This window comes from Salmo salar, chromosome 20 (assembly GCF_965601325.2).
Source record: "Salmo salar chromosome 20, fSalSal1, whole genome shotgun sequence".
Lineage (NCBI taxonomy): Eukaryota > Metazoa > Chordata > Actinopteri > Salmoniformes > Salmonidae > Salmo > Salmo salar.
In genome coordinates, this window is record NC_138310.1 from 64,242,773 (window position 1) to 64,386,951 (window position 144,179).

General features: G+C 43.2%; 3 protein-coding genes and 1 pseudogene across 6 annotated transcripts; 1 reads left to right on the forward strand and 3 right to left on the reverse strand.

Annotated features, from left to right (window-relative positions):
- Positions 1-3,106: 3,106 nt before the first annotated feature.
- LOC106581085 (Na(+)/citrate cotransporter-like) lies at positions 3,107-16,302 on the reverse strand. The gene is made up of 12 exons (XM_014162799.3): positions 16,067-16,302; positions 14,603-14,731; positions 14,235-14,371; positions 13,200-13,417; positions 12,818-12,992; positions 12,572-12,694; positions 12,240-12,452; positions 10,593-10,699; positions 10,326-10,447; positions 8,478-8,639; positions 6,583-6,720; positions 3,107-6,330 (listed from the first exon to the last, which is right to left on the reverse strand). The coding sequence occupies exons 1-12, from the start codon at positions 16,166-16,168 to the stop codon at positions 6,205-6,207; spliced, it is 1,752 nt and encodes a 583-aa protein (XP_014018274.1). The 5' UTR covers positions 16,169-16,302; the 3' UTR covers positions 3,107-6,204.
- A 6,933-nt stretch (positions 16,303-23,235) lies between these two features.
- On the reverse strand, positions 23,236-28,110 carry LOC106581172 (alpha-2-antiplasmin). Of its 2 annotated transcripts, none has more exons than XM_014163049.3 (9): positions 27,979-28,110; positions 27,033-27,106; positions 26,867-26,941; positions 26,468-26,774; positions 25,921-26,064; positions 24,953-25,141; positions 24,691-24,833; positions 24,179-24,383; positions 23,236-23,936 (listed from the first exon to the last, which is right to left on the reverse strand). In XM_014163049.3, exons 2-9 carry the CDS (start codon positions 27,093-27,095, stop codon positions 23,572-23,574), a joined length of 1,491 nt encoding a protein of 496 aa, XP_014018524.2. In that variant the 5' UTR covers positions 27,096-27,106; positions 27,979-28,110; the 3' UTR covers positions 23,236-23,571. The 2 variants fall into 2 exon arrangements, with proteins under 2 accessions (XP_014018524.2, XP_045559749.1); XM_045703793.2 differs by having other exon boundaries at positions 26,867-26,944.
- A 5,653-nt stretch (positions 28,111-33,763) lies between these two features.
- Positions 33,764-60,561, reverse strand: LOC106581074 (WD repeat-containing protein 81-like; annotated as a pseudogene). The gene is made up of 9 exons (XR_014381791.1): positions 60,517-60,561; positions 60,301-60,381; positions 59,932-60,218; positions 56,220-59,709; positions 52,721-52,747; positions 52,375-52,489; positions 37,180-37,543; positions 36,838-36,973; positions 33,764-36,433 (listed from the first exon to the last, which is right to left on the reverse strand). The product of XR_014381791.1 is annotated as a WD repeat-containing protein 81-like (transcript).
- An 11,362-nt stretch (positions 60,562-71,923) lies between these two features.
- On the forward strand, positions 71,924-116,572 carry rfa1 (Replication protein A 70 kDa DNA-binding subunit). 2 transcript variants are annotated; one of them, XM_014162782.3, is made up of 17 exons: positions 71,924-72,110; positions 73,330-73,380; positions 73,647-73,725; positions 75,373-75,481; positions 77,417-77,505; positions 77,667-77,738; positions 79,456-79,585; positions 79,907-80,009; positions 80,102-80,170; positions 80,489-80,681; positions 81,719-81,855; positions 83,294-83,442; positions 92,687-92,816; positions 105,480-105,656; positions 106,905-107,012; positions 107,437-107,523; positions 115,034-115,421. In XM_014162782.3, exons 1-17 carry the CDS (start codon positions 72,090-72,092, stop codon positions 115,139-115,141), a joined length of 1,812 nt encoding a protein of 603 aa, XP_014018257.1. In that variant the 5' UTR covers positions 71,924-72,089; the 3' UTR covers positions 115,142-115,421.
- The last annotated feature ends 27,607 nt before the right edge of the window (positions 116,573-144,179 follow it).

Sequence of the window (144,179 nt, forward strand, 5' to 3'; positions counted from 1 at the left end):
AGACAATGGGACCACGCAGCCGTCATACCGCTCGGGAAAGAGACGCTTTCTGTCTCCTAGAGATGAATGTACTTTGGTGCAAAAAGTGCAAATCAATACCAGAAGAACAGCAAAAATGACCTTGTGAAGATGCTGGAGGAAACAGGTACAAAAGTATGAGTATCCACAGTAAAACAAGTCCTATATCGACATAACCTGAGAGGCCGCTCAGCAAGGAAGTAGCCACTGCTCCAAAACCGCCATAAAAAAGCCAGACTAGGGTTTGCAACTGCACATGGGGACAAAGATTGTACTTATTGGAGAAATGTCCTCTGGTCTGATGAAACAAAAATAGAACTGTTTGGCCATAATCACCATCGTTATGTTTGGAGGAAAAAGGGGGAGGCTTGCAAGCCGAAGAACACCATCCCAACCGTGAAGCATGGGGGTGGCAGCATCCTGTTGTGGGGGTGCTTTGCTGCAGGAGGGACTGGTGCACTTCACAAAATAGATGGCATCTTGAGGGAGGAAAATTATGTGGATATATTGAAGGAACATCTCAAGACATCAGTCAGGAAGTTAAAGCTTGGTCGCAAATGGGTCTTCCAAATAGACAATGACCCCAAGCATACTTCCAAAGTTGTGGCAAAACGGCTTAACCTCTCTTTGCCAGTGGGACGTTTGCGTCCCACCTAGTCAACAGCCAGTGGAATCGCGTCGCGCAAAATACAAATACCTCATAAATGCTATAACTTCAACTTCTCAAACATATGACTATTTTACACCATTTTTTAGATACACCTCTCCTGAATTGAACCACGTTGTCCGATTTCAAAAAGGCTTTACAGCAAAAGCAAAACATTAGATTATGTTAGGAGAGTACCCAGCCCAAAATAATCACACTGCCATTTTCAAAGCAACTAGCATGCATCACAAATACCCAAAACACAGCTAAATGCAGCACTAACCTTTGACAATCTTCATCAGATGACACTCCTAGGACATCATGTTACACAATACATGCATTTTTTTGTTCGATAAAGTTCATATTTATATATAAAAACAGCATTTTACATCAGCGCATGACGTTCAGAAAATATTTTCCCTCAAATGCTTCCGGTGAATCAGCGCTACAATTTACTAAATTACTATTCGAAAACATTGGTAAATTTATAATATTGTCATTCAAAGAATTATAGATTAATAACATCTCGTGAATGCAACCGCATTGCCAGATTTAAAAATAACTTTACTGGGAAATCACACTTTGCAATAAACGAGGTGCTATGCTCAGAAAAATAGGCTAGGCGATACAGGTTAGCGCCATCTTGGAACCATCTAAAATCAAATATACTATTGTAAATATTCCCTTACCTTTGATTATCTTCATCAGAAGGCACTTCCAGGAATCCCAGGTCCACAACAAATGTAGTTTTGTTCGAAAAAGTTAATAATTTATGTCCCAATAGCTCCTTCTTGTTAGCGCGTTCCGAAGGCTACTCATAATGTACGAGGTGCGCGGGACTTGTCGTCACGAATGTGCAAAAAATATATATTTACGTTCGTTCAAACATGTCAAACGTTGTATAACATAAATCTTTAGGGCCTTTTTCAATCAGAGCTTCAATAATATTCAAGGTGGACGATTGCATTGTCTTACTAAATGTTTCGGAATGAGAGGGTACCCATGGGCGCCCGCGTCATAGTAGTAATGGCCCTCCCTCTATGACCAACTTTCCAGGCATCTCGTTCGGTCAGTTTCTACCGGAGAAGACTCAAACCACTTTGTAAAGACTGTTGACATCTAGTGGAAGGCTTAGGAAGTGCTAATTGAATCCTAACTCACGATGTGTTTCATAGGCAAAGTGTTGAAGATGATTCCACAAATCAGATTTCCACTTCCTGCATGGAATCTTCTCAGGTTTTGGCCTGCCATATGAGTTCTGTTATACTCACAGACACCATTCAAACAGTTTTAGAAACTTTAGAGTGTTTTCTATCCAAATCTCAATATCAATAATTATATGCATATTCTAGTTAATGGGCAGGAGTAGTAACCAGATTAAATCGGGTACGTTTTTTATCCGGCCGTGCAAATACTGCCCCCTAGCCCCAACAGGTTTTAAGGACAACAAAGTCAAGGTATTGGAGTGGACATCACGAAGCCCTGACCTCAATCCTATAGAAAATGTGTGGGTAGAACTGAAAAAGCGTGTGTGAGCAAGGAAGCATACAAACCTGACTCAGTTACACCAGCTTTGTTAGGAGGAATGGGCCAAAATTCACCCAACTTATTGTGGGAAGCATGTGGAAGGTTACCCGAAAGTTTGACCCAAGTTAAACAATTTAAAGGCAATGCTACCAAATACTAATTGAGTGTATGTAAACTTCTGACCCACTGGGAGTGTGATGAAAAAAAAAAACAGCTGAAATAAATCATTCTCTCTACTATTATTTTGACATTTCACATTCTTAAAATAAAGTGGTGATCCTAACTGACCTAAAACAGGGAATTATTACTAGGATTAAATGTCAGGAATTGTGAAAAACTAAGTTTAAATGTATTTGGCTAAGGTGTATGTAAACTTCCGACTTCAACTGTAATGAATGTAAGGTTACAAGGGGTTTCTTTACATTCCAGGACCTGCTGGGAAGAACATAACTCAAGCCAACAAAAGAATACAAAAACAACCTCTGGCATTAATGCTGGCACAGTTCCCCTACATCTATATATTTCAAACTGCACTGTAAGTCACACTCTTTAGAGATAAGCAATGTCTTTAATCTATTTGTATGAGAATAGGTAATTCCTTTATATATAAGAAAGGTACACAGTGTTCTTGGCTGCATTTAACAACACTTTTGTCCAATGTTCCAGGAAGGACAGCATTTCATGTGCCATTCTCCTTGAAAGAATTTATCCTGTGTTAGTGATTCATTTTCCAAGACAACCAACAATTTCACATTTCATTATGTAACTAATAGCACACGGCTGAATTACGTTATTAGGAGCAACCGAGGTTAAGTAACATTATGCTTCTCAGGCAACACTTACTAAATGTACTGTTCTTTTAAGTGAAAGACATATACACATAACAATTATGAATAAAAATACATATTTGGTCCGTTAAGATGAATACATATTTTATTTTCCTCTTAGTTGTATTTATTTCGCACGATCAGTTTGCAACAGTGTATCAAACCAGTGAAATCTGTATACGATTGCATGAATCTATAAGGCACTGTACACGGAGATGTATTTTGTCATTTGTATTACAATGGGCTGAACTACACTCCAATGTATTCTGTAACAAGATACTTTCAAGAGCTGTAATTTTTGTTTTCCTTTTTTATAGCGGTTCACCATTTTGTGGCTCCCTTTCACCTTGCATTGGTATCAGAAGTCTGATAGAAATATGGTGTGATAAAAGCGTCTGCTAAATGAACTACATGAACAGACTTTTCGTAGCAGGTTTAGGAGAATTTACATAGCAGGTTATGAGAATTAGGTTAAGCTGTATCCCATCTAGACATGACCCTGAAACAAGGCCAATAACAATACCCAGTGTGCTTTGCAGTTCATTTTGGTATGTGCATTTTCACATATACAGTCAGTGCATTCAACTAAGATAAACAACAACTCATCACAGTCATAGCAAGTAAAACGTTTCTGTAACCATTGCTGAGAATGTTGTTGCTGTTCGGGCCGGCTACTTGCAAATGTATTTCTGTATTTTAAAATATAAAATACATGTATTTTAATTAAATACATTTATGATATTTTGTAATTGTATCTTGTAATTTTTGCCCATCTCTGACTGTACAGTACATGCAAGCAGCCCAGACATTTCCTTTCCATTTTGGACATTTCAGAGTGTGCAATACACTATAAACTATATTACATCTTATGAATATACAACTTTTGATCAAGATAATACTATAATAATTAAATAAAATGTATTGAAATACACATTATATTACTGTTATAACGAAGGAGAAACATCATCAGCACACAGTAAATAACCATTGTACAGTGTATTCACATATCTGAGTTTTCAATATGTTTGCATTTTCCAGCCCCAACGGTTAAAGTTTAGAAAAGTATGTACAAAGGCATCTCAAGTTGTACAGTCATACAGTATTCAAAGTTCAAGTACAATGCACCACGTTTCACTATTGATTACTAGCAAAATCAAAACAAGTTAATCTAAGACTAAGACTATACATTAGCAAAAAGAGAAGATGACATACATTGTTTGGTCATGGAAACATACACTATATATACAAAGGTATGTGGACACCCCTTCAAATTAGTGGATTTGGCTATTTCAGTGACACCTGTTGGTGACAGGTGTATAAACTCGAGCACACAGCCATGCGATCTCCATAGACAAACATTAGCAGTAGAATTTGCCGTACTGAAGAGCTCAGAGGCTTTCAACGTGACACCGTCATAGGATGCCACCTTTCCAACAAGTCAGTTCGTAAAATTTCTGCCCCGCACTGTAAGTGCTGTTATTGTGAAGTTTTTTTTTAACCTTTATTTAACTAGGCAAGTCAGTTAAGAACAAATTCTTATTTTCAATGACGCCTAGGAACAGTGGGTTAACTGCCTTGTTCAGGGGCAGAACGACTGATTTTTACCTTGTCAGCTTGGGGATTCGATCTTGCAATCTTTCGGTTATAAGTCCAATGCTCTAAACACTAGGCTACCTGCCACCCCTACATGCTTCAGAGTGCTGACAAATTCAGAGTGAGTACAAATTGTCTGTCCTCGGTTGCAACACTCACTACCGAGTTCCAAACTGCCTCTAGAAGCAATGTCAGCACAATAACTGTGTCGGGAGACTTAACGAAATGGGTTTCCATGGCCGAGCAGCCGCACACAAACGTAAGATCACCTTGTGCTATGCCAAGCGTTGGCTGGAGTGGTGTAAAGCTCACCACCATTGGACTCTGGAGCAGTGAAAACGCGTTTCTGGAGTGATGAATCATGCTTCACCATCTGGCAGACTGACGAACAAATCTGGATTTGGCCGATGCCAGGAGAACTCTACCTGCCCAAATGCATAGTGCCAACTGTAAAGTTTGGTGGAGGAGGAATAATGGTCTGGGGCTGTTTTTCATGGATTGGGCTAGGCCCCTTAGTTCCAGTGAACGGATATCTTGACGCACCAGCATACAATGACATTCTAGTTGATTCTGTGCTTCCAACTTTGTGGCAAAAGTTTGGGGAAGGACCTTTCGTGTTTCAGCATGACAATGCCACAGAAATGTTTTGTCGAGATCGGTGTTGAAGAACTTGACTGGCCTGCACAGAGCCCTGATCTCAACCCCATCTAACACTTTTTGGATGAATTGGAACGCCTACTGCGAGCCAGGCGATGTGTTCAGGTGTTCACATACTTTTGGTCATGTAGTGTAGTTCACAAGCTATTTTGTGAAAAGGAAAAGTTCATCAAAAACAGTCAACCACAAATGGATTTTAAGCAACTCTGAGTCTTGATATATAAACAGACCAACAAATATGAGACAGAAACTACGTCTGAGAGTGAGAAGTTGAGAACATGTTCACTGACATTTACTCCAGAGGTGCTGACCTGTTGCAGCCTCTACAACCACTGTGATTATTATTATTTGACCCTGTTGGTCATCTATGAACATTTGAACATCTTGGTCATGTATTGTTATAATCTCCACCTGGCACAGCCAGAAGAGGACTGGCTACCCTTCAGAGCCTGGTTCCTCTCTAGGTTTCTTACTAGGTTCCTGCCTTTCTTGGGAGTTTTTCCTAGCCACCGTGCTTCTACATCTGCATTGCTTGCTTTTTGGGTTTTAGGCTGGGTTTCTGTATAGCACTTTGTGACATTGGCTGATGTAAAAAGGGCTTTATGAATACATTTGATTGATTTGATAGAGATAATGCTTGGGAATTTTGAATAGGACTGGACATTCTCTATAACACATTACAGCATTAAAAGTACAGAAGTGATACTTTCCACCCTTCATCATTCTTCTCTCCAGTTAAACCCATCCATCCATCCATCATTCTTTCCACAGGGTGATTCAAGTGTCCTTCGTAATGGAAGCTACGTGGCTTTTCTCCCAACACCCAACACACTAACACGACCAGTCACGTTGATGCCTTTCTCGGTAGAGGTTTCTAGCACATAAGGGGCCCTTCCATGTGTTCCCCATGGCCTGGCCCGAGGACCCTCGGGGCCCTCACAACCCAGTAGTGTTGGCCCAGGTAGGGAAGGTGTCTAGGTGGAACATGGCCCTGCCCCAGCTATTGATGGCCAGAGTGATGCACAGGATGCCGATGATGTTCATCACTATACCTGTCCTAGCCTGGGAGCGAGAGAGGGGAGGCACAACGGGGTGTGATTTCAGGGTCTGTTAGCAATCATTCATCATTCATAGTGAAATCAAATAAACTATAGGACTGGACAACTGTCCACAACTTATTAGTAAATGGCAATATAAGAAGTTTCCTAAATTGATTAGGATTTGTTTGCTATTATTTATTTTTGTTAATTAATAAAAAAAGATTGACAATGCAGTAGATGATATATCTTTGTAAAATGGTGTACTGTAACTCACCATGTCAGAAACCTTGAGGTAGCCAAATGAGAAGACGATAGCATTGGGCGGTGTGGCCACAGGTAGCATGAAGGCAAAGGAGGCACTGAGAGTACAAGGCACCATGACGTACAGAGGATTCATTCCAATGGACTGGGACTGAAATAAACACATAGACACAGACACACATCTTCAGTTGTCTGAGCCTGGGCTAAGATGGAGACTCTTAGTGTGAGTCCCAAATGGCACTCGTTTCCCTACATAGTGCACTACTTTTGATCAGAGGCCATGCGCCCTAGTCAAAAGTAGTGCACTATATAGGGAATAGGGTTCCATTTGGGGTGCATACCTAATGACAACACTCTAGTCTTCTGTGCTGCTTTTCTGCACCGTAATCACTGGCTCATAAGTATCTGATTTTAGTGTTTGTAATTCTAGGGTTCAAAATCGTCCATTAGGCGTGTGCAATAAAGATGCAATTAAGATGCATGCTATGTTGTTTGGGATCTGAGTAATGGCAGGCAAAATGGAAACGCACCACAGATTTCTCCAGAACGGTGTAGAATCACAATGTAATAGCAGAACATATATAAGAATGTAAGCCTCTGAAGAGTTGTTTAGTCTCCCCAAAAAGATTCACACGACAGTAATTATTTTGAAAATGTTTCATGTCATAATTCTCATCCCTATGTCATGCTCTTCCTCAACGGATATAATGGATTTTATACAATATAGTTGGATTCATTTTTGTATTAGTCTGTTACAGACACATAAAACAAGCAGCTAGACCCAAAAGCACACGTCCTAGTAACCTCTCTTTCCCAGACTTCGCTGTAAGTAGTAGTTGGTTCACTAACCCCATTTTTCTTCCTACAGTATCCTTCTCCCTTTTTCACTCACCCTTTTCCACACTTATGTCATCTTCATGCTCTCCTGTTGGCTTTGACCTCAATAAATCCCTCTCTCTATACCCCAGCTTGGAACATTCCGGCATGGCCCAGCTTGGGTCCTCTCTTAGTGCTTGGTCACTGGGCACAGTGATACCATTCATCAGTGTGGATGGGGGTGGGCACCAGTACAAGCCACAGAGCTTAATTGGTGTGTTTGGCAGTGTGGCTATAGAAGGAAGGGCCCAGGGAAGGGGACCAAATGTATTAAACCCAAACAACTACAGGCCAGGGCAGCCAAACAAGGACATGAAGGCCAGCTTCCACTGGGAGTAGTTTCAATGCTGCACTCCTATAGGGGAGACTGGTAAGTACTGTACTTCACATCAAGGAGCTACAGTATTGCAGCCCATTGCAAGTAGTCTACTACTACTGCTTCTGCATGTACTCTACATGTCTGAGTGTCAGAGCAGTTTACCAGACTGGACAACTATTGTATTCCTGCTTGCAGTTGTGTAATACGGTAGTATTGTGTAGTAGTGTAGCACTGTGTAGCAGTGTAGTATTGCTTAGTATTGTAGTATTGTGTAGCAATGTAGCAGTGCAGTATTGTAGTATATTGTTGTATTGTGTGGTAGTGTAGTATTGTGTAGTAGTGTAGTATTGTGTAGTGGTGTAGTATTGTAGTATTGTGTAGTAGTGTAGCACTGTGTAGCAGTGTAGTATTGTAGTATTGTGTAGTAATGTAGCAGTGCAGTATTGTAGTATTGTGTAGTATTGTAGTATTGTGTAGTAGTGTAGTATTGCGTAGTGGTGTAGTATTGTAGTATTGTGTAGTAGTGTGTAGTAGTGTAGTATTGTGTAGTGGTATAGTATTGTGTAGTATTGTATATTAATATTGTGCAGTAGTGTAGTATTGTGCAGTAGTGTAGTATTGTGTAGCATTGTGCAGTAGTGTAGTATTGTGTAGTATTGTGTAGTAGGGCTTAGTATTGTGTTATTAATACAGAGTTGTGTGTTGAGTCTTACCATTGAGGCGAGGACAGGTAGGAAGAGAGTGGCAGTGGCCACGTTACTGGTGCACTCGGTGAAGATGGCAATCAGCAGACACAGGATGATGGCGATGGCCCAGGGTGGGATGTTGTGGAGGGGAGTCATCTGGTCCCCCATCCACATAGACAGACCTGACTCCTGCAGGGGCACATACATAACCATACAATGAGTCAAACAACCATGGTACTCTTCTTATGGTGTCGGATACATTACCAGACCCACATACATCTACATATGTACAGGTAACTGCCAAAACAAAGGACATCTGAGTAAATGAGGGATATGAAGTACATTGAAGGCAGGTGCTTCCACATTGAAGGCAGGTGCTTGAGTTAACAAGCAATTTCCTTCCAGTTCTCTGCTGCCAGTGACTGGAACAAATTGCAAAAATCGCTGAAGCTGGAGACTTACATTTCCCTCACTAACTTTAAACATCAGCTATCTGAGCAGCTAACCGATCGCTGCAGCTGTACATAGTCCATCTGTAAATAGCCCACCTAATCTACCTACCTCATCCCCATATTGTTTTTATTTACTTTGCTGCTCTTTTGCACACCAGTACCACTACTTACACACCATCATCTGCTCATCATCATCTGCTCATCTACCACTCCAGTGTTAATCTGCTGAATTGTAATTACTTTGCTACTATGGCCTATTTATTGCCATACCTCCTCATGCCATTTGCACACACTGTATATAGACTTTCTTTTTTTCTATTGTGTTATTGACTGTTGTCACGATCGTCGTACAGAGCAGACCAAGGCGCAGCGTGAGTTGAGTTCCACATAATTTTAATTCACAGTGAAACAAAACATCCAACGACCGTGAAGTACAGCGTGCACATAGGCACTACCTGAAACAATATCCCACAAAGCAGGTGGGAGAAAGGGCTTCCTAAATATGATCCCCAATTAGAGGCAACAATTACCAGCTGCCTCTAATTGGGAACCATACAAACCACCAACATAGAAATACAAGGACTAGAACACCCCCCTAGTCACGCTCTGACCTAAACACCATAGAGAACCAAGGGCTCTCTATGGTCAGGGCGTGACAACTGTATGCTTGTTTATTCCATGTGTTGTTGTTTCTGTCGCACTGCTTTGCTTTATCTTGGCCAGGTCGCAGTTGTAAATGAGAACTTGTTCTCAACTAGCTTACCTGGTTAAATAAAGGTGAAATAAAAAATAAAAAAATAAAATTAACATTGCATTAATATGCTCATGGTGGCCCAACGCCCTATTAAGACACTTTATGTTGGTGTTTCCTTTATTTTGGCAGTTACCTGTACATACTGTGTACAGTATGCAAAGACAGAAAGGTGGATTTTAGTGTACTCGTTTTCACTGAAGTGACTAAGTAAGCAGCTGATATGTCACCTGTGTGATCCCACATGATATGCCATATGTGTCATTGTATTTGGGAAGTGTACAGGGTGGAGCTGTGTTGACTAATCAGAAATGGCCCTTTGTCACAAAGATCCTGATGAAATGTAGGATGATTCAGTTCTCAGTGGGGATCTGACTTTTTTGGTTAAAATGTTTCTGTGGAAAGCAAACAAGGATTACACCATACAGATATAGAATCTTAATTTGAGCCAGTTTGCTACAGCATAGAAATAATCCTGCAGCAACTGGAAATTAATTATTATGTGTATTATAATTAATGGACATTATAGAAGGTTGCTACATTTTTCGTACAAACTTCAGAAACCTTTTTAAACCTCAAATACACAAGTTTTAAATGTCCTGCATGTCAGGAAAGTTCCCCTGCAACAGGGAGATCCTACATCTGTATGTACATACTGGCCCTGTCTCTCACCTCACTGCCCTTGGCCAGGGCGAACCCTCCCCCCAAGAGGAGAACGATGCTCCAGGGTAACTTCTTCTGGGCCACCTTCCAGGTCAGCAGAGCTGGTGTGGGGCCAGCCGGGTGCTGATGCTCTGTAGAGGGGTTAACAAATCACTGTTACAGACATGCCACTGTAATGGTCTTCAAGTCTTCATATCCTTAGATACTAAAGTAGCATACTGAATATCAGGTACCGTGCTTGTTAAATTTTATGTGTGGTTTAAAAACATGGTTTACCAATGTCAAAGCTTTGGGACCTCCTGCAGCAGAAGCGCGGGGGCTTAGAAGGCAGGACGAAGAGAAGGACAGCGATGAACACTGCCACTGTGGCATCAGTTACATATCTGGAGGGAAGAACGGATAAAGAAAGGGTGACTATCTGTCAGCATTCAGACACACAATTCATGTTTTCTTGCTTCTTTTTTCTTGTGAAGTATTCAAGTATGTGGGAAGTGAGAAACATGACGATGCTCGTCGAACATCTCATCCCAAAATCATGGGCATTAACATGGAGTTGGTCCCCCGTTTGCTGCAATAACAGCCTCCACTCTTCTCGGAAGGCTTTCCACTAGATGTTGGAACATTGCTGCGGGGACTTCATTCAGCCACAAGAGCATCAGTGAAGTCGGGCACTATAGTTTGGCGATTAGGGCTGGCTCGGAGTCAGCGTTCCAATTCATCCCAAAAGTGTTCGACGGAGTTGAGGTCAGGGCTCTGTGCAGGCCAGTCATGTTCTTCCACACCGATCATGACAAACCATTTCTGTACGGACCTCGCTTTGTGCATGGGGGCATTGTCATGCTGTAACAAGAAAGGGCTTTCCACCAAGTTGGAAGCACAGAATTGTCTAGAATGTCACTGTATGCTATAACGTTAAAATTTCCTTACACTGGAACTAAGGGGCCTAGCCCGAACCATGAAAAACAGCCCCAGACCATTATTCCTCTTCCACCAAACTTTACAGTTGGCACTATGCATTGGAGCAGTTAGCGTTCTCCTGGCATCGGCCAAACCCAGATTTGTCCGTCAGACTGTCAGATGGTGAAGCGTGATTCATCACTCCAGAAACGCGTTTCCACTGCTCCAGAGTCCAATGGCGGCGAGGTTTACACCACTCCAGCCGACGCTTGCATTTGCGCATGGTGATCTTAGGCTTGTGTGCAGCTGCTTGGCCATGGAAACCCATTTCATGAAGCTCCCAATGAACAGTTATTGTGCTGACGTTTCTTCCAGAGGCAGTTTGGAACTCGGTAGTGAGTGTTGCAACCGAGGACAGACAATCTTTACGCGCTATGTGCTTCAGCACTCACCGGTCCCGTTCTGTGGGATTGTGTGGCCTATCACTTCGAGACTGAGCCATTGTTGCTCCTAGACGTTTCCACTTCACAATAACAGCACTTACAGTTGGCCGGAGCAGCTCTAGCAATGCAGAAATTTGACGGACTTACTTGTTGGAAAGGTGGTATCCTATGACAGTGGCACGTTGAAAGTCATTGAGCTCTTCAGTAAGACCATTCTACTGCCAATGTTTGTCTATGGAGATTGAATGGCTGTGGGCTTGATTTTATACACCTGTCAGCAACGGGTGTGGCTGAAACAGCCAAATCCACTAATTTGAAGCGATGTCCACATCCTTTTGCATATATAGTGTATAACTTGTCAATATAATGTTTTTGTAATGGTCTCAAGTCTTCTATGTATTGATTAGGGCTGTGTCTCAAATGGCACCCTTTGTGGCACACTACTTTAGACCAGAGCAATATGGGCCCTGGTCAAAAGCAGTGCACTATAAAGGGAATATGATGCCATTTAGAAAGCATACTAGGCATGTGTAATATGCTGTGCATGTACAGTGTAGTATTTATGAACAGTAGACAGCCGTACTCTGCGTCAGCGTTGAAGATGTATGTGGCCCAGCCGGCCACGAAGCCAGGATCTCTGGTGAACCACAGAACCACCAGACAACTGAACAGACCCAGCACACTCAGCTCTCCAAAAGACATGGAGCCCAGCTGACGATGCTGCTCCTTGATCACATTGTACACAGCTATCTCTTTCTCTGTCTTCACTGCCCCACAGCCCCACGTCTTCTTAAAACTGGGAATGGAGGGAGAGAAAGGGGTTGAGGCTTAAAGGGTGACTTCAGTAGTAAATTGAATTGAGTAGGATGATCTCTGACTGAAAGATAAAACATGTCCTTTAAATCTGAAACTCACTTGAATCCCATGAAGACAAACTGCAGCCAGAGCCAAGCCAGGGTCAGCATCAGGATCATGTTGGGGAAAGCAAAGCCGAACCAGGACGCAAAATTGATGACATCTCCATTGTTAGGAAACAGTCTGAGGGAAACATAAAATATTATTAACATTAGCACATAAAGAAAAATATGATTTGAAAGATACATGATTTGAAAGATGTACTGAAATACGCTGAGGACACAATCCATAGCTGAAGGTACCCACTGGTTCATCTGTCCCTTGAGCACCAGATTGGGGCCAGTCCCTGTGAGGGTGGCAGTGCCCCCGATGCTGGCCGCATAGCAGACACACAGCGTCATGCCCTTACACATCTTCTTCTTGTCTGCAGCTTCCTTACGCCGGATAGCCTCCACAAATGGATCTAAACAGGTCACCACAACTGGACAAACAGTCCAAATAGGAACATTAACATAGCCCAAGAAGTCACAAAGCAAAGAAAACTAATTTGTATTGCACACTGCTCATACCTACGCTCCTTGATAATCTTACTTGATAAGCCCTGAGTTCATTCAATGGATAATAACCCCTTTCAATAAACTCACAAATGAACTGTTCATTAATTTGTCCTTCTCTGCTCAGTGCTCACCATGTCCCTCTGCCTGTTTCTCCGTCTGTTTGCTGTCAGTGGGTTCCTGAGATTGGGGGTTCTCCTCAGCGCTGAGGATCACAGGCATCTCAGTCTCTGTGTAGTTGTTGAGCTGCTCCAGAACAGCCTGGACGATGGGCACCATCATGGCTGTGGTGGCTGTGTTACTGATCCACATGGACAGGAAAGCTGTCACCCCCATGAAGCCCAGCATCAGACTGGAGAGACAGGAAACCATAGAATGACATAGAGAATCATAGGAATTACAGGATCTCTATGGAGGAAACACAGGCCTCAGCAAAGAAATGTGGAATAAGAATTTTCTGTAACACTTAACTTAAAGCATAGCATACAGGTTTAATGCTTTATAACTTGTTATAAGCAGGTATGCGCTTTTAGAAGGTCTTATAACAAGGCTTATAAAATGTTATATTCATCTACACTCTTAGAAGAAAGGGTTCCAAAAGGGTTCTTCGGCAGTCCCCATAGGAGATCCCTTTTTGGTTCCAGGTAGAACCCTTTTTGTTTCCAGTTAGAACTCTTTTGGGTTCCTTGTAGAACCTTCTGTGGAAATGGTTCTACATGGAACTCAAAAGAGTTCTACCTGGAACCAAAAAGGGTTCTTTAAAGGGTTCTCCTATGGGGACAGCCAAAGAACCCTTTTAGGTTCTAGATAGCACCGCTTTTTTCTAAGATTGTATGCAAAAAATTGTCAAAGTCTCTCAAAGGGCATTACTGAGATGGATCAGACCAAGTGAAAGGCAGAATACCCTCTGACACAGGGAGAGTGAAATGTTAGGTAATATTTCCTCATCATGTATAATGGCAAGGTCAATACAATATAACATACCTGTAGATAGTCATAAAGATGAACTGATTTCCCTTATCTAGAGATAGATATAGTCCCACACATAGCAGGGGATTTGTATTGATGAGTTAGTTAGTTAGTTAGTTAGTTAGTTAGTTAGTTAGTTAGTTAGTTAGTTAGTTAGTTAGTTAGTTAGTTAGTTAGTTAGTTAGTTGAGGGTCACTCACAGAGCGGGGCGCACCCCTACAAAGAGCAGCACTCGGAGGGCAATGCGCTTGTGCAGGTTCCAGTGCTCCACTGCCACCGCCACCATCAGTCCTCCCACAAACAACATGTTGGTGTCCTTCAGGTACTGCATACACACCTGGAAAACACACACAGATAAGTGACTCATGGGTCCACGGTGCATTTGTGTATGCACATGCAAACATCTACCAATACTGTATCTACTAAAACAATGTGCAGACACCATTGTGAAGTATATTGAATGTCAGTAGGCTACTCTAGTAAAGTTTGATTAGTACAGTTTAATGGTAGATTCATTTATCATGTTATTGAAAGATGTCTTCACGGCTTGCAATACAGGCTGTCTTACGTCTTTGGACTGCATGATGCCAAACATGGGGAAGAGGACAGCAGGGAGCAGGGCAGTGACAGCCAGCGGTAAGGCCTCTGTACACCAGTACACTGCCATCAGGATGATTACATAGGCACATGATGCCTCCTGCACAACAAATACATAGGATCCAACAGGTCACCAACAGGTCAGAACATCCAACACACCACCACACCTGGGAATGAATACTGCTGGCTCTTACAGATTAAATAATCCTGCAGCAACAGGAAATGTGAATTATTATCTGAATGATAATCAATGGAATTATTTTTGTTAGGGCAAATCAAGTTTGGCATTTTAAAGTGAAAATTATAAACTTTAGATGCCTTTTCAAACCTTGAATACACTACAATTTGCATTTCCTGCTGCTCAGGAATATTCTCTGCGACAACAGAGTGATCAAATTAAGATATCAGAGCTGTACTGTTGTTAGGGACAGAAAAATGATATGGCACAAAATGAACATATCATCCTAATGGGATAGATTCTAGCTGATTGGTACTGAGACATGTTGATTGGGGTTAAAGATCACTCTGTGTTGTAATCCATGGCAGCACTTGTTTGTCTCAACTGTACACTGATCAGACCACATGTATCACTCAGCAGTCCTCTATTATGTGTGTGGGTGTGTGTGTGACAGATTAGTTGTGATAACGTTAGTATTGATTCTGATACACTGAAAGTACACACCAAGGATAAGACAAAGATAACATGCGTATAGCCCCATGTGTGATGCAGTAGTGGCAAAGCAAGGACAGAGTCTCAGCTTCAGGGGCAACAGGGGCTCTAGTCAAAAGTAGTGCACTATAGTGAATAGGGTGCCATTTGGGATATAACCTATGACAGGAGGATTCAGTGTAACTAGTGTTCCCATGCTGGACATGACCTGCCATATAGGGTTAAAACAACAGGGAGGATGGAAGGAACAGGGAGGATGGTAGCCTAATGGTTAGGAATGTTGGACCACTAATCAAAAGCTTGCTAGTTCAAATCCCTTGGCTGAGTTGGGGAAATATCTGTGAATGTGCCATTGAGCAAGGCAGTTAACCCTACTTGCTTTATCTAGAGTGACCTGTAAGTCACTCTAGATAAATAAATAGATGTCTTTAAAGAAAATGGTTCAATGCTGTAACTCACTGTTCAGGCTGCATCAACAGGTGCAAGGCTGAACAAAAATGTTCAATGACTAAATGTCTCTCAACCACAGAATGCAGTTAGACCTGCTTCAGTGCCTGTCTAATTGAAGGTTTATGATAAATGTAATTATACAAACATCGTTCAAATATAGAAAAGTAGTCAGAAATGACCAACTCCTTTGCATTTAGCAAATTAAACAATATCATTAAACAAAAATATGAAACCCACTTACAAGATACATCAAATATATTTTCAACATAAAAACGTGTGTATAAATCTGTGCAAAACGTGTGACAATTTACATACCTTTGTTCCAATGACTAAAGGCAGCGGGAGAAGAAGTAACGGGGAAGAGAATAGAACGATCTCATTCTTCAGATTCCGAAGGGATTTCAGAAATGCTGCCATCGTTTGACTTAAGGCGATACTGTGGCAAAGAAAGTTGGAGTACTAGGGACCGGTTGTTTTGCGTCGAGCAGCTCGGGGAGGGGAGGAAGTGAAAGGGGGAGGAACGGGGAGTCCCGCAGCAGATATTTTTTATTTAATTGAACATTTATTTAGCTAGGCAAGTCAGTCAAGAACAAATTCTTATTTACAATGACGGCCTACCCCGGCCAAATCCTCCCCTAACCCGGACGACGCTGGACCAATTATGAACCGCCCAATGGGACTCGCGATCACGGCCGGTTGAGATACATCCAGGGCTTGAACCCGGGTCTGTAGTGACGCCTCAAGCACTGCGATACAGTGCCTTAGACCGCTGCGACACTCAGTATCCCAAAAGATAATAGGAGAGGGATGAGACCTCACGAACATAATGATGGGTAATAGGAGAGTGAAGAGAACTCACGAACAAAATGATGATAGACAGACAGAGAGAGAGGGTGAGAGAGAGAGGAGGCTTAAGCTAGATTTAATGGTGGTGGGATCCTGAATACCTTTACTACAACTTTTTCAATATCACATCAATTAAGATTAATGACGGATTTTGTTTCTCTCTGAGAGAATAAACAACGATAACAATTATGTAAGTAAGCTATGACCAGTTATCTCAATATTTATTATATAATTAAATTGAACAATTGTTTATAGCTTTTGATTTTAGCTTTTTCAAATGGAACTGATAACTCAAATTGTGACAGAGAAATTAGACCCTTTACTAGCTGTACACCTCATAGATAACAACACATTTACTTGCCTAAAACGAATAATGTTTGCAATTGTACATGATTAGCCAAGAAGTGTAATGTTGTTCTGTGACCATTCCCTGTGTAGTCCTCTGGGCCTGTACAGACAGCAGCAATCAGTCGTGGAAAAAGTATCCAATTGTCATACTTGAGAAAAAGTAAAGATTTCTAAATAGAAAATGACTGAAATAAAAGTGAAAGTCATCCAGCAAAATACTATTTGAGTAAAAGTATTTGTTTATATACAGTACCAGTCAGAAGTTTGTACACACCAACTCATTCAAGGATTTTTCTTTATTTTGACTGTTTTCTACATTGTAGAATAAAATAACACCTATGGAATCATACCAAGCCCATGTTATGGCAAGAACATCTCAAATAAGCAAAGAGAAACAACATTCCATCATTACTTTAAGAAGGTCAGTCAATCTGGAACTTTTCAATAATTTTTTAAGTTTCTTCAGGTGCAGTCGCAAAACCCATCAAGCACTATGATGAAACTGTCTCTCATGGGGACCACCACAGGAAAGGAAGACCCAGAGTTACCTCTGCTGCAGAAGATACGTTCATTAGAGTTACCAGCCTCAGAAATTGCAGCCTAAATAAATGCTTCACAGAGTTCAAGTAACGGACACATCTCAACATAAACTGTTGAGAGGAGACTGCGTGAATCAGGCCTTCATGGTCGAATTTCTGCAAAGAAACCAATACTAAAGGACTACAATAATGAAAAGATACTTGTTTGGGCCAAGAAACACAAGCAATGGACATTAGACCGGTGGAAATCTCTCATTCGATCTGATGAGTCCAAATTTGAGATTTTTGGTTCCAACCGCCGTGTCTTTGTGAGACGCAGAGTAGGTGAACGGATGATCTCCGCATGTGTGGTTCCCACCGAGAAGCATGGAGGAGGATGAGGTGTGATGGTGTGGGGGTGCTTTGCTGGTGACACTGTCTGTGATTTATTTAGAATTTAAGGCACACTTAATCAGCTTGGCTACCACAGCATACTGCAGCCATACGCCAACCCATCTGGTTTGCGCTTAGTGGGACTATCATTTGCTTTTCAACAGAACAATGACCCAAAACACACCTCCGGGCTGTGTAAGGGATATTTGACCAAGAAGGAGAGTGATGGAGTGCTGCATCAGATGACCTGGCCTCCACAATCACCCGACCTCAACCCAATTGAGATGATTTGGGATGAGTTGGACCACAGAGTGAAAGAAAAGCAACCAACAAGTGCTCAGCATTTGTGGGAACTCCTTCAAGACTGCTGGAAAAGCACTCCAGGTAACTACCTCATGAAGCTGGTTGAGAGAATGCCAAGAGAGTGCAAAGTTGTCATCAAGGCAAAGGGTGGCTACTTCAAAGAATCTCAAATATAAAATATATTTTGATTTGTTTAACACTTTTTTCGTTACTAAACTCAGCAAAAAAAAGAAACATCCCTTTTTCAGGACCCTGTCTTTCAAAGATAATCTAAATTACTTCACAGATCTTTATTGTAAAGGGTTTAAACACTGTTTCCCATGCTTGTTCAATGAACCATAAACAATTAATGAACATGTACCTGTGGAACGGTCGTTAAGACACTAAGAGCTTACAGACAATAGGCAATTAAGGTCACAGTTATTAAAACTTAGGACACTAAAGAGGCCTTTCTACTGACTCTGAAAAACACCCAAATAAAGATGTCCAGGGTCCCTGCTCATCTGCGTGAACGTGCCTTAGGCATGCTGCAAGGAGGCATGAGGACTGCAGATGTGGCCAGCGCAATAAATTGCAATATCCGTGCTGTGAGACGCCTAAGACAGCGCTACAGGGAGACAGGACAGACAGCTGATCGTCCTCGCAGTGGCAGACCACGTGTAACAACACCTGCACAGGATTGGTACATCCGAACATCACACCTGCAGGACAGGTACAGGATGGCAACAACAACTGCCCGAGTTACACCAGGAATGCACAATCCCTCCATCAGTGCTCAGACTGCCCGCAATAGGCTGAGAGAGGCTGGACAGAGGGCTTGTAGGGCTGTTGTAAGGCAGGTCCTCATCAGACATCACCGCAACAATATCGCCTATGGCACAAACCCACCGTCGTTGGACCAGACAGGACTGGTCCAACGAGTCGCGGTTTTGTCTCACCAGCGGTGATAGTCGGATTCGCGTTTATCGTCGAAGGAATGAGCGTTACACCGAGGCCTGTACTCTGGAGCGGGATCGATTTGGAGGTGGAGGGTCCGTCATGGTCTGGGGCGGTGTGTCACAGCATCATCAGACTGAGCTTGTTGTCATTGCAGGTAATCTCAACATTGTGCGTTACAGGGAAAACATTCTCCTTCCTCATGTGGTACCCTTCTTGCAGGCTCATCATGACATGATCCTCCAGAATTACAATGCCACCAGCCATACTGCTCATTCTGTGCATGATTTCCTGCTAGACAGGAATCTGTTTCTGTTTTTCAAACAAGACACTAATGTACTTGTCCTCTTGCGCAGTTGTGCACCGGGGCCTCCCACTCTTCTTTCTATTCTGGTTGGAGCCAGTTTGCGCTGTTCTGTGAAGGGAAGAGTACACAGCGTTGTACGAGATCTTCAGTTTCTTGGCAATTTCTCGCATGGAATAGCCTTCATTTCTCAGAACAAGAATAGGCTGACGAGTTTCAGAAGAAAGGTCTTTGTTTCTGGCCATTTTGAGCCTGTAATCGAACCCACAAATGCTGATGCTCCAGATACTCAACTAGTCTAAAGGTGGACAGTTTTATTGCTTCTTTAATCAGAACTACAGTTTTCAGCTGTGCTAACGTAATTGCAAAAGGGTTTTCGATCAATGATCAACTTGTCACAGGTGTGATGAAGGGTGACCAAAACGCAGTGGGTATAGTGCTCATCTTCTTTTATTATTTATAAAGTGAACACTTAAACAAAAATAATAAACCGACAATCAACAGTTCTGCAAGGTACACAGACTATACAGAAAGCAACCACCCACAAACCCAAAGGAAAACACAGGCTGCCTAAGTATGGCTTCCAATCAGAGACAACGAAAAACACCTGCCTCTGATTGGAAACCATACTCGGCCAAACATGGAAAAGAAACCTAGAAATAGAAAACTAGAACCAAAATCCCCTAGAACCAAAAAACCCCCAAACACACAAAACAAACACCCCCTGCCACGCCCTGACCATACTACAATGACAAATGACCCCTTACTGGTCAGGACGTGACACAACTAGCCTTTTAAAATGATAAACTTGGATTAGCTAACACAACGTGCCATTGGAACACAGGAGTGATGGTTGCTGATAATGGGCCTCTGTACGCCTATGTAGATATTCCTTCAAAAATCTACCGTTTCCAGCTACAATTGTCATTTACAACATTAACAATGTCTACACTGTATTTCTGATCGATTTGATGTTATTTTAATGGACAAAAAAATGGCTTTTCTTTCAAAAACAAGGAAATTTCTAAGTGACCTCAAACTTTTGAACGGTAGTGTATATATATTTTTTTCTCACAAAATCCATCATGGTGGACTTTGAGTTTGAGGCAAATTTGTTCCTTGTGAGTTATATGACTTTAGTTCACACAGGGTGCAGGGGCAGACCTTTCAAAGTTAACATTTTTAATTGCTTATTATAGCACCACCATGGGCCCTTCGGCTTTTACCATGTTGCTAAATTGCACAATCCTCGGCCTTTAGATCGCACAGGAATTAGCATTTTTTTCACCATAATGCGTCGCTGTTTTAACCCCTTGCAATAATGAACCGGAACAAATACAGGGAGGGAAAAAAAAGTATTTGAGCCCCTGCTGATTTTGTACGTTTGCCCACTGACAAAGAAATGATCAGTCTATAATTTTAATGGTAGGTTTATTTGAACAGTAAGTGACAGAATAACAACAAAAAAATCCACAAAAACGCATGTCAAAAATGTTTTAAAATAATTTGCATTTTAATGAGGGAAATAAGTATTTGACCCCTCTGCAAAACATGACTTAGTACTTGGTGGCAAAACCCTTGTTGGCAATCACAGAGGTCAGACATTTCTTGTAGTTGGCCACCAGGTTTGCACACATCTCAGGAGGGACTTTGTCCCACTCCTCTTTGCAGATCTTCTCCAAGTCATTAAGGTTTCGAGGCTGACGTTTGGCGACTCGAACCTTCAGCTCCCTCCACAGATTTTCTATGGGATTAAGGTCTGGAGACTGGCTAGGCCACTCCAGGACCTTAATGTGCTTCTTCTTGAGCCACTCCTTTGTTGCCTTGGCCGTGTGTTTTGGGTCATTGTCATGCTGGAATACCCATCCACGACCCATTTTTAATGCCCTGGCTGAGGGAAGGAGGTTCTCACCCAAGATTTGACGGTACATGGCCCCGTCCATTGTCCCTTTGATGTGGTGAAGTTGTCCTGTCCCCTTAGCAGAAAAACACCCCCAAAGCATAATGTTTCCACCTCCATGTTTGACGGTGGGGATGGTGTTCTTGGGGTCATAGGCAGCATTTCTCCTCCTCCAAGCACGGTGAGTTGAGTTGATGCCAAAGAGCTCCATTTTGGTCTCATCTGACCACAACACTTTCACCCAGTTGTCCTCTGAATCATTCAGATGTTCATTGGCAAACTTCAGACGGGCATGTATATGTGCTTTCTTGAGCAGGGGGACCTTGCGGGCGCTGCGGATTTCAGTCCTTCACGGCGTAGTGTTACCAATTGTTTTCTTGGTGACTATGGTCCCAGCTGCCTTGAGATCATTGACAAGATCCTCCCGTGTAGTTCTGGGCTGATTCCTCACCGTTCTCATGATCATTGCAACCCCACAAGGTGAGATCTTGCATGGAGCCCCAGGCCGAGGGAGATTGACAGTTCTTTTGTGTGTCACGTCCTGACCAGTAAAGGGGGTTATTTGTTATTGTAGTTTGGTCAGGGCGTGGCAGGGGGTGTTTGTTTTGTGTGGTTCGGGTTTTTTGGTTGATGTTATACACTTTCTATTTCTATGTGTTTATCTAGTTTTTCTATTTCTATGTTGGGGTTTTGGTAGGACCTCCAATTAGAAGCAGCTGGTTGTCGTTGCCTCTAATTGGAGGCCAAATTTAGTTGGGTTAGTTTTCTCTTGTGTTTTGTGGGTGGTTGTTTCCAGTATAGTCTGTGCACCTTATTGGACTGTTTTCGTCATTTTGTTTTGTTTAAGTGTTTTTCTTTAATAAATTAAAGAAGTTGATCATTATACCCGCTGCATTTTGGTCCACTCCTTACGATGACCGTTACCTTGTGTTTCTTCCATTTGCGAATAATCGCACCAACTGTTGTCACTTTCTCATCAAGCTGCTTGGCGATGGTCTTGTAGCCCATTCCAGCCTTGTGTAGGTCTACTATCTTGTCCCTGACATCCTTGGAGAGCTCTTTGGTCTTGGCCATGGTGGAGAGTTTGGAATCTGATTGATTGCTTCTGTGGACAGGTGTCTTTTATACAGGTAACAAACTGAGATTAGGAGCACTCCCTTACCTGTATAAAAGACACCTGGGAGCCAGAAATCTTTCTGATTGAGAGGGGGTCAAATACTTATTTCCCTCATTAAAATGCAAATCATTTAATAACATTTTTGACATGGGTTTTACTGGATTTTTTTGTTGTTATTCTGTCTCTCACTGTTCAAATAAACCTACCATTAAAAGTATAGACTGATCATTTCTTTGTCAGTGGCCAAATGTACAAAATCAGCAGGGGATCAAATACTTTTTTCCCTCACTGTACAGTAGGGTTTCACCAGGTTTGCTGCTGTTGAATCCCTAATTATGCATCTTTTTTCCCCACCATATAAAATCCATAGAATCCCAGGTCCTTACTGACCCTGAGCTGAATCTCAAAGGATCTTATATCGCCACCTCGTGAGTTTTTTGAATAGCTGCAGTTCAGTGATCCTTTGGTAATTTGTTTGCCTACTTGGATTTGTGTGGCATGATTTGTATTCTGAAAATACCAGAATTTAACAGTAAATATAAGGGAAAAATCTCTTTGCAATGTTTGTGAGGTATATTGTGTAAAATAAAGCTTGACATGAATTGACCGTTTTTTCAAACCCATTTGTTAGTTTCTTTTCATCTAAACAGCACTGCAGAGTTGACCTAAAGCATTGATAGGGCATGTTTGTTATTCATAAATTATGCACAAAATAAAATGTAAAATATAGGGCCAAAATTTCAAAAACACCAAATAATCTCACAGGATTTAGACATGTTTAATGTCTCATCAAGTAGCGTAATAAATCCGGACACAATATTGCATTTTCATGATACATTTAATCCAAAACATCAGATAGAAATACTAGTATTTTTAATCAGCAGTAAACTTCATTAGAGAATGTGGGGCACCTCAGTGTGTTGTGTATTTAAAATAAAACTAAAGAAAAAAAGAAAAACAACCGTTGCTTGTTTATATTTTGACACACTTAGAACAATTCTTGCATTTCAATCCAGCTGACCATTTGGATAACTTGGGCTGTTGTCATGCATTGGAGTTGCTCATCTGGATTTGCTTCCTCTCTGACAGACAGCAGTGCAGTTCAAGGTCAATAGATAATGGTCTCAATCTCCCCACAGTGAATGAGGTTTCGGCTTACTTTGGTGGCCCACCAAAAGAGTGATGATAATGCTTGTCATTCTTGTCATCAATGGGGAACAGTACTTTATCTAGGTTGGCAGACCCTCCACTATTCTGCATAGCAGAAGCTCTAGGGTTAGGGTTGGTGATGATGCCCAGGAAGACTGGTGCTTGTGTCTTATCGTCCATGAGGGCAAAGAAGAAGGGCTGGTTGAGAGTAAAAGAGGGGTTGGACCGTGAGATGACCAGGCTGGTTGCTGCAGCAGCCTCTGCTCCCTCCTCAGTGATCTCCATACTGGACTTGTGCTGCACACTGGACACCAGCAGAGGGCCCTCAGCTATGGCTGCCAGATTGGGACTAGCAAACAACTCCCCCATACCTGAGAATAAGACAAATCACACACTTAGGTATAAGAGAAAGACTGGCAGTTCTAAAGTTTTCAAAAGACTTACAGCTTCTGGCAGTAATTTCAATTAGTGTAGAAGAATAACATGGAACAATTGTTTTAAATCTTTATCACTCCTTCCCTTGTGCTTCAAGTCTTATTATCTGTGAATGTCTTCACTAGTGTACTCACTTCACATATTAATCTAGGCTGCTGATGGATCTTCCACTACTTACCAATGTTGGTCAGAGCCTCCTGCAGGTCCTGGCTGTAGTCCAGTTTGAATTTGGGCAGCTTGACCTGCATGGGTCTCTCTCTGGGCAGGCGGTTGTACAGGTCAGAGATGTTGAGCTTTGCTGCGAGGGCTGACCTATTCACCTGGCCATTCATGGGCATCACTATCAGCAGGCTCATCTGATTGTTGAAGGGGAAGCGAGCCACCTGCACAGGAAGACAAGGAGAATGATGAGAAATAGAAGGTAATGTAGTGTGCAACAATTTTGTGCCTCAGGAAAGTAGGAAGGTGAATAGTGAAATTAAAGGAGAGAAATTACAAAAAGAAGACAATATGTAAAAAAAAAATAATTAAAAGGACACAAATACCATTTGGGAGTAATATCTGAAATATAATATAACACAGTATACAGGTACAGTATATACTACATGTAGAGAGTGATGGATGGTAAAATTATGAAAAACATAAATAGTCAAGCTGGGGGGGGACGACAAAAGGGATTGAGAGTCTTACCTGAGCTTCCAGATCATTATCAATGAGCAGACTTAAGGGGTATTTGGGCCCCATCATCATGTCAACATTGACCATGTGCTTGTCGTCAATGTAGAAGACATCTTTGGAGGTAAATCGTGGGTCAAAACGAGCCTTCCATTCTCCTATTTAGGCCAATGGGTGATTATGGAGATATTAGAAGAAAAAAAACATTTAAGGACAGACTGATAATGCCAGGCAGGAAATAGAATTGTGAATTTAGTAGATAGATACTATGACAAACCTTTGAAATGGACAGCATTGATGAGCATGAGAAGCAGATTGGGCGGCAGACTGGTCAGGAAGTCAGTCACTTTTCCATTTGTGGCCCTCTCTACCCACTCGTTGACCTCAGCCAGCCCTTCCAAGGTCACTGGCTCTGAGCCATATGCATCCTGAGACTGATGAATAAACTCTGGTTTGGGCTCAAACCCTGAAACAGACATCAAAAGACTCTTTCAGACATAATCATAATATCATTGTGAAGTCATAAAGTCAGTAACACATCAGTACTTTCTTATTTAAATCTGGCCATTTAGAGTATTGTTTCATTCAATGTCACTTGTTTGAACTTCTGAACACTCAATCATAACATGTGTCTATTGTCATTAGCTTCCTTCCATTTCCAGGTCCGTTTCCTTTATGTTCCATCAACTTCCTAACCCTCTTACTCAAGTAACCAGTGAAGGGTTGGGGTCAATACCATTTCAACTCCCTTTCCTGCAGTCAAATGACCACATCGCCCTCTAGTGGCCTCATGGGTAGAATGTTATTCATATTGTTCATAATTTCATAATTAATAAACATGATTTTAAACGTTGAAAATCCGATGTTTCTTTGTCAAATGATTTTGTTATATTTCAGTCTTCTGTGATGTATATAAAGTGTAATATTGGGATGTAAACTCAAAATTCACTACATTTCAACTCTATATCTGACATGGTACAGGTGCCTTCTTTTTATAAGCCCACAAATGTGTGTGAGGTGTATACTTTGGTTTCAAAGTAGATTTGTTTAAGACTACCAAAAAACACTGTGTGACCCTGATTTAGCCCACTGCAGTAAAAGGTTAAGAAAATAAACAAATTCCAATTCCAATGGTTCCTCTATGAAAAGCATTGAAGAGATTTGGAAATGGAATTTCAGTATACTTCATGAACTAACTGGAATTGAAATGGAATTGACCCCAACCCTGAAGCAGAAAGCTCTGACCTGGTTGCAGGTAGAGGCGTGAGGCCACTTGCAGGTCGCTCTTGCGGAGGCGTTCCAGGAAGTAGTGTAGAGACATGTGGTAGCAGGGCAGAGTATCTCCATGGAGATGGTGCATGAGCAGCTCCTCTGTCTCATTCATGGCTCCTAAGATACATACATAGACATGATGATGATGATGTAACATGCTGCAGCTTATTGATTATTGGACTGCAATGTTGAGTGAACTAACACACAGGCATTTAGCTGCACCTTTGATTCCTGCTGTTATCTGTACACGTGATGAATACAATTTGCATTGAGCTCTTAACATTTACAACAAACAAGTACTTATTCAATTAGGTTATGTTGAGTCTAAACGTGTCCTATGGTCACAAGTAGGGCATTATATAGGGAATAGGGTGCCATTTGGGACATAGGCTAAGAGGTTGTGATGCTGGTACTGTAAACCATGCCAAGTACAGATGATACTGAAAGAGCATAGATAACTACATTCCTAAAATGTTTTAATCACTCCTAAAAAAAACACCAAAAACAGAATATGTCATACCCAGAGCCAGCTGGGAGAGTGCCAGGGATATGCTGAGGGGGGATATAATGACATTGGGCTGCTCAGGTCCTGTTTTCATCTGGCCCAATAGCTTCATGCCCAGCCTCTGGATGGAACCAGCTAAGGCCTGCCTGGATTTTGGCCTGCGAGCCTGGGCCCTACAACCCCCATCCTGTCCCTGATTATCCTCCTCAGATGAGCCCCCGCCCAGGGCACTGGCTGTCACGAGGGGATAAGCGATGCTTGTATATGAGGTGGGACTTGTGTTTTGAGGCTCCTGTGTACTGGGGGCAGAAGTCCCTGATTCCTGGAAAAGTGGATTGTGTTGGGTTAAGAGAATGTAGAGTGAAAAGGCACGTGGATGGTATGAGAGCTATGCATTCTGCTTTGGCAACTGACCTCTTTAGGGTGGCTGGGCATCAATGGGATGAGAGGGACCAGAGGGATTGGAGCATCATTTGACACCTCTCCATTCTGCTTGAAGGGAAAAACAGTGATATGAGAATGCACATCATTCAGAAAAAGTAGTCACGATTGATGTTGATGATTAATTTCAGTGCTTTACAGTTAGTTCTTGTCTGCAGACACAGAACAACAGGAGTGATAGTAGACAAAGGTCCATGTCCATGAACAGCCAGCCTGAAACAACAGAGGGTAAAAAGCTATTACTCAATGAGACTGGCCCACTCAATTCCTGTCAATGGAATGAATGACAGGTGAAGGACGACAAGAAACTGACATTTAGGCTTGATAATCCAGTCTTTCGCAATGACAAACACAAAACAGTTCTATTAACTTCTTTAGCATGGTACAGCAGTGTATCTCATTTGAAAATAGAAAACATTACAAAACAGACTTTTCCCTGGAAGAAAACATGAATGTACTGAGGTATATCATACAAAACATTCTCACCAGTATATATATATTTTTTTACTTAATTTGGGATGCACATTTAGAAGTCTATAATCCCGTCTCTCCCTCTAGCCTCCCTCTCTGTATGGCAACTACAGTCTTAATTTAAAAAGAACACCTGAAAGATGGTGACCAGGTACAAACAGCTTAACATTTTGGGCTCTCTTGCTCTGGTAAATCTGGTTAGCAAGACCAGCAGCTGGTACCACCAGCTAGCTATACTAGCTGTATCTACATAATGGCAAGCCTTGCCACAAGTACACATTGAGAGGAATTACTTTAATATTTTATGACCAGGGACATTAACCACTTGCTATTTCTTCATAACATACCAAAAACAGGAAAACAACATTTAAAAAACAGTTTGCAATTAAATGGAAAGTTTGGTGACATTTGGTTTAAATGAACGCACATAATCAAAGGGCAACCTCAAGTGTTATACTATTACTATAATTATAACGATACTATATTTTACTACTGGTCCTACTACTATTACCCTGAGGCAAAGGTTTAGCTGAAACCTTATGACTTGTATAAATGAAAGTGTAAGTCAATGAAATCATAAGCCATATCATAAATTCCCAAATGTTTGTTCTTACCTTGACAAAATTAAGATGGGAGACCTGCTATCCTGTCTAAAGAGACACACACACACTGAATGTGTAATAGCAGAATTCTTCCTTTGCAAAAGACTGGGAGTTGCTCAGCAGGCTGTTAAATTTCAACTTTTATTGATCTGTGCTTCATATATGTCACTACTTGTTTGTAAATGTAAATATTGAGACCGATTCAGGGGTTAAACAGTGAGCCTGACAGAGCCTGAAACTTGAAGCAACTCCAAACCTGGTATGAAGCAACTCCAAACCTGACAAAATTGGCATTAGACTGATTGGATGGGTAGAAACAGAACGTAGCTACACTGCATAACAGATAAAAGTTTTTACCACTCAACATAAAACAGTAGGTGGTATCTACCAGATCACATGACTGCAGCTGAGCTGACAGACATTTTTCTAAAAACATCAGGAGGGGACTTTGTCCAACAAGAACCCTAAATGTTGCGCTCTCTGAGTTGCTTGCAACAGAGAGGAGAATAAGAGAGGAGGATTTGGTGAGGACTGACAATATACAAACATTTCTGACTCATGTAAAAACCTGAAACAAGCACATTGTGTAGGTAATATTTTATTAAACCTGTTAAATAAAATGAGTACTTCTCTCATCAAAATGTTGTAATGGACATCAGTTTGACCATCAAGGTGTTACTTAATTCCTTTTGAAAAGAAAGTACATTTTTGATTATTAGACAATACAAAAGTCAAAGGAACCACAAAAAAATCAGAGGAGCGAGCCTCGTGGGAACATGGTGACCCTTGTGGCCTGTTAAACAACTGGATGAGCCAAGGTTGACGGTTCTCTCCAAAAAAGACTGTGTTGAGGTCATGGATGGTAATGCACCTCATAAAAGTGCAGAAGAGCACAGACACCCTTGGGAGCAGAGTAGACTGTCTTGAAGATTGACTAAGAACAGGAGTGAAAACTTTGGTAACAGGTGTTATGGTGGAAGAGATAAGCATCCAATTCAGGATAACAAGGTACATACACTGGCTTTTTCTTGCCATTCTTTTCTTATACTGCCAATTTGTGATTACATATAAGGCATAGTTATTACAATAAAAAAGTCAATTGGGTCTTGGCTTGGATTCTTTGTTCCTATGCTAGTCGATGTTATGGACAAATTAGAGTCCAAACACATTGCTTGCTTAATGTCTGAGTGGGTTTCATCATGATACATTACATAAAAACAACCTTTCTTTAATTAGGCCTACAAACTGATTGTTTCTATCGGCAACCATGGTTCAGAATTATTCAAAAGAAATGTTAACGACGCTAATATTAAACCATTCAATTGTAAAATAATCTTAAAATGTGATCGAGAATAGCTTGATAAATGGTGCTCCTTATTGTGCAGTAGGATTTGACCATGTGACCTTGGCACACAGCAGTTACAGGTTGAAGAATCACATTGTGACTCTGCCATCCCACTTGTCAAGCCTTCAGCTTGTCTGCATTAAGTAGATGCATTAACACTTGTAAAATCAAATGGTCTTGTGTTGGTTTATTTTTACAATTTAGAAACAATGTAAGGTGAGATAAAGCATTACTTCTTTAGAAAGACATGGCAAATAGACTTAAAATGTATTTTTTTATTTTTTCTCATCTAGAAATACAGCATAGTTATTCAGTGCACCTGATGCATGGTGATGCATTTTATTTAACTTTTATTTCACCTTTATTTAACCAGGTAGGCTGGTTAAATAAACTGCGACCTGGCCAAGATAAAGCATAGCAATTCGACACATACAACAACATAGAGTTACACATGGAATGAACAAAACATACAGTAGAACAAAAGAAAACTAAAAGTCTATATACAGTGAGTGCAAATGAGGTAAGTTAAGGCAATAAATAGGCCATGGTGGCGAAGAAATTACAATATAGCAATTAAACACTGGAATGGTAGATGTGCAGAAGATGAATGTGCACGTAGAGATACTGGGGTGCAAAGGAGCAAGATAAATAAATAAATACAGTATGGGGATGAGGTAGGTAGATAGATGGGCTGTTTACAGATGGGCTATGTACAGGTGCAGTGATCTGTGAGCTGCTCTGACAGCTGGTGCTTAAAGCTATTGAGGGAGATATGAGTCTCCAGCTTCAGAGATTTTTGCAGTTCGTTCCAGTCATTGACAGTAGAGAACTGGAAGGAAAGACGACCAAAGGAGGAATTGGCTTTGGGGGTGACCAGAGAGATATACCTGCTGGAGCGCGTGCTACAGGTGGGTGCTGCTATGGTGACCAGTGAGCTGAGATAAGGCGGGGCTTTACCTAGCAGAAACTTGTAAATAACCTGTAGCCAGTGGGTTTGGCGACGAGTATGAAGCGAGGGCCAACCAACGAGAGCTTCCAGGTCGCAATGGTGGGTAGTGTATGGGGCTTTGGTGACAAAACAGATGGCACTGTGATAGACTGCATCCAGCTTGTTGAGTAGAGTGTTGGAGGCTATTTTATAAATAACATCACCGAAGTCGAGGATCGGTAGGATGGTCAGTTTTACGAGGGTATGTTTGGCAGCATGAGTGAAGGATGCTTTGTTGCGATATAGGAAGCCGATTCTAGATTTAATTTTGGATTGGAGATGTTTGATGTGAGTCTGGAAGGAGAGTTTACAGTCTAACCAGACACCCAGGTATTTGTAGCTGTCCACGTATTCTAAGTCAGAGCCGTCCAGAGTAGTGATGCTGGACGGGCGAGCAGGTGCGGGCAGTGATCGATTGAATAGCATGCATTTGGTTTTACTTGCGTTTAAGAGCTGTTGGAGGCCACGGAAGGAGAGTTGTATGGCATTGAAGCTCGTCTGGAGGTTAGTTAACACAGTGTCCAAAGAAGGGCCAGAAGTATACAGAATGGTGTCGTCTGCGTAGAGGTGAATCAGAGAATCACCAGCAGCAAGAGCAACATCATTGATGTATACAGAGAAGAGAGTAGGCCCGAGAATTGAACCCTGTAGCACACCCATAGAGACTGCCAGAGGTCCGGACAACAGGCCCTCCGATTTGACACACTGAACTCTATCAGAGAAGTAGTTGGTGAACCAGGCTAGGCAATCATTTGAGAAACCAAGGCTGTCGAGTCTGCCAATAAGAATGTGGTGATTGACAGAGTCAAAAGCCTTGGCCAGGTCGATGAATACGGCTGCACAGTAATGTCTCTTATTGATGGCGGTTATGATATCGTTTAGGACCTTGAGCGTGGCTCAGGTGCACCCATGACCAGATCTGAAACCAGATTATAATAATCTAATAATAATAATGATAATAATGATAGGTGTGGGTGTGTGAAATGTGAATCAGTCTTTTTTGGTGTTGTTTGATAGGTATGCATCTATTTGGAAAGTACCAACACTACATCAGAGCCATGTTTGGCTCCACCTTCCTGAGCAGTTCCTTTTGAAAATAATATTGACCGAGTCAAGGATAAGAATCTTCTTCATAATATAAGATCTATAGATAAATGCTAAAAGTCATAATCAAGTGTTTAGTTGCCCCATACAGTAGATCTATCCTCGAATGAGTGATACAACACTTCATCTTTATTTTGGTCGTTGACTACAGCAGAGCAGACGGGCAAAGTGCCCTCAGTTTGAGGCTCATATACCGTGGGGGAAAAAAGTATTTGATCCCCTGCTGATTTTGTACGTTTGCCCACTGACAAAGAAATTATCAGTCTATAATTTTAATGGTTGATTTATTTGAACAGTGAGAGACAGAATAACAACAAAAAAATCCAGAAAAACGCATGTCAAAAATGTTATAAAATGATTTGCATTTTAATGAGGGAAATAAGTATTTGACCCCTCTGCAAAACATGACTAAGTACTTGGTGGCAAAACCCTGGTTGGCAATCACAGAGGTCAGACGTTTCTTGTAGTTGGCCACCAGGTTTGCACACATCTCAGGAGGGATTTTGTCCCACTTCTCTTTGCAGATCTTTTCGAGGCTGACGTTTGGCAACTCGAACCTTCAGCTCCCTCCACAGATTTTCTATGGGATTAAGGTCTGGAGACTGGCTATGCCACTCCAGGACCTTAATGTGCTTCTTCTTGAGCCACTCCTTTGTTGCCTTGGCTGTGTGTTTTGGGTCATTGTCATGCCGGAATACCCATCCACGACCCATTTTCAATGCCCTGGCTGAGGGAAGGATGTTCTCACCCAAGATTTGACGGTACATGGCCCCGTCCATCGTCCCTTTGATGCGGTGAAGTTGTCCTGTCCCCTTAGCAGAAAAACACCCCCAAAGCATAATGTTTCCACCTCCATGTTTGACGGTGGAGATGGTGTTCTTGGGGTCATAGGCAGCATTCCTCCTCCTCCAAACACGGCGAGTTGAGTTGATGCCAAAGAGCTCCATTTTGGTCTCATCTGACCACAACACTTTCACCAGTTGTCCTCTGAATCATTCAGATGTTCATTGCCAAACTTCAGACGGGCATGTATTCTTGAGCAGGGGGACCTTGCTGGCACTGCAGGATTTCAGTCCTTCACGGCGTAGTGTGTTACCAATTGTTTTCTTGGTGACTATGGTCCCAGCTGCCTTGAGATCATTGACAAGATCCTCCCGTGTAGTTCTGGGCTGATTCCTCACCGTTCTCATGATCATTGCAACTCCACGAGGTGAGATCTTGCATGGAGCCCCAGGCTGAGGGATATTGACAGTTCTTTTGTGTTTCTTCCATTTGCGAATAATCGCACCAAACGTTGTCACCTTCTCACCAAGCTTCTTGGCGATGGTCTTGTAGCCCATTCCAGGCTTGTGTAGGTCTACAATCTTGTCCCTGACATCCTTGGAGAGCTCTTTGGTCTTGGCCATGGTGGAGAGTTTGGAATCTGATTGATTGCTTCTGTGGACAGGTGTCTTTTTTATAGGTAACAAGCTGCGGTTAGGAGCACTCCCTTTAAGAGTGTGCTCCTAATCTCAGCTCGTTATCTGTATAAAAGACACCTGGGAGCCAGAAATCTTTCTGTTTGAGAGGTGGTCAAATACTTATTTCCCTCATTAAAATGCAAATCAATTTATAACATTTTTGGCATGCGTTTTTCTGGATATTTTTGTTGTTATTCTGTCTCTCACTGTTCAAATAAACCTACCATTAAAATTATAGACTGATCCTTTCTTTATCAGTGGGCAAACGTACAAAATCAGCAGGGGATCAAATACTTTTTCCCACCACTGTAAGTAGTCCTTAAGTGGTCCTCTCTCTCTGTAGTAAAAGCACGTTTTGAGGACTTCACCACTTGCCTCATGAGCGGGTCTAGCCTCGATCCCACACGGGAGGAGCGGAGAGAGGCTCAGGATACAGGCAACACGCTTTAGGAATGAGCCAGTTTGAGCCAGTTTGTTATACGTTAGCCCCTAAGCTAGCAGCCTGATGGCCCCATTCTCTGAACCCAGCAGCAGGAGCCTCTTGGTGGGCAGCACAACCAGGCTGGTGAGGGTTCCACGAAAGTTCTCCAAGCTGAGCTTGGTGCTGCTGGCTGGGCTGGCAGAGATGTTCATCATGGAGTACACCCTTATCTTGTTGGCCACGGTGACCGCCACGATCTCTGCCCCGTACAGGTCGAAGGCATGGACCGGGTTGGAGGGTCACTTGTACTGGTGGAGGGGCTTGTGTTCCAGGTCTTTCCACACAGTCAGAGTGTGGTCAGTGGACAAACTGATGGCCAGGTTTCCCTCAGCAGCCTGCAAAACACACAGGAGACCACAGTCAGAGAGCATTGTGTGTGTACACTCACAAACACCCACACCAACCCACGCTCACACCCACACACCCATGCGCTCACCCTGACAAAACTGGATTAAAAAGAGCACTTGTATATTCTTTGCCAGGACATTACACATTTTAATTTTTTTATTTTATTTAACCTATTTAACTAGGCAAGTCAGTTTAGAATAAATTCTTATTTACAATGATTGCCTACCAACAGGCAAAAGGCCTCCTGCGGGGACGTGGGCTGGGATTAAAAATAATAAATAAATATAATATAAATATAGGACAAAACACACATCAGGACATGAGAGAAAACACAACACTACATAAAGAGAGACCTAAGACAAAAACATAGCAAGGCAGCAACATATGACAAGACAGCATGGTAGCAACACAACAACATGGAAGAAACACAACATGGTAGCAGCACAAAACATGGTACAAACCGCACAAAGGGCAAGAAGGTAGAGACAATAATACATCACACAAAGCAGCCACATCTGTCAGTAAGTGTCCATGATTGAGTCTTTGAATACAGAGATGACCAGTTTACAGAGGAGTATCCAGTGCAGTGATGTGTCCTATAAGGAGCACTGGTGGCAAATCTGATGGCCGAATGGTAAAGAACATCTAGTCGCTCGAGAGCAGCCTTACCTGACGATCTATAAATTACGTCTCCGTAATCTAGCATGGGTAGGATGGTCATCTGAATCAGGGTTAGTTTGGCAGCTGGGGTGAAAGAGGTGCGATAACGATAGAAGAAACCAAGCCTAGATTTAACTTTAGCCTGAGGCTTTGATCTGTGTTGAGAGAAGGTCAGTGTACCGTCTAGCCATACTCCCAAGTACTTGTATGAAGTGACTACCTCAAGCTCTAAGCCCTCAGAGGTAGTAATCACACCTGTGGGGAGAGGGGCATTCTTCTTACCAAACCACATTACCTTTGTTTTGGAGGTGTTCAGAAACAAGGTTAAGGGTAGAGAAAGCTTGTTGGACACTAAGAAAGCTTTGTTGTAGAGCATTTAACACAAAATCCAGGGAGGGGCCAGCTGAGTATAAGACTGTATCATCTGCATATAAATGGATGAGAGAGCTTCCTACTGCCTGAGCTATGTTGTTGATGTAAATTGAGAAGAGCGTAGGCCAAGGATCGAACATTGGGGTACACCTCTGGTGACAGGCAGTGGCTGAGACAGCAGATTTTCTGACTTTATACACTGCACTCTTTGAGAGAGGTAGTTAGCAAACCAGGCCAAAGACCCCTCAGGAGAGACCAATAATCATCAGCCGGCCCACAAGAATGGAATGGTCTACTGTATCAAAAGCTTTGGCCAAGTCAATAAAAATAGCAGCACAACATTGCTTAGAATCAAGGGCAATGGTGACATCATTTAAGACCTTTAAGGTTGCAGTGACACATCCATAACCCGAGCGGAAACCAGATTGCATACCTGAGAGAATACTTTAGACATCAAGAAAGCCAGTCAGTTGATTATTGACAAGTTTTTCCAACACTTTTGATGAACAGGGAAAAATAGAAATAGGCCTATAACTGTAAGGATCAGCTTGATCTCCCCCTTTAAATAAAGGACAAACTGTGGCTGCCTTCCAAGCAATGGGAACCTCCCCAGAAAGGAGAGACAGGTTAAAAAAGTTGGCGATAGGCTTGACGATGATAGGGGATACAATCTTCAGTGGCGCACCTCAAACATGGGAGAACTGACAGAGTAATCCATAAATATTACAGCAATGAGGAGTCTAGGTCATTTCTGGATGGACCAGTGAGACTCAGTATAGCCTTTATAATGAGTAACTCCTGTCCATATTTACCTGAACTTGAGCCTCTAAAGCCAGAGACACAATCCTTGACCCCACCAATCAGGGTTAAGTCAAGTTTGCTCAGCTCTAGTGCTTTGTTGACTGCTTCTGAACAAACCCTCTGGGTACAACTGTCACTTGACTCACGTTAAAATTTCACCACCACCAATATGGAACAGCAGAATAAAACAGTAAGCTGCAACTCTGCCTCATGTTTATCAGCTGACTGACTGCTGAACATTTTAGAGCCCTACATACTTCCCTGAGAGGAACATGTGAAGGACTGACTGGCCAGAGATAGTGGCTGCGTCTGAAATGGCATCCTATTCCCTGTATAGTGCACTACTTCTGACCAGGGCCCAAAGGGAGAGAATAGAGTGGCATTTGGGATGCAGCCAGCATGTCAAGCAGCAGAAACATTTTGATGGGAAAAGGCCCATTATGTAACGAAGCTCCGCAGGCCAAATAACTGACTGTGTGAGAGAGTGGGAGCAGTCAGTGCTAGGAGACAAGGTTCACTTTATATCCCTCAATATCCATTGTTTATGCCGCTGGTGAAATCCAATAGCTAACCGCAGTAAAAAATAATCACTATCCAACGGGAACATGAATCCGTATTGATTTGAAACCACTGCTCTAGCAATCGTCAGTGTGAAATTACCAAAAAACATGCACGTGCAGACACTGAACACACACCTACCCAACCCCCCCCACACACACACGCCTCTTAATCTGCAGGATGTCTCCCTCGTGGGCGGGCCAGCCTCTCAGCACCAGGCTTGTGCGTGCGTCTAGCAGCACGATGAAGCCAGAGGAGAAGCCTGCAGCCACGGTGCGCCCTCCAGGGCTCACGGCCAGGTAGCGGATCAGACCGGCACTCACGTTGTGGTACGCCAGCCGTTAGCTCTTCTGCAGAGGATACGTTCATTAGAGTTACCAGCCTCAGAAATCAGCAATTAACTGCAGCAATTATAAATTCAATCAGCAATTAATGAGTAGGTGTGTCCAAACGTTTGACTGGTACTGTATATAAATTATATTTATGTTCTTTTTTTAGGGAAGAGCATTGACTCTGGCATGTCAGGCAGGCCAAGAATAGGAAGATTAGAAGCAATAGGAAAAAGCTATTCTATTCCATTACACTGATAAATAACATGGGATAATAAGTCAGAAAAGCATGGTACCGCCCCAAATGGCACCCTATCCCTTACATAGTGCACTACTTTTGACCAGACCACTAGATTAGCATAAAAAGGATGGAGACTAAACATGGGGAGTGAGCAGGGTAGTTTTTCTCTGGGTTTGGTAGGTACCTGCAGGCCTGGGTCGATGAAGCGGAGGAGAGTCTGCACTGCCAAACACTACACTACAGTGAGGAGCAGGCATGGTGGTCACTGCTGTGATGGGGGATCTTCCCATCCAGGGCCTCATAAGAGCAGATCTGTTCACCTGGACACACACAGGAAGAGGAGAGCTTTATTTCCTAATACTTTATGTATGTTCAGAAGCTTTCACATTTTATTTACCTAATTTCTTATTATAATTAAATATGTAGTGGAATTAAAATAAAATCACTCAGTTAAATGAAAAACATTCTGTGTACTCCAACAAAACAGAAGCAGAGAGTCAACTCAACACGTCTCCTCCCCACTGACCTGTGAACTGGTCCCAGAGGTGCACGGTGCCGTCACAGCTGACCACCTCCTGGAGTGCCTCCAGTTGGCCAACACAGAACACAGACTTCTTATGATCCGTGTAGGTCAGCCTTGGCTCCACCTCCTGCGTCACGTCGCAGGGGTTATAGAGGGGCCACAGCTTCACTGTTTTGTCCGTGCTACCAGACAGGAAGTAGTCTTCCCCAGCAAGCGAAGCCAAACACTTAGCCATGCCCGAATGGGCCAGGAAGCTCTGCAGGCGGATCTGGTGGAAGTCGAAGTGGGGATCCTGCAGGTTGAGACTGATCTCATACTGCCAGCAGGCCAGCCAGTTGCCCTGCAGGGAGCGGCCACTGCGAGGGAGCTACCCTGTCCTTGGACCCTGCTGGGGGGGGGGGGGGGCATCAGGACTGCCAGGACTCACCCTGGAGTGGTAGGACTGGGCCAACCTCCAGACCAGCTCGTGGGTGGAAACCAGCTTATGGATCGCTACATTACCTGGGCCAGGGCCAAAGGACACAATGCTTTGACAACCATCAAGGACATACAGTTGAAGTCGGAAGTTTACATACACCTTTGCCAAATACATTTAAACTCAGTTTTTCACAATTCCTGGCATTTAATCCCAGTAAAAATTCCGTCTTAGGTCAGTTAGGATCACCACTTTATATTAAGAATGTGAAATGTCAGAATAATAGTAGAGATAATTATTTATTTCAGCTTTTATTTCTTTCATCACACTCCCAGTGGGTCAGAAGTTTACATACACTCAATTAGTATTTGGTAGCATTGCCTTTAAATTGTTTCACTTGGGTCAAACGTTTTGGGTAGCCTTCCACAAGCTTCCCACAATAAGTTGGGTGAATTCTGCCCCATTCCTCCTGATAGAGCTGGTGTAATTGAGTCAGGTTTGTAGGCCTCCTTGCTCGCACACACCTTTTCAGTTCTGCTCAGAAATTTCCTAAAGGATTGAGGTCAGGGCTTTGTGATGGCTACTCCAATATCTTGACTTTGTTGTCCTTAAGCCATTTTCCACAACTTTGGAAGTATGCTTGGGGCCATTGTCCATTTGGAAGACCCATTTGTGACCAAGCTTTAACTTCCTGACTGATATCTTGAGATGTTGCTTCAATATATCCACATCATTTTCCTCCCTCATGATGCCATCTATTTTGTGAAGTGCACCAGTCCCTCCTGCAGCAAAGCACCCCCACAACAAGATGCTTCGGTTTGCAAGCCTCCCCCTTTATCCTCCAAACATAACGATGGTCATTATGGCCAAACACTTCAATTTTTGTTTCATCAGACCAGAGGACATTTCTACAAAAAGTACAATCTTTCCCCCCATGTGCAGTTGCAAACCGTAGTCTGGCTTTGTATGGCGGTTTTGGAGCAGTGGCTTCTTCCTTGCTGAGCGGCCTTTCAGGTTATGTCGATATAGGACTCGTTTTACTGTGGATATTGATACTTTTGCACCTGTTTCCTCCAGCATCTTCACAAGGTCATTTGCTGTTCTTCTGGGATTGATTTGCACTTTTCACACCAAAGTACATTCATATCTAGGAGACAGAACATGTCTCCTTCCTGAGCGGTATGACGGCTGCGTGGTCCCATGGTGTTTATACTTGCGTACTATTGTTTGTACAGATGAACGTGGTGACTTCAGGCGTTTGGAAATTGCTCCCAAGGATGAACCAGACTTGTGGAGGTCTATCATTATTTTCAGAGGTCTCTGCTGATTTCCCCATGATGTCAAGCAAAGAGGCACTGAGTTTGAAGGTAGGCCTTGAAATTCATCCACAGGTACACCTCCAATTGACTGAAATGATGTCAATTAGCCTATCAGAAGCTTCTAAAACCATGACATCATTTTCTGGAATTTTCCAAGCTGTTTAAAAAGGCACAGTCTACTTAGTGTATGTAAACCTTCTGACCCACTGGAATTGTGATACAGTGAATTATAAGTGAAATAATCTGTCTTTACACAATTGTTGGAAAAATTACTTGTGTTATGCACAAAGTAGATGTCCTAACCGACTTACCAAAATTACAGTTTGTTAACAAGAAATTTGTGGAGTGGTTGAAAAAAAGAGTTAATGACTGCAACCTAAGTGTATGTAAACTTCCGACTTCAACTGTGTAAGGAACATGTAGAATTCAGATTTTAAGATGGATTGTATGCATTTATAAAATTGTTTGTGCGTGTGTGTGCGCGCGCGCATGTCTCACCTATGAAGGCAGTAGAAGGGGATGTGGGAGGCGTATGCCGTCTCAGGGTTAAACACGGCCTGCAGCTCCTCCAGAACCCCCAGCTCACACGTCCCCTCTGACCCCTCCGGCGTATACACATCCAGCAGGGTGCATTCTCCCACCTCCCTGCAGGGGGAGCTCTCCATCTGCGCCACACAGAGGACAGCTCAATGGAATGAAATAATTTTAAAAAGTCTCACAACTTAAGATACGTTAGGAGACTGAGCTTATATCAAAACTGACATATTTGAATTTCCTGGCTTTTAACCAGCCTAACTTCACTTAAAACATTTTGGTGTTTAATATATACAGTTTCAGAATGCCTACCTTCCAGTAAGGCCAGTGTTTCCCTGTCCCTGTAGGCACTGCAGTAGGGAGAAGACAGTGAAGAAGCATTTCAGGGTTTCTACCATGTGTTGCTGCACCATCTCCCTGCCGATGCGCAGGCAGATGAGTCATCAGGCGGAGGGTCTTCAGACACACAGCCAAACGTGTCTGCACTCCACTGGGGAACCTGAGGACAGAACACAGAGTGGCAGATTCAATAGAACACTGTTTAACATTATACCCACTGTCTATTTCATTTCAATGTAACACTATGAATTTATGTGGGAAATAATGTTTCCTTGCATGTTTCAGTCTCCAAGGTCTGATGTTACACTGAACAAAAATACAAACATGTAAAGTGTTGGTCCCTCCTTCACTAAGATAATCCATCCACCTGACAGGTGTGGTATATCAAGAAGCTGATTAAACAGTATGATCATTACACAGGAGCACCCTGTGCTGGGGACAATAAAAGGCCACTAAAATGTGTAGTTTCGTCACACAACACAATGCCACAGATGTCTCAAGTTTTGAGAGAGCATGCAATTGGCATGCTGACTACAGGAATGTCCACCAGAGCTGTTGCCAGAGAACTGAATGTACATTTCTCTAACATAAGCCTCCAACGTCATTTTAGAGAATTTAGCAGTTAAGTCCAACAGCCCTCACAACCATAGACCATGTGTAACCTCACCAGCCAAGGACCTCCACATCCAGCTTCTTCACCTGCGGGATCGTCTGAGACCAGCGACCCAGACAGCTGATGAAACTGTGGGATTGTACAACCAAAGAAATTCTGCACAAACTGTCTCATGGAAGCTCATCTGTGTGCTCGTCGTCCTCACCAGGGTCTTGACCTGACCGCAGTTTGGCATCGTAACCGACTTCAGTGGGCAAATGCTCACCTTCAATGGCCACTGGCACGCTGGAGAAGTGTGCTCTTCACAGATGAATCCGGGTTACAACTGTACCGGACAGATGGTAGACAGCATGTATGGTGTCATGTGGGCGAGCGGTTTGCTGATGTCAACGTGGTGAACAGAGTGCCCACGGTGGTGGTGTTAGCTACGGACACTGAACACAATTGCATTTTATCGATGGCAATTTGAATGCACAGAGATACAGTGATGAAATCCTGAGGCCCATTGTCGTGCCATTCTTCCGCAAGCCATCACCTCATGTTTCAGCATGACGCAAGAATCTATACACAATTCCTGGAAGCTGAAAATGTCCCAGTGCTTTCATGACCTCATGCATTTCTGTTTTAACCCTATAACCACATGGAATAAAAAAAATTTTTAAATAGACGTTCATCGATAATAAGTCAAATTTCAATTTAAACTTTGAGATCTTGTTGAGTTGTTAGTATATACAGTGCCATTCAAAAGTTTGGACACACCTACTCATTCAAGGGTTTTTCGTTATTTTTACATTATAGAATAATAGTGAAGACATCAAAACTATGAAGTAACACATATGGAACCATGTAGTAAACATTTTTTTTAAGAAAATTCAAAATATACTTTACATATTTCATTCTTTAAAGTAGACACCCTTTGCCACACTCTTGGAATTCTCTCAACCAGCTTCACTAGGAATGTTTTTCCAAAAGTCTTGAAGGAGTTCCCACATATGCTGAGCACTTGTTGGCTGCATTTCCTTCACTCTGCGGTACAACTCATCCCAAACCACCTCAATTCTGTTGAGATCGGGTGATTGTGGAGGCCAGGTCATCTGATGCAGCACTCCATCACTCTCCTTCTTGGCCAAATAGCCCTTACGCAGCCTGGAGGTGTTGGGTTATTGTCCTGTTGAAAAACAAATGGTAGTCCCACTAAGCGCAAACCAGATGGGATGGCGTATCGCTGCAGAATGCTGTGGTAGCCATGCTGGTTAAGTGTGCCTTGAATTCTAAATAAAATCACTGACAGTGTCAACAGCAAAGCACCCCCACACCTCCTCCTCTATGCTTTACGGTAGAAACTACACATGCGGAGATCATCCGTTCACCTACTCGGCGTCTCACAAAGACACAGCGGTTGGAACCAAAAATCTCAAAGTCTAATGTCCATTTCTCGTGTTTCTTAGCCCAAGCAAGTAGTGGTTTCTTTGCAGCAATTCAACCATGAAGGCCTGATTCAAGCAGTCTCCTCTGAACAGTTCATGTTGAAATGTATCTGTTACTTGAACTCGGTGAAGCATTTATTTGGGCTGCAATCTGATGTGCAGTTAACTCTAATGAACTTATCCTTTGCAGCAGAGGTAACTCTGGGTCTTCCTTTCCTGTGGCGGTCCTCATGAGAGCCAGTTTCATCATGGTGCTTGATGGTTTTTGCGACTGCATTTGAATAAACTTTCAAAGTTCTTTACATTTTCCGGATTGACTGACCTTCATGTCTTAAAGTAATGATGGACTGTCATTTCTCTTTGCTTATTTGAGCTGTTCTTGGGGCGGCAGCGTAGCCTAGTGGTTAGAGCATTGGACAAGTAACTGAAAGGTTGCAAGTTCAAATCCCCGAGCTGACAAGGTACAAATCTGTCGTTCTGCCCCTGAACAAGGCAGTTAACCCACTGTTCCTAGGCTGTCATTGAAAATAAGAATTTGTTCTTAACTGACTTGTGTAGTTAAATAAAGGTAAAATAATATGGACTTGGTATTTTACCAAATAGGCTTATCTTCTGTATGTCACAACACAACTGATTGGCTCAAATGCATTGAGGAAAGAAATTCCACAAATTAACTTTTAACACGGCACACCTGTTAATTGAAATGCATTCCAGGTGACTACTTCATGGAGCTGGTTGAGCGAATGCCAAGTGTGTGCAAAGCTGTCAAGGCAAAGGGGTGGCTACTTTGAAAAATGTGAAATATAAAATATATTTTGATTTGTTTAACACTTTTGTGGTTACTACATGATTCCATATGTGTTATTTCATAGTTGATGTCTTCACTATTATTCTACAATGTCGAAAATAGTAAAAAGTGAAGAAAAACCCTTGAATGAGTAGGTGTCCAAACTTTTGACTGGGATGTGTGTGTGTGTGTGTGTGTGTGTGTGTGTGTGTGTGTGTGTGTGTGTTGGGTGAGGTGAGCAGGTCCAGCAGGGGCAGCAGAACGTCCTGGTTGATCTTCATCAGCATGTCCATGAGGGTGGAGTCAGACAGGAACACAATGATCTTCTGGGTCAGAAACACAACTCCCAGCAGACCTGCCTTACGGGTGTTCAGCTCTGGAAAGACCTGAAAATAGCTGTGCAGCAACACTCCCCATCCAACCTGACAGAGCTTGAAAGGATCTGCAGAGAAGAAATTGGAGAAACTCGCCAAATACAGGTGTGCCAAGCTTGTAGCATCATACCCAAGGCCAAAGCTGCTTCAACAAAAGTGCTGAGTAAAAGGTTTGAATATTTACGGGAATGTGATTTAAAAAAAATAGTTGCTCAAATTGATATAATTTTTTTTAGCATTGTCATTATTGGGTATTTTGTGTACATCGATGAGGGGAAAAAAAATCTATTTTAAAATAAGGCAGTAAAGTAACAAAATGTGGAAAAAGTGAAGGGTTCCTTTATCAAAGGCCTTTTCAAAATACGCTGTGAATACCAGGCCTGGCTTCTTAGATGTTTCATGTTGTTCTATTATTTCTAGTAGTTGTCGTATACTGTCTCCAATGTATCATTTATGTAAAAAAAACCTGTCTGATCAGGATGAACAATACCTGACAAAACCTTTTTAATCCTGATTGCTATGCATTTCGCTAGTGTTTTTGCATCACAACATTGACGTGTAAGAGGACTCCATTTTTTTAGATGACTGGATCTTTATATTTGCCATCTGTGTCTTTTTTTAATAATAGTGAAATCAGACCTTCCCGCTGAGTACCTGACAGTCTACCATTTATATACGAGTAGTTCAAACAAGCTAATTATGGAACTTTGAGTATATAAAAAGACAATATACCTGTACCGGTATCCCATCAAGCCCTGGGGTTTTTTCCCAGACTGAAAGGATTTAATAGCCTCAAAAAGTTATTCCTCTGTAATTTGGCCTTCGCACTGATATTTTTGTGCATTTGTTAATTTTTCTTTTTATTATTTGGAAAGAATTACTTACAGTAATCGTTATTCAGAGGGTGAGGAGGAGACAAAAAAGAAAATGTAAGCTTATTATTCTCCCCCATTCCTTTTTCCACACAACTTAATCTAAGGATGTAGAGCGAGTTTCCTGTAAACAGTATGTTATATTCCTTCTCTTTTAGCCATGTAAAGACTGATTGTCTTTTCTTCTAAAAATTGGCTATGCTGTCACAATTATAACTGCCAATACTTATTTCCCCCCTTTACCATAACTAGATACTATTCTCAGTCTACATTCACCATAAATAGTGCTTGTAAAGTTACTACCATTAGAGGTATTACGATGGTCAAAAATAGAGATTTCAAATGTCTGATGTTTAGTATTCAAGAAACAGGTTCTAGCAATATGCACAAACCAACTGGTGTTTTCTTTTCTTTTTTATTCCCTTGCCTGTTTGCCTGTGAGCCAATGCCACAGATGTTAGAAAATTGAGTCAGGATATTATGTGTGTAGTAGATTTGAGTAGGTTGATGTGTATAATATTGGATGTGATTTCGTGAGAGTGTGTATGATGTCTGGATAAGACTAAGACTATAATGTGTGATATCTAAATAAATAATTACCCAACCAATTTGCATGGTTGAGTGTCTATGTGTGTAACATGAAGTGAGTATAACCTTCATATTCAGGATGATAATTGTAATATATATTAGAGGTCGAACAATTATGATTCTTCAACACCGATGGCGATTAATCGGCCGATTTTTATTTATTTATTTGTACATTTTTACATTTTAGTCATTTAGCAGACACTCTTATCCAGAGCGACTTACAATAGTGAATACATACATTTCATTTCATTTTTTTTTTGTACTGGCCCCCCGTGGCGTTGCACACACTATGCTGGCGTTGCAAACACCATGCTCTACCAACTGAGCCACAGGGAAGGCTAATAATGACAATTACAACAATACTGAATGAACACTTATTTTAACTTAATATAATACATAAATAAAATCAATTTAACCTCAAATAAATAATGAAACATGTTCAATTTGGTTTAAATAATGCAAAAACGAAGTGTTGGAGAAGAAAGAAAAAGTGCAATATGTGCCATGTAAGAAAGCTAACGTTTAAGTGCCTTGCTCAGAACATGGGAACATATGAAAGCTGGTGGTTATTTTAACATGAGTCTTCAATATTCCCAGGTAAGAAGTTTTAGGTTGTAGTTATTATAGGAATTATAGGACTATTTCTCTCTATACGATTTGTATTTCATATACCTTTGACTATTGGATGTTCTTATAGGCACTTTAGTATTGCCAGTGTAACAGTACAGCTTCCGTACCTCTCCTCGCTCCTACCTGGGCTCGAACCAGGAACACATCGACAACAGCCACCCCCGAAGCAGCGTTACCCATGTAGAGCAAGGGGAACAACTACTCCAAGTCCCTCCTGTTACTCCCTCCTGTCTCAGCCTCCAGTATTTATGCTGCAGTAGTTTATGTGTCGGGGGGCTAGGGTCAGGATGTCACATCTGGAGTATTTCTCTTGTCTTTTCCGGTGTCCTGTGTGAATTTAAATATGCTGTCTCTAATTCTCTCTTTCTCTTTCTTTCTTTCTCTCTCTCGGAGGACCTGAGCCCTAGGACCATGCCTCAGGACTACCTGGCTTGATGACTCCTTGCTGTCCCCAGTTCACCTGGCCGTGCTGCTGCTCCAGTTCCAACTGTTCTGCCTGCAGCTATGGAACCCTGACCTGTTCACCGGACGTGCTACCTGTCCCAGACCTGTTGTCCCAGACCTGCTGGAACCCTGACCTATTCACCGGACCTGTCCCAGACCTGCTGTTTTCAACTCTCTAGAGACAGCAGGAGCGGTAGAGATACTCTCAAAGATCGGCTATGAAAAAGCCAACTGACACTTACTCTTGTGTTACTGACTTGTTGCACCCTCGACAACTACTATGATTATTATTATTTGACAATGCTGGTCATTTATGAACATTTGAATATCTAGGCCATGTGCTGTTATAATCTCCACCCGGCACAGCCAGAAGAGGACTGGCCACCCCTCATAGCCTGGTTCCTCTCTAGGTTTCTTCCTTTCTAGGGAGTTTTTCCTAGCCACCGTGTTTCTACACCTGCATTGTTTGCTGTTTGGGGTTTTAGGCTGGGTTTCTGTACAGCACTTTGAGATATCAGCTGATGTAAGAAGGGCTATATAAATAAATTTGAAGTCTCAGAGCGAGTGACGTTTGAAACGCTATTAGCGTGCACCCGCTAACTAGCTAGCCATTTCACATCAGTTACACCAGCCTAATCTTGGGAGTTGACAGGCTTGAAGTCATAAACAGCACAATGCATTGCGAAGAGCTGCTGGCAAAACACACGAAAGTGCTGTTTGAATGAATGCTTACGAGCCTGCTGGTGCCTACCACCGCTGTCAGACTGCTCTATCAAATCATAGACTTAATTATAATATAATAAACACACAGAAATACGAGCCTTAAGTCATTAATATGGTCGAATCCGGAAACTATCATCTCAAAAACAAACGTTTTTTTCTTTCAGTGAAATACGGAACCTGTAACGCCCTGGCCATAGAGAGGGGTTTTTTGTTCTTTATTTTGGTTAGGCCAGGGTGTTACATTGGGTGGGCGTTCTATGTTCTTTTTCTAGGTTTTTTGTATTTCTTTGTTTTGGGCCATGTGTGACTCCCAATCAGGCACAGCTGAAGTTCGTTGTTGTTGATTGGGAGTCACACATAAGGAGCAGGTTTTTCCTTTGGGTTTTGTGGGGAATTGTTTTCTGTTTTGTTCAGTTGGGACCAGACAGGACTGTTTGCTGTCGGCGCTATCGAGTGTTTTGTTCATTTTTGTAGTGTTCTCTTGTTTTTTTAATTAAATATCAAGATGAACACACAACCTCCGCTGCATCTTGGTTTTCTTCCGACGACAGCCGTTACAGAACCGGTCCGTATTTTATCTAACGGGTGGCATCCCTAAGTCTAAATATTCCTGTTACAATGCACAACTTTCAATGGTATGTCATAATTACGTAAAATTCTGGCAAATTAGTTCGCAACGAGCCAGGCAATAAACGCAAGAGCAGTGACACAATTTCATGTTAGCAGGCAATATTAACTAAATATGCAGGTTTAAAAATCTATACTTGTGTATTGATTTTAAAGAAAGGCATTGATGTTTATGGTTAGGTACATTGGTGCAACGACAGTGCTTTTTTCGCAAATGCGCTTGTTAAATCATCACCCGTTTGTCGAAGTAGGCTGTGATTCGATGAGAAATTAACAGGCACAGCATCGATTATATGCAGTGCAGGACACGTTAGATAAACTAGTAATATCATCAACCATGTGTAGTTAACTAGTGATTATGTTAAAGATTGATAGTTTTTTTATAAGATAAGTTTAATGCTAGCTAGCAACTTACCTTGGCTTCTTGCTGCCCTCGAGTAACAGGTAGTCCTTGTGGAGTGCAATGTAAGGCAGGTGGTTAGAGCATTGGACTAGTAACCAGAAGGTTGCAAAAACGAATCACCGAATCCCCCCTGAACAAGGCAGTTAACCCCCGTTCCTAGGCCGTCACTGAAAATAAGAATGTGTAATTAAACTGACTTGCCTAGTTAAATAAAGGTGTAAAAAAAGTTCACTTTTTTTTAATAATTATTTTTATTTATTTTATTTATTTTAGTTTTTTTTTTTTAAATCGGCAAATCGGTGGACAAAAATACTGATTACCGATTGTTATGAAAACTAGAAATCAGCCCTAATTAATCAGCCATTCCGATTAATCGGTCGACCTCTAATCTATATCAACATAAGTTGCATCATAGTTACATTAAACATCATTCTCATAGAAAAACACATCCCAGCATTTCCATAGTAACTGACGTTTCACATGATTATGAAAGAGACATTGCATTACTATAGAGACGGCTTCACTACAGTACAAATGTATCCCGTACAAGTTGGCAGAACGCGTCTCCTTCCTGAGCGGTATGACAGCTGCATGGTCCCATGGTGTTTATACTTGTGTACTATTGTTTGTACAGATGAACGTGGTACCTTCAGGCGTTTGGAAATTGCTCCCAAGGATGAACCAGACTTGTGGAGGTCTACAATTTTTTTCTGAGGTCTTGGCTGATTTCTTTTGATTTTCCCATGATGTCAAGCAAAGAGGCACTGAGTTTGAAGGTAGACCTGAAATACATCCACAGGTACACTTCAATTAGCCTATCAGAAGCTTCTAAAGCCATGACATCATTTTCTGGAATTTTCCAAGCTGTTAAAAAAACAAGTTTTAATGTCTCCAACCTAAGTGTATGTAAACTTCTGACTTCAACTGTATATAATCCCTGATTTAATAGGGATATCCTCATTTAATAGGATCTCTATCATAAAGCAGTAAAATGTATTTTAAGCGTAAACTGGTTGATTGTTTCATATTTCAACCAGGACAATAGATAGTGTGGTAACTTGGTGTTTTCTGTAATATAGTATGTAACAACTGTTACAGCAAACTCTCTCAGTATTTGAAAATCCTGTCCTTTCGGTGCCAACTATCCATCAATTACTCACCAATGTAGCAGATGGTGAGCAGCCGGAGCAGATTTCTGGCCACATATCGAGACGTCACTGTGGGTCCAAACTTTGCAGACAGCCATCTAACGGTCTTGCAGACTGTGTCTGTAGGGAGAAATCAGTTATCAGTGTTATACAGTGAACACAACAATAACAACTGATATTCTCGGCACCCAAAACCAAATCTCTAACTAATCAATTTGGGTTCTGGACGAAAATGCTTTGCAATCTCTCCTAACAAAATCCCGCCACCTCTGCCAAAGCCCATTCCGAATGGGGGGTGAGATATCAAACACAATGAGCATCTAAAACATGAAATCTGCTGCCATGCCCATTCATGTGGGGGTAAAGTTCAGTTCAGCATTCATTTGTCCTAGCCTGGGTAAAAAAGTGTGTTTGTGCTAAAATTCACTCCAAACATTGTCTGGCATAAGACAGAGCATTTTACCCCTACCTACAGTGGGGGAAAAAAGTATTTGATCCCCTGCTGATTTTGTACGTTTGCCCACTTACAAAGAGATTATCAGTCTATAATTTGAATGGTGGGTTTATTTGAATAGTGAGAGACAGAATAACAACAACAAAAAATCCAGAAAAACGCATGTCAAAAATGTTATAATTTAATTCAGACACGGCTAGGACATCCGGGTTGGCAGAGTGTGCTAAAGCACTGAATAAAACAAACTTAGGGAGGAGGCTTCTAATGTTAACATGCATGAAACCAAGGCTATTACGGTTACAGAAGTCATCAAAAGAGAGTGCCTGGGGAATAGGAGTGGAGCTAGGCACTGCAGGGCCTGGATTCACCAGAGGAACAGAGGAGGAGTAGGATAAGGGTACGGCTAAAAGCTATGAGAATTGGTCGTCTGTGACGTCCGGAATAGAGAGTAAAAGGAGCAGGTTTCTGGGGGCGATAAAATAGCTTCAAGGTATAATGTACAGACAAAGGTATGGTAGGATGTGAATACAGTGGAGGTAAACCTAGGCATTGAGTGATGATGAGAGATATTGTCTCTAGAAACATCATTGAAACCAGAAGATGTCATAGCATGTGTGGGTGGTGGAACTGAAAGGCTGGATAAGGTATAATGAGCAGGGCTAGAGGCTCTACAGTGAAATAAGCCAATAAACACTAACCAGAACAGCAATGGACAAGGCATATTGACATTAAGGAGAGGCATGCTTAGCCGAGTGATCATAAGGGTCCAGTGAGATTCAGACAGCTAGCTGGGCCATAGGTAGCAAGCTGGCAGAAGATGGAGGGTGGTCTGGTTTTAGCAACCTCGTGCGTTTCCGTCTGTAGATTAGTGGGGTTCCGTGTGGTAGGATGGACCAGTCCAACTGGCAAAATAGTTATAGTGGCCCAAGAAAATTGTCCGATAGACCTATTCAGATAGCAGCCGATAAGACAGCTAACGATTAGCGGGCCGCAGATGGGCATTCAGGTTACGTCGCGACGGAGGGGCCAGTTGGATAACTCCCTCGGGCAGATAACGTCGGTAGTCCAGTCGTGAAGGCCCGATGGGTCTCCGCATCGGCAGTAAAACGGGTCCGGATAGGTGATTGTAGCCCAGGAGTGGCTGATGGAACTCTTCAGCTGGCTAGCTCCGGAATAATTGATGTTAGCTCCGGGACCGACGTTAGCCAATAGTCACTCAGGTAGCAGCTAGCTAGCTGCAAAATCCAGGTGTAAATGTCCAGAGCCTGCGATAGAAATCCGGGGATATGGAGAGAAAATAGGTTGGGTATGCTCTGGTCTGAGTCACACTGTACAAAACTGGCGATAACTTTTCAAGCTAAGGGATAGCTGATGACCGCCAACCGTGGCTAGCTGAACTCCAACATTAGCCAGTGAACTGGCTAACCTCTGTTGTGGATTTCAGATTTGAGGTAAATAATACTTCTTTTTTTTAATTGGTGAAGCGGGTTGCAAGTGTTTTGAGGTTGAGTTTTTAGAAAAAAATGACTAGTGTAGCTGGAAACGGCAGATTTTCTTATGGAATATCTACATAGGTGTACAGAGGCCCATTATCAGCAACCATCACTCCTGTGTTCCAATGTCACGTTGTGTTAGCTAATCCAAGTTTATCATTTTAAAAGGCTAATTTATCATTAGAAAACCTTTTGCAATTATGTTATCACAGCTGAAAACTGTTGTACTGATTAAAGAAGCAACAAAAACTGGCCTTCTTTAGACTGGTTAAGTATCTGGAGCATCAGCATTTGTGGGTTCAATTACAGGCTCAAAATGGCCAGGAACAAAGTACATTCTTCTGAAACTCGTCAGTCTATTCTTGTTCTGAGAAATGAAGGATCTCTCAACGTCAACAGTGAAGAGGCAACTCCGGGATGCTGGCCTTCTAGGCATAGTTGCAAAGAAAAAGCCATCTCTCAGACTGGCCAATAAAAAGAAAGGATTAAAGATGGGCAAAGAACAGACACTGGACAGAGGAATTCTGCCTAGAAGGCCAGCATCCCGGAGTTGCCGCTCATCCCGGAGTTACCTCCGGTTGACGTTGAGACTGGTGTTTTGCGGGTACTATTTAACGATGCTGCCAGTTGAGGACTTGTGATACATCGGTTTCTCAAAGCAGACACTAATGTACTTGTCCTCTTGCTCAGTTGTGCACCGGGTCCTCCCACTCTTTCTATTCTGGTTAGAGACAGTTTGCCCTGTTCTGTGAAGGGAGTAGTACACAGCGTTGTACCAGATCTTCAGTTTCTTGGCAATTTCTTGCATGGAATAGCCTTCATTTCTCAGAACAAGAATAGACTGACGAGTTTCAGAAGAAAGTACTTTGTTCCTGGCCATTTTGAGCCTGTAATTGAACCCACTAAAATGCTGATGCTCCAGATACTCAAATAAAAGGCCAGTTGTATTGCTTCTTTAATCAGAACAACAGTTTTCAGCTGTGCTAACGTAATTGCAAAAAGGTTTTCTAATGATCAACTAGCCTTTTAAAATGAAAACTTGGATTAGCTAACACAACGTGCCATTGGAACACAGGAGTGATGGTTGCTGATAATGGGCCTCTGTAGATATTGCATTAAAAATCTACTGTTTCCAGCTACAATAGTCATTTACAACATTAACAATGTCTACACTGTATTTATGATCAATTTGATGTTATTTTAATGGACAAGAATAATCTGCTTTTCTTTCAAAAACAAGGACTAATCTAAGGGAACCCAAACTTTTGAACAGAAGTGTATTGATGTATACACAGTACCAGTCAAAGGTTTTCTACATTGTAGAATAATAGTGTTAAAGAATGCCAAGAGTGTGAAGAGAATGCCAAGAGTGTGCAAAGCTGTCTGCAAGGCTAAGGGTGGCTATTTTGAAGAATCTCAAATATATGTAGATTTGTTGAACACTTTTTTGGTTACTACATGATTCCATATGTGTTATTTCATAGTTTTGATGTCTTCACTAATATTATACAATTTAGAAAATAGTAAAAAATAAAGAAAAACCCTTGAATGAGTAGGTGTGTCCAAACTTTTGACTGGTACTGCATATATATTATTATATTTTTTTAACTTTATTTTGTAAATATGTTCTTAACTATTTTCTTAAAACTGCAATGTTGGTTTAGTAAGCATTTCACGGTAAGGTCGACACCTGTTGTATTCGGCGCACGTGACAAATAAAATTTGATTCGATTTTTATTTGAAGGAGGGTAATGTTAGCACAAAACAGGTCTGAATTTCAGGCTACATTTGTCCAGGGCAAAGTCCAGCACTGTAGCATTCAACTTTGTATTTTCTGGATGTGTGTATAAAGACAATTTCACTCAGTAGACTACTGTAGAGATTTAATGACGAGGCATTGTTTAAGAATGAAGGGTGCTGCTGTAACTCTGCTGGTGTTGCTGGTCTGTCTGTCTGGGGCATGGGTTCAGGGGGATAGTAGAAGGAGGGATAAAGGGAGTGAAAGTACCAGCCCTGACATCTGGACTGAAATGAGATCGCTGAGAGACATGGTGGTGGAACAGACAGTGGAGTTGAGAAACATGGAGGCCAAACTGATGGACAGTGAGAAATAGGTGGAGGAGCTGAAGACAGAGAACACCGGTAGAGTATCATTTGTCATCATAGGACCTACACTGAAAACTTTTAAAACAGATGAAGATGTTAAGATAATATATAGTAGGATGGCCAGAATTAGTGACTAAATCAATGGAGGCATAAAATAAAATGTGGTAAAGAATTCGGAAAATTGCATCGCATCAGCTAGGCTGGATTCTATGCCAGAATTAAGGCTACTGGCTACCTGACGGGCTCACTTTGTTGAACTCGTCATCTTCTCGAATCTGCAGGACATAAAACAAACAATAGAGGTAAGATCAATATTGATTTTTAGACATAACAATAGTATTTTCATATTTTAGTATATACGCTTTTCAAATTAATTTGAAATTCCTGTTCTTTTTAGAAGATTTCACAAAAACTAGCATATCTCTGAAATGTCAATGGAGCACTGAGCGTATACCAAGCGTCTTATTTTCAAAGCCTTTCACATTTAACTCAGATAGTGTAATGCCAATTTATCTTTTTGTGACCCGCGGAAAACAACTTGTAAGATGACCACAAAACGTAAAAGAAACATGAACTGCTATGTCAACAGAGCTCGGATATAATGTTAATGATATGTTAGAGAAAGACCCCACTCAACGATTCAGAACATGATCCTATTTGTCTAGGTAAAATGTATTTTATTAACATAGGGAAGTGAAACTTCATCACCAAAGCGCATTTTCACCAACTCTGAGCAGTGAGACGTCACCCTATATCACAAAACCTTTTTTTTCTCCACACAAACAGCAGAGATTATTTTACTGGAACTCTCGTTAGAAGTTGAAAAGATGAACAATGGAACATTAGCCTATTTAACATCGTTAAAGAGACCTACTTTGGGGGTGATATAGTAAGACTGCTTTTGGGGTGATGTTATGGTAAAAAGAGCTGTAGTAACAATAGGCATTCATACACCAGATATTTTCTACAAACACTGAAGGGTAGGGTATATTCCAGACTGCGACAGTAGGATGTGGGAGTCTTCCAAGTGCACTTTTGACCAAATAGGCCTAATTGTTTATCAATGTTGAATGTTTTTTTTCCCTTGGCACTTTAGCCTGAGAGGCCAGAATGACAAACAGTGAGAGCCAGGTGTGGGATCAGAAGACAGAGAATGCAGGTAAAACAGATGTGAACTTAACACAAATTTTACGCAAACTAACTATTGTTCAACAAATCTAGTTCAATATGTTTATTGAACAAACTTGATGTGTTCTCTCCTGTGTCTGCGGCGCAGGCAGACCCAAGGTGGCATTCTACACCTCTTTATTGAACTCGGGAGCAATGCATGTCGGACCCTTCAACACTGAAACCACATTGGTCTACAAAACCGTCATCAAACATTGGGCAGGGCCTACAGCCCAAATACAGGTAGCATCTTCAGTGCTTACACACCAATGTACATGTCTATAAGAGACCTACATTGTTGATCCATGCTTTTGTCACTTCTAGGTTAGACTACTGCAATGCTCTACTTTCCAGCTACCCGGATAAAGCACTAAATAAACTTCAGTTAGTGCTAAACACGGCTGCTAGAATCTTGACTAGAACCCCAAATTTGTATCATATTACTCCAGTGCTAGCCTCTCCACACTGGCTTCCTGTTAAGGCAAGGGCTGATTTCAAGGTGTTACTGCTAACCTACAAAGCATTACATGGGCTTGCTCCTACCTATCTTTCTGATTTGGTCCTGCCGTACATACCTACACGTACGCTACGGTCACAAGACGCAGGCCTCCTTATTGTCCCTAGAATTTCTAAGCAAACAGCTGGAGGCAGGGCTTTCTCCTATAGAGCTCAATTTTTATGGAATGGTCTGCCTACCCATGTGAGAGACGCAGACTCGGTCTCAACCTTTAAGTCTTTATTGAAGACTCATCTCTTCAGTAGGTCCTATGATTGAGTGTAGTCTGGCCCAGGAGTGTGAAGGTGAACGGAAAGGCACTGGAGCAACGAACCACCCTTGCTGTCTCTGCCTGGCCGGTTCCCATCTCTCCACTGGGATTCTCTGCCTCTAACCCTATTACAGGGGCTGAGTCACTGGCTTACGGGTGCTCTTCCATGCCGTCCCTAGGAGTGGTGCGTCACTTGAGTGGGTTGAGTCACTGACGTGATCTTCCTGTCTGGGTTGGCGCCCCCCCCCCTTGGGTTGTGCCGTGGCGGAGATCTTTGTGGGCTATACTCAGCCTTGTCTCAGGATGGTAGGTTGGTGGTTGAAGATATCCCTCTAGTGGTGTGGGGCCTGTGCTTTGGCAAAGTGGGTGGGGTTATGTCCTGCCTGTTTGGCCCTGTCCGGGGGTATCGTCGGATGGGGCCACAGTGTCTCCCGACCCCTCCTGTCTCAGCCTCCAGTATTTATGCGTTGGGGGGCTAGGGTCAGTCTGAATATCTGGAGTATTCCTCCTGTCTTATCCGGTGTCCTGTGTGAATTAAAGTATTTTCTCTCTCTCGACCTTTCTCTCGACCTGAGTCCATGCCTCAGGACTACCTGGCCTGATGACTCCTTGCTGTCCCCAGTCCACCTGGCCGTGCTGCTGCTCCAGTTTCAACTGTTCTGCCTGCGGCTATGGAACCCTGACCTGTTCACCGGACGTGCTACCTGTCCCAGACCTGCTGTTTTCAACTCTCTACAGACAGCAGGAGCGGTAGAGATACTCTGAATGTGATCGGCTACGAAAAGCCAACTGACATTTACTCCTGAGGTGCTGACCTGTTGCACCCTCGACAACCACTGTGATTATTATCATTTGACCCTGTTGGTCATCTATGAACATTTGGCCATGTTCTGTTATAGTCGCCACCTGGCACAGCCAGAAGAGGACTGGCCACCCCTCATAGCCTAGGTTCCTTCCTATGTTCTGGCCTTTCTAGGGAGTTTTTCCTAGCCACTGTGCTTCTACACCTGCATTGCTTGCTGTTTGGGGTTTTAGGCTGGGTTTCTGTACAACACTGAGATATCAGCTGATGTAAGAAGGGCTTTATAAATAAATTTGATCCCTCCCCATTTTCCCCTCTGAAACAGGTATCTTCACAGCACCAGTGAAAGAAGTATACTACTTCAGATTCACCACCATGGACCGCCGGGGCTCTGCTTTGCTGGGTGTGAACTTGTATAAAAGGTGAAAAAACTCCACAGCGGCAACAACGAACCAATTTCCAACGTGGTGGTTCTCGACTGGGGGACGTGGTGTGCATGAGTCTCCCTGCGGGCTATCGACTTCCAGTCACTTCACCACCTTCCTGCTCTTCCCTATGTGAAGTGAATGCCATGAACGCTGTATGATTTAGCCTACGGGCATAACCAACAGCTTTTCTGTATACTGTCATAACTTGTAACCCTATAGTGTCTAATGAAGACACTGTACTTAGTTATTTCTTCAGCAAAGACCAGAGATCATATGATAAGCACATATTCAGTTTCTAACCTAATAATAAAACATGCAATCATTATCTTTTCCTGTCATGAATTCTGAACAGAATGGGTTCTGTAATTCAGAGAAGAATTCTAACAGATCTAGAGCATGTGGTTATGGTTCTGGAGCTCAGAGCAGAATTCTAGAATCAGACTGCAGGAGTGACATGAGTGGTTAGGTGTTGATATCCTCTCACTCAGATAGGCTTATTACACACTCTGCTAAACTCAAATCTACCCACTCGCTCTCATACTCACACACACAGTGTGGTTATGATATGTTAGTAGAATCTCACCTAGAAGGATCTTTTTCCTCCTCCTCCTCTGACGGGTCATGCTCTTCCTCCTCCTCCTCTCCCACCATGTCTTTCTGTGAGTCTTCCAAATCCATGCCATTGATAAACTCACCCTCCAGGGTGGCCACTGTCTCCTCTGTGCAGCCAGATAAAGTCAGTTCTAGGCTGGGACCACTGCCCTCCCCTGTCCCTCTCTCCTTCCCTTCCTCAGTCTGTCTCAGTCTCTTCCTCCAGCTCCCCTCCCTCGCTGGCCTGCTTCAAGTCCTGGCTGCTGTCAGCTGACTTCAGACTGGCTCGGTCCCAAGTGGAGTCGGCATCTCCGATAGAGACCTGGCTAGTGCTGCCCTTGTCGCTCAGCTTCCCCAAGCTCAAAGACACCTGGTCCTGCTCGTTGCCTCCTGCTGGTGAGTTCTGACTCTGCAGTTTCCCCCCAGTAACTCCCCCTGCTCCATTGTTAACGTAGAAGCCATTCTGGAAGTCCTCACCCTCTGAGAGGAACACCTGGTCATTGAAGCTAACACCTGAGGAGTAGTCCACCAGCTCTGGATCTCCCCCCACCCCTACAACCCCAGCCCCTCCACTGCCCCCTCCCACCTTCCCACTCACAGAGCCTGAGGATGGCCTGCCTTCCTGGTAGTCCTCCTCCTCTCCAAGGTCAAATGCCCCTCCCCTCAGGCCTTTGCTGGCCTCCCTTTGGGGCCCGAAGCCCGAGCTGCAGCTCTCAAAGCCAGAGATTATCTGGAGCACATGTGGCAGGAGGCTGGACAGGAAGGCCTGCAGGCCCAGTCTGATAATCAGCTGCAGAACAAAGCAGTCTGTGTAGAGGTAGAAGCAACCTCTGAGGCACCGCAAGATCTAATGCACACTGACCAGGGGCTTCAGAAGATACTTGGCCGCGTTTCTGGGCCCAAGTACCCTAGAGATGGGCTCAAACAGGTACCAGGCAGCATACACAGCAGTGGACTCCTCTAGCATGAGCGCCAGCACAAAGGGCAGGAGGATCTCCAGCCCCTCAGCTGTGATGACTCCCTGTAACAGTGTCTCCAGCTGCTGCCATAGGTGGACCACATCGCGACTTAGAAGGCTGCAGGTGGTCTCCATCATGAAATGATAGGAGTAGATGAAATGGTAGAGGGCAGGGAAATAGGTGGGGAAAGGCAATGGGGAGAGGATGGGGCTCAGTAACTGACAGGGATTTGGGGGTGGGAGACCCTCATAAATGGGGTCGTATTTAAATAGAAGAGGTGGAGGACAACATGGTTTCTCTACATTGGCTTTGGAGGAGTGCTGCCGTAGATTTAGCAGTGTTTCAAGAGCATGATGCAGTGGCACGTCACGCAGGCTGGCCGAACATAGCTTTATCGCAGCCTGGAAGCGCTCACTCAGGGGGGTGCCTGGTTTCACACCCCGCAGTTTAGACGAGTAGAAGATCTCTGCTATGACGCCAGAGGCTGCATGTCCCTCTGGTAGAGTTCTGCTAGACAGGGGAGACATTGTGGAGCTCCTGTCCTCTCCTTCCTGGAGTCAGATTGGTGCCAGACTTCTGCATGGAGGCTATTCACCAGGAAGTTGTTCAGTTTCTCCAGCTCTTCCAGAGGTTGAAGGGGACTGAAGCCCTCAGGCAGGGTGATCTTGAAGTCATCCGTGCTCCTTGTTTATGGTGCCCCCTCTCTGTAGCATGGCATTGCATATGCCAGAGCCCAGGTGGCATTACCTGATGCCCACTCCCCAGGGACAGAGCTGGGCGACTGGGACACCACCATGGCTGGGTGCTCTCCTCCAGTCTTCCCCCCAGACCTTGCGGTGCTGATGAAAGGTAGAGGGACGGAGGAGGTAGTGGAAGTGCCAGTGGAGGGCCCTCCACTGAGTGAGTCTAGAGCCTCCGTACTGTGTCCTAGCTCTTCATCTCGGTCCATCATGGTCCACCCCGTAGCCTCTGGGACCATTCCGTCCACCATGGCATCTAGCGTTGGGATCTGTAGAGGAGGCACGTTGAGAGAGGAGGGGCCTAGCAGAGGGGGTTCAGGTGGCGAGTACTGGTAAGGTGCAAGGCGGGGTGGGTGGGTGGGGCTGGTCAAACAGCTGGACCACTCCGTACCTGGTCAGATGGGTGTGGTTGTCCACCAGGTGCAGGCACACGTTCTTGCCCTTGTTGGCTTCTTTACCGGACAGCTTGTAGCCGAACGTCAGGTCTATCCAGTAGTGCAGCTGCTGACACCTCTATGCTCTCCAAGAGGCATCTGTGCACCTCGATGAACTCCTCACAGGAGTTACACCACAGGGTAACTTCCAGATCCGGCATGTCAGGGTGGATGGAGCAGAATATGGAGGGATCTGTGTAGAACTCTGGGATACACTCATCCGGGGTCCAGCTCTGGATGCGTTCCATACTGGCTGGGTATTCGTTCGGTTCCCACTGAGAATTGACATGGCTGCACAGCACTGTCTTGGGTGTCTGCCGGGCCCTGTAGACATAGTAGGTGATGTCTGATAACACGTCTGGGATGTGATGGGGCACGTGTAGGTGTTCAGACAGCCCTGAACCACCGGCTCCTACAGACCCACCCAGACCCAGGTCTCCTATAATACTGCCTGCCCCACCTCCGTTAGCCACCGCTGCTGCAAGGGCCTCTTTGGTCATCTCATAGGTAAAGCCCAGCCGCTTGTCTCCTTTGTTCAGCCTGAACTTGGACCGTCTGAGGTCCTGGAACCTCCCATATGGCACAGTGAAGTCCACCACCCAGGGCAGGACCGGGTGGTAGTTAGGGTCTCCCTCCCGCCGTCCAGCTAACTTGTTCAGCTCCATCAGGTAGCAGAAGTTGCTGACTCTACCATGGACCCAGTCCAGGACCAAGGACTTGAGCTCATCAAAACAATCTCTACACAGCCTCTTATCACGGTTACACCTGAGCTCTGATCCCTCGCCTTGAAGCTTCTTGGAACTTTTGCCTCTGTAACATAGCAGTCAGCCTCTCTGTCCTCCCCCAGCTTTTCATAATGGGCCAGGTTGACCTTGAGGTGGCTGCAGAGCTGCTCGTCCACCTCTATGTCCTGCAGGGAGAGATCTCCACCGGACAGCCCCGACGCCTGTCAGGCCCGCAACGCGATCAGTAACTGGTAGAGGATGAACCGCACTTTAGCATGGCTGTTGGCCAGCTTGGCTGGGCTGTAGCTGACGATGTCGTGGAGTGAGTACTGGGTGTAAGGGAGAACCACGTAGAGCATCTCTGCTGACTCCAGTAGGCACTCAGCAGAGAGGACGTTAGGACACAGTTGGTCTGAGGGGTGCTTAGTGAAGGAGGAAGAGCTGGTTGGGGAGAATGGGTTGTCTTTGTCCTTGTCTCTGGCAGGGGAGAGGGATGAGACGAACGTAGAGCAGAAGAGCTTTTGCAGCGCTTGGCACAAAGCATCTATGGCTGCTACATGCATCTGTTCTGTAGCCCCTGCATAGTGCTACACGTGGCTGTGATGAGCCTCGCACCACAGGTTTCTGTGAAAGGACCAAAACAGATGAATACCGTAACGACTCTCAACCATGTTTTATCACACATTCATAAATGTATTACATTTTCAGGCCAAAATTTTACAATTCATTTATTAGGAGTTTCACATTTTAACTACTTATATCTAAGTGCTTAAAATACTGTATAATGCTGTTATTTCGCAATTAAAGTTGACCCCCAAAAAATATTTACGCAATTAACTGGAATACCTGAAATTATGTTGTGATACCCCCTGCATGGTCTTCATGAAAGAATCCTGGGAGACTAGTTGACAGCCTGGATCCCTTGCCAGCCTGTAGCTCAGCTTGCTTTTCCTCAAGCCCTGGATGCACACACAGGGCCAGCCAGGAGGCAGCTTCACCAGGGAGCGCTAGAGGTAGGTGCGAATCTCAGGCTCACTGGCGCTCTCTGAACGGGCACAACGGATGACCCACCTCTCCCTTAGGCCCATCACCCAGCGGGTGGGGCCCTGGACCCAGCTGCCAACGGTCCAACCCTAGGTCCTTCCCTACAGCCGACACTAGCCACTCCATGGTGACCTACTCCTCCAGGTCTGACAGACAGACACACTGTCCTACTGTCCTCCCAATGGCTCCCTCCAGCACAGAGGATGACTCTCTCACTCTTCCATTGAAGAAGGAAGTGTCTGATGATGTTTCCTGTGAAACATTTGAAATAGAATATAAATTACCAAGTTGCATTACAATATTAAACAAAATTTTGGTAAGATGAACCTGGTTAACGGTTGAAAAAAATACAAGTCTACATAGAAACCAGACTTTCATTAATTTTACACTAAACCAACGAGTGAGCTTGTCCAGGGGTGGTGCTGCTGACATGAATGATAGCAAAGCTGCTACTGCTTATTATCTACCCTGTTGCCTATTCAATTTGACCCTACCCGTATGTACTGTACAGTGTACATATCTACCTCAATTACCACGTACCCCTGCACATCGACTCAGTACTGGTACCCTGTGTATATAGCCATGTTATCATTACTCATGGTGCATTTATTTGTTGCGGGGTGGCATGTAGCCTAGTGGTTGGAGTGTTGGGCCAGTAACCGAAAGGTTGCTAGATCGAATCCCCGAGCTGACAAGGTAAAAAAAAAAAATCGTTCTACACCTGAACGAGGCAGTAAAAAATAATTAGTTTAACTAGGCAAGTCAGTTAAGAACAAACATTTAAAAAAATAAAACCTGTTGTTTACAAAGCATGTGACAAATAAAATGTGAGGTTGAGAGGATGTGAATTTTTACACTCAACTCACATGACTCTCCTACTGCCAAGAAGAAAATAGATCCAGCCAGCTAATCAACACAAGTGCAACAAGTGAAAGCTCAGTGGAAGAAGACAATATGAAGATGAGAGCTGCAGATTATCATGCCACTTCATCTTCCACTAAGCCATTGGACAGGCAGTAGGAGCCATGGGAGCAGAGCTTAGCCTAACGGAGACGAGAAGGGTCTATCTGCAGAACGTGTTTACTACATGGCACGCGTCACTTACTACTGCCATTGAGCGGCTAGTTAGCTGGGACAGGGTTTCCCATTGAGGCTGCTAGCTAGCTAGGACAGGGTTTCCCAGTGAGGCTGCTAGCTAGCTGGGACAGGGTTTCCCAGTGAGGCTGCTAGCTAGCTAGGACAGGGTTTCCCAGTGAGGCTGCTAGCTAGCTAGGACAGGGTTTCCCAGTGAGGCTGCTAGCTAGCTAGGACAGGGTTTCCCATTGAGGCTGCTAGCTAGCTAGGACAGGGTTTCCCAGTGAGGCTGCTAGCTAGCTAGGACAGGGTTTCCCAGTGAGGCTGCTAGCTAGCTAGGACAGGGTTTCCCAGTGAGGCTGCTAGCTAGGAAAGGGTTTCCCCATTGTGGCTGCTAGCTAGCTAGGACAGGGTTTCCCATTGAGGCTGTTAGCTAGCTAGGACAGGGTTTCGCATTGAGGCTGCCAGCTAGCTAGGACAGGGCTTCCCAGTGAGGCTGCTAACTAGCTAGGACAGGGTTTCCCAGTGAGGCTGCTAGCTAGGAAAGGGTTTCCCCATTGTGGCTGCTAGCTAGCTAGGACAGGGTTTCACATTGAGGCTGTTAGCTAGCTAGGACAGGGTTTCGCATTGAGGCTGCCAGCTAGCTAGGACAGGGTTTCCCATTGAGGCTACCAGTTAGCTAGGACAGGGTTTCCCATTGAGGCTGCTAACTAGCTAGGACAGGGTTTCCCATTGAGGCTGCTAGCTAGCTAGGACAGGGTTTCCCATTGAGGCTGCTAGCTAGCTAGGACAGGGTTTCCCATTGAGGCTGCTAGCTAGCTGGGACAGAGTTTCGCATTGAGGTGTTAGTTAGGACAGGGTTTGAGGGAAAACAGCGCTCAGAATGCGGGGCCGAAGGACACTGTGTACCGGTGTCGCCTAGCTAGCAGCCTCCTTCGGTGGGGTTTTTCGGTGGGTGGCATCACGTTACCGCCACTTACTGTGCCGGAGTGGGCAAGACAGCGCCAGCCTCCTCAATGGCAGTGGGCGCGGCATATAGTAAGTGATACCGAATGTCGTGGGAGTGGCATGTAACAACCGTTATTGAACTGGACTGGTACCAGAGACGGAAGAGGAAGCGAGACACCCCACTAGCGGTTCAATGCAAATCAATTAATTAAGTAGACCAGACCCAGCCAGGTACTATTGCATTGGTGTCTAGGGGATACACACCGCGTTAAGTAGACCGGAATTTGTTTTTATTATTACGGTAAACAGCCTAAATACACAGCAGAATTAACTACCTTCATATATCCACCATCTTTGCTGGTACAAGCAATGTCAGTGTTGTGAGCTAACTAGCTAAAAGTCTTCAATTTCAGTCTCCGAGTCGTACGACACTTTATAGTAATGCATACAAATAAATTGCAATGCATTCAGCGAGAGACTCGCTAGCTATCTGAAAAAAATAGGACGGGATAAATTTAGCTAACAATTTAATTAACTAGCTGCAGATCTCAGCTAGCAAGGTCAACAACTAGCTAACTTTTCTTATATGAACTCCTCACGTACCTGTGACAGTACCTAATACAACGTCAGGTTCCATACTGAGTCTGAAATTAATTGGGATGTTCTATTTGAGCAGATGCACAAGTGTATTCTTTAAGAAGCAACTTGTCAGCCAAGGATGTTTTGAATTCGACAACTCACGTGACCCTATTCCGTGCACGCGCATGTGATTCCTTCAAACGAGTTGTCGAAAATGTACATTCTCTGTGTGTAGACTATTACTTCTGTGGTATATTGGCGATTACACAATTTAATGTGCATCCCACCACATACTATGCGGGATGGTAACAGGATCCCCCCCCAAAACTGAACTACCAAAATAAATACACTTTTGTTAAAAATAAAAAAATAAACTGACCTGATCCCTACACAGGCTCACCGGGAACATGAAAGGGCGGGTCTTCCGGCGCCAGTACGCCTTCCGATGTAAAATCCTTGTGTGCCAAAAACTTTTCTGCTGCTGCTACAGTAATGTCTAGTTTCTTAGACTTCTTTAAGACTTGTGCTGTACAGTATATACTGTAACAATGAACGCAACAAAATCCACCTTTAACACACATGGTATCTTTTATCTGGCAGCAAACATTTACTACAGTTTTGCCACCAATTTCCATCACCCTTACAGTGGCTTGCGGAACTATTCACCCCCTTGGTATTTTTCCTATTTTGTTGCCTTACAACCTGGAATTAAAATGGATTTTGGGAGGGTTTGTATCATTTGATATACACAACATGCCTACCACTTTGAAGATGCTAAATATTTTTTATCATTAAACAAACAAGAAATAAGACAAAAAAACAGAACTTGAGCGTGCATAACTATTCACCTCCCACAAAGTCAATACTTTGTAGAGCCACGTTTTGTAGCAATTACTGCTGCATGTCTCTTGGGGTATGCCTCTATAAGCTTGGAATATCTCGCCACCGAGATTTTTGCTCATTCTTCTAGGCAAAACTGCTCCCGCTCCTTCAAGTTGGATGGGTTCTGCTGATTTACAGCAATCTTTAAGTCGTACCACAGATTCTCAATTGGATTGAGGTCTGGGCTTTGACTAGGCCATTCCAAGACATTTAAATGTTTCCCCTTAAACCACTCGAGTGTTACTTTAGCAGTATGCTTAGGGTCATTGTCCTGCTGGATGATGAACCTCCATCCTAGTCTCAAATCTCTGGAAAACTGAAACAGGTTTCCCTCAAGAATTTCCCTGTATTTAGCACCATGCATCATTCCTTCAATTCTGACCAGTTTCCCAGTCTGACCAGAGTACCTTCTTCCATATGTTTGGGGAGTCTCCCACATGCCTTTTGGAGAACACCAAACATGTTTGCTTATTTTGTTCTTTAAGCAAGGGCTTTTTTCTGGCCACTCTTCCATAAAGCCCAGCTCTGTGGAGTGTACGGCTTAAAGTGGTCCTATGGACAGATACTCCGATCTCCGCTGTGGAGCTTTGTAGCTCCTTCAGGGTTATCTTTGGTCTCTTTGTTGCCTCTCTGAGTAATGCCCTCTTTGCCTGGTCCGTGAGTTTTGGTGGGCGGCCCTCTCTTGGCAGGTTTGTTGTGGTGCCATATTCTTTCAATTTTTTAATAATGGATTTAATGGTGCTCTGTGGGATGTTCAAAGTTTCTGATATTTTTTTATAACCCAACCCTGATCTGTACTTCTCCACAACTTTGTCCCTGACCTGTTTGGCAAGCTCCTTGGTCTTCATAATGCTGCTTGCTTAGTGGTGTTGCAGACTCTAGGGCCTTTCAGACAAGTGTATATATACTGAGATCATGTGACAGATTATGTGACACTTAAATAAAGTCCACCTGTGTGCAATCTAACTAATTATGTGACTTCTGAAGGTAATTGGTTGCACCAGATCTTATTCAGGGACTTCATAGCAAAAGGGGTGAATACAAATGAACGCACCACTTTTAATTTTTTTATTTTTTTTGTAACTTTTGAAACAAGTTATTTTTTTCATTTCACTTCACCAATTTGGACTATTTTGTATGTCCATTACATGAAATCCAAATAAAAATCAATTAAAAATTACAGGTTGTAATGCAACAAAATAGGAAAAATGCCAAGACACCAACTCAGTTGAAAACCGATCAGTTGAGCACAAAATGGGAGGGGCATCGACCTGGATCCGACCGGGAGAAACAGTGGATGTCAGACCAGAGGGGAGAGACGTCAAAGCCCTGTTTTTGTTGTTTGGGGACAGGACATTCACAGCAGACCTGCCGTTACAAGGAGTTTCAATGCAGAGCGTGGCAGAAGACTGGACATCTTGAAAGGGCTTGCAGGGGGAGCGCATCTGCGGGGAACAGCACGTTTTCTAAGCAACGCTCTCAAACAGCGCACTCTAATCCAGTGAAGGGGACAGGCTACTTGACAACAGATCAAGTTGAGGAGGCAGAACTGCTATTGCCTAAAGGCTCCAGCACAGTCAGAAATCACCAGTCAGAAAAGGACTTGGGACTTTTTACTGTGTGAAACCTTACATGGTCATGGTGACATGTAACGGGAAAAGATAAAGATGGAGATAGATACTGGTACTGCCATGTCTATTATCTCAGAGAAGCTGTACAACAGCAGATTTAAGAAGCATAAACTGTGATGTTTTGAGAACTTACTCAGCTCAGCCGATTCAGTTATTGGGACAGCTTGAGGTTAAAGTGAAATGTGGTGCTCAGATGTTACCACTACCTCTATTAGTGTCAAAAGGGAAGGGTCCTACGCTAATGGGGAGGAACTGGATTCAGCACCTCAAATTAGATTGGTCAAGAGTGAACCATGTGTCAGACCCAGTTGCCAGCTGTGTGATAAATATGCTGAGGTGTTTAGTGGTGAACTGGGTGTGGTAAAGGGAGTTAAGCCAAAATTCAAGTGTCAGAGAAAGCTGTTCCAAAGTTTTGTAAGGCTTGACCTGTGCCTTATGCACTCAGAGAGGCAGTAGACAAACAGCTTATAGAGCTAGAAAAACAAGGAGTGATCACACCCATAGAATACAGTGAATGGGCAGCACCTATAGTTTGCGTTCTAAAGACAAACGGGGGTGTCAGAATATGTCATGATTACAAGGTGACTGTAAATGCATGGGTGGATGTGGACCAGTACCCCTTACCAAAGACCCAGGACTCGTTTGCTACTTTAACCGGGAGTAAACAGTTCACAAAGTTAGAACTTACACAGGCCTACCAGCAAGTGGAGGTAGATCAAGAGTCAAAGCATTTCCTGACTATAAACACGTTGAAGGGTTTTTACCAGATTAATAGACTGCCTTATGGAGTATCAAGCGTTCCAGGTGTATTCCAATGTATTATAGACCAGGTCTTACAGGGTTTACCTGGGGTTGTGTGCTTTCTAGATGACATTATCACAGGGAAATTGGCAGACGACCACTTACAGAACTTTAAAGCAGTGTTAAAGAGGCTGCAAGAGCATGGGTTAAGAGTAAACAGGGACAAGTATGCATTTTTTCAGTCGTGTCACTTACTTAGGTCACAGGATAGACGAACAGGGGCTACATCCAGTGCAGGACAAGACTGAAGCCATAGCAAAGACTCCAGTGCCAACTAACGTGACAGAGCTCAGAGCATATCTAGCTTTACTTACCTACTATGGCAATGTCATGGGGGGGCAGAGAGAAATCCAAACTATCGAGTGTCATTTTTAGATGTACTTCCCATTTTAGCTAAGGACATAGCCAGGGAAACTACCAAGGACAAGGGTTTGGCAAAAGTGAAGCACTTCACACTTACAGGGTGGCCTAACCATGTTACTGATCCTGAACGAAAGCCTTGTTGGGTGAGAAGGGATGAGCTCACTGTAGAAAGTGATTGTGTGTTACGGGGTATGAGAGCGGTGGTGAAGGCTACTCTACAGAGGTACCTACTGAAGGAGCTACATGAAAACCACGGGGGCATGGTCAAAATGAAAGCTCTTTCAAGGAGTCACTTTTGGAGGCCCAGGTTAGACTCAGACATAGAAGACATGGTAAGGAGATGCCAGGTGTGTCAGTCTAATAGACATATGCCGAACCTTGCACCAGTGCATCCTTGGAAATGGCCTGAGAGGCCCTGGCAGCGCATCCATATAAACTCAGCAAAAAAAGAAACGTCCTCTCACTGTCAACTGCGTTTATTTTCAGCAAACTTAACATGTGTAAATATTTGTATGAACATAAGATTCAACAACTGAGACATAAACTGAACAAGTTCCACAGACGTGACTAACAGAAATGGAATAATGTGTCCCTGAACAAAGGGGGGTCAAAATCAAAAGTAACAGTCAGTATCTGGTGTGGCCACCAGCTGCATTAAGTACTGCAGTGCATCTCCTCCTCATGGACTGCACCAGATTTGCCAGTTCCTGCTGTGAGATGTTACCCCACTCTTCCACCAAGGCACCTGCAAGTTCCTGGACATTTCTGGGGGGGGAATGGCCCTAACCCTCACCCTCTGATCCAACAGGTCCCAGACGTGCTCAATGGGATTGAGATCCGGGCTCATCGCTGGCCATGGCAGCACTGACATTCCTGTCTTGCAGGAAATCACGTACAGAACGAGCAGTATGGCTGGTGGCATTGTCATGCTAGAATGTCATGTCAGGATGAGCCTGCAGGAAGGGTACCACATGAGGGAGGAGGATGTCTTCCCTGTAACGCACAGCGTTGAGATTGGCTGCAATGACAACAAGCTCAGTCCGATGATGCTGTGACACACTGCCCCAGACCACGACGGACCCTCCACCTCCAAATCGATCCCACTCCAGAGTACAGGCCTCGGTGTAACGCTCATTACTTTCGACGATAAACGAGATTCCGACCATCACCTGCTGGTGAGACAAAACCGCGACTCGTCAGTGAAGAGAACTTTTTGCTAGTCCTGTCTGGTCCAGCGACGGTGGGTTTGTGCCGATAGGCGACGTTGTTGCCGGTGATGTCTGGTGAAGACCTGCCTTACAACAGGCCTACAAGCCCTCAGTCCAGCCTCTCTCAGCCTATTGCGGGCAGTCTGAGCACTGATGGAGGGATTGTGTGATCCTGGTGTAACTCTGGCAGTTGTTGTTGCCATCCTGTACCTGTCCCGCAGGTGTGATGTTCGGATGTACCGATCCTGTGCAGGTGTTGTTACACGTGGTCTGCCACTGCGAGGACAATCAGCTGTCTGTCCTGTAGCGCTGTCTTAGGCGTCTCACAGTACGGACATTGCAATTTATTGCCCTGGCCACATCTGCAGTCCTCATGTCTCCTTGCAGCATGCCTAAGGCACGTTCACGCAGATGAGCAGGGGCCCTGGGCATCTTTCTTTTGGTGTTATTCCAGAGTCAGTAGAAAGGCCTCTTTAGTGTCCTAAGTTTTCATAACTGTGACATTAATTGCCTACTGTCTGTAAGCTGTTAGTGTCTTAACGACCGTTCCACAGGTGCATGTTCATTAATTGTTTGTGGTTCATTGAACAAGCATGGGAAACAGTGTTTAAACCTTTACAATGAAGATCTGTGAAGTTATTTGGATTTTTATGAATTATCTTTGAAAGACTGGGTCCTGAAAAAGGGACGTTTCTTTTTTTGCTGAGTTTAGATTTTGCTCAAAAGGGAAAGCACCAGTTCTTAGTAGTTACGGATGCATACTCACGCTGGCCAGAAGTAAAGTGTATGAGTAATACTTCAGCTACAGCCACGGTAGAGACACTCCGGGGAATGTTATCAGCCTACGGGTTAGTTGAGGAGTGTGTTTCAGACAATGGGCCACAGCTGGTGTTAAAAGAGATGGAGACATTCTTCCAGTTGAATGGGGTGAAACACATCAAGTCAACTCCGTATCATGCGGCTTCAAATGGCGCAGCAGAGCGACTTGTACAGAAATCTAAAACAGGCTCTAGAAAAGGACAAGTCATCAGGACAGTCTGTACAGCATAGTGTGGACAACATTCTGTTTGCCTACAGGAATACGCCACATGCCACAACTGGAAAAATTCCAGCAGAGTTGTTCCTAAAATGACAGGTTAGAACGAGGTTATCACTGGTTAAACACAGTTTTTAAGCTGACATGCAGTCTAAGATACAGGACAAGGGGGTCGGCAAGCGTCTTTGTTTTTTTCATTCAGAACAAACAGTGCTTGTCCGAGATTACCAGGGAGGAGAGAGGGAGAAATGGATACCCGGGTTTGTGAATAGGGTACTTGGTCCTGTAACCTACTTAGTGCAGACTGAGGGAAAATTGTGTAAGAAGCATGTGGATCAAATGATGATGCAACACAATGAAAGAGAAGACCTGAATGTGTCAGAGTGGAACATTTCTGATTGGGACCAGGGAACAACGACTGTGACAGGCATGCATACAGAGACACAGATTGTGCCAGGCTGTGTGCCTGAGGGCCCTAAGCGTAATGAGAGGCCAAAAAGGGTCAGAAGGCCTCCGGACCAATTGGATCTGTTAACAGGTTGTATATGAGTTGATAAGTGAAAAACTGTTTTGGAAAACTCATGATGTTCATCAAGGATGTTTTCAAAGGAAGTGAGAATTTCCAGGGAGGAGTGTGGTGTATTGAGAAATGTATTATGTGTTAATGAGTTTAGATGTAAAATGGTTGCAAATAGCCAATGGGATTTGAATGCAGGTGTTGAGTTATTTGAATTAACAAATGATAATGGGGTTTCCGTTCCTGCATTGAAGTGATTTGATTACGAGATGCAAGGTCGGTAAAAGTTCAATGATGCACAGTGCCTTGCAAAAGTGTTCACCCACTTGGTGTTTTTCCTATTTTTGTTGCATTACAACCTGCAATTTTAAATGAATTTTTATTTGGATTTCATGTAATGGACTTACAAAATAGTCCAAATTGGTGAAGTGAAATGAAAAATATTACCTGTTTAAAAAAATTCTACAAAATATAACATTGAAAAGTGGTGCATGCATATGTTTTCACCCCTTTTGCTATGAAGCCCCTAAATAAGATCTGGTTCAACCAATTACCTTCAGAAGTCACATAAGTTAGATTGCACACAGGTGGACTTTATTTAAGTGTCACATGATCTGTCACATGATCTCAGTATATATACACCTGTTTGAAAGGCCCCAGAGTCTACAAAACCACAAGCAAGGGGCACCACCAAGCAAGCAGCACTATGAAGACCAAGGAGCTCTCCAAACAGGTCAGGGACAAAGTTGTGGAGAAGTACAGATCAGGGTTGCATTATAAAAAAATATACGAAACTTTGAACATCCCACGGAGCACCATTAAATACATTTTTTTTTAATTGAAAGAATATGGCACCACAACAAACCTGCCAAGAGAGGGCCGCCCACCAAAACTCATGGACCAGGCAAGGAGGGCATTCATCAGAGAGGCAACAAAGAGACCAAAGATAACCCCGAAGGAGCTGCAAAGCTCCATAGCGGCGATTGGAGTATCTGTCCATAGGACCACTTCAAGCCGTACACTCCACAGAGCTGGGCTTTACGGAAGAGTGGCCAGAAAAAAATAAGCAAACATGTTTGGTGTTCATCAAAAGGCATGTGGGAGACTCCCCAAACATATGGTAGAAGGAACTCTGGTCAGATGAGACTAAAATTGAGCTTTTTGGCAATCAAGGAAAACGCTATGTCTGGTGCAAACCCAACACCTCTCCTCACCCCGGGAACACCATCCCCACAGTGAAGCATGGTGGTGGCAGCATCATGCTGTGGGGATATTTTTCATCGGCAGGGACTGGGAAGCTGGTCAGAATTGAAGGAATAATGCATGGCACTAAATGCAGGGAAATTCTCTAGGGAAACTGGTTTCAGTCTTCCAGAGATTTGAGACTTGGACGGAGGTTCACCTTCCAGCAGGACAATGACCCTAAGCATACTGCTAAAGCAACAGTCGAGTGGTTTAAGGGGAAACATTTAAATGTCTTGGAATGGCCTAGTCAAAGCCCAGACCTCAATCCAATTGAGAATCTGTGGTATGACTTAAAGATTGCTGTACATCAGCAGAACCCATCCAACTTGAAGGAGCTGGAGCAGTTTTGCATTGAAGAATGAGCAAAAATCTCGGTGGCGAGATATACCAAGCTTATAGAGGCATACCCCAAGAGACATGCAGCAGTAATTGCTACAAAAGGTGGCTCTACAAAGTATTGACTTTGTGGGAGGTGAATAGTTATGCACGCTCAAGTTCTGTTTTTTTGTCTTATTTCTTGTTTGTTTCATGATAAAAAATATTTAGCATCTTCAAAGTGGTAGGCATGTTGTGTATATCAAATGATACAAACCCTCCCAAAATCCATTTTAATTCCAGGTTGTAAGGCAACAAAATAGGAAAAATGTCAAGGGGGTGAATACTTAAGCAAGCCACTGTATTGGAGAGTTGGGCCAAAGACACTGTATAGAGTAGTCGACTGTAATGTGTTAAGGTGAACATTAAATAAATCTGTTCCGTTTTTTATAAGTACGCTTTGGAGTTTTCAGTAAAAGATCCTAGCATCTTAGGATGCAACAAACCACACCAGGAATTATCTTCAGGTATTCAACCTGAACACCCGTCGTCACCCCTGAGATGACTCCTTTGACGGGTGCTCTACTCCGATGTTCAAACCATAAAACCTCTGTTGTCCGGATTCTTTTGAGGCCCACTGCTGTCTTCTTCTGCTTGTCAGAAATACAATTAATCAAAATAAAACCACTACTGGTCACTGACAGACTCCACTTTTCCAAGCACATACTTCCCCATTTGACACCTCAAACGGTTTCCCATCCTTACCACAGATAACGTTAGACCAATGAGAATTAGAGCATCTTTGTCCTTACTCAACAACCGCATCCCAACAAGAAGCGATTCATTATTTACACACGTATCCTCCACTCCAATTACTTGAACATATAGGCCTATTTGTTGTGCATGGTCCCTAATTTATAAACCTGAGATTTCTCAAAGAAGTTTTGCCAAAACATATACTGAACAAAAATATAAATGCAACATTTTCAACAATTTTACTGAGTTACAGTTCATATAAGGACATGAGTTAATTGAAATGCATTCATTAGGCCCTGATCCAGGGGTGCAACTTTTTTTCCACATTCTGAAATTGCATCTTTGTCCCCCGCCAGTTTTATCATGCTGATGTGATACAAAACGAGGCAACGGTGTGCTTTAGGACCATGCGGACGCCTCCGAGAGAAATGCTGATTTACAGGGATGTAAACAAATTTATGAGTATGGCAAAAATTATGTTATTTCAGCTGATGAAACATGTTTACATTTTTGTTCAGTATATTTGCACATGACACTATTTGTTGGATTGGGTGGCTGGTAGCCTAGTGGTTAGAGCATTGGGACAGTAACCGGAAGATTGCTGGATGAATCCCCGAGATGACAAGGTAAAAATATGTCATTCTGCCCCTGAGCATGGCAGTCAATGGGAGACACAACTCCCATTACATTGACTCCAATCAATGTAAAAAAAAATATGGTCTGTGTTTTAGGAGGGGCGGACATACCATTAGGCAGCAAAGGCGATCACACCATCAGGGGGCTTCGTGAACTTGGCATTATTTTGTTTAATAATACATTATTTCTTGTGGCAAATGGATCAGTTTTCCTTTTAGCTCCAGCTTTTAAACGGTAGGGGCTATAATGACCCCGTGCCAGAAAGCTAATACTCTCAGGGACACGCACGTATTCTAAGACGCTCACAAGCAATGTAGGACACGCTAGAAGGGACTGTGACAACACTGCAGAAGGTGTAAAGTAACTAATAAACAATATATGGGCTGGGCATCTGCCTGTGGCCTCCAAATCACTAAAATACAATTTATGCTCTGCTCAGCGAAGCACAATAAATATGAATGTCCCGACTTCTTCAGAAGCCATATCACCGTAAATGCTGCATGCAGACTCCAGATTGACCATGCAGCGCCTTGTTTTCATTCAACAAAGATGGTTGTCATAAATGTTGCAGGATTTTCTAATATAAGGAGCAGCTATTCATATACAACTGTTATTTTGTGTCTTCTTATAAAGCAATTTTAGACATTGCAATGCCTTTAATATATAAACACTTTTTTACACGTTTAACCAAAGTTACATAGAGGCCCGTTGGTTCGTCAAGCTGTTCTAAGGTCCGTTTTTTATTTTACCCCCTGTTGCTAAAGGTGGTCTTGGCGAGTGTAAACTGATCCTAAATCTATAAAAGAAACCGGAAGACTTAGCAGTAAATGACGCGATGACGTCATGAACAGTTCGCGCGTTCAGGGATACATTTCGCGCCACAGACGCAACACTGGCACTCTAGAAGTTAGATTGTCCTCGCTGAGTTATAACATACATTTTCACCCTACATAGCTATAAACTCCGCTTCAACATGGCTAACATGCTGACAAAAGGAGCGATAGAGGTAGGTGGTGACATTTTATGACATCCCAGAAAACATGCAAACAAAGTGTTCCCAGGATTGAGGAAGATGGTTTTCAGACGGGGACTGTCTGCACTGAGTGTTGACTTGCTGCTTTGTAGAACTAGCCACAATGCTAACTTACGTTAACTAGCGTCTATATATATTTTTAATCTGTCTCAAGCTGTGTTCTACTCTTTCAACAGGCCCTAACCAAAGGCTCGAATGATGTACAAAACCCCATACTTCAATTAGTGGTGAGTATGAATGGATGTGGAAGTAGCTAGCTAACGTTAGCTAGCTAACTTTAGCGAACTTGTTAGTTGGCCAAGTTAATAGGGCCAACTGTTGAAGAATGACTACAGGCATTGTCAACAATGAACTAACTTGGACAGTATGGACATACAACATTTAAGACAAGGATATTCTCCAAGATGGTAATACAGATTTCGACCACTGCTAGATTTTTGTCGACATTGACCAAGATAATTACGACCGCACTCCTGTATTCATATTCTTTCAGAACATCCGGAAAATTGATGGAGGCAGTGGACCAGCCCGCTTTCGTCTGATGATGAGTGATGGACAGCACTCAATGTCCTGTGAGTAGAACTATTCCAAATCCACCCCACCACCTGTTCAAAGTACACACAGAAATGGTTGTAGGGCAGGAGGCAGGTGACCATTACAGGTGGCACATTTTTATTATTATTATTTATTTATTTCACCTTTATTTAACCAGGTAGGCTAGTTGAAAACAAGTTCTCATTTACAACTCCAACCTGGCCAAGATAAAGCAAAGCAGTGCGACACAAACAACAACACAGAGTCACACATGAAATAAACAAACATACAGTCAATAACACAATAGAAAACGTATATTTACAGTGTGTGCAAATGAGGTGAGGTAAGGCAATAAATGGGCCATAGTGCCAAAATAATTACAATCTAGCAATTAAACACTGGAGTGATAGATGTGCAGAAGATGAATGTGCAAGTAGAGATACTGGGGTGCAAAGGAACAAAAATAAATAACAGTTTGGGGATGAGGTTAGATGGGCTATGTACAGGTGCAGTGATCTGTGAGCTGCTCTGACAGCTGGTGCTTAAAGTTAGTGAGTGAGATATGAGTCTCCAGCTTCAGTGATTTATATATATATATATTTTTGCAATTCTTTCCAGTCATTGGCAGCAGAGAACTGGAAGGATAGGTGGCCATAGAGGAATTGGCTTTGGGGGTGGCCAGTGAAATATACCTGCTGGAGCGCGTGCTACGGGTGGGTGCTGCTATGGTGACCAGTGAGCTGAGATAAGGCGGGGCTTTACCTAGCAAAGACTTATAGATGACCTGGAGCCAGTGGGGTTGGCGATGAATATGAAGCGAGCTAAACATGCATACATACATAGCATTGCTTTGTGGTAAAGGCATGCAAAGAAAACTAACGTTTTCTGTTTGGATACTATATGCCAGTATTTTTAATTAATTCATGGTTCAAATTATATTGGATATATATATATATATATATATATGTCAAGGTATCAGTTTAAATTAAAGTCAAGGATATTCTTAATGGAGATGTTAGAGACCTGCCAAATGAAGCTGTTGAGAAACTGCACCCCGTTGTTGTAAATCCATAGTGCAATCCAGTCGTAATCTGAATTACACCAGGAGCTAGACTTCAAAGACAACAGGGTAAATCAAAAGTGGTTTTAGTCTTTTTCCATAGTCTCACCCTGAAAATATCAAGGTAAATCGCAGACCTAAGAAACAGGGGCACTTTGGAGTGCTTTGTGCTGTGAATGTGATTTATGCTGTGGATTGCCTGGGGCAAACCAGCAGGAGGTAGTCAGGATTCAGTAAAAGGAATAGAGAGCTGCAAGTCATCATAGAAAAAAAACATTAATCAATTTCTTCCTTTTAATTTGGCATAGTTTAAGAAGTATTGTGGTAACATAGTCATGAAATAATAAGACCTATTAAGGAACATATTTTTGGGATCAAAATCTTTCCTCATCCCAGACTAGACTGAGCTGCAATTGGCTCTGTTCCATGTTTACTACCAAGGATCGCATGTTGTTTGTATCTGTCAGTGGTGAGGGTTTAGTTGGTCGATGCATATCATCAGCTCTCATAGACAAAGACAGACTAACACAAGCAATGGGCGTGTGCAGTGGGTGGCCACCCTCTACTGCACTGCCGATGTTTGTGTTGGTCTGTCTTGTCTCTAACATCTCTATCCCTCCTGTAGCGTTCATGCTCTCCACCCAGCTCAACCCAATGGCTGAGGACAACCGACTAGCCCCAAACTGTATCTGTCAGCTGAAGAGGAACGTGACTAATGTCTTAAAGGATGGACGGTATGTTGCTTCTATCTTTTGATCTTTTCATGTTTTCCTGCCTACAGAATGACTAACCCTTTTCTTTCCATTTCTATTGGAAACATGGGTTAGGATCAGTTAGGATCACCACTTTGTTTTAAGAATGTGAAATGTCAGAATAATAGTAGAGAGTGATTTATTTAATTTTATTTCTTTCATCACATTCCCAGTGGGTCAGAAGTTTACATACACTCAATTAGTATTTGGTAGCATTGCCTTTAACTTGGGTCAAACGTTTCAGGTAGCCTTCCACAAGCTTCCCACAGTAATTTGGGTGAATTTTGGCCCATTTCTCCTGACAGAGCTGGTGTAACTGAGTCAGGTTTGTAGGCCTCCTTGCTCGCACACGCTTTTTCAATTCTTCCCACAGATTTTCTATAGGATTGAGGTCAGGGCTTTGATGGCCACTCCAATACCTTCACTTTGTTGTCCTTAAGCCATTTTACCACAACTTTGGAAGTATGCTTGAGGTCATTGTCCATTTGGAAGACCCATTTGTGACCAAGCTTTAACTTCCTGACTGTTGTCTTGATGTTGCTTCAATATATCCACATCATTTTCCTACCTCATGATTCCATCTATTTTGTGAAGTGCACCAGTCCCTCCTGCAGCAAAGCACCCCCACAACATGATGCTGCCACCCTCGTGTTTCACGGTTGGGATGGTGTTCTTCGGCTTGCAAGCCTCCCCCTTTTTGCTCCAAACATAACGATGGTCATTATGGCCAAACAGTTCTATTTTTGTTTAATCAGATCAGAGGACATTTCTCCAAGAAGTACGATCTTTGTCTCCATGTGCAGTTGCAAACCGTAGTCTGGCTTTTTTCATGGCGGTTTTGGAGCAGTAGCTTTTTCCTTGCTCAGCGGCCTTTCAGGTTATGTCGATATAGGACTCGTTTTACTGTGGATATAGATACTTTTGTACCTGTTTCCTCCAGCATCTTCACAAGGTCCTTTGCTGTTGTTCTGGGATTGATTTGCACTTTTCGCACCAAAGTACGTTCATCTCTAGGAGACAGACCGCGTCTCCTTCCTGAGCCGTATGACAGCTATAGTTGCGTACTATTGTTTGAACAGATGAACGTGGTACCTTCAGGCGTTTGGATATTGCTCCCAAGGATGAACCAGACTTGTGGAGGTCTACCATTCTTCTTCTGAGGTCTTGGCTGATTTCTTTTGATTTTTCCCATGATGTCAAGCAAAGAGGCACAGAGTTTGAAGGTAGGCCTTGAAATACATCCACAAGTACACCTCCAATTTACTCAAATGATGTCAATCAGAAGCTTCTAAAGCCATGACATTTTCTGGAATTTTCCAAGCTGTTTAAAGGCACAGTCAACTTGGTGTATGTAAACTTCTGACCCACTGCAATTGTGATACAGTGAAATAATCTGTCTGTAAACAGGTGTTGGAAAAATTACTTGTGTCATGCACAAAGTAGATGTCATAACCGACTTGCAAAAACTATAGTTTGTTAACAATACACTTAGGTTGGAGTTATTAAAACCAATTTTTTACCCACTCCACAAATGTATGTAATCTTCTGACTTCAACGGGGGGGGGGGGGGGGGGGGGGGGGGGGGGGGGGGGGGGGGGGGGGGGGGGGGGGGGGGGGGGGGGGGGGGTGTGTGTGTGTGTGTGTGTGTGTGTGTGTGTGTGTGTGTGTGTGTGTGTGTGTGTAAACATATATATATATATATATATATACTCACACAACTATATATCTCTATCTATATAGATAGATAGATAGAGAGATATATATATATATATATATATATATATATATACTCACACAACTATATATATAGATAGAGATATATATATAGAGATAGATAGATATATATATCTATCTATCTATCTCTATCTCTTTGGAATATTATTTACAAAGCAGTTGTTAATCTGTTTTTCTTTTCAGGCGTGTGGTGGTCATATTGGACATGGAGGTGGTGAAGTCTGCTGATGAGGTAGCTGGAAAGATCGGAGAGCCCCAGCCTTACGTGGAAGGCGAGTCTTCAGCCCATACTGCATTTCTAACCATCACCATATCATACAGCTTAGGGGGATAGAAGTTGAACAAATGTTTGAATCCAGACATGGATATAGCCTGCCATGTTGAATGTGCACTTTACTTGTTTTGACCTTTCACTTCCTCATCTCCCTTGCAGGTCAGAGTAAAGCCCCACAGTCAGCCCCTAATCCCTCAGTCCACCCCCTGCCGCCCCAGAATGGAATTGATGGTATACAACTTCAGATCACTCACTTTGCTTTTAAATCTGTCTTTTCACATCATGTACCAGGAGTTGAATTGAGAGGTTGGGTCATTAATGGATTGTTTTCTCAAGATAAATTCCTAATGTTTTGTCACTATATATATGTATTTAAAATGATTTAGAAGGTTACAAAACATTTCAATATAAGTTATTTTCTTTCAGTTTACAGTAGATGGCAGCATTTATGCAAAACGGACAAATGTTGGTTAAAATCCTCAGATCTACTGAACATGACACTGCTGCTGTTTTTGTCAGAAGGCTTAGCTAATTAACATTTGCCTCTTGGGTATATGCAGTCATCTGTAACATACTTATCTTACTAAGATGGTAGTTGACCCATGTGATACTGATAAACACAAAATATTAGGTCTATGTTCGGTCTCTTTGTTGCAAATAAGCCAGTAAAATCAGTCTTGGAGAAAAGCTATGACACAGACATGCTGCTGGTGAACCATCTGTACTTCACACAGGTTATTATTTCCAGTAGTCCAGATGTCCTCGTCAGTCATCCAATTCAAAACCAAATTTATAGTCTATGATCTGAGTATACAGTAGTATTGATGGTTTTCAGCTCTTTCGACAGTTCCCTTTTCATGAGGTAATTAGGTAAGCACTTGGTTATAATTAGTACTGAAATAAAATGGTAATCATGCCATGATGAGAGATGGTACGTGATGGGTAGCCTAATTATCAATAATATGCTACTGTCATTGATTCCAAAATATACATATTTAGTTATTCTACTTTAATTTAGCATGTATTTTTACTAATGCTCCCTAAATAGGTCTAAGCGAAAGTGTGCAGGTAATTAAATTAATGCTTAATTCTAAACCCATCTCTTGTGACTGAATAACCATTTCTAATCATTGCACAGTACAAGTGTTTACCCAGTTATTTGATGAAAATATGCAGGGCTAAAGGAAACTTTTCTTAGTGCTAACCTACAGTATCATAAGGCATTTTGTGAACCATGACAGATGAACTCTTAGCCCAATCTACTGCTTCAGGAGCTTATATCATCTTGTGGTCCAGGTCATAGGTATTCATCCCACTAATCTGATGTCAGAGAATTGAAGTAGTGATGGTGAGCTGCATCCTCGTCAGCACAGTTATTATTGTTCAGTTGTGTGGCTGTGCTGCTGGATCTGGGGGCTTAATTACTAGAAATGCAGTGCTTGGCAAGTGGACTCTCTGAGCTGTAATCCAAAGTGTGAGACGCACACAAATCAAATGTGCAGCTAGCGCTTGTCCGGACAGAGAAACCTCAAAGTCAGGCTTCATGCACCAATTTCCTGTGGGAAGAGCAGCTTTGGTTTGTTATTTCACACTTATGTCTGCTTTGAGTCTGTGATATGTGAATCATCATATCTCTCACAGAAACATCTCATACTCACACAACTTAGTTTGTTTTGGGGGGGGTGTTGTCTCCTCTCCTACGATCCCAAATCTAGCACAATAAATCCACTACTCTTCCTGATTAAGTTTTTCTGTGATGCGAGACTACTTTCATGAAGTGAGATAATTACATTGATCAAGGAGTTGTGATCCAAAGAAATTAGATTTTTGAAATTCAGCCCTGATGAATTATGAATGTCTATTCTTTTGAGTTTGCCACTCCATCACTGCTCTCTTTATGCACCAATAATGCCTCTGTTCTCTTTTTAATTTCCCTATCTATCATAAGGCTCCATGAACAAAGGTCCCAGCAGAGAGTTTGGGGGGAAGAAGGGCATGCCTCCGTCTGCCATGCCCAGCACTCCTGGGGGATCCGCCAAAGTCGTGCCCATCGCCAGCCTCAACCCCTACCAGTCAAAGTGAGTGGTCTTCTTCTTATACCAGTCTATGGCTGAGTCCCACATGGCACCATATTTCTTATGTAGTGTACTACTTTAAAGTAGTGCACTATATAGGGAATAGGGTGCCTTTTGTGATGCAACCTATCACTTTGATGACCATCTCAAACAACATGGTCTCTTGAGTCATTATAATCCTGTTATACCATACTCTTTAGTCATATAACTGAATAATGACGGTGTGATGTGTTTGAGATTTATTCCATAGATAGTTGGTCAAGGTCTTTTCAAGGAAGAGATGTCCATCCAACAACTACATTAACATTGGTTATATTCTGTCAGGTGGACCATCCGAGCCCGTGTCACCAACAAGAGCGGCATCCGCACATGGAGCAACTCTCGTGGGGACGGCAAGCTGTTCTCTATGGAGATTGTGGATGAGAGTGTGAGTAAACGCTAACAAAAAGGGTTTCTCGTGTTGCCGTGTTGGATCGTGTGGAGCTAGTCCGTAGCTGACTGTGTTGTGTGTTGATGCAGGGAGAGATCAGAGTGACTGCCTTTACCCAGGAGGTGGACAAATTCTACAGCATCATCGAGACTGGCAAGGTGAGAGGAACTGCCTCCTATTAATGATGCTTATCCACCATATGTCTGTCACTTTGGCAGATTTGGGTCAACTGAGTAATCAATCTCAATGTGCTATTGCCAATACCTTTTGATTTGTGCAATCTGCTGAATTGGATATAATGATACAAATCTGAGATGAATGATTCTCTCCAAAATGAGTCACAAGACAGTAGCAACATGATCCTCTGCTTCAGATCCTCTGTTAGGCTTTATTTACCACCTACATCAGTATTCAGCTGAAGTGAATCCTGTGTCCAGATCTATTTTATATTTGAACCTTATTTGATCCATGTCCAGGTGTTCTACATCTCCAAGGGATCCTTGAAGATCGCCAACAAGCAGTACTCATCCCTGAAGAATGACTATGAGATGACCCTGAATGGAGAGTCCACCATCATCCCCTGTGAAGACACCCAGGACGTACCCATGGTGCAGTGCAACTTTGTCTCCATCGCCGACCTGCAGGCCCGAGAAAAGGACACCATTTTGGGTAAGGCACAGGTGTAGCAAAGGAGGAGCGAAGGGGATGGGTGGTCCAGGCAGGGCTGGCGGGGCATGATAACCGTCATTAATAACAGACGTAGCTTATTATTATTATTATCCTATCATAGGGATAGCTTCAATAGAGTGGTAGGGGAGGGGAGGGGAGAGGAATGCTATGGCAGCAGCGGGAAGCTGGTTGCGCTGGGGAGGTTGAGGTAATTCTAAGAGCAGATATAAAAGTCATTAATAACGCTGATGACAGTAATGGCCTGTGGCGCAGATTTACTTTGGGCCCTATGGCAGAGAGGAGAGAGAACTGGTAAAATGAGTTAGTAATAAGCCATTGTCAGCGTCCCAAATGGCACTCTATTCCCTATATAGTGCACTACTTTTGATCAGGGCCTATATTGTGCCGGTCAAAAGTAGTGCACAATGCAGGAAATAGGATGCCATTTGGGACTAATCCCTAGTTGTAATGATGGTAATAGACTCCTTCCAGCTTGTAGTCTAGCTGTATAGTCATTTCTCTTCAGGACCAGCAGGCGTCAGCCCAGCCAGCCTCGTGATGTTGAAGACATCTTCTTAAGCATGCTTAAATCAGTTGTAACCTAACAACGACTGGATGAAAGGGTTAAAATGGCAGAGTATAGGTTGCTCCCAAATTACACCCTGTTCCCTATATAGTGCACTACTTTTGACCAGAGGGCCCTGGTCAAAAGTAGTGCACTACACTTTTAACCACTAGGCTAACTGCGGCTCCATGAAGATAATTATTTAGGACTTAAAGTGATTTTTAGATCAGTTAGTCAGCAGTGTCCGACTGCAAATTAGTAGAATTCGATCTCAAACGTGACCGTAGTCTATTGTGCTCATGATGTCACCTGTGTTAAAAATATGTTCAACTATCTATGGACATTTTCACATGCATATTATAAATATTGATCACGTGTCTGATTCTCCTGGGTCACTCAGTCCCCCCAGTTCTCCACAGTAATGCTGCTCAGAGTCAACTGTGCTAATGATGTGGTCGTGTGTGTTTTCCAGATGTGATTGGAGTGTGCAAGAGCGTGTCCGACGTGACCCGCCTCAACACCAAGAACAACCGTGAGGTCTCCAAGAGGACGCTCAACCTGATGGACCAGTCTGGTAAACTGGTGGAGGTCACCCTGTGGGGAGAGGAGGTGAGGACTGGGGGACAGACACTAGCACAGCCATAGATGGTCTATATGCGTCTGGACACAATGGGACACCCCTGCTGGATAAAGAGAGGATGAAAGTCACTTTCTCTCATGCCGGTGACATGCTATAGCACCTTCATTATGTGCTGTACACACCTGCATTAAGTTTGGGTCCCTGTGTCTTGTCAGCCAGAGCCCCAGGTAGGGCTCGCGCTCTCTCTCTCTGTGTTTAATAGAAGCTGATGTGGTTGAAGTCACTGAGAATACCCTGTCACAGTGTGATGAAGGAACTCACTCCTGCAGTTGATTTTATACGTGTCTCAGTGGGGCTATGCTTAGTTTGCCACCATTTCTTTCATTCTGACAAGCTACAGCACACTGTTCCCTCTGTTTGTTCTGCAGATATCCCCTATCCGGGGGCACTTGCAGAGGTACACAACATGTATAGTTTATAAAGAACAATAAGCTTTTGTAAATACAGAATTGCAAGAATATTTTTTTCCACTTTATTTTTCTCCCCCGGTGCTGATACTTTTGGGTATGTAGTGTATGTGAACACCTGCTCGTCGAACATCTCATTCCAAAATTATGGGCATTAATATGGAGTTGGTCCCCCCTGTGCTGCTATAACAGCCTCCACTCTTCTTGGAAGGCTTTCCTCTAGATGTTGGAACATTGCTGGAACATAATGGCCCCAGAACATGGTTCCTCCTCCACCAAACTTTACAGTTGGCACTATGCATTGGGGCTGGTAGCGTTCTCCTAGCATCCGCCAAATCTAGATTCGTCTGTCGGACTGCCAGATGGTGAAGCGTGATACATCACTCCAGAAAATATATTTCCATTACTCCCGAGTTCAATGGCTTTACACCACTCCAGCCGACGCTTGGCATTGCGCATGGTGATCTTAGGCTTGTGTGCAGCTGCTTGGCCATGGAAACACATTTCATGAAGCTTCTGACGAACAGTTATTGTGCTGACGTTGCTTCGAGAGGCAGTTTGGAACTCGGTAGTGAGTGTTGCATCCGAGGACAGACGATTTATACGCGCTACTCGCTTCAGCACTCGGTGGTCCTGTTCTGTGAGCTTCTGTGGCCCATCACTTCACGGCTGAGCTGTTGTTGCTCCTAGATGTTTCCACTTCACAATAACAGCATTTACAGTAGACTGGGGCAGCTCTAGCAGGACTGAAATTTGACGAACTGACTTGTTGGAAAGGTGGCATCCAATGACGGTGCCATGTTGAAAGGCACTGAGCTCTTCAGTAAGGCCATTCTACTGCCAATGTTTGTCTATGGAGATTGCATGGCTGTGTGCTCGATTTTATACACCTGCCAGAAATAGGTGTGGCTGAAATAGCCGAATCCACTAATTTGTGTAGTTTTGCACATAAAGTGTATATCATTGGTATCCTCAGTCAACCTACCTGTTCAATTTGCAGGCAGAGAACTTTGATGGCTCTGGGCAGCCCATCCTGGCCATCAAAGGGGCCAAGCTGTCGGACTATGGGGGCAGATCTCTATCTGCTTCGTTCAGCAGCACCGTCATGGTCAACCCCGACATCCCTGAGGCATACAAGCTGCGGGGCTGGTAAGTGTCTGTCTCATCTGGAGCCAAATAGCTTTAGGTTCTAACAGCCTCTGACTGTGTTATACAAGAACAGCCTGGGTATGTATGGAGCCACTATTGGGTCATATTTTGGTTTTAAAAGACCGGGAATGAATCTCTCACATCCTCTGCTCCACTGTCGAGAAATTTGAATGTTAAATATCAGATCCCCCCCCAAACCCTGAGAGGGGTGCGTGCTCTGGCTTGTATCATCAAGATTAGCCTACCTCCGTTAGTGAAGATGTGGGGGGGTTACTTCAATGAAGCTTTACATATGATTGCAAATCATTCTTAAACTGTGGAAAATGCCTTTTTCTTATCTGCCCTTCAAAAGAATCCACAAATGACATGTGCACAAATTTGTCTTTGATTGTGGTGATGGGAGCATTTGTGTTTTGATCACATTGACGGGGCAGAACATAAATATTTTATTTCATTAATGTCAATAACTAAATTCAAAATATATTTTGAAGTAACCCTAAAGCCTATATTTGTAGCCAATCTGTAAATGGCACACCCAACTACCTCATCCCCATATTATTACTTACCCTCTTGCTCTTTTGCACCCCAGTATCTCTACTTGCACATCTATCACTCCAGTATTAATGCTAAATTGTAATTATTTCGCCTCCATGGCCTATTTATTGCCTACCTCCCTACTCTTCTACATTTGCACACACTATACATAGATTTTTCAAATTGTATTTTCTATTGTGTTATTGACTGTACGTTTGTTTGTGTAACTCTGGGTTGTTGTCTGTGTCACACTGCTTTGCTTTATCTTGGCCAGGTCGCAGTTGTAAATGAGAACTTGTTCTCAACTGGCCTACCTGGTTAAATAATGGTGAAATTAAAAATAAAACAATTTTGTAGTTAAACCTAAAGCCTATATTTTATTGAAACAAATATATAGTGAATATAGGTGCAAGTTGAGTTTTGTATGTGAGAGTGGTTATTTAGAGAAAGGGGTAGTTGGTAGCACATCCACATGCAGTGGTTTAAGATGGCAGACACTATCACAGAGTTATCCCTTGAAGACCCCGCTGCTCCAGCAAAGCAATGGGAAAAATGTTACTATGACTCATATTTTCTTTGCGTTCTCTTGAGAATTCCCATTATTCATTACTTAAATAATGTTATTCACTGTGTACCATATCCCAAAATAAATACTCCGCTTTTCCAATCCCATATCTAGTTGGGAAGCTAGGCAGCAGTTTAGTTAAGTTGATATCAAAGCAGTGTCTTGTCAATGGCCGGCTAGAAGCATAAAATTGGAATCTTGTAATTCAGTGGGTAGAAGCAGGGTTTGAAAGGCAGTCTGCTAGATGTGTATGGATGGAGGAGGCAGGGTGATCACAGGGACCTAAACTTCTTCGGGATCGGTGTCTCTTCCACGGGACGCTTGAGCTAACGTAGGCTAATGCGATTAGCATGAGGTTGTAATAACAAGAACATTTCCCAGGACAAAGACATCTCATATTGGCAGAAAGCTTACATTTTTGTTAATCTAACTGCACTGTCCAATTTTAAAGTAGCAATTACAGTGAAATAATACCATGCTATTGTTTAAGGAGAGTCCACAATTTAGAACATGAGTTATTAAGGGACAGCCATTGCTACTATTTAACCTTCACCTCAGCTCTCTGGCACTTTGATTGAGCTGTCCCTCCTTCTTCTACATCCTCTCCTCCTCTTCTCCCACTCCTCCTCTCCCACTCCACTCTGACAACAGACCATGCCTGGCCCCCAGTCAGACATGGAAGGAAAAATGTCTCAAAAGTGGAGATTCAATCGATTCTCACCCAAGGTGCTATTTTATTTACCTTCCAACAGCAACACTGGCCCCACACTCCCCAGGGAAATAAGATGAAAGGAGGCTGAGGAATGAAAGGGAAGGAGACCCAATAACAATTTCAATTTATATTTTGGCACGTCCTGTGCGTCTTGACGTGCTCAAATTCCACTTCCCTGTGCCTTAGAAAAAAAAGGTTAGGCCACTGTAATTATTTTTGAGCGGATCAGAAGCCTTGATCTGCATAATGAGAGCAGTGAAATGTGACTACATAGCGGGAGGGTGAGAGTCAACAAAATATGCTCATATCTGCCACTTCATTGGGTGTCTGGGTTGTGGTGAGTTCTGATTACAGCTTTATCTCTCCCTCACGACTACCCTTTGAAAGGTTGTTGTCGGGTCACTGGATCTCAGACGTTTCTTGGAAACGGTTTTGGTATTATTTGTTTTTTCAGTATGCTAAACACCCTGTCCTATAAACATTTAATGGACTAAGCTATAGAGAATTGTTACTAGTTGGGTATTTGAATGATATTTGGCCATTTCAGAGGTCATTCCACGAACATAATGTGGTATTATATGCTTCCTATTCAAGATAATTCTCTACCATTTGTCTATGTGGAAGCCTGTCTCAAGCATTTTGCATTAAATCATATAGCTTGTTTACCAATATGGCATTGGATAATGATGTGGATGTAGTGGAGCGACTTTGCGAGAATCTCCAATGTTTCCGCCTGCTCACTTCAACAACGCAGGTGTTCCACTTCCTGCCCTCTGAGCTGTGTGAGCTTCCTTAATTTTCTCTGTCTCAAATGTCACCCTATTCCCTATATAGTGTACTACTTTTGACCAGAACATTATGGGCTCTGGTCGAAAGTAGTGTACTACAAAGGGAATAGGGTTTCATTTGGGATGCAGGAACGCCAGTCACTTGTCACATGGACAGCCAGCGATAACGAGCCTAAGTGTTGTTTTGTTTTCCAGTGCAAAGCCTAGCTGCTGTGGGATGATGCATGTCCTCAAGAACAAGTTGGCTCCTGCAGGTTTGCAGGCATCCATCAGTTAGGCCTGGTGAACAGTTCAGAGGTTGGTGATAGAGTCCTGACCTCAGACATTAGTCTCTGACTAATGGCAGTGACCCAACCAGAACATCTTATAGTATTTTTGGACGTTATTATACTGACCAAAAATATATATGCTAAAGTGTTGGTCCCATTTTAATGATCTGAAATAAAAGATCCCCAAAATTTTCACACAGCTTATTTTGCTAAGTTTTTGTGCACAACTTTGTTTACATCCCTGTCAGTGAGCATTTCTCCTTTGCCAAGATGATCCATCCCGCTGACAGGTGTGTTATATCAAGAAGCTGATTAAACAGCATGATCATTACACAAGTGCACCTTGTGCTGGGGACAATAAAAGGCCACTCTAAAATGTGCAGTTTTGTCACACAACACAATGCCACAGATGTCTCAAGTTTTGAGGGAGTGTGAAATTGGCATGCTGACTGCAGGAATGTCCACCAGAGCTGTTGCCAGAAAATTTAAAATAAGCGGCCTCCAACATCGTTTTAGAGAATTTGGCAGTACATCCAACCGGCCTCACAACCGCAGATGATCTGTAATCACATCAGCCCAAGACATCCACATCCGGCTTCTTCACCTGCGGTATCGTCTGAGGAGGGGGAGTCTGTAATAAAGCTCTTATGTGAGGAAAAACTCAATCTGATTGGTTGCGCCTGACTCCCCAGTGGGTGGACATGGCTCTCAAATGGGTGGGCCTATGCCCACCCATGGCTGCACCCCTGCCCAGTCATATGAAATCAATAGATTAGGACCTGTTTAAGTTGAATTCTTTCTATGAACTGTAACTCAGTAAAATCGTTGAAATTGCATTTTATATTTTTAAGTGTATGTCCATTGGCCTAAAGTATCTTTTTATTTATTTTTGTACTTTTTTTTGCTACTGTAGGTAGCGTTAGCTACCGCTAGTCTGCTGTACCTGCACCAAAACTCCAGTATTTGTCCTTCATAGTTTGTTCATCTTCTTTTTAAAAAGTGAGCCAACATGTTTTCAGCAAAATAAATGTATTTCACTGACTGATCAAAACAAATTTTCTCATGCTCTCTTGTCTCTCTGCAGCAGACATATAGTGAGCAATATATTTGGGACCTCAAATCGCAATAAAATCGCAGTGTTCAATCTCAATATAGAATCGTGAGAATCGCAATACATATCCCTGGCAATTCCCAGCCCTACATGATGGTCTGCTGTCTAAGGATGGAATAGACTCTCAAATATGAAGTAAAATGTTGTATTGAGAACAATGTATTTTTGCTTTTCAAGTAGTACGGAGCAATATGTTGACTAAAACTAGGTTAGTAGTGAATGAGTTAGTGATTTAGGCCTAGCACAACGGTGCTTGTTGAATACTTTCACTACTCTGGGAGAGAAGGATGTTGATCATCAGTGAGCCATGCTATCAGCAGTCCGCATCCCAAATTTCCCCCTGTTCCATATATATAGTGGATTCAGGATTCAATTTGGGGTGCTACCGATCTGTCCACAAATGAAGAGGCCTTTGTATGTGAACGTTTTCATCTCGCAAGCATAGAAAACCCAGAGCCTTTTACAACTGAAGAACAAAGGCAAGCTCTGTGAGCCTTTTGTCAGAGCCAATCTCTTAAAAACATTGTTTTGCAAAGTGTAGGTGTCTTAATTTGGTCATTTTGGCTGCAAACTCTTGGGATTTCCGTATCTATCTATCCTACCCTGGGTAAGCTGTTGACTGAAACCCATGCAGTGAATCAGTGGTTCTGCTCAGCCTATCCCTGTGTGTGCTGGACTGAATAAAACATTTTAAAAAAATGCCGCTCTCCCTTTTTAATGTCAGACTAATTAATCTTATAGAGAGAAACTGTTTTAATTTCCTCAAACAAGAATGCCACACTACGCAGCAATTATCTTGAGCCTTGATTTGGTTCTGAGCTCCATTTTTATAAATATGATTCCCTTGTCTTTGAAATAGACTTTACAGATTGCCATGAAATCTGTGTTCTTTTTTGGGGAGAATTTGAAATATGAACTATTGTGCATGAAAGAAACATGGATTTGTCTTTATAGACAGCATCAAATGTGATTCCTGTGGTGCTGCAGTAATTTAGGGCACTGTCTTAGCCCCACTCTATTGCATAATTTAAATGCTTAAAGATTAATTTAGCTAGATTAATTAAAGTGTTCCTTACTCAACTGGTGCTGTTTTTTCGTTGACTTTTTGCAACTTTTGTGCATGCTCATTTAGTGCCCTCATTATTTAGGCATTTAAATGATTCATAACGATAATTTATTTACCTTATCATAAACCACATCTACTTAATTATAGCTTAGTCTAGTCAATTACCCTGCTCTTCCCCAGTATCAAGTAACATACCCTGAAAATGCCTTGACTGCTCAGTTGCTATTTGGGAGGATTTAGATAAAATCCACATAAAATAAAATCTAATTTGTTTCTCTAATTTTGTGCTAATTTGTTTCATAAGCAAACGTGAAATGTTTCCCTGCTGAACCATCCGGTGCATACCGTAGCAGCCTTTGTCCATTAGATGGCATCACAGGCTTCACAGACACATCTGCAGTGCCTCCTGCTCTCCCTCTCTCCTCTCCCCCCTCTCTTCTCTCCCCCTCCCTCTCCCTTCTCTTTCTTCCCTCTCTCCCCCCTCTCTCCTCTCCCCCCTCCTCTCTCTTCTCTTTCTTCCCTCTCTTCTCTCTCTCTCTTCCCTCCCCTAGCTGTCTGCATAACTGTGTCTCTGTCTGTCACTCCATCTTGTCATTCTTCCTCTTGTTGTCCTATTGCCATTGCTCACTTAGTGATACTTGGCTACCCTCACTCTTTCTGTTCTGTGTTTTCCTGCAGTCACTGAGTCATCTGATCTCCCTTACACACTACAGACAGACAGGATGTGTCCCAAATGGCACCTTATTCTTTTTATAGTCCACTACTTTTGACCGGAGTCCTATGGGCCATGGTCAAAAGTAGTGCACTATATAGGGAAATGGGTGCCATTTGGGATGTGGAAATCCTGCTACCCACTAGTGGAGCTGCTCAGCTCACAGCAAAAATATATTTGTCCTTTGCATCAATGAATAAAATAGCATCAACGTTTTGAGTGCAGACCCTCTACTAATGAAACAGCGCACCAGTTAGTGATTTCAAGAACATTTTGATTGCCCTCCTTTCCTCTACTCACACACTGGAAGTGTGCTGTTGCTGTTCAGTAGTTCTGCCTAGCTTGTGCTCAATGCTCCAACATAACCATTCATATTTGTGATTTTAAACAAGTAGGTTAACTCTGTGGCTATGCTACTTGGTCTCTCCTCTTATTCCCTCTTTCTCTTGTTGTCAGTAGTTTGTCCCAGCTTTGGGGTGGTGTAAAAATACTTTAAAGTACTACTTAAGTCATTTTTTGTGGTATCTGTGCTTTACTATTTATATTTTTGACAACTTTTACTTCTACATTCCTAAAGAAAATAATGTACTTTTTACTCCATACATTTTACCTGACACCCAAAAGTACTCGTTACATTTTGAATGCTTAGCAGGACAGGATGCCCCTGGCTATCCATACATAACAAATGGTGCCGTCGGCTTGCTTAAAAGAAAGAATTTGAAATTATTTATACTTCTACTTTTGATACTTAAGTATATTTGAGCAATTACGTTTACTTTTGATATTTAAGTATATTTAGAACCAAATACTTTTAGACTTTTACTCAAGTAGTATTTTACTGGGTCACTTCTATTTGAGTGACTTTCTATTAAGTTATCTATACTTTTACTCAAGTATGACAATTGTGTACTTTTTGCACCACTGCAGCTTAGTTCCCTCCTGGCGCATGCTTAATCTGTCCTTTTTGTGAAATTAAAAACAGTCTTGTGATTCAGACAATTTGGAAATGTAATTTTGGAATAGAATACATGGTCATATTTACAACCCTGTTCCCATTGGTAATTACCTCATGTACTGCATCATTCAACTTCACAACTACAGAGAGTGAATGCTTGAGCAGACCTCATGGCTGACTAATCATATTTGCTGTATGTTGTCCGCCAGTCAGAAACTCATCATGAGCGCCATAGCTGGAGACAGGGAAGGAACAGAACAGTGCTTACAGAAGGGATCCTGTCATGCATAACTGCTCTTTCTCCTTCCCTCTGTCACATGCTCTATGTCATGTCTCCCTGCCGTCCTGTCCTGTCCTTGGCCGTATGGCTCATTGTGACGTGTGACGGGGTGCCATGCTATGCACATGAATCTGTTCTTTCCCTTTTCTTCTTGTTGTCGTCTCTCTTCGTTGGTTAGTCTCACTTCATCCACTCACTGCGCATCTCCCTGCCTGCCTGACAGTCCACTGTTGTACATCTTCTGCCAGCTCCAATTTGTCCTGATTTTAGTTTCCTTCATCAAACCCACTGACTTACTATACCCTGCCTGTTGTAGCGGTTTCCTACAGAACAATCTTCTGTTTGTCTGTCTTTACAGTCTGCGTTACATAGTCTCCTGGGTATCTTGCTTAGCATTTTGTTAATTATTTGTAGCTCTGTCAAAAATAACATCTTCAAATCAGATATACGTTAATGATCATCAGCTTACCTACCAGGAGTCTGGATCTGAAAACGCTATAAATGTTTAATTCCTTTCATTCTGTTCCAGCTTATTTCTCTTGGTGAAACACCAGCAGCTTCATGAAAGGAGTTGTTGTTAATCAGAAACAAATAAGTATTTTCAGGTGGACTTCAGAACTAGGTTGATGTTTTTTATGCATCAACAGCCAGGTGTCAGGCCCCCTATCAGTACGAACACCAGTAGAATTATAACAAAGCAGGAATGGTATTACAGAGATGAGGGAATAGGTGCCACAGGAAAGAATTGCACACATTTTTCGGTGGTTGGGTGGGAGAGGAAATTGGCAGAGGCCACAGTGGCCGGGCCACATGCTTGCAGGCCATTAATGGGGATATTTTCAATTAGTCATGCTTCCAAGAGCAAGTCCCGCTCACTGTATTTACAGCCCCTGTCCCCTCACCCCCCCACAGCGCTACACAATACCTCCTAGCAATAGATTACTCAGCTCTATTGATCTCTTGCACCATTCCAACCTGAGTGTTTATTTATTTATTTATTTTCCCATTTCCCCTGCTCTCCTCCCCCTATTCTCCATCCCTCTCTTCTCTCTCCTTCTCCCTTGTATTGTGTGAATCACCTGGAGGTAACGCTGAGTGAAAATTGGTTTCTGATTCCCCCATCACTGCTGTTGATTCATTTCACAGCCACTCTCTCTGCCACTCAGCCTGGTTTGCCCTCAGCACAGACTATTTTTGCGTCCCAAATGGCACCATATTCCTTATTTAGTGCACTATATAGGGAATAGGGTGCCCTTTTAGGATGCAACCTAGCTCAGCTTTGTCAAACAGGCATGGCTATGTTGGCCAGGATGGGTTTTGTTAAACCACTACTAGACAACAGACAATTCACTAGGCTACAAGACGGTGGTCTACTAGGCTACAAGACGGCGGTCTACTAGGCTACAAGACGGTGGTCTACTAGGCTACAAGACGGTGGTCTACTAGGCTACAAGACGGTGGTCTACTAGGCTACAAGACGGCGGTCTACTAGGCTACAAGACGGCGGTCTACTAGGCTACAAGACGGTGGTCTACTAGGCTACAAGACGGTGGTCTACTAGGCTACAAGACGGTGGTCTACTAGGCTACAAGACGGCGGTCTACTAGGCTACAAGACGGCGGTCTACTAGGCTACAAGACGGCGGTCTACTAGGCTACAAGACGGCGGTCTACTAGGCTACAAGACGGCGGTCTACTAGGCTACAAGACGGCGGTCTACTAGGCTACAAGACGGCGGTCTACTAGGCTACAAGACGGCGGTCTACTAGGCTGCAAGACGGCGGTCTACTAGGCTGCAAGACGGCGGTCTACTATGCTGCAAGACGGCGGTGTGCGAGGCACTAGGCTGCAAGGCGGTGCGGTGTACTAGGCTGCAAGGCGGTGGTGTGCGAGGCACTAGGCTGCAAGGCGGTGCGGTGTACTAGGCTGCAAGGCGGTGGTGTGCGAGGCACTAGGCTACAAGGCGGTGGTGTGCGATGCACTAGGCTGCAAGACGGCGGTGTACTAGGCTGCAAGGCGGTGCGGTGTACTAGGCTGCAAGGCGGTGCGGTGTACTAGGCTGCAAGGCGGTGGTGTGCGAGGCACTAGGCTGCAAGGCGGTGGTGTGCGAGGCACTAGGCTACAAGACGGTGGTCTGTGAGGCACCTCTATGTATTACACTTGACCTCTTTGTCTTTTCTGTTGAGATTGATGGGGTTGTTTCTGCAGTGACATGTTGACTAAAGGTGTGTGTGTTTAACCCTGTCCATCCAGGTATGACAAGGAGGGCCATTCTATGGATGGCCAGTCTCTGACGGAGGCGAGGACAGGTGGAGGAGGAGGGAACACCAACTGGAAGACCCTGGCTGACATCAAGACAGAGCACCTTGGACACGGAGACAAGGTTTTTTTGCTCACGCACACACGCCAGCACACACTCACACTCACATACTTTTTTGTAGACAAACATGTACATCAAACAGTCTAAAATATATTTTTCTTGACTTGATTCAAAGCAAGAATATTCAAGGACAAACTGAAAGACAATATCGAATACAAGCGATCTCTTCTTTGAAGGTGGGAAGTAGACCAACCTGCATTGTGGATCCAACACACAGCAGCATCTCTATCTCAGTCACCATGGAACACTGGAACCTTGTCACTTCATCCTGGCTTTCCAAGGATTCTCTTCTCTTCTCTTGGTTGGCATTCATGATAAGTCTTTAATCAGAGCGACTCATTAAATGACTGCTGCTGGATCCCAAGCTTATTTTTAAAGCAGAATGCTAGCTTGTTTCTGTCCAAAATGTGACCCTCTTCCCTACATAGTGCACTACTTTTGGCCAGGGCCCAATGGCACGCTATTCCCTATGGGACTTGGTCAAAAGTAGTGCATTATATAGGGAATAGGGTGCCATTTGGGATGCACCCTATGGTATTCTGATGATCTCCCTCTCATTAATCACCAACATAGTCGGTGTCCTCTGCTGCCCTTTCCCTACCTAGGTATGTGCTTTGTGACGTCACATTTATCTCCCATATTGATTGTGAAGATAAGAGTAGCTCCATTCATTAATCTTGGTAATGAAGTGATTGCTCTCATATAAGTCAAGTAATATATGTGCTTAAAATTTCAGCTTCTTATTTTCATTTTATGAGAAGGGTGGAGAGGTGTATATAATTCATCTAAGTTTATGGAAACTGATATGTTTCATATTTGTAATATAAAACTATATTATTTAATCCTGGGCCTTGGTTATTAACCTCTGTTTTGGGATAAGGGATGAGAGGATTTTAATTGGGTTTATTTGACTGACGTGTGAGGAGTGTTCTCTGGTTAGAAGGGCACTGGGAGAGAGGGGGGATCGACAGAGAGAGGGGATGATACAAAAGCTCAGGATTGACTGGGAGAGAGATGGAGAATCTAAATCAAAATCTATTTGTCACATGCGCCTAATACAGCAGGTGTAGACCTTACCGTGAAATGCTTACTTACAAGCCCTTAACCAACAATGCAGTTCAAGAAATAAAGTTAATAAAGTATTTACTAAATAAACAAAAATTTATAAAAAAAAGTAACACTAACGAGGCTATATACAGGGGGTACCGAGTCAATGTGTGGGGGTACATGTTAGTCCAGGTAATTTGTACATGTACAGTTGAAGTCGGAAGTTTACATACACTCCCCCCCCCCCCCCCCCCCCCCCCCCACTGTATTTGATCCCCTGCTGATTTTGTACGTTTGCCCACTTTCAAAGAAATGATTAGTCTATAATTTTAATGGTAGGTTTATTTGAACAGTGAGAGACAGAATAACAACAACAAAAAATCCAGAAAAACGCATGTCAAAAATGTAATAAGATTATTTGCATTTTAATGAGGGAAATAAGTATTTGACCCCTCTGCAAAACATGACTTAGTACTTGGTGGCAAAACCCTTGTTGGCAATCACAGTGGTCAGACGTTTCTTGTAGTTGGCCACCAGGTTTTTACACATCTCAGGAGGGATTTTATCCCACTCCTCTTTGCAGATCTTCTCCAAGTCATTAAGGTTTCAAGGCTGACGTTTGGCAACTCGAACCTTCAGCTCCCTCCACAGATTTTCTATGGGATTAAGGTCTGGAGACTGGCTAGGCCACTCCAGGACCTTAATGTGCTTCTTCTTGAGCCACTCCTTTGTTGCCCTGGCCGTGTGTTTTGGGTCATTGTCATGCTGGAATACCCATCCACGACCCATTTTCAATGCCCTGGCTGAGGGAAGGAGGTTTTCACCCAAGATTTGATGGTACATGGCCCTGTCCTTTGATACGGTGAAGTTGTCCTGTCCCCTTAGCAGAAAAACCCCCAAAGCATAATGTTTCCACCTCCATGTTTGACGGTGGAGATGGTGTTCTTGGGGTCATAGGCAGCATTCCTCCTCCTCCAAACACGGCCAGTTGAGTTGATGTCAAAGAGCTCCATTTTGGTCTCATCTGACCACAACACTTTCACCAGTTGTCCTCTGAATCATTCAGATGTTCATTGGCAAACTTCAGACGGGCATGTATATGTATTCTTGAGCAGGGGGACCTTGCGGGCGCTGCAGGATTTCAGTCCTTCACGGCGTAGTGTGTTACCAATTGTTTTCTTGGTGACTATGGTCCTAGCTGCCTTGAGATCATTGACAAGATCGTCCCGTGTAGTTCTGGGCTGATCCCTCACCGTTCTCATGATCATTGCAACTCCACGAGGTGAGATCTTGCATGGAGCCCCAGGCCGAGGGATATTGACAGTTCTTTTGTGTTTGTTCCATTTGCGAATAATCGCACCAAATGTTGTCACCTTCTCACCAAGCTGCTTGGCGATGGTCTGTAGCCCATTCCAGCCTTGTGTAGGTCTACAATCTTGTCCCTGACATCCTTGGAGAGCTCTTTGGTCTTGGCCATGGTGGAGAGTTTGGAATCTGATTGATTGCTTCTTTGGACAGGTGTCTTTTTTACAGGTAACAAGCTGCGGTTAGGAGCACTCCCTTTAAGAGTGTGCTCCTAATCTCAGCTCGTTACCTGTATAAAAGACACCTGGGAGCCAGAAATCTTTCTGATTGAGAGGGGGTCAAATACTTATTTCCCTCATTAAAATGCAAATCAATTTATAAAATTTCTGAAATGCGTTTTTCTGGATATTTTTGTTGTTATTCTGTCTCTCACTGTTCAAATAAACCTACCATTAAAATTATAGACTGATCTTTTCTTAGTCAGTGGGCAAACGTACAAAATCAGCAGGGGATCAAATACTTTTTCCCCCCCACTGTACACTTACGTTGGAGTCATTAAAACTCGTTTTTAAACCACTCCACGAGTTTATTGTTAACAAACTATAGTTTTGGCAAGTCAGTTAGGATATCTACGACACAGAATTTTTCCTGTTTACAAATGATTTCACTTATAATTCACTGTATCAAAATTCCAGTGGTTCAGAAGTTTACATACACTAAGTTGACTGTGCCTTTAAACAGCTTGGAAAATTCCATAAAATGATGTCATGGCTTTAGAAGCTTCTGATAGGCTAATTGTCATCATTTGAGTCAATTGGTGGTGTACCTGTGGATGTATTTCAAGGCCTACCTTCAAACTCAGTGCCTCTTTGCTTGACATGGGAAAATCAAAAGAAATCAACCAAGACCTCAGGAAAAGAAATGGTGACCTCCACAAGTCTGGTTCATCCTTGGGAGCAATTTCCAAATGCCTGAAGGTACCACGTTCATCTGTACAAACAATAGTACGCACGTATAATCACCATGGGACTACGCAGACGTCATACGGCTCAGGAAGGAGACGCGTTCTGTCTCCTAGAGATGAACGTACTTTGGTGCTAAAAGTGCAACTCAATCCCAGAACAACAGCAAAGGACCTTGTGAAGATGCTGGAGGAAACGGGTACAAAAGTATCTATATCCACAGTAAAACGAGTCCTATATCGACACAACCTGGAAGGCCGCTCAGCAAGGAAGAAGCCACTGCTCCAAAACAGCTATAAAAACGCCAGACTATGATTTGCAGCTGCACATGGGGACAAAGATCGTACTTCTTGGAGAAATGTCCTCTGGTCTGATGAAACAAAAATAGAACTGTTTGGCCATAATGACCATCATTATGTTTTGAGGAAAAACGGGGATGCTTGCAAGCCAAGGAACACCATCCCAACCGTGATGCACGGCGGTGGCAGCATCATGTTGTGGGGGTGCTTTTCTGCAGGAGGGACTGGTGCACTTCACAAAATAGATGGCATTATGAGGGGAAATTATGTGGATATATTGAAGCAACATCTCAAGACATCAGTCCGGAAGTTAAAGCTTGGTTGCAAATGGGTCTTCCAAATGGACAATGATCCCAAGCATACATCCAAAGTCAAGGTATTAGAGTGGTCATCACAAAGCCCGGACTTCAATCCTATAGAAGATTTGTGGGCAGAATTGAATAAATGTGTGCGAGCAAGGAGGCCTACAAACCAGACTCAGTTACACCAGCTCTGTCAGGAGGAATGGGCCAAAATTCACCCAGCTTATTGTGGGAAGCTTGTAGAAGGCTACCCAAAACCTTTGACCCAAGTTAAATCATTTAAAGGCAATACACTCAATTAGAATTTGGTAGCATGTGAACTTCTGACCCACTGGGAGTGTGATGGAAAAAATAAAAGCTGAAATAGAACCATTTATTTTCTATTATTCTGACATTTCACATTCTTAAAATAAAGTGGTTATCCTAACTGACCTTAGACAGGGAATTTTTACTAGGATTAAATGTCAGGAATTGTGAAAAACTGAGTTTAAATGTATTTGGCTAAGGTGTATGTAAACTTCTGACTTCAACTGTAGGTAGGGGTGAAGTGACTATGCATTGATAATAAACAGCGTGTAGCAGCAGTGTAAAAACAAAGGGGGGTCAATGTAAATACTCCGGGTGGCCATTTGATTAGTTGTTCAGCAGTCTTGTGTCTTGGGGTTAGAAGCTGTTAAGGAGTCCTTTGGTCCTAGACTTGGTGCTCCGGTGCTGCTTTTAACAATTTTTTGGAGGCCTTCCTCTGACACCGCCTGGTATAGATCCCCTGGATGGCAGGATGCTTGACCCCTGTGATGTACTGGGCCGTACGCAATACCCTCTAGGGCCTTACGGTCAGATGTCGAGCAGTTGCCATACCAGGCGGCGATGCAACCAGTCAGGATGCTATCGATGGTGCGGCTGTAGAACTTTTTGAGGATCTGGGGACCCATGCCAAATCTTTTCCTGAGGGGGAAAAGGTGTTGTCGTGCCCTCTTCACAACTGTCTTGGTGTGTTTTGACCATGATAGTTCGTTGGTGATGTGGACACCAAGGAACTTAACTCTCAACCCACTCCACTACAGCCCCATCGAAGTTAATGGGGGCCTGTTCGGCCCTCCTTTTCCTTTAGTTCATGATCAGCTCCTTTGTCTTGCTCACATTGAGAGAGGTTGTTCTGGCACCACACTGCCAGGTCTCTGACCTCCTCCCTATAGGCTGTGTTGTCGGTGATCAGCCTACCACTGTTGTGTCGTCAGAACATTTTATGGTGTTGGGAGTCGTTTGGCCACACAGTCGTGGTTGAACAGGGAGTACAGGAGGTGACTAAGCACGCACCCCTGAGGGGCCCCAGTGTTGAGGATCAGCGTGGCAGATGTGTTGTTGCCTTGTCTTACCACCTGGGGGCAGCCCGTCAGGAAGTCCAGGATCCAGTTGCAGAAGTAGGTGTTTAGTCCCAGGGTCCTTAGCTTAGTGATGAGCTTTGTGGGCACTATGGTGTTGAACGCTGAGCTGTAGTCAATGAATTGAACAACATTCTTACATAGGTGTTCCTTTTGTCCAGGTGATAAAGGGCAGTGTGGAGTGCGATTGAGATTGCGTCATCTGTTGATCTGTTGGGGAGGTTTGCGAATTAAAGTGGGTCTAAGGTTTCTGACATGATTGTGTTGACCAGCCTTTCAAAGCACTTCATGGCTACCGACATGAGTGCTATGTGGCGGTAATCATTTTGGCAGGTTACCTTCGCTTTGTTAGGCACAGGGACTGTGGTGGTCTGTTTGAAACATGTAGGTATTACAGACTTGGCCAGGGAGAGGTTGATCATGTCAGTGAAGACACTTGCCAGTTGGTCCGCGCATGCTTTGAGTACACGTCCTGGTAATCCGTCAGGCCCGGCAGCTTTGTGAATGTTGACCTGTTTAAAGGTCTTGGTCACATCAGTTACGGAGAGCGTGATCACACACATAAAAGGCAATTAGCTCGTCTGGTAGGCTCACGTCACTGGGCAGCTCGCGGCTGGGTTTACCTTTGTGGTCCGTAATAGTTTAAGCCCTGCCACATCCGACGAGCGTCAAAGCCGGTGTAGTAGGATTCAATCTTAGTCCTATATTGACGCTTTGCCTGTTTGATGGTTCGTCAGACGTCATAGCGGGATTTCTTATAAGCGTCCAGATTGGTGTGCCACTCCTTGAAAGCGGCAGCTCTAGCCTTGAGCTCGGTGTGGAAATGTACATGCGTTCACTGTGGGATGACATCGTCGATGCACTTTATGTTGAAGACAGTGACTGATGCGGTATACTCCTCAATGCCATTGAATGAATCCCGGAACATATTCCAGTCGGTGCTAGCACAACAGTCCTGTAGCGTAGCATCCGTGTCATCTGACCACTTCCGTATTGAGCAAGTCACTGGTACTTTTGCTTGTAAGCAGGAATCAGGAGGATATAATTATTGTCAAAGGAAGGGCAAGGGAGAGCTTTGTTTGCGTGTCTGTGTGTGGAGTAAAGGTGGTCTAGAGCTTAAAAATAAATGTATATATATATTAGGTATAAAGGATTTAAGTTTGCCTGCATTAAAGTCTCCGGCCACTAGGAGTGTCGCTTCTGGATGAGCATTTTCTTGGCCTTATACAGCTTGTTGAGTGTGGTCTTAGTGCCAGCATCGGGTTGTGGTCGAAAATAGATGGCTACGAATAATATAGATAGTGTGGTCTACAGCTTATCATGAGGTATTCTACCTCAGGCGAGCAATACCTCGAGACTTCTTTAATATTAGACATCGCGCACCAGCAGTTATTGACAAATGGACTCACGCCCCTGATCTTACCAGACGTAGTTACTCTGTCCTGCCGATGAACGGAGAAGCCAGCCAGCTCTATATTATCCGTGTCGTCGTTCAGCCAAGTCTCGTGAAACATAAGATATTACAGTTTTTAATGTCTTGTTGGTAGGATAGTCTTAATCGTGGATTGTCCAGTTTGTTTTCCAGTGATTGCACGTTGACCAGTAATACCGAGGGTAGTGGTGGTTTACCTACTCGTCAGCGAATTCTGCCAAGGCACCCCGCCCTCCTCCCCCCTTTTCTCCGTCTTCATGCTGATGACAGGGATTTGGGCCTTGTCTCGACAAAGCAGTATATCCTTCACGTCGGACTCATTAAAAAAAAAAGTTGTCTAGTTCGAGGTGAGTAATCACTGTTCTGATGTCCAGAAGCTCTTTTTGGTCATTAGAGACGGTAGCAGCAACATTATGTACAAAATTAGTTGCAAACAATGCGAAAAAACAAACAAAATAGCAGAGTTGGTTAGGAGCCCATAAAACAGCAGCCATCCCCTCCGGCGCCATTATACTAGGAGAGGGGGAAAATGGTAGAAAAGCTCAGGCTTGACTAACGGACACAGGTGGACTCGGGTCGTGTGAAGGACTGAGGTGTTGGAGAATGGATAGAGGGCTTTGGAGTATAGACAGGCTTGGGTCAAAGAGCATGTGAGAAAATGTCCTACCTTAGCAAACGGAGGAGAAAATGGGGCATGTTGTTCCAAATATATAGGCCTAGATAAATAATAGAAGAGCAACACTCGACTAGAAACCTATTTGTGGCTAAATCCCTACCTGTCTGTGTGCATGGAGGATGTTGGGGCATTGCTGTGGTGATTGGCTCAGTGGCTGGCTGGGCTTTAGTAGTGTTGCTCCTGGCTCTCGGTGATCTAGTCCTGGTTCTGCAGCTCTCCAGGGCCTGGTGTCACCAAGCCTCAGTATAGCGCTCTTATTGTTCTTTCTTGAATCCTGCCGCTCCTCACATTGTAGTGTATGGACACTATATAGGCTGACCAGTTACTTGATACGCTCCTCACATTGTAGTGTATGGACACTATATAGGCTGACCAGTTACTTGATACGCTCCTCACATTGTAGTGTATGGACACTATATAGGCTGACCAGTTACTTGATACGCTCCTCACATTGTAGTGTTATGGACACTATATAGGCTGACCAGTTACTTGATACGCTCCTCACATTCTAGTGTATGGACACTATATAGGCTGACCAGTTACTTGATACGCTCCTCACATTGTAGTGTTATGGACACTATATAGGCTGACCAGTTACTTGATACGCTCCTCACATTGTAGTGTATGGACACTATATAGGCTGACCAGTTACTTGATACGCTCCTCACATTGTAGTGTTATGGACACTATATAGGCTGACCAGTTACTTGATACGCTCCTCACATTGTAGTGTATGGACACTATATAGGCTGACCAGTTACTTGATACGCTCCTCACATTGTAGTGTATAGACACTATATAGGCTGACCAGTTACTTGATACGCTCCTCACATTGTAGTGTATGGACACTATATAGGCTGACCAGTTACTTGATACGCTCCTCACATTGTAGTGTTATGGACACTATATAGGCTGACCAGTTACTTGATACGCTCCTCACATTCTAGTGTATGGACACTATATAGGCTGACCAGTTACTTGATACGCTCCTCACATTGTAGTGTTATGGACACTATATAGGCTGACCAGTTACTTGATACGCTCCTCACATTGTAGTGTATGGACACTATATAGGCTGACCAGTTACTTGATACGCTCCTCACATTGTAGTGTTATGGACACTATATAGGCTGACCAGTTACTTGATACGCTCCTCACATTGTAGTGTATGGACACTATATAGGCTGACCAGTTACTTGATACGCTCCTCACATTGTAGTGTATAGACACTATATAGGCTGACCAGTTACTTGATACGCTCCTCACATTGTAGTGTTATGGACACTATATAGGCTGACCAGTTACTTGATACGCTCCTCACATTGTAGTGTTATGGACACTATATAGGCTGACCAGTTACTTGATACGCTCCTCACATTGTAGTGTATGGACACTATATAGGCTGACCAGTTACTTGATACGCTCCTCACATTGTAGTGTTATGGACACTATATAGGCTGACCAGTTACTTGATACGCTCCTCACATTGTAGTGTTATGGACACTATATAGGCTGACCAGTTACTTGATACGCTCCTCACATTGTAGTGTATGGACACTATATAGGCTGACCAGTTACTTGATACGCTCCTCACATTGTAGTGTTATGGACACTATATAGGCTGACCAGTTACTTGATACGCTCCTCACATTGTAGTGTTATGGACACTATATAGGCTGACCAGTTACTTGACACGCTCCTCACATTGTAGACTTTGTAGGTTACTTGCACACATTATTGTGGATTAATATAATTGTTTAAAACATTTACATGCTTTGGAAGAAAAAATGATTTCCCTAAAATCACATGGACACATCTGAAATCAGGCTACCTGATAGATAAATGCAGAAAATCGCCAATCAAAATAGACGTTCTACCACCGTGACCATGTTATTTTTGCAAATCCTTTTTGTTTCTGGTTTCGGCATATAAAGTTTGATGTGAAATCTATTTTTAAGATGTATACTTTCAGTTTTTCTGAACTCACTTCTCTCGCGCATAAGAGGGAGGCTACCGGTGCTGGCACATACGCAGACCTGTTTTTTTACACCTTTATTTAACCAGGCAAGTCAGTTAAGAACAAATTCTTATTTACAGTGACGGCCTAGGAACAGTGGGTTAACTGCTTTGTTCAGGAACAGAACAGCAGATGTTTGCCTTGTCAGCTCGGGGATTCGATCTAGCAACCTTTTTGTTACTGGCCCAACGCCTGCCTCCCCACCACTGGAACACTGATTAAGCTGTTTACATGTCCAAATAATTTGAAAGATTGCTCAGAAAACCAGGTGTTTTAATCACTGTATGCTTACTTTCAGTTTGGCCTTTTGCTGATGTTTTTTAAAATGAACATAGTAAAGTGCATGTAAACGTTGTCACTATCTCATTTTAGAGTAGGCAGTTGGCACTATATAGGCTAACCAGTATGAGCATTGCTGATTCACTAGTTCCTTTGACCTTGACCAGAGTCCTCCACACTATCCATTAGCCCCCTGTTGGGTTAAGGAGCTTTCTCCTGGCATTAGGCTGTGGTGTGGGAGGAGGAGGGGAGAGGAGAGGTGTGACCCAGGGCTCTAGTTCAGCCTGTAGTGTCTGTGTGTGCTGAAGGCTGGGTTTGACAGAGGAGCTGACTCGAGCTCAGTCTGTCCTCCTCGTACTGTTCACGCTCAGCCCGTAGAGACTCAGAGACATGGGGTCACAAGGTCGGCCCTCTCAAAGCCCTCCGCAAGTCAGCGGCAATTAATTGTTCCTGTCACAAAGTCTCTGTCAAAACCTCCAATTTACACAACACCGGCTTGCCCTGTCGACAGCGAATGGCTAACCCCGTCCACAGTCCGCTCCTTCCCGATGGCTTGACACTGCCTGCTTATGTAAAGCCTTGTGACAGAGACAGGAGAAAAACGTCTTCAGTGGTCTCATCTCTCTCTCTGTGGTGAGTGACATGGTAATTGCGGAGGTATTAACTTGGTTAATTAGTGCTCTTTGGGGAAGCTGCAGTGTGGGAAGGGAAATATGTGGTGTTTGTTAAAACACCTGTAGTTTTAAAGGCAGATTCCATGCGTTGAAAGGGGAGAGATTTGTCTCTCATTTGGCCACTGTCATTGATTACTCCCCAAGTGTTTTGTGGTCTGAAGTGACATAAAATATAAATTGTCCTTCTGTGCAATTTAATTATGGCTGTATTCCTTAGGCATACTGACAGTGTCCAGCAGTCAGCCTATGGGGAGAGAGCAAAATCAATTACGGCCAATGTGGCGGAAACGTTCCCTTTAGTTTTTCTATTTATTTCCTTTGAAACTGGAGGTTAAGACTTTGCCTGGGGCCTCCATCTAGATTGTGAACTATAGAGAGAAAGAAAGAGAAACTCTTGCATGCGGAATTCTCAATGAAGTGCACCAGGCAGAAATGTCCTGTTTCCTGTCCCCTGCTTTCCTTTCTGTACGCCAGGCAATGTTCCCCTCCATGAATATGAATCAGGACGTCCAGGTTATTACAATCCCCTGTTGTAATCCTACTGTAGGCCATTATTGTGTAAGGGAGTGTTATGGGTTTTTAAAAGAGCATACCCTGTTTTGTCCTCTGGATGAATCCTAATGACTGACTGATGAAGGTGCTTGGCCTCAGAGGTTCTCCTGTGTGTGTTTCCATAATGAGATATTACCATGTGGTGCTGCCTATAGGCCCTGGTCGAAAGTAATGTACTACATAGGGAATAGGGCGCTGTTTGGGATGTAGACTGTGTTAAGACGTGGAGGTGTCTGCTCCTTTCACTCCCCTTCAACGTGACCCTGTTTTCACCTCACTGGGCCTCTGTCACCTCATTGTCACATCTCTGTCCCCATGGCCACCTGCAGGGTGGTGACGAGCAGTAGGAGGGGGAGAGAGATTCCACCTGTCTGTGGCAGAAAGGCGTATGAGGTGGGGGTATAGAAACAGGAAGGGAGCTCTACAACATTTTGACAGAACGAGAGGCGACGGGACTCCTCTCCAACCCTGTTGACAGAACGAGAGGCGACGGGACTCCTCTCCAACCCTGTTGACAGAACGAGAGGCGACGGGACTCCTCTCCAACCCTGTTGACAGAACGAGAGGCGACGGGACTCCTCTCCAACCCTGTTGACAGAACGAGAGGCGACGGGACTCCTCTCCAACCCTGTTGACAGAACGAGAGGCGACGGGACTGCTCTCCAACCCTGTTGACAGAACGAGAGGCGACGGGACTGCTCTCCAACCCTGTTGACAGAACGAGAGGCGACGGGACTCCTCTCCAACCCTGTTGACAGAACGAGAGGCGACGGGACTCCTCTCCAACCCTGTTGACAGAACGAGAGGCGACGGGACTCCTCTCCAACCCTGTTGACAGAACGAGAGGCGACGGGACTCCTCTCCAACCCTGTTGACAGAACGAGAGGCGACGGGACTCCTCTCCAACCCTGTTGACAGAACGAGAGGCGACGGGACTCCTCTCCAACCCTGTTGACAGAACGAGAGGCGACGGGACTCCTCTCCAACCCTGTTGACAGAACGAGAGGAGACGGGACTCCTCTCCAACCCTGTTGACAGAACGAGAGGCGACGGGACTCCTCTCCAACCCTGTTGACAGAACGAGAGGCGACGGGACTCCTCTCCAACCCTGTTGACACTGAGTCACGTCATTATGTTGCTCCCTCCCACAGCCCTTTCTGTCTGTCTCCATTTATATATTTCAAGACTCAGCGTTGGGAAATTCTCAGCAGGTGTTTGCTGCTCTCCGACAGGCTCGGAATTATTCTGAAAGGCTGTTTATGTATATTGGGGTTATAAACTTTGCATATGCCCCCATAAAAAAGATGAGGTAGCCTGCCTTTGCAGTTTTGTATTTGTGTTTGGAGCTATGCTATGCAGATTGCGGTTGGATTGTTATTTTTGCATCCCACTGCAGTAATGTTTCTCTTTTAATAGAGTTTGAATATTCTAGTTTATGTCCTCTTAGATCTGTTCTTTAGTGCTTATTAGTTGTTAGTTCTGTGCTGTGTAATGTCATGAACCTTATGTAGAAATCATAGACCAAACCTGCACATTACAATATGGCCTGCCACAAAACATCTCCATTTCAAAAGGATTGACAGAATGATTCTCGTATGTTTGTGTGTGGGTGTGTCCGTCCGGGCGTACTCCTTCAGCTGCAGGTATAGCAATATGATCTTCCACAAAACATCTGAAGTGTACACTTTTAAAAAGGACTAAGAAGTATACTCAGTAATGTTGTGTGTGTCTCTCTCCAGGCAGACTACTTCAGCTGCATCGCCACCATAGTGTACATCCGTAAGGAGAACTGTCTGTACCAGGCGTGCCCTAGTCAGGACTGCAATAAGAAGGTGGTGGACCAGCAGAACGGCATGTTCCGCTGTGAGAAGTGTGACAAAGAGTTCCCCAACTTCAAGTACCGACTCATCCTCTCTGTGAGTGGCTCAGCTCTGTCTAAACCCTCTGGCTTTCTGGCTGGATTCAGTACGCACAGTCAGAGGACCCACACACACGTAGGAACGCACATGCTGTGTCCCACCCTATTAACCCTCACTGTGACAGAGTTCCTGCCGGCTCCTGACCCTGTCCCCTAGGCCTCTATTCATTCTCTCATCCTCACAGGACCCTTGGTGGGGCTGTGTCTGCTGCTGCTGTGGCTGGGTGTGTCTTCCTCTGGGGGACTTATATACATACTGCCTCTCATTACTCTGCCTCTTGCGCTTTTTCTCTGGCACGCGCACTTTCGCTTTCTGTCTTCCTCCCTCCTTTCACTCTTGCTCTCGCTTGTCTTCACACCCCTTTCTTTCTTTCACTCCTTTCTCTCCTTCCTTCTGGCCACAGTTTTCCCCTCTTCTCCCAGGACTCCAGCCAGTCTTCCCCTGTGGTTCTACTTCTCTGACGGTCTTTAACTCTCCCCGTCGGAGCTCTTTACACATGTTTGAAGAAGATTATTTAAGGCCATTCTGTTCTCGCTGCTGCAAGTGTTAAATAGTGGCTGGCTATTTCGGATTCATTTTATTGGTTTTGTTAGGTAGAAGTCAGGATTATGTTGAGTTAATTGCTCTATTCCCCCCCCCCCCCCCCATCAATGTTGAGGCATTTTTTTTCTCTGCTTGTTAAAAATAGCAGCATTAAAATACTACCTCATTTAGTCAGCAAACGAGCTCTTGCAGCCAGACATCTAAAATAAGCTGCTTTTCTATTGTTTTGCACCTCTCGCCAGTCAGCATATTGCTTTTCTTCACAGAACTGGATCATAAGCTGGGAATATGCTACCACTGTGCGCAGCTCTCATCACACGTACACCTTGGTTCTGCTGGTGCCAAATGGAGAGTTCTATAATAATGATTTTCCCAGGAGTATAAACTTGTGCAATCGACAATACATTGAATATTCAGCAGCAACGTGACATCATTAACAATAATAAACCAAAGTATCAAATCTCTGAGAAGCCTACATTTTTAATAGACTGAATGTGTTCCAAATGGCACCCTATTTCCTATGTGTTGCACTTCTTTTGACCAGGGCCCATTGCACTCTAGTCAAAAGTGGTGCACTATAAAGATAATGGGGTGCTATTTGTGTTGCAACCAATGATCAACAAAGCCCAGATGACCTTTGACTTTCCCCAGTACTCACTCCTAACATGCGTCTGTCTCTTTGTTCCTCCTCTCGTCCTGCAGGCCAACATAGCAGACTACGGGGACAACCAGTGGGTGACCTGCTTCCAGGAGAGTGCTGAAGCCATCTTGGGACAGAACGCTGCTTACCTAGGGCAGCTCAAGGACTCGGTGAGCCTGCCTGTCTCCCTCTCTGCCCGCCTGTCACCCTGTCTCGCTCCTTCTCTTTCTGGTTGAAAGCCTGGCCTGAGGAAAGGGCCTAGAGGAGGTGCTGAACCCCAGGCACGGTCTACTCTAGCCTGTCCCTGCCAGCCACCAGCACCAGCTACCTCTGCTCTGCCTAAACAGGCTGCTGTGTGGTCTCTGTCCGCCCTCACACAGCTTCTATAACCCAAGGACTTCTATTGAAATAATCACAAGTGATTTTTAACAAAAAATGTTGCGCTACATTATTTTGAACATTTTAATTAGATGGAAAACGGCTTTGATTTAGAACCAGCCATCTTGATTAAAACAATGGCTTTTTAATGGAAACGAGCAAGTTTCTGAGTGTCATTAAAGTTAAATTGATCCCATTTTGTTAATTTTCATGCAGAATGAAGCTGCCTTCGAGGAGATCTTTCAGCAGGCCAACTTCCACACGTTCGTTTTCCGTAACAGAGTGAAGCTGGAGACCTACAATGTAAGTAGCGCCTGACAGATATGGGATTTTGGGATCCAATACAATGCTTATTTTTGGGAGGCAAAGTAATACCTGTTCCAATTTATCGGCCGATGCATTGTTTTTCAGACGTGATATATGTCTCTTCAAAGATACTTTTGAATGTAATTTCTTACAATTGAAAACAAACATTACGTGAACAGAAGTCCTAAGATTAGCATGTTTTTGTTCATCATTTGTCAATATCGGTGATATAAAGACCGATATGATAGATCTAAAAGAGAGGGGGGAAAGTATCAGCCGATTTTAATCAGTCAACCGATATATTGATCTGACACTAAATGTATAAAATGACAGACATCAGGCTTGGGCGGTATCCAGATTGCCATAACTTCACGCCATACCAGGATATTCAGTAATACCGACACTGAAAACAAGGGGCGCTGTTTTCAAACCCCACTGATACTCTGTAATCCGAAGGTTATCAATTCTAACAAGTACATGTGAAATCCTGTAGAGAATGCTAACTTAAATGCTAATGAGCACATTGCAAACATTTTGTACAGATTCTGACTTAAACTATACTTGTATACAAGTAACAGTTTGCTGCACGCACAAAACAAATATTAGCTAGCAAGGCTCTTGATCCAGGAGGGGATTCTCTGCTGTTACCAAGCGAAGGCTTGATTTTGGAAGAAGCTAACCAGATAGATAGCTAACTAGCTACTAAATTAGCAAACCAAATGCAGAACTGCAGAGCATTTAGCACATTTTAGACAGTTAACTTAATAGTTATAAGATATTTAGCTGGCAAATATTTAGTTGTGAGTTCCATACTGTAACTAGATCACCTAGCGCGTGCTGCACAACAAGGCTCCGGTCTCTTGTCATTGTGTGCTTGTAATAATGTAACAGGTCAAATGAAGAACGCAATGTTCTTCATCTCCTAACGTATTACAAAATTGACTGCAGGTATTTACTTTAAAAAGTAGCAACAAATGTTCAACTTTTATTAAATTCCAAAATTGTTTCAGTGCTATTGACAGTATTGGAAAAACCATCATGTGGCTTTTTCCAAATGCCCCGGTATACTGCTCAAGCCTAACAGACATTTATTACTTCATATCAGAGCGTGTTGCCAACTATGAGGTAGAGGTTGTGTTGTTCCATTCCAGTCATCTGGATGGGAGGAAAAAGAACACAGACACACATACATCTTGTTCAGAGGTTTCGACTGAATGCCAATTTATTGAAATCGGTATGTAAACAGCTTCTTTCTATGTTCAGCTGTGTGTGACGTTCATATTCCAATTGGCCTGACAAATATCAGCATTTGGCTGTGGCATTTCTCCTTTTATTGGTTGAATTGCCTCTTCTCTCCTCTCCTTCCATCCCTTCGTCTGTAGAGAGAGACCACAGAATAGAACAGACGGTGGGTTTTCTTGACACGACAGCTCGTTTTCAGGGGCTGTGTGAAAGGTGCACACAGATTAGTTGTGGTCACCCTCTCCTGGAAGCTACACAGATGGAGCCTTGTTTTGAGGGCACAGCATAAAATAATTGATTGGTTTGGGACTGAGAGCAGGGAGAGTTGGAACTCTGCCAGGGAGGCCCATTAACAACAGAAGAGTAGAGACCACTGTCTGTCACAACGGTGTGTGTGTGTGTGTGTGTGTGTGTGTGTGTGTGTGTGTGGTGTGTGTGTGTGTGTGTGTGTGTGTGTGTGTGTGTGTGTGTGTGTGTGTGTGTGTGTGTGTGTGTGTGTGTGTGTGTGAGAGCACAGCTCAGCCTCGGCAGTTTACAGGAGCCTGCTGTTTCAAGGATGTCCTGGCCATTGCCTCAACCAAATGTTTCCTTAAAACATGTCTGGGCTTTCTGCTGCAAGCCAGTTTTCCTTGAGAGGAAAAAAATCTGTTTTTCTTACTTTGAGTCGTGTAGCTAGGTTGTAGAGCATGTTTTCTGACGTAGGATGAACAATGTAAGGGTCTCATATTGACATTCGACTGATGTAGGATGAACAATGTAAGGGTCTCATATTGACAAAGTCCATGTTTTTGTTCATGGTTGCCATGGTTAATGACTCCTACTACTACTTTACTAGACATCAGTACTACAGCATCATATGGTTAATGACTCCTACTACTACTTTACTAGACATCAGTACTACAGCATCATATGGTTAATGACTCCTACTACTACTTTACTAGACATCAGAACTGCAGCATCATATGGTTAATGACTCCTACCACTACTTTACTAGACATCAGTACTGTAGCATCATATGGTTAATGACTCCTACTACTACTTTACTAGACATCAGTACTACAGCATCATATGGTTAATGACTCATACCAATACTTTACTAGACATCAGTACTACAGCATCATATGGTTAATGACTCATACCAATACTTTACTAGACATCAGTACTACAGCATCATATGGTTAATGACTCATACCAATACTTTACTAGACATCAGTACTACAGCATCATATGGTTAATGACTCATACCAATACTTTACTAGACATCAGTACTACAGCATCATATGGTTAATGACTCATACCAATACTTTACTAGACATCAGTACTACAGCATCATATGGTTAATGACTCCTACTACTACTTTACTAGACATCAATACTACAGCATCATATGGTTAATGACTCATACCAATACTTTACTAGACATCAGTACTACAGCATCATATGGTTAATGACTCCTACTACTACTTTACTAGACATCAGAACTGTAGCATCATATGGTTAATGACTCCTACTACTACTTTTACTAGACATCAGTACTACAGCATCATATGGTTAATGACTCCTACTACTACCTTACTAGACATCAGTACTACAGCATCATATGGTTAATGACTCCTACTACTACTTTACTAGACATCAGTACTAAAGCATCATATGGTTAATGACTCCTACTACTACTTTACTAGACATCAGTACTACAGCATCATATGGTTAATGACTCATACCAATACTTTACTAGACATCAGTACTACAGCATCATATGGTTAATGACTCATACCAATACTTTACTAGACATCAGTACTACAGCATCATATGGTTAATGACTCATACCAATACTTTACTAGACATCAGTACTACAGCATCATATGGTTAATGACTCCTACTACTACTTTACTAGACATCAATACTACAGCATCATATGGTTAATGACTCATACCAATACTTTACTAGACATCAGAACTGTAGCATCATATGGTTAATGACTCCTACTACTACTTTACTAGACATCAGTACTACAGCATCATATGGTTAATGACTCCTACTACTACTTTACTAGACATCAGTACTGTAGCATCATATGGTTAATGACTCATACCAATACTTTACTAGACATCAGTACTACAGCATCATATGGTTAATGACTCATACCAATACTTTACTAGACATCAGTACTGTAGCATCATATGGTTAATGACTCATACTACTACTTTACTAGACATCAGTACTGCAGCATCATATGGTTAATGACTCATACCAATACTTTACTAGACATCAGTACTACAGCATCATATGGTTAATGACTCATACCAATACTTTACTAGACATCAGTACTACAGCATCATATGGTTAATGACTCCTACTACTACTTTACTAGACATCAGTACTGTAGCATCATATGGTTAATGACTCATACCAATACTTTACTAGACATCAGTACTACAGCATCATATGGTTAATGACTCCTACCACTACTTTACTAGACATCAATACTACAGCATCATATGAGAGCAGCCGTGTTAGATGGCATCTGTCTAATAAACTTAATGTTGGGAAGTTATCAGCAGAATTATTATTTTTTTACTCAAGAAGCAGTTTGCATCAGTAATTGGAGATTGTATAATGCAGAATTAGATGAGAAAAAGTCGCTGTCAGCGCTTCCAGAGGTGACCTTGTAGCTACCTACCTGCTGCTCTGACCACAGACAGACTAGCAGAGACATGCTATTGTGTTGATGGAAGAGATGCAGCTTAGCCATGTCTGCTGACTATATATTTGATCATTGTGTAAGGAATCAGGAGGTGAGAGAAGCATAGTTTATAAGTAACAATGATTAGCTTATGTGATCGTAACCCAGCTGTAACTTTGTACAGTGCTGTTATTCCCTCCCCCTAGCTCTCACTTTTCTCTCTTGGTCCAGACAGTTTAGTCCTTGTAACTTGTTTAGTCTGTTTCCAGTGCTTGGTTGTCTGGGTCTCAAGTGGTTGTCTGGGGGACATTGGAGAAAAGAGAGCACATCGGACATAAAACCATGTCAAGCTCTCAAATAGATGTCTGCCTTCCATCCCTTTCCAACCCATGACAGGCCGAGCCCAGTGCAGTAGTACTACGGAAGGAGAAGCAGAGAAGTGCTGTGGATTTGCATAGCAAGCGGCAGTCTGATTCTCCTCGCTTTGCCCACATAAACCCTGCCTTTCTGGCAAGATGTGACCAACACTAATCGCTTGACAAACTCTGTCACACTCGCTTGTGGAGCTGCAGTGCTGTGTGTGTGTGTGTGTGTGTGTGTGTGTGTGTGTGTGTGTGTGTGTGTGTGTGTGTGTGTGTGTGTGTGTGTGTGTGTGTGTGTGTGTGTGTGTGTGTGTGTGTGTGTGTGTGTGTGTGTGTGTGTGTGTGTGTGTGTGTGTGTGAGTGAGTGAGCCTGAGAGACCTGTGTGTGAGGGCAGTGTGCTCTGGGGGAAGAAAAGGGAGGTGAGGGTGAGTTGGGGGACTAAAGCAGAGTGACCAGGGAGGGAGTTACTCATTAGATGGTAGAAAATGATGAGGGACCATTTCCAGACCACCCTTCATCTCTGCTGCTGTGTCTGTTTCAGAGCCACTGCACACAGGATGAAAAGACTGATGCCCTTTTCATGTGTGATTTGGTTAGTCAGGTTTCTGCTCCCACTATCTACCATAGCAACGCTGGCACACTTAATACTATTAAAGAAAGGTCTCATTGGAACTGCACTGTGTGTATCTGTGGGTTGTGTGTGTGCACTTTGTAGGGATGCTGGGCAGCTTATGGAACAAGCTTCCCCCTATTGTCAAGACAGCGGAAGTCCCCACCCATCTTTTGAAAACGTCTGAAACCCTACCTCTTTAACGAATATCTTAGATATATCTCACAGTGATTTCCCCGCCTCCTCCAAAAATGTTTAAATTGTTTTATGTGTGGCTGGAACAAACAGGGCCTGAGTTGTCTGAAGCCTGAGTGTAGGCACAGACATACAAAGTTTTGTCACATCCACCACACACATGCTGCTAAGCTAGCCGAGCTGAGCCCCTACTCCCCCAGTCACACTGTGTCAGCATGTAAACCGAGGTGGGGGCAGCAGAGCACAGGACTGACACTACACTACAGACCTGTCAGGACCGCTGTCTTCGCTCTAGTGTCTACACCTGCTGCGACCAACAGACCTCTGCTAGAGATGGGGACGTATCTGCTCTAGTGTACTTCATGGAGTGGACTTCTTCTATGAACAGACACAATGCAACCATGGTTACATCATTCTTGTTTCTTGTAGAAATGAGAAGATATCCATTGCAGCTAGCACTTAAATTCAATGAACAGTGAACAATTAAACCATGGTTCAATCATTTTGTCTGTAAAAATATTACAGTAATAACTAGTATTGTAAACATGGGAGGTGCTCAGTGGACCACAGGCTGCAGAAGTCAAACCCCACATGGCTGAGGTCATCCACTGAACCATAACGTTACTGTATACCTTCTCAAGCGTTCCATCTGGCCGTGGTTAGAGGCAGATAGGAGAGTGTGAATGCACTAACATCCAGACTGCATAAATTGCTTTTTAGCTGAACCTAATGGGGGGAGTGCAGCGTAACCGCAGGGCCGATCGTAACCGCAGGGCCGATCGTAACCGCAGGGCCGATCGTAACCGCAGGGCCGATAGTCCTTTTTAAGCCCATGTGAGAGAGAGGAGTGCTACAACACCTTTTCTCTCTTCTTCCTACAACACCCCCATTTCCTTCTGTCACGCACCCTATGACACCCTCCCTCGCCCCGCTCTGCACCCTGCCCCGCCACCTGCACATACATTAGCACAGCCCAGAACAATGCTCACCCCACTCAGGAAATGGGTATTTCTCCTCTGAGAAAATTCTAGATCGGCAATTGATTGCAGCGTTTTGATCTTTTGTGTTCGCTGTGTACAATTAGCATTTTAGCAGCAGCATAGCTATTACCCTTGCCTGAGGATTGTTCTGTAGAGATCTGCAAAGAGAGAGAGACTGTAGGATGGTGATGACTGTCGAATCTAACCTTCTCCTGGGTCGCATTCATTATCCACCAAAACAGAAGAAAACTGACAAACAGGGAGGGACTACTTGAACTACCAGTCCAATATCAAACACATATTTTAGCTTTCCGTTGGAAAATGTTTTGCTACAGCATGCACTTATGCCCTGTGTTATGTAAGGGCTGCTTAGAAGGACAGGATTCCCTCTTAGTGAGGGGACAAGAAGAGGGGGCTTGTTTTCTCTCAGGCTCTAATAAGAGTGAGTCAATTGAAAGGAACATGTATCCATCTCACCTCTAGTGGTTCCTGAGCGATTTTAATGGAGACCAAGTGAATGTCGGCATCCAAAATGACACCCTATTCCCTACATAGTGCACTACTTTTGACCAGGCTCGATAGGGCTCTGGTCAAAAATAGTTCAGTATGTAGGGAAATGGGAATAGGGTGTCATTTGGGACGTAGCAGGTGATTGTAGCTGGTGACTGTAGCAGCCTCTTTAAAGAGTGATGGACCAGGTGGATGACCTTATCTACTCTAGACAGATGCGGAGGTGGTGAGAACATTTAAACGCTGTCTCTGTCGCAGTGCACAGAGGTTGCATCACCATCCATTTAAATGCCAGATTTTAAATACAGGCTATTCAAATATCACATTTTCTAACGTGTTAGAGAAGTCGGATAATCTCTCTGGTACCAGGCTGCCTGCCTACTTAGTGCTGCTTTCTCTGGCTGAACCTGCAGTCAGTGACCTATGGTGAATCCAAGCTTTTGTCCTTGGCTGAACAAGCTTGTATAACAGGCATTCCAGTAAAAGTCCAAACAGACCGTGCAGACCAACAGTTAAAAGCAGCGGGTGTCCAGCCTATTGACCACAGAACCTCGGCTGTCTTTTTCTGTTCATTTCCTAATGATTCTACATGTTGAATGGCCACTGTTCGTCGACACCCAGCAGGTGATCTGCACATGGCTGAGGTTTGTGTTGGTTTGTCTTCCCTCTAACACAGTGGGTGCATCCCAGTAATACACTATTTCCCACAAATCTAAAGCATTGGATTGGTGGAGGCATGGGCTATAGAGAATTTCCACCACATTTATTGTACCAGTCATTTACTTTGAAATCAGTGAAGGGAAGTGAATAAGTTCACACTTTGGGAGGAAGGAGAGATAATTGTGAGGTAGCGAGTGTAGTGAATGGACACTGAGGGGGACATCGTGTAACATCTATTCCATGTGTTTGCCTGTCTCTTTAGGACGAGTCCCGGATCAAGGCCACGGTGATGGAGGTGAAACCTGTGGACCACAAGGAGTACAGCAAGAGACTCATCATGAACATCAGGAAGATGGCTTCCGCCCAATAAGAACGCTCGCTTTGCCCCCTCGGCTATGTTCAAGCTTCGCCCCCTGATCTGCAGCCGCAGCACTTCCCAACCTGCCAGACTGACTGTGAACCAGTCCTAGGTTTCATCCCAAATGTCACCCTATACCCTATGTAGTGCACTTCTTTTGACCAAAAGTAGTGCACTACATGGGGAATAGGGTGCTATTTCAGACGTAACCGAAGTGTTACTATTCTATACTTTTTATTTAGCTGTGTCCATGTACCTCTGTTACTCTGTAAGTCACTGAACTTTGAATATGTTAACTATGCTGAATGGTACTAGAAGTTTTGGTTTTGTCTTCTTGGCCCAACCAGTAGAGAGAGTGAGTGCTGGGGCAGTATTATATCTCTGTGTTTTGGTGATGGGTGGGGGGTGACTTCTGAAACTGCTGACATTTTGGGTGGTGGATAAAATGGAACGAGGGATTTTAGGGAGGGATGGATGGTGCCTGGGATGGGACAGTCTTAACCACAGAAATCATAGCTGTGTGGTCTGTCTTAAGTTAGCTGTTATTGCATGGGTGTTTTGTATGTGCACAGGGGTCTGTACTGTAGCTAGCGCTCTGTCACTCGCTCCCACCATCACCATACCTGGACCTACCCATCCCTGATAAGAGCAATGATTTTCTAACTCTCTCACACCCACAGAGCAGGCAGAATGCTGGAAATGCGCTGTACTGTATTTATGTAGATACATGGTTTAATCTTTGTAATTATTTTCAGTACCTCTTAAGTTAGAATATTTCAGACAGCAATAATTGGCATTTTTCTTTACATCTATTTGGTCAGTTTACATAAAAATAAACCTGTTTGTGATCAAACGTGAAGGAGTTGTCAGGTGTTTTTAAATGAATGTTTTCTGCTTTGTTCTGTTGATAGATATGAATAAAGGGCCCAGGTTAATGTGATGTGTTAGAATGCACTGCTGGAGTGTAGCCAGATAAATGTCTGAGTGTAACCATGTTGTACAGCAGGCAGGTTAACCAGGTCTCAGCCCATTTAAAGAGAAGGCAGTGGGGTGGGGGTCATGGGACAGGTCTGGAGCCTTAATCTTTGTTGCTGCATTTTAAAAGATTTATTCAGTAGCTGGCTCACAGTGCTCTCTGGATGCATCCAAATGCTGCCTTATTCACTTTACAGTGCACTAGAGCCCATAAGGCTCTGGTCCAAAGTAGTGTACTATATAGGGAATAGGGTGCCAATTGGGACAAACATCTATCTCCAGAGGTGGAGCTCAGATGTGCCACTGATGCCCTCCTGTAGTCTTGACTTCCATGTTGTATTAAAGCAGAACATCAGTAAAGCTCTTCTTCCCCATTTTTCTTCTGATAACCATCGCGTTTCCGCTGAACGCTGCATCTTCGGCCCATTGTGTGTAGCTGAGATGGATTAAAGCTGTCTTCCCACTGTTCAAAATGTTGTTCTTTTTAGCTGTGCCTCATTGCTTGAGTTTGTCTTCGTTCCCCCCCCTTCCTCCCCCCACCTCTCAAACTGACACCCTCTGCTTCTTTATATGGTGATTTCCCCTAGGAAGACTTCCTAGAGGTTTCCTCTATATAACGTTGCTGTTGTCATTTGTTGGCTGGGTTGGCTGTTGTCTTTTGGCTCCGAAGATAACTAGTGTCAAAGCCGAGCAGATCGGTTTGTGAATCCCCCCCCCACACACACTCGGCCTGTCAGTCACACATGTAACCATGGAAATAGCCTCTGGGCTCAGTGAGGGGTGAACCAGTGATTGTCGCTGAGCTCAAACACTTAATTCCATGACACACTCACACATTTTGACGGTTTTTGGGAGTCAAGTCTATCACATTATAAATAGTTCTTACATCCTGCATGTAGACTACCAATTTAAAACATGGTGAACGAATAATATCACTTCATTCAAGCTTATCCTGAGGAGTCGTCACAAGATGCCAGCCTTTTACACCTAGCTAGATTATTTCCTTCCAATTTTCTTTATGCCATGCAGACTTCCAATTAGAACATTTGATTTTAATGCACTTTTACAATTGATTTTACACTTGTTAGCATGACACATATTGGCTGACTCACATTCAATTAAACTGAATTACATTTTTGTGTAATAATCAGGATTAGTTCCCACTCAACTATTATCTTGACAACAGATGGGCGTTACAGATGGGGACATGGGGGTTGGCAGGTATGCTACAATGGGTATGATAAGTATTCACCCCTCTTGGATTTCTTCAGTTTGTATTACAAAGTGGGATTCAAATGGATTTAATTGAATGATATACTCAAATTTCAAAGTGGAAGATAAAAAAAATATATAATCAGATTAATGAAAAATGAAATACTAAGATACCTTTTATTAGATAAGTATTCACCCCCTGAGTCAATATAATTTAGAAACACCTTTGGCAGCGATTAGTGACCTGAGAGTCTTGGGTAAGTCTAAGAGCTTTGCACACATGGATTGTGCAATATTTAAACGTAACAATTATTATTTTCAAGTTTATTTAAACTGTCAAGATGTTTGGGATTATGGTTAGACAGCAATTGTCAAGTCTTGCCATAGTTTTTCAAGCAGATTTGGCCACTCATGAACATACACTGTCATCTTGGTAAGCAACTCCAGTGTAGATTTGGCCTTGTGTTGTAGGTTATTGTAGTGCTGAAAGGTGAATTCCCCCCGGTGTCTGGCAGAAAGCAGACTGAAGCTGGTTTTCCTCTAGGATTTTTCCTGTGCTTAGCGCTAACCAGTTTATTTTTATCCTGCAAAACTCTCCAGTCTTTGCCAATGTCAAGCATACCCACCATCATGCTTCAAAATAAGCAGGCAGTTACTCAGTGATGTTGGATTTGCCCAAAATAAAAAGTGTGTTCCTTTGCCATGTTTTTTTGCAGTATTACTTTTGTGCCTTGTTGCACACAGGATGCATGATTTTGAATATTTTTATTCTGTATAATTGTATTCTTGTTTTCTCTTTTAGGTTATTATTGTGGACTCATCCTCAGTTTTCTCCAATCACAGCCATTGAACTCTAGCTGTTTTAAAATCACCAATGGCCTCATGGTGACATTCCTGAGCAGTTTTCTTCCTGTCCTACAGCTCAGTTCAGAAGAACAGCTGCATCTTTGATGTGTCTGGGTGGTTTAATACATCATCCACAGCATAATTATTAAGTTGACCCTGCTTATAGAGATGATCAAATCACACACCAACACTGGATGGGAAATGTTCAATGTCAGATTTGTTATTATTACCCATCTACAAAGCACTGCCCTTCTTTTTGAGGCTTTCGAAAAGCTCCCTGGTCTTTGTATTTGAATCATTTCTTGAAATTCAATACTTGACTGAGGGACCTTACAGATATGTAAGGCCTTACAGAAATGTATGTATGGGGGACAGAGGAAGGGGTAGTCATTAAACAATTGTGTGAACCCCTATTTCACACAGAATGAGTCCATGTACTGTAGTTTGTGATTTGTTTGGCCAAATTTTACTTACGAACTAATTTTGCCTAAACAAAGGGGGTGAATACTTATGCAGCGACTATATTTTTGTTGTTTAATTTGTATTTGTAGAATTTTCATTTCACTTTGCCTTTATGGAATATTTTGTGTAGATCAATGACAAAAAAAATCACAATCAAATCTATTTCAATCCCACTTTGTATCACAACGAAATGTGCACAATCCAAGGGGGTGAATACTTATTGTACCCACTGTAGGTGGGGAAATCACAATCAGTCGGGCCTCAATGTACTGTAGTCTATATCAGTCTTTCAATTGAATGAATGAATAAATGAAAACTATATTGAAGCACATAGTTAGATTGTCATCAGCATCGGAAACATACAGGGACTGTACAGACACGCAAGCATCAGACTTGGGATCAGAGGACATTCCCAGATCTCACCCTGAAAACATGTCTGAATAGTACAGTAGGGGATCTTCTTAATCTTTATGAAATATGCTCCCAGATGCTACACTACTGTTAAAGTATATATCTGCTAAGATGTCAAGTCTCTATTGAACAGGTCAGACAGAAGAGTGGGATCTGTGTAGCACCAAAATGGCTGCTTCTGGCTCCCTGGGGCATGGCATCCCCTACGCTCCACTCGAAGGGTTCAGAGTACCTAGGAGTTCTATCTAAACCTGGTTAAGACCTCAAACCTTTCTGATTACCTTGAAGGCATGTACCGTCTTGCCCTCCTGACGTGACAAGGCTGACTTTTATAGATAGCGTGTGCAGTGCTCCCTGCTTGGCTAAGCATACTGTGATGGGTGGATAGGATAGTGTTGTAGGGCAGTGCTGTCTGTTATCAACAGCTGCTTGGTGAGAACCTTTGACTGCCAGCGCTGGTGCTGCTCACCTGTTTCACTCACATGGTTAGGAATTTGATGAGTCTGTTCTTATAGAGAATTTTGATTTGTGAGATGAATTGTAAATAAGCAGATTTATGTTCCGCACCTGTAGAAGACACTTAAACTGGAGAAATCAGTTGATATGCAGATTTTCTATGCAGTAGATAGACCACAGTAAACAGTATGAACCTGGTTACCCCTGATGCATTTACAAATATACTGCTTGTAGATTTATGTAGTTTTTTTTACCTACTTTTAGCTGGCGTTAAGTACAACACAAGTGAATCTTGTCATGGTTACCCACCCTCTCTGGTTTCTTAGAAAGATGTTGGCATTTTACAGATGTGAGGGGAGCGGTATTGTAATTTATGTATACCAGACACTGTGTTCACGTAGCTAGGGGTTGACAGCTGAAACAGTTTTACACATGCAGTGTGAGAACGTGAAGAAGAAAACGTGTGTGTGTGTGTGTGTGCTGGTGTGTTTGTGTACATTCAGGTGAAGACTTTTGTATGTGACTCGGGAAAGAATGGTCTGTTTCTGAGACGAGCACTTCAGCATTCATGCTGGGTAAGAAACGATGAACTCTATGTGGAGTCAATGACATATGTTCATAGAAACTGGTGTAATGGGGCCATTAGAGAAATACAATCAGCTCTGTGACTGGTTGTCCACTCCGTACTGCACCAAACTGGATGGGAAATCTGATCACCGAGTCCAAGACACCAATAAAAATAATCGGATCTTCTATCGGACTAATCTTAAAATGGGTCCATAATTGAGACCCTGAAATGGAGAAATAAAGTAATCTAATGATAATAGACTAACAATGTAACTTTTCGGACAGTGTACTGTATGTATGAGTGAGTATGAGTCACTGTTTTGGTGGTAATTGCACACTGTGAAGCTCTCCATTTACGTCCATAACTACAACCTATTCCTATTTAGTGCTCTACTTTTGACCAGAGCCCTGGTCTAAATTAGTGCACTATATACGGATTAGGGCACCATTTGGGACACACAGCCCCAGTCCTTGTTTGTTGTGATGCTCCATGCGTCCTCTCTTCTGGCTCAGCATGTGCCCGGTGAGCCCTGATGGGTTGGTGATGCATGCTTTGCTGAGCTGTGCTGAGCTGAGGAAGCAGAGCGTTAAGGCCCACAGGCCCCAGCATGGCCCTGACACCATGGAGACAGATGGCCAGGAGGCCCTCTGGGGCGCTGCTGTAATTGTAATGGATGGAGCGCTGTGTTTATCTCTCAAGATTCATGGCCCTGGCTGGTGCCCCTTCGCTAGTACCTAGGGGTATGTGTGTGCGTGCGTGACTGTACACTGTGACTCTGTGCCCGTGTGCCCATCTTTAGTACCTGGGAGAGTGTGTGTGTGCACGTATCCATGTGGTTTCTTAAACGATTTACCCCAGTGTTAAAAAAATACAGTGGTGGAAAAAGTACCCAATGTCATATTTGAGTAAAAGTAAAGATACCTTAATAGAAAATTACTCAAGTGAAAGCCACCCAGTAAAATACTACTTGAGTAAAAGTATTTGGTTTTAAATATACTTAAGTATCCAAAGTAAATGTAATTGCTAAAATATACTTAAGTATCAAAAGTAAAAGTATGAATCATTTCAAATTCCATATATTAAGCAAACCAGTAGGCACAATTTTCTTGTTATTTTTTTATTTACGGATAGCCAGGGGCATATTCCAGAACTCAGACATCATTTACAAACAATGCATTTGTGTTTAGTGAGTCCGCCAGATTAGAGGCAGTAGGGATGACCAGGGATGTTCTGTGTGTGAATTGGACCATGTTCTGTCCTGCTAAGCATTCAAAATGTAACAAGTACTTTTGGGTGTCAGTGAAAATGTATGGAGTGAGAAGTACGTTATTTTCTTTAAGAATGTAGTGAAGTAAAAGTGAAAGTTGTCAAAAATATAAATAGTAAAGTAAAGTACAGATACCCCAAAAAACTACTGAAGTAGTATTTGAAAGTATTTTTACTTAAGTACTTTACACCCCTGGAAAAAGTATAGATTTTTGCCATCCACCACCCACCCCTCTCCGGAGGACAAAAGTAACTTTGTTACAAATACATTTTTACATAATGGTACTTTTTTGCATAATATCACATAACATATTTTTATTTTATATACAGATCTGGATTCATTGGATTTTTTTACATTTGGATTCATAGTGCTCAGACATGTCCAGTACACATGATATACTGTATATTATTTTCAGTCACAACTATTACAGATGAGGAACTATTACAGATGAGGAACTATTACAGATGAGGAACTATTACAGATGAAGAACTATTACAGATGAGGAACTATTACAGATGAGGAACTATTACAGATGAGGAACTATTACAGATGAGGAACTATTACAGATGAAGAACTATTACAGATGAGGAACTATTACAGATGAGGAACTATTACAGATGAGGAACTATTACAGATGAGGAACTATTACAGATGAGGAACTATTACAGATGAAGAACTATTACAGATGAGGAACTATTACAGATGAGGAACTATTACAGATGAGGAACTATTACAGATGAGGAACTATTACAGATGAAGAACTATTACAGATGAAGAACTATTTCCGATTAGTAACTATTACAGATTAAATCCACCCCTCAGCTTCCCTCAGCCCATCCCACCTATCTCTATAGAACACCTTCTCTTGATTTTCTTGTGCCATATATATATTTTTAAACTGTGCTGTGATGTCTTACACAGATTCTGAACATTTCTAAATGCATATTACCAACAGATTATGATTTAAAAATGAATGTTTTGCTAAAAGTGGTATTATATTGTTAATTGATTGACTGTGGCTTTCCAGATTACCCAGTAGTGCTATTTGTAGCGTTCATTTTAGAACAATATTATGACTTTTTAGCTACTCCTAAACCTGTGACCAGAAAACTGTTTTAAGGGGCCATACCAAAATCTGCATAGCTGACATGGTTGTATGCCCCATATATATAACATTTTGTTGGTAGCAAGAATTTTGTATAATAATTGACATTGAAAAACTTGGATTGTTAAATCAATGGTTGTTTGTATATCAGTTCATAATGTGCCATGGGATCAGAACATCAAAGATGTATTCCCAGCTGTTTTGTAACCTGTGTGATGCAGCTGTCAGCATGTTTGTCCTCTAATGGAACTGGTACATTTTTTTATTTAGACAAAAAAAATTCTGCCAATTGTGGTCTTTAATATAGGGCAGAATGACTGGTTCTCTGCCTTCTCCCCCTTCCACCTGCCGTTTCCATTTCTGCGGTAATTCTGCAATCAATTGGTTGTAACTTTGTATTGAGCAAACGTTCACATATATTTTCGATAACTGCATGTGTGACATAACTCCCCCATTCTTGTTCATAATTCCTTTAATAAAAATTACATAAAAAATAGTATATTTTAGTTTAATATTTGTTTTGTCTTTTCTGGAGGCTGAAATTTAAATTATAATCAGCTTGGTCTATGGCTTGTTTGAGAAAGGGCAATACTTTGAACAAGGTTTAATTTTCCGTTTGAACAGAAAATTACATGTTGTAATCTGGATGAAGGTAAAAAGGCAATTTTTAAAGAGAGGATGAACCATTCTTAATAATCTACAGGAGGAACATTTTGGGTTTAAGTATAATTCTGTATGAGTGAAGCTTTTAGTGAGAGGTTTAATGCTTTAATATTTCATAATTTCAGCCTCCCAAACTCATATTCATTATATAAATAAGCACGTTTAATTTTGTCTGGTTTACTATTCCAAATAAATGTAAGTAATTCTTGCTGATATCATTTGAAAGACAAGTCCTTAGGAGTAGTGGAACCTGTTGATCACACATCCTGGTCATGTGGCTTCTGCTCAGCACTAGAACAGCTGCCCAGCCAAGGCTATTGTTGTTGAGAGAGAGAAAAGATAGTTGGCAGAATATCTACCTACTTGCCTGCCTGCCTCCTCAAGTGAGTGCAGAACATTTCTCTGACAATCACATGTCTGGTAGGTGGAAATATGATATTCACAATAATTGTTGTGATCAAATAAAGTAATAATCCATTGTAGTTTCTCAAAAGAACTGTAGATTGAATCTGAACATACACGTGTCTCTGGCTCTTATCCCTTTTCCACTTTAATTGGATTTGGTTATAGATGGGGGCTTTTTGTTTGCTTTTCTCAAGCACTAGATTATAAGGCCATGCCAATGAATAAAACATCCTGATAGCGATGATGAGAGTTGCTGTTGGAATTTTTCTCTGCTGCCTGTTTCTCTGCCTGTCATTCGTATTCTTGAAAAATACATACTTTCTTTGGATTCAGTCAAAATGAATCTTCCTCATTCCCTCTCTTGATTTTCTTCTCTGCTTCCCGTAGAGCGTCCATATATACTGGAGGTAAAGTCGCAAAGTCTAAAGACGAGATATTCATCAACATCCCCTAAAATACAATTGGCTGGCTTATGGATGGCTTGTCTCCTCACAGCAGCAGCCACTGATAACGACTCACAGCAATTTCCAGGCGATGAACAGACAGACAGGCTAAGTATACTATCCACATATCAGGTTGAGTAGGTGGCATGTTTGATGTTGTTGTTATTGATGTGAGCCATCAAAAATCATTGTCTTCAACATGTTTTAAAGTGGGTCAGAATAACACCGCGTTGCGAGGTGCTGGAGGTAAATGTTTACCCAGAGCTAACAGGCGGACACACGGCTGTCTATTGTTCAGCTCCAGTCTGGTCTAGATTATCATACTTGGTCATCCCTGTTTTATAGATTAAAACGTCACTAGCTGTTGTGTGTGTGTGTGTGTGTGTGTGTGTGTGTGTGTGTGTGTGTGTGTGTGTGTGTGTGTGTGTGTGTGTGTGTGTGTGCGCTTGTGTTTAACAGATGCAGTGTTGGGATCCTGATCCTGTCAACAACTGCTAGCAGTTACAGGAACCCGGTCAAAGAGTGCTTTTGGATGGAGCAGGCAGATTTTTGAGATGCACAATAAATCATACATCACAAAGAAAAAATGGTAAAACAAAGGCGAGAACATCAAAGGTCTGGCACATCAGTGAAATTGCTATGCCTGATAAGGCTTCCCATTTCAAATAACTTTGAAGTTTCATGTTGCTCTTTTGTTGAATCTGACACAAGGCCCTTTGAAACCACTGTGGTGTATTTCTGGGTGTACAGGTGCAGCTGACCTTGTCTGGGCTTCTTTTAATTGGATAACCAATTGCATTGAATAAGGAGCTGCTCATCAATGAATACTGAGGAGTGATATCATCTCAGAGTTCAGTGAAGTGTCAAGATAACAGGTGATTAGACAGCAGAAAGAGTCATGGTGTGAATACCGCTTTGGTCTGTCAGAGCTCATTTACATGTAGAGAAATATTAGACATACACCCACTGTCCTGGTTTTATTCTGAAATGTCTCTCTTTCCCCCTGACGTAACAGGGAGGATGAAGACCAGTCGTACCACCTGATGTGTATCTATTATCACCTTCCCTCTTACTGCCGTTCACGTTAAATGACTTGGAAAAGTGCACCAGCACCCCACAGATTACTTCTATTCTTAGACACTCACACAATACCACCACCTTCTCTCCCTCCATCCCTCTCTCCCTCCCTGCTTGCCTCCCTCCCTGCCATCCTCCCTCCCTCCCTCCCTCCCTGCCTCCCTCCCTTCTTGTCTCCCTCCCTCCCTGCCATCCTCCCTTCCTGCCTCCCTGCCATCCTCCCTCCCTCCCTGCTTCCCTCCCTCCCTGCTTCCCTCCCTTCCTGCTTGTCTGCCTCCCTCCTTGCCATCCTCCCTCCCTGCCATCCTCCCTCCCTCCCTGCCTGTCTGCTTCAGAGTTTTCACCATTCTGCTCTTCACTCCCCTCTCTCTGTCTAAAAACAGGTATTTTTAGGTCCCTCTGGTAGAGGTTAGGACAGGCTGTTTGATTATATAACTAGGCCCTGCTCTCATGCTGCCTCTCTGGCTGGCTGGCTGCCCTCCTCTCTCTCCTCTCCTCCCCCTCTTCCCCTCTCACTGTTTAAGGGCCTTTAATAGTTTGGTGAGGCTAGTGGGTTCCCCTTCCAGCCAAAGAGTGTATGACCCTTTGGGACATGCGTGTGCGTGCATGCGGTGGACACCACAACTGGAGGGAAGCTGTTCCACATCAATACAGATCCCCCTTTCTCTCACAACCCCTTCCCCTCCATCTCCCTCCACCCCACCCTCTTTCTCACACACTGTAGTTTTGCTTTGAGCATCTCTTTTTCGAAGGGTTTTTCTCTGCAATGTTATTCCAGTCATGAGGGCTAGCCTGCTGGTCCTGGGAGACTGGGAGAGACTATGGCTGGGTTTATTAATGTGGGCTTCAGAAAGAGAATAGTACATTTGCAGAACATTTGCTGGCTTCGCCAGCCTTTTTCATTTGCATGGATTCAATGGCTCAAGTCTGTCCCTACACAGTCACTCTAGTCTACACAGTATTATGGGAACTGATCTGAAGCTCATGTAGTCATACAGATTTGATAGATTTATTCACCAATAAAGTTTTGATGTGCATCCCAAATGGCATCCTATTCCTAGTGTACTACTTTTTACCAGGGCTTATAGTGCTCTGGTCAAAAGTAGTGCACTGTGTAGTAGGAAATAGGGTGCGCATTTGTCTCCAAGGTCTGATCTTATCTCTGTGTCAAGCAGGCCAGGCCCAGAGAGGACTAACCCCACGCTGGGGATAGCTAGAGGCCTTGCCCTGTCTCTGGGTGCATCCCAAATGGCACTGTATTCCCTATATAGTGCACATATTTTGACCAAGGCCCATAGGGCAAGGCCACTATATATGAAATAGGGTACCATTTGAGACGCAGCAATCTGGGCGCCACAGGCCTTGCCCTGTCTTTAGTGATCTGTGCTTCCTGGTGCTCCTGTGGGTGATCCACTGCTGTGACGGAGTCATTTCTCTTGCTGCCTTCTACAATATACACCCTCCCACTCACACAACACACTCCAAGCTGGCCAGTGAAAGAGCATTTGGCTTATTTACTCACTGTCAGTGCAACCTTTTCTGGAATGAAATGAAGAAAATGGGAGTTTGGTTGTTCAGGGCTGTACTGTCTTGCTGGCTGACAGAGCGCCTGCACATATAGCTTTACACAAGTCCTGCTGCAGATTCTATTTTGACATCTTTCTACAGACCCTTGAAGGCAAGGCTGAATGTGAAGAAGCCCTGTAGTCCTTCATGTGTGTGTGAGGGGGAGGCAAGACAGGTAGGCAGGTGAAGGGTGGAGAAGTTCAATTAAACATATCCTTCTAAAAGTATTTGCACAGAAGCAAGGAGGTTCCACTCCCTGTATTATGTTCTGCCATTTTGAAACATTACTTCCCCACACTGATATAACCTCTTCTCAAGTTATTACAGAGATGCCATCGGCTTAAATGCAATCATTAAATAATTATTCCTCCACACCGTTCTAAATGATCACTACTCAAAGAGGGGAGAGAGAAGAAAGCCTACAGAGACTACAGTAACTGGTGCAGCAGAGCAAACCCACCACCCAGATGCCTCTTTAACTCAGCCAAGTCAATTGCTCTCACTAGGCAGATGATATTTACCCTACAGCCATGATTCTAGATCATTACTTACCAACCATTGTGCCTCATATTTGCCTAGTAAAACCAAAAACTCAGGGCATATAATAAGGGAGAAAATCAAAGCGAGGAATACTTTTGTGACAAACATTGAGGAAAAATGAATCAAATATGCGGTATCATAAACTCTGAAGTGCTATAATTACAAAGAGAGGATGCTATGCGATGCCAGAATTATCCTTCAGAGGGGCCTTAAGCGCTGCATGCAGGTCTGTAGAGACACAGATAACACCGCAGAGCAGTGTGGAAGGAGTCTGTCCCCTGAAGCCACCACTGGTCTACGCCAGGCAAGCTAGCCCCCCATTGGAATTGTTTAATTGAAGTCCCTGTTTGGACCATTAGTGACCCCTGTGTTTTCTGGCAGGTCTTTGATGTCTGCTAATGAAGCGCCTGCAGGGTGTGTGTGTGTGTGTGGGGGGGACGGGGACGGGGGGTACCTGTATGTGTGCTTGCGTGGGGGATGTTTGTAGATTACTGAAGCCTGGTGTGTAGCCAACAGCCCCCAGTCACTAAGACTGAGACCCTGGAACGTAACATGACTGTAAGGACGAGCGAGAGGCAGATATGTCACGTTTGATCGTGAGGTTGTGTCTTTTAAGCGGAGGCGTGCTGGAGGCTTTACCGTGGTGAGTGGGCTGGTAGGGCAGTAGGACGCCGGGTCTGACTTAGGGGCTTCTAAAGCACACTGGAACGGCGTCATAAAATCCCCCCTTTCATGCCTCTCAGCGCTGGTGCCTTGGACAGCCCCCCTCCCACCGGACGCTCCGATGGATGTGGAGGGGTGACTGTGTTCCCAGCCAAGCACCGTACCCTGACTTAGACAGATAAAGAGAGAAGACAGAAGAGCAGCCAAGGATGTGTGACACTGAGGGCAATACTTCAACCTCCCAGGATTAGATATGCCTGTTTTTCTACTGCAGTGAAGAAATAGAACAGTGGAAGAGAGAGACAGTTTGTTTCTGAGAGGAATAAAAATATATATATCTGAGTTTCCGGTACAATTTAAGGTCTGCGGTAAACCGAGCACTTTGCCATTTAAAAAGACATAAGGGTTATGTTGAACCTCATTAAGCCTTCAGAGAGAGATGTAGGAGATGTAGGGCTTGTAGGAGATGTAGGAGATGTAGGGCTTGTAGGAGATGTAGGGCTTGTAGGAGATGTAGGGCTTGTAGGAGATGTAGGGCTTGTAGGAGATGTAGGAGATGTAGGAGATGTAGGGCTTGTAGGAGATGTAGGAGATGTAGGAGATGTAGGGCTTGTAGCCTGTAACACGTACAGGTCTTCAAAGGTGCCATCATCATTTAGTGTCTTTTGATGGCATGCCATACATTATTTATTATTTTTTTATTTTACCTTTATTAAACTAGGCAAGTCAGTTAAGAACAAACTCTTATTTTCAATGACAGCCTAGGAACAGTGGGTTAACTGCCTTGTTCAGGGGCAGAATGACAGATTTTTACCTTGTCAGCTCGGGGATTCGATCTTTCAACCTTTCGGTTACTGGCCCAACGCTCTAATTATATCACACTTTAACTTCTAACTCCATTCAGGGGCTTTTAACTCCTGTCCTTTGATATTTTCCTAGAATCAGGATGAGAGGTGTAACGTAGCATGGCCATCATGTGAAGCTACAGTCTCTGTATTCTGTATAAATCAATAATCAGCCCTTCTCAGAGCTGGATAGATATACTCAGAATAGTCAATACGGATTGTCAATGTCTATTTGGATAAAAGCCCCCATGAATTCTTAGAGACTGAGCCTTACACAACCATTGGCACAGTTGACAGCATGTTGAATCTTTAATACTGCCCCTCAGCTCTGCTGGGATTGCATTCCATCTCCAAACAATCCACATTGTGCATTCCTCTGAAGGCGTCAGGGACGGCTTTCTTCACAGACTGAGTAATGCCACTAAACCAGGTGGGCTGCAGGTCTGCAGGAGAACAAACCCATGTGTTGTACTTCTACTTTTCTATTAGGAACAACAACCTGGAAATATGTTTTCCCTGTGAATGGGAGGTGAGGCGGTTCTCAAGCTGCAGGACGTTAGACGCCACCTTGGTTCTCCTGAAAGACATCAGGCAATTATCTTATAGACAGCAGACACCTTGCTAGCTCCCAGCCTCTTGCTGACAGCTAATACTCAAATCATGCTGCCCCAAAACCACATAATTTGTTCCGGCGGTATATACCATAAATGACTACCTGTACGCATAAAGTAGAATTTTAATTATCTTAACTTCCCCTTTGTCTGTCAGGCAGGTGTGGGGCATGACAACAAACACACTGCTGAAAAACACCAAAAGACCATTCTGTCTAACGGGAGTTGCATTCTTACATTTAAAAAAAATATATATCCTATTCACCATGGTAACACTATTCTCTGACAACATTTGTAAACATGATTTAATCACAATCCTAAATAATTATAGTGGGTGTTGTAAGAAATTAACATTTAGAAATAAAGCTACTTAGCTTATGAGCTCTAGAGCTGTAAAGTGAGAATTATTCAAAACGGCTTTAGGTGTGGTAAATAAGCCTACAAGTCAATATTTGGAAGATGAATTATGATAATTGATTTGAAATATGTCATCCACTGAAATACTGGGAAAGTATTCAGACCTTAACCTTTCCACATTTTGTTACGTTACAGCCTTACTCTAAAATTGATTAAATAAATAAAAATCCTCAGAAATCTACACACAATACTCCATAATGCAAAAGCGAAAACAGGTTTTTACAAATGTAAAGAACAGAAATACCTTATTTACATAAGTATTCAGACCCTTTGCTATGAGACTTGAAATTGAGCTCAGGTGCATCCTGTTTCCATTGATCATCCTTGAGATGTTTCTACAACTTGATTGGAGTCCACCTGTGGTAAATTCAATTGATTGGACATGATTTGGAAAGTCACACACCTGCCTATATAAGGTCCCACAGTTAACAGTGCATGTCAGAGAAAAAAACAAGCCATGAGGTCGAAGGAATTGTCACTAGAAGTCTGAGACAGGATTGTGTCGAGGCACAGATCTGTGGAAGGGTACCAAAAAATGTCTGCCGCATTGAAGGTCCCCAAGAACACAGTGGCCTCCATCATTCTTAAATGGAAGAAGTTTGGAACCACCAATTTTAGAATGCGGCTGCAACGTAACAAAGTGTGGGAAAAGTCAAGGGGTCTGAATACTTCCCGAAGGCACTGTATGTGTGTGTGTTTTCTTGTTAGTGTTGATGGCTGTACTACAGAGATATTTACCTGTCAGAGAGCAGGGCCTGAGAGGACAGAACAGCTAGTCTAACTGACAACTCAATGAGACCTCTGTCACCAGGTTCTCTCCTCTGACAACACTTATTGATCTGGCTGTAATTGATTATGGCTTGAGATGGCTTGAGATGGACTATGGGCTAAGGAGAAATAGAGTGATGAGGATGAAGTATGGGTCGTTAGGTTTGAATGGAGAGGAGCGGGGGAGGAGAAGGAGAGAGTGGGTGGGTGGAGGCAATTTTGGATGAACACAGCCGGAGAGGAGGAGAGATGTGAAAGGTTGAAAGATGAGGGCAGGGTAAAAAAAAGAAAGTGATGGCTCACTGCAGATAAGAACAAGACAGAGATAGAAAAGCCTTTTCAAACACTGTGTTGACATAAAGACACCAACACCGTCAGGGAGTCAACATCCCATTCTAGCATTCTGAACCTGTTCGCTTTAATTCAGGACAGCCCATACCACTAACAGTGTCAAAGGACACTAATCAGTGTAATTGCCTTCCTGATTGGCTATTTTGAACCCTGCCGACCCGCTGATGTCATCATAAATGGGAATGGAGCTCCAGTGCCAGCATCATCAGTCATCGACCCCCCCCACCTCCACCCCCCCACCTCCACCCCCACCACCTCCACCCCCACCTCCACCTCCACCCCCACCACCTCCACCCCCACCACCTCCACCCCCACCTCCACCTCCACCTCCACCTCCACCCCCACCACCTCCACCCCCACCTCCACCTCCACCCCCACCACCTCCACCCCCACCTCCACCTCCACCCCCACCACCTCCACCCCCACCTCCACCCCCACCTCCACCCCCACCTCCAACTCCACCTCCACCTCCACCCCCACCACCTCCACCCCCACCTCCACCTCCACCCCCCACCCCACCCCCCTCCACCCCCACCTCCACCACCTCCACCTCCACCCCCACTTCCACCCCCACCCCCACCTCCACCCCCACCTCCACCTCCACCCCCACCTCCACCTTCAGGGCTTTGGCCCTTTGATTACAGAGGGTTGTTGTATGGAGAAGCCAGAGCCCAGTGATGATGGAGCTCAGACTGTGTGACCATACCAGGCCCAGCTGATCAATATGCTGCTTTGGTCCTGGCTGTGTTTATTGGCAGCCGCCGGTCATTTGGATTTGCCCAGCCGTGTGTGTGTGTGTTGTGTGCTCTAAATTCCCTCTCATTAACCAGGCCTCTACTGGCTGGATTAGAAAAGGACTGTCAAAGCACCCTGGCCTGTTTATTGCTAATATTGATTGGCAATTTGGCTGATTTGCTTTTAAGTGGCTCTGCTATTTTCTGTTTGTGTGAGTGCGTAGTGTGTGTGTGTGTGTGTGTGTGTGTGTGTGTGTGTGTGTGTGTGTGTGTTGTGTGTGTGTGTGTGTGTGTGTGTGTGTGTGTGTGTGTGTGTGTGTGTGTGTGTGTGTGTGTGTGTGTGTGTGTGTGTGTGTTTATCTGTGTTGAATAAGCATCTGTTTTTTAGAGAGGAGAGGGGGAGAGAAGCTGAGGGTCAGTGGGTGTGACCTGTATGTTGACTGTCTCCCCCTGGGGAATGGAGAAGTGCTCTGGGGCATTGGCCACTTTGCTCATTAGTCTAATGCTCCATTCCTCTCATGGAAGTAAATAGGCTGAAGAACTACTGCTGAAGGCCCCCTGGCTCTATTCAGCTCCCCTTTTCTGCCTCTGATCAAATCTACTATTATTTACATAGTAATATGAGTACAAATAATTCTCTTTACAGATAGCAGTGATTTATACTCTATCTTACATTACTTCAGCCTTTTGTAAACGCCAAAACACTTCAAACTTATTTCCCACTGTTGACTTGAAGAAAACAGAAACATTCGGTGGATGTTTTGTGATGTATTTTTTATGTAATTACCCCCTGGCTGAACACAGGGCAGTGGATGTTAATCCTCGCGCTGGTGGAGTCAGGGGTCCATGAAATAAGGGGTGGAGGAGAGAAGTAGTGTACTGGAGTCAGTAGAATGTTCTCATCGTGTTGATCTCTCATGTAACCCCTTTGTGCGCCTCATTTTTGTTTGGAAGTGTGCTCTGTCATTTCAAGTGGAGGTTCAGTCACTCGTAGCTCTTTCTGATGAGTCCTGGCCTTCTGTGTCGAAGCACCACAATCTTCCTCTCGACCTCTGGAGCTCTTTTCTGCTGGAGGGGCAGAAAGACAGTCACAGCATATTTTGGGTTGTGGTGAATGGCAGAAAGAGGACCTCTCACCTCCGGGGAGACGGTAGTGGATGAGCGCAGTCACTGGGGCGCGGTGTAAGTGTCGACCCTCTGTCATGTAGAATGTGTGTGGGGCTGACACACTGACTAAATGCTAAGTGGGCCGGGCAGGCGTGTGGAGGGAGAGATGGGGGGGAGTGGGAGGAAGAAAGAGAGACAAAGAAAGAGTCTGACCTGATCTCTGACAGCAGTGGGGTGATTATGTCTTTAAAGTCGGGTGTCTCCCTATGTCCTCCTCACGTGTCATTATGTCAAGGACCTCATGTCCTGTGTTAGGGAGGGAGGGGGGAGCAGGGGGAGGGAGATGAGGGAGAAGGGGAGGAATAGAGATAAGCCCAGACACACGGGGAGTCTTCTCGCTGTAGCCGATGTGTGTTAGCCTAGCTACACTGGTTGATGTAGCCATGATGTATACAGTTGAAGTCGGAGGTTTACATACACTTAGGTTGGAGTCATTAAAACTAGTTTTTCAACCACTCCACAAATTTCTTGTTAACAAACTATAGTTTTGGCAAGTCGGTTCGGACATCTACTTTGTGCATGAGACAAGTAATTTTTCCAACAATTGTTTACAGACAGATTATTTCACTTATAATTCACTGTATCACAATTGCAGTGGGTCAGAAGTTTATATACACTAAGTTGACTGTGCCTTTAAACAGCTTGGAAAATTCCAGAAAATTATGTCATGGCTTTAGAATTCTGATAGGCTAATTGACATCATTTGAGTCAATTGGAGGTGTACCTGTGGATGTATTTCAAGGCCTACCTTCAAACTCACTGCCTCTTTGCTTGACATCATGGGAAAATCAAAAGAAATCAGCCAAGACCTCAGAAGAAGAATGGTAGACCTCCACAAGTCTGGTTCATCCTTGGGAGCAATTTCCAAATGCCTGAAGGTACCACGTTCATCTGTACAAACAATAGTACGCACGTATAAACACCATGGGACCATGCAGCTGTCATACCACTCAGGAAGGAGACACGTTCTGTCTCCTAGAGATTAACGTACTTTGGTGTGAAAAGTGCAAATCAATCCCAGATTAACAGCAAAGGACCTTGTGAAGATGCTGGAGGAAACAGGTACAAAAGTATCTGTATCCACAGTTATACGAGTCCTATATTGACATAACCTGAAAGACCGCTCAGCAAGGAAGAAGCCACTGCTCCAAAACCGCCATAAAAACGCCAGACTACGGTTGGCAACTGCACATGGGGACAAAGATCGTACTTTTTGGAGAAATGTCCTCTGTTCTGATGAAACAAAAATTGAAGTGTTTGGCCATAATGACCATTGTTATGTTTGGAGGAAAAAGGGGGATGCTTGCAAGCCGAAGAACATCATCCCAACCGTGAAGCAGCATCATGTTGTGGGGGTGCATTGTTGCAGGAGGGACTGGTGCACTTCACAAAATAGATAGCATCATGAGGTAGGAAAATTATGTGGATTTCAGGCAACATCTCAAGACATCAGTCAGGAAGTTATAGCTTGGTCGCAAATGGGTCTTCCAAATGGACAATGACTCCAAGCCTACTTCCAAAGTTGTGGCAAAATGGCTTAAGGACAACAAAATCAAGGTATTTGAGTGGCCGTCTCAAAGCCCTGATCTCAATCCTATAGAACATTTGTGGGCAGAACTGAAAAAGCATGTGCGAGCAAGGAGGCCTACAAACCTGACTCAGTTACACCAGCTAGGTCAGGAGGAATGGGCCAAAATTCACCCAACTTATTGTGGGAAACTTGTGGAAGGCTACCCGAAATGTTTGACGCAAGTTAAACAATTTAAAGGCAATGCTACCAAATACTAATTGAGTGTATGTAAACTTCTGACCCACTGGGAATGTGATGAAGGAAATAAAAGCTGAAATAAATCATTCTCTCTACTATTATTCTGACATTTCACATTCTTAAAATAAAGTGGTGATCCTAACTGACCTAAAACAGGGAAATTCTACTTGGATTAAATGTCAGGAATTGTGAAAAACTGAGTTTAAATGTATTTGGCTAAGGTGTATGTAAACTTCAGACTTCAACTGTATATGCATTCAGCTTGTGGAGTTTTGTGTGGATTTTTATGTCTTTACAGTAAAAGACCCATCAAGAGAACAATGGCAATGGATGGCATACACATACAGTGCTGTGAAAAAGTATTTGCCCTCTTCCAGATTTCTTATTTTTTTTGCACATTTGTCACACTTAAATGTTTCAGATCATCAAACAAATGTAACTATCACACAAAGATAACCCAAGTAAACACAAAATGCAGTTTTTAAATTATTATTGTATTTATTAAGGGAAAAAAGCTATCCGAACCTTCATGGCCCTATGTGACAAAGTAATTTCCCCCCCTTGTTAAATCATGAATTTACTGTGGTTAATCAAATTTTTTGGAAAGCTGAGTTCAATTTCACTAGCCACACCCAGGCCTGATTACTGCCAGACCTGTTGAATCAAGAAATCACTTAAATAGAACCTGTCTGACAAAGTGAAGTAGGCCAAAAGATCTCAAAAAGCAAGACATCATGCCGCGATCCAAAGAAATTCAGGAACAGATGAGAAACTAAGTAATTGACATCTATCAGTCTGGAAAGGGTTACAAAGCCATTAGGACTCCAGCGAACCACGGTGAGAGCCATTATCCACAAATGGAGAAAATTTGGAACAGTGGTGAACTTTTCCAGGAGTGGCCGGCCTACCAAAATTACCCCAAGAGCGCAGTGACGACTCATCGGAGAGGTCACAAAAGAACCCACAACAACATCTAAATAACTGCAGGCCTTACTTGCATCAGTTAAGGTCAGTGTTCATGACTCAACCATAAGAAAGAGACGGGGCAAAAATGGCATCCATGGCAGAGTTCCAAGGCGAAAACCACTGCTGACCCAAAATAACATAAAGGCCCGTCTCACTTTTGGCAAAAAACATCTTGCTGATCCCCAAGACTTTTGGGAAAATATTCTGTGGACTGACGAGACAAAAGTTGAACTTTTTGGAAGGTCTTAGTCTTGTTACATCTGGTGTAAAAGTAACACAGCATTTCAGAAAAAAAACATCATACCAACAGTCAAATGTGGTAATGCGATGGTCTGGGGCTGCTTTGCTGCTTCAGGACCTGGATGACTTGCTGTGATTGATGGAACCATGAATTCTGCTCTCTACCAAAAAATCCTGAAGGAGAATGTCCGGCCATCAGTTTGTGAACTCAAGCTGAAGCACACTTGGCTTCTGCAGCAGGACAATGATCCAAAACACACCAGCAAGTCCACCTCTGAATGGCTTAAAAAAAACGAAATTAAGGTTTTGGAGTGGCCTAATCAAAGTCCAGACTTGAATCCGATTGAGATGCTGTGGCGTGACCTTAAAAAGGCAGTTCATGCTCGAAAACCCTCCAATGTGGCTGAATTAAAACAATTCTGCAAAGAAGAGTGGGCCAAAATTTCTCCACAGGGATGTGAAAGACTCATTGCCAGTTATCGCAAAACGCTTGATTGCAGTTGTTGCTGCTGAGGGTGGCACACCCAGTTATTAGGTTTAGGGGGCAATTACTTTTTCACATAGGGCCATGAAGGTTCGGATAGCTTTTTCCCTTAATAAATAAAATCATCACTTAAAAACTGCATTTTGTGTTTACTTGGGTTATCTTTGTGTAATATTTACATTTGTTTGATCATCTGAAACATTTAAATGTAACAAATGTGCAAAAAAATAAGAAATACGGAAGGGTACTTTTTCACAGCACTGTATGTTTCATCTACAACAAGGATGGAGTATGGAATCCTGTAGAAGAGGGTTAAAAAATGTGCTCTTCACATGTTCTTGAATGCTGTGGAAATGTCTCATTGAAAAATGTGTTCCCATTGTAAGCAATGTATGACTCGTGTAGAGCTGGGACGATAAACCAAATATTATGGACACGGACCCTACCGATCACTTATCACAGGCATTCAGCTGATATTGTTTGTTACGATAAGTAGCCTATACTAGAGAAATGTGAAGTTTGAAATGAAATAGGTTTGCTAATATGAGTGATTGTTAATGGGACAATTGATGGCTACAACCATCAAACTAGTAGTAGTTTAAAGGATATTTAAACAACTGTGGTGCACATTGTTATAAACTTATCATTCTATTTATCATTATCGCATCAATTCAGGCAATTTATCACGATATGGATTTTTGTCCATATCGCCCAGCTCTAATCATGGGGAATATAAATTATTCTCTGCTTTCAATTAATCACAGGTATAGCCTATTATTGTGCTTTCATCAAAATAAAAATACCATGAGGAGATAGGATATCCCCTTCAACATACTGAATAAGGACACTTCAGTTAATTGTTTTTAAAGTACATTGATGAGCAATATGTAAATATGTATTGTCTTTCACTGTTTCAGTTGTTCATATTTCACCACCACTACTACATTCTGAGGCACTATACTCCCATCTGACAACTCTGCAGCCGCTGTGGAGTTCCTGGGAATTGTTCCAAGATTCTGATTGGCTGAGCTAAAGAGTGACACAGGTGCCACTCATTATGCAAGCAATCACCCTGCTGTCATAGATGGGTGTATGAGGAGATGCTTTCAGGAGAAGCTTTCCTTTGAGATGAGCCACCATTGTTTTGGCTGGCAATTTTATGGTTTCAACTCGCACTCCAGTTTGACAAGAAAATGATTATTCATTTTTAAGCCTCCAAATATGCAAAGGGATTTTTGCCTGTTTGTCATGATATCAGTGAGCTACAATAATGTAGACAGGTAATTGCTTCATTTCACCTTAGTCATCATCAATACTGTTTTAGATTAATTGGCATTTGGAATCATACTCTTAAAAAATTGGCCTTGCAGTATCTGGTTCAATATTGACATAGTGAAATTAGTTCTGGCTCCATTACTGTTGATATGGCTGTGCTTTGTCAGAGAGGAAGAGGCAAAGCCAGAGGGATAACTGGGCCCAAAATCTGTCTTTTCCAGCAGGGGGTGTTTCTTTAGCTGTTTTGACTCACCAAGTGAGGAGTTTTTATATGGAGGTCAATGAGTGTCGAATAAAAAAATCAATGGCTTATTTGCTAGGTGTGGCTTGTTTTCTAAAGTATCAGTTTTGTAATGCTTAGGTTGTTGCGAGTGTAATGATATAACTAGGACCGGGACATGACTGCAACACTTTATATTGGACTTGTCCTGTTGTACACATGCATATCTGCCCTCTCATTGGCTAGAAAGGTCCCACCTGATCTTGGACTGCCTTCCATTTTTTAAGACATTTATTTAGCAACTTGAGTATCTGGTCAATATACTGGATACTCTGTGGCTTTGTCCAGTTGTGGGATATTCCATCGGGCACTCAAAATACTGTAGAATGGTTTTGTGAAAATAGACCTGAATTAAAATCTGTGTACAGAAAGAGAATAGGCTTACACCTAGTGGGACCTTTTTATGGTTCATCACTATGGGGCAGTCACAGTAATAAATGCATTATAGGATGTCTATGGGGTGATATCTAATATGCCTAACTACTTTCTAATCAGGCATGGACACTGTGCTAACTAACCTCCAAACGAGCTTCAATGCCATACAACACTCCTTCCGTGGCTTCCAACTGCTCTTAAACACTAGTAAAACCAAATGCATGCTTTTCAACCGTTCGCTGCCCGCACCTGCCTGCCCGACTAGCATCACCACCCTGGACGGTTCTGACCTAGAATATGTGGACAACTACAAATACCTAGGTGTCTGGTTATACTGTAAACTCTCCTTCCAGACTCATATTAAACATCTCCAATCCAAAATCAAATCTAGAATCGGCTTTCTATTTCACAACAAAGCCTCCTTCACTCATGCTGCCAAACTTACCCTAGTAAAACTGACTATCCTACCGATCCTCGACTTCGGCGATGTCATCTACAAAATAGCTTCCAATACTCGACTCAGCAAACTGGATGCAGTCTATCACAGTGCCGTCTGTTTTGTTACCAAAGCCCCTTATACCACCCATCACTGCGACCTGTATGCTCTAGTCGGCTGGCCCTCGCTTCATATTCGTCGCCAGACCCACTGGCTCCAGGTCATCTACAAGTCTATGCTAGGTAAAGCTCCACCTTATCTATATAGACTTTCTTTTTTCTACTGTATCATTGACTTGTTTATTGTGTTATTGGCTTGTTTGTTTACTCCATGTGTAACTCTGTGTTGTTGTCTGTGTCACACTGCTTTGCTTTATCTTGGCCAGGTCGCAGTTGTAAATGAGAACTTGTTCTCAACTTGCCTACCTGGTTAAATAAAAGTGAGAAAAAAAAAGTAAAGTGAAGAGTACATTCAAACTCAAATTATTCTGTAATGCTACTGATTTAAGAGACATCGGCAACACAACGGGTTGCCTTCTTGAACTTCAGATGTAGGAGAAAGCAGCATTGAGCCCTATTCTTCTCTTTGTTTCAGTCTACTATAGGTAAGGGCATTACTAACATCATTGGATTGCACAGATTTAACTTGATTAACTGGGAGAAAAGGGCTGCATGGAGAATCTGTAATCCCTCTGCCAGGCAACTAACCGACTGTCTGGATATCATGGTACTAACCACTCCACTGCATCTGGTATCTTCTAAGTGCATGGTGCACACTCTGAAATCATCTTTGGACAGTTGCTATGTGAAATCAGTGTACCCTCTTGTCCTTCATACGGGCCTTGGCCCTGATCCTTGCCTGGAGTGGAAATAAGGATAGATTGGAAGCCAAGGTCACCCCCATTTCTATTGGCTTTAATATGCAGTTTGGTTAATAATGCATTCCATACATCCTCTACTTGACTCTCTAAGTTTGTTGCAGTAGATGGTCACAGTGGGTATTCACTTTTCAAATATGTAGCCTTTTAGTAACCCAAGATGAAATTTCTATGCAGTTAGCATTGTGTATATTGATCTCAAATTCCTCTAGTTTTATATTATTTTTTCATAGCTTTAAAGGGTGAGATCTAGGTCTACAGTAAAATGTGTGAAGCACAAAGACTCATTCTAAGAGATACTGTGCACTTATTGAAATGCCCTGTGCTGTCTATCATAAAACAAGTTCAAAACCATCCTCTCTCTGGGGACAATATAGTGTGTGTTCATGCGCTCATGTTGACGTGTTTACGCGTGCACGGGTGTGTATGTGTGCACTTGCATAGTGTGTGAGTGTGTGTGTCTGTGTGTTTGTGTGCGTCCTGTCCAGTGCTTCTAAAAGCTGATCAAACGCTTTCACAGAGCACGCTCCTAATTGAGTGCTGGGCAGCAGTGTGGGACGCACAGGGTTATGTGTGTGTGTGTGTGTGCGTGTGTGCGTGCGTGCGTGTCATTGGATCTCTGGGCAGAAAGCTTGTCTGTCCTCAAATGTCAGCTTTCTTCTCTGGATCCGCTCCTCACCACGAATGTAAGCCAGAGCCCTTCCCCTTCATTCTTGAGGGGGGTTGTTATGAGTGTGTGAAAGGGAGAGTAAGTCTGTTTGATCTGACAAGCCTGAATTTAATTGACTGGGTTGGGGCTAGAGAGGGCAGAGAGAGAGAGAGAGATGGATTCCATCTTTGTCCCCCTATTCATAATTTGTGTTGTGAATAAAGTGGAGTACAAAGGCAGGTTGGAAGATGCATACCTTGGGAGAGAAATGGCATCTGCTGCTCAGGGCCACAGAGGGACAGTGTCTGGGCCAGCAAGTAGCATAGGACAGGAGAGCACAGATGGAGACTGGTCCTTCGAGGCAGCTAGCAGCACTCTCTGTAGACCTATGGGTACACCTCTCAGTCAACTGTGGGTTCAGGCTAAGGGCATACAGTACAAGGGAATGTGTGAAGTGGTCATGACTTGTGTTCAGTTCAGAATGTGCAAATCCCAGTTGACATAAGGGCCTTAAAGTCACCCTTGCTTGCATGTGGGACTTGTCTCTCTCTTGTCTGGTATTAAAGAGCACCCTCAGGGCAGAGTCCCCACTACCACAACATGATGTACATCGTTAATAAGATGTTTGCAGGACTGAGATTGAGAAACCCTGATTTAGGCTACTATATAAACTCAGCAAAAAAAGAAACATCCCTTTTTCAGGACCCTGTCTTTCAAAGATAATTCATAAAAATCCAAATAACTTCACAGATCTTCATTGTAAAGGTTTAAACACTGTTTCCCATGCTTGTTCTATGAACCATAAACAATTAATGAACATGCACCTGTGGAACGGTCGTTAAGACACTAACAGTTTACAGACAGTAGGCAATTAAGGTCACAGTTAGGAAAACTTAGGACACAAAAGAGGCCTTTCTACTGACTCTGGAATAACACCAAAAGAAAGATGCCCAGGGTCCCTGCTCATCTGTTTGAACGTGCCTTAGGCATGCTGCAAGGAGGTATGAGGACTGCAGATGTGACCAGGGCAATAAATTGCAATATCTGTACTGTGAGACGCCTAAGACAGCGCTACAGGAAGACAGGATGGACAGCTGATCGTCCTCGCAGTGGCAGACAACGTGTAACAACACCTGCACAGGATCGGTACATTCGAACATCACACCTGTGGGACAGGAATAGGATGGTAACAACAACTGCCCGAGTTACACCAGGAAGGCACAATCCCTCCATCAGTGCTCAGACTGTCCACAATAGGCTGAGAGAGGCTGGACTGAGAGCTTGTAAGCCTGTTGTAAGGAAGGTCCTCACCAGACATCACCGGCAACAACGTCGCCTATGGGCACAAACCCACCGCCGCTGGACCAGACAGGACTGTCAAAAAGTGCTCTTCACTGACGAGTCGCGGTTTTGTCTCACCAGGGGTGATGGTCGGATTCACATTTATCATTGAAGGAATGAGCGTTACACCGAGGCCTGTACTCTGGAGCGGGATCGATGTGGAGGTGGAGGGTCCATCATGGTCTGGAGTGGTGTGTCACAGCATCATCGGACTGAGCTTGTTGTCATTGCAGGCAATCTCAACGCTGTGCGTTACAGGGAAGACATCCTCCTCCCTCATGTGGTACCCTTCCTGCAGGCTCATCCTGACATGACCCTCCAGCATGACAATGCCACCAGCCATACTGTTCGTTCAATGCATGATTTCCTGCAAGACAGGAATGTCAGTGTTCTGCCATGGCCAGCGAAGAGCCCGGATCTCAATCCCATTGAGCACGTCTGGGACCTGTTGGATCGGAGAGTGAGGGCTAGGGCCATTCCCCCCCAGAAATGTCTGGGAACTTACAGGTGCCTTGGTGGAAGAGTGGGGTAACATCTCACAGCAAGAACTGCCAAATCTGGTGCAGTCCATGAGGAGGAGATGCACTGCAGTACTTAATGCAGCTGGTGGCCACACCAGACTGTTACTTTTGATTTTGACCCCCCCTTTGTTCAGGGACACATTATTCAATTTCTGTTAGTCACATGTCTGTGGAACTTGTTCAGTGTATGTCTCAGTTGTTTAATCTTGATATGTTCATACAAATATTTACACGTTAAGTTTGCTGAAAATGAACGCAGTTGACAGTGAGAGGACATTTCTTTTTTTGCTGAGTTTAGGTAGAGAACATTGAACAGAACAAGGATATGTCAAAAACTCATTTTTGTCAAAAATGCAGATAGAACCTTATAGTCCCAAGCTCTCCATTTAAATAATACATAGTTGCTCCAGCAATGCCTGGCATCTCTGTGGATGTCATTTGAAATAATATCCAATTGTATTTTTCACATGCGCCCAATAAAACTGGTGTAGACTTTACTGTGAAATGCTTGCTTACGAGCCCTTCCCAAAAATGCAGAGTTTCAAAATCAAATAGTAACACAAGAGGACTAAAATACAGACGATTGGAGCAACATACAGGGAGTACCAGTACCACATCAATGTACAGGGGTAATAGTTATATACAGGGAGTACCAGTATCACATCAATGTGCAGGGGTAATAGATATATACAGGGAATACCAGTACCACATCAATGTGTAGGGGTAATAGATATATACACATCAATGTGCAGGGGTAATAGTTATATACACATCAATGTGCAGAGGTAATAGATATATACACATCAATGTGCAGGGGTAATAGATATATACACATCAATGTGTAGGGGTAATAGATATATACACATCAATGTGCAGGGGTAATAGATATATACACATCAATGTGCAGGGGTAATAGATATATACACATCATTGTGTAGGGGTAATAGATATATACACATCAATGTGCAGGGGTAATAGATATATACACATCAATGTGCAGGGGTAATAGATATATACACATCAATGTGTAGGGGTAATAGATATATACAGGGAATACCAGTACCACATCAATGTGTAGGGGTAATAGATATATACAGGGAATACCAGTACCACATCAATGTGTAGGGGTAATAGATATATACAGGGAGTATCAGTAACACATCAATGTGTAGGGGTAATAGATATATACAGGGAGTATCAGTATCACATCAATGTGTAGGGGTAATAGTTATATACAGGGAATACCAGTTTCACATCAATGTGTAGGGGTAATAGTTATATACAGGGAGTACCAGTACCACATCGATGTGTAGGGGTAATAGATATATACAGGGAGTACCAGTACCACATCAATGTGCAGGGGTAATAGATATATACAGGGAATACCAGTACCACATCAATGTGCAGGGGTAATAGATATATACAGGGAGTACCAGTATCACATCAATGTGTAGGGGTAATAGATATATACAGGGAGTACCAGTATCACATCAATGTGTAGGGGTAATAGATATATACAGGGAGTACCAGTATCACATCAATGTGTAGGGGTAATAGATATATACAGGGAATACCAGTACCACATCAATGTGTAGGGGTAATAGATATATACAGGGAATACCAGTATCACATCAATGTGTAGGGGTAATAGATATATACAGGGAATACCAGTATCACATCAATGTGCAGGGGTAATAGATATATACAGGGAATACCAGTACCACATCAATGTGTAGGGGTAATAGATATATACAGGGAATACCAGTTTCACATCAATGTGCAGGGGTAATAGTTATATACAGGGAGTACCAGTACCACATCAATGTGTAGGGGTAATAGATATATACAGGGAGTACCAGTACCACATCAATGTGTAGGGGTAATAGTTATATACAGGGAGTACCAGTACCACATCAATGTGTAGGGGTAATAGATAAATACAGGGAGTACCAGTACCACATCAATGTGCAGGGGTAATAGATATATACAGGGAGTACCAGTACCACATCAATGTGTAGGGGTAAAATATATATACAGGGACTACCAGTATGACATCAATGTGCAGAGCTACAAGGTATTTGAGGTAGATATGTACATGAAGGCAGAGTAGATAATAATATGAGTAAAATAAAGAACAGGGTAGCAGCAGCAAATGATGAGTGTAAGAGTGTGTGTGAGTGTGTGTGTGTGTGTGTGTGTGTGTGTGTGTGTGTGTGTGTGTGTGTGTGTGTGTGTGTGTGTGTGTGTGTGTGTGTGTGTGTGTGTGTGTGTGTGTGTGTGTGTGTG

Bases quoted from the DNA above. Each gene is read 5' to 3' on its own strand.
- LOC106581085 (XM_014162799.3), bottom strand. From the start codon at position 16,168: ATGGCAGCATTTCTGAAATCCCTTCGGAATCTGAAGAATGAGATCGTT. The intron at 12,993-13,199 runs GTGAGCACTGAG...CTGTTTGTCCAG, and splicing joins GAAACAGGCAGAGGGACATG to TTGTGGTGACCTGTTTAGAT. The intron at 12,453-12,571 runs GTGAGTTTCAGA...CTCCATTCCCAG, and splicing joins TTTGTCTTCATGGGATTCAA to TTTTAAGAAGACGTGGGGCT.
- rfa1 (XM_014162782.3), top strand. From the start codon at position 72,090: ATGAATCCCCGAGATGACAAG. The intron at 80,682-81,718 runs GTAAGGCACAGG...TGTGTTTTCCAG, and splicing joins AGAAAAGGACACCATTTTGG to ATGTGATTGGAGTGTGCAAG. The intron at 83,443-92,686 runs GTAAGTGTCTGT...CTGTCCATCCAG, and splicing joins GCATACAAGCTGCGGGGCTG to GTATGACAAGGAGGGCCATT.
- LOC106581172 (XM_045703793.2), bottom strand. From the start codon at position 27,095: ATGGACATGGACCTTTGTCTACTATCACTCCTGTTGTTCTGTGTCTGC. The intron at 26,945-27,032 runs GTAAAGCACTGA...TTTCCCTTCAAG, and splicing joins TCTGCAGACAAGAACTAACT to CAGAATGGAGAGGTGTCAAA. The intron at 23,937-24,178 runs GTAAGTAGTGGA...TCTTATTCTCAG, and splicing joins GGAGGCTCTGACCAACATTG to GTATGGGGGAGTTGTTTGCT.